The following is a 143,285-nucleotide window of genomic DNA, read 5'->3' as shown; positions in this document are numbered from 1 at the left end:
TAATTACAGCTAATTATTTTTATTGTTATATGCAAAAGGCATCTAAACGTAGAGAAAAGAACTTGAACAACGCAAAGTTCAAACATGAAGTCAGACCAAAATCAAAAATAAAATTTTTATGACATGAATTAATTTGAACCGTCACTGTGCTTAATATTTCATTAATATTAATAAGACAGTTTTTACTGTGTGTTTTTGACTGAAACAGGCTTTTAAAGCTAGGGATAATGAACTTTTTGAAATAAGAATTTAAATTAAAACTAATAGTTTAGATACATTTACTCCTTAGCAGTCATGAAGAAAATGTAACGTTTGCTTTTCTTTATATTTATGAAACAAACACTGTGCCAAGTTTTTAAAAGTTATTATGTAGAATCATAAATAATTCTAACATCAATAGAAAGAACACATCAGGTTAATATATAAATTACCCACCATGTAGCACAAACCGATGGCCAGTAGAGTGAAGGGAAAACAGACACGCATGTCCAACCAAAATACATAATCTCCAGGTCGCATCTCTTGGTGACTTGATTTACTAGAGAGAAAATCCTGTAATATAAAATATAAACATGTTGCTAAAGCATTTTGTTTATTTTTTACATTATAATAGTAATGTTAAAATAATATGAATTATCACAACAGTAGAACTGTTGAAATGAAAGAAGACATCTTTAGGTCAAATCCATAAAATTGTTGCTGTTTGAGTTTTGTTCCACAAAGCTGTTGGAAAACTAGAATTTTCTGTCAAATTTCAATAAATGTTTCTAAGGAAAGAGAAAAATATGTTTTATAATGTTGTTTATCGTTTAAACTATCAGACAGTTTTCATTAGAATAGAATTAAGGATTTTCTGTCATTTGTTAAGACAAAACTAAACTTTGAAACATAAACTTCATCATATTTTATATTATTTAATGACTAATTTACTTACGGTTGTGTTATTCAGGACGTCTCTGCTCAACAGTCCAGCTTCTAAAGTCAGCAGCCTTGCAATAGTAACATAAAGGCAGGTTTTATGAACGCTAGTAGAAATGTTAATAACTAACGACTCTGAGAGTTCCTGCAGTCAAATGATATCCGTACTAAAACTATCTCTCAGTAATCAACCACAGGTTTATTTCTGCACTGAGGTGGTTTTCTTCACTGCCTTCAGAGCATCAGTGTGGTGAGCTTCAGTAGCAGGAAGTCTGATAATGATCAAGATGCAGCAGGAGACATTTGAAGAAACTTTAGATCTGTAAATATCAAACAGTTTAGTTAGAGCCTTTATGATACTTTTTATTTATTAACATTAAACTGTATCTGTGTGTGTAAACCCTATAGGACAAGTGACTTTGGCATTAAAATAGTTTTTGGTGTTAGCCATTCTTTCTTATTGAAAAGTTATCCATCATGCAAATAATATGTTTTTTGTAATACTTCATGTAATATATGGAAAATGTAAAAAATAAGCTCTTCCTTTTGCAAGTGTTACCTGGAGGACAAAATTTCAAGGATGTTACATAAATGATACCTTACCTAGAAAACTATATGCTTCTCTGTATTTGTTTGGATTTTCCAGTCAACGGTATTTTCCCCTTACCTGACTCCGCCAGATAGATTTGCTCCGCATATCCATCTGGAAACCTTCCGTTGAAGTAACTTTGGGAAGGGGCGAAAATACTGGTTAGCTGATTGGCCTATGTTGGTGATAGACGGGCCAAATAAACCAATCAGATTCGTCGTCGCTCTGTTACGAGCGACGACGAAAACACAACCACAAGCCAAGCTACTCTTGCTGCTGCAGGTAAAGGCTCGTTAGCTCAGCAAAGAAATACTCTGTAATTCCGATAAAACTTGCTCGATAGCCACGCTAACGCTAGTTTCATCGGCTGAAACCGCCATGTTGTTTAGACTGAACTGACGCGCTTCCCGTTGCGTCACACCTCAACCCGCCTCAAAGCCAACGCTGATTGGACGTTCGTTTGGTGAACGGCTCCAAATTTTCTTCAACGGAGAGTAGCCAGACTGATCTGCGAGTGAAACCTTGAAACCTCGCGAGATCAGGATGGTCTCACGAGGCTAATTTTCCCCCACCCCCAAACATCTTTTTTATGAATTGTATTTTTTTCTGGGCCATTTAGATGATGAATCTCACTTTAGTCCAAACCACGATATAATTATGTTGAAAATGAAATAATAAATAAATAAATGATAAAAATCAAATAATTTACATTATGATATGGAAAAGGAATACAACTGAGTTTAAAATAAAGCCTTGTTCCCAGTGGTGACTGCCCTCCCTAGATGTGGAGGGGAAAAGTCATAATATTTACAGATTTTAAAAGTATTATCAATGTCAGTTTTACTTATTAGTATGTGGCTACATGTAATCTGAAATATTAAAACACTTCTACCAATTGACTCCCATTCAACAGTGCCTTTCCACCGACAGAACGTATCATTTCTCTTCTTGGGCGCTCATTCAAAGTAACCAATTGTATAATGTTGCTAGGGGAAAAACTAATAAATATTTAACCAATCAGCATGGCCAAAACGAATGGCTTTGGAACAACTGGAATGTTCGGCCCTGCTACAGTGATAAAGGCATAGACATAATACAAGAGTAGACCCAGCATTTACTGTCATGGCGCAGGTATTACGGCCGCCATCTTGGGGAGGTCGACCTGCTACCCTATCCTGCTGATTCAAGCTGAACACACTAATGAGGCCTCAGCACTGTGCGATTTATTTTTTTGTTTGAATCGACGGACTATTGACGTCAGGGCTCGAGGGATAACTTTTCACAAGTAAGATGAAAAGATATTATTTATGTCAAGGTTTTGTTTACTGATGAACTCAGGACGCACACACGGGACTAAAAGTTTGAGTCTTTATTGAAGGAAGTATGCTGGGTGGTGAATGATGAAGACCGGAGGTTCAGGACTGCAGAAGGTCAGGGATGAATGTGATGGCAGGAGCTGACGGCCCGGAGACAGAGAGTCCACACTTGCAAGGTGCTGCTCGGCTAGCAGGCCTCATAGCACTCAGGTTAGCCGTTCATTGGAGACACCAGGGCACAGAGCTGAGCTTCACCAGGGCGGCTAGTCAGGTTAGCAGAACTTGAGAGACACCAGGGCACAGAGCTGAGCTTCTCCAGTGCGGTTAGTCAGGTTAGCAGAACTTGAGAGACACCAGGGCACAGAGCAGAGCCTTTCCAGGATGGCTAGTCCAGTTAGCAGTTCTCTGGAGACACCAGGACACAGAGCAGAACCTCTCCAGGAACAAACAGTGAACAAACAGTCTTTAGAGTGACTGACAGGACTAACCTTAACAACAGGAGCAAAACAAAGCTTCCAAGGCAAAACGGGGACTGGCATGGAGAGGTGTGGAATGATGACGGCCCAGTGCTGAACTGAAGGCAGAGGGAGGTTTAAATAGAGCACTTCACAGGTGGAACAAGGGTCTGGCTAATTGACTGGTAAATGATAACAGGTGTGACTGACTGCTGAGGAGGTGAAGTGAAAAATGACAGAAAATAACTGATGACAGAAAACTAACAATAAATAAAGTCAAACCTAACCCAAAAGAGATGAAAAAATGAAAGTAACAGAAAAACAAAGCCAAACCAAAACTCAACCATGACATTACCCCCCCCTCAAGGCCGGACTCCGGACGGCCTAAAATCAAACAAAACAAACTACAAAGTGACCGGACCAGGGTGGGTGGAGGGAAGGTAGGATGGAGGACTAAAATCAAACCAAAACTACCCACTAGGGCGAACTAAAAAGGATGTCTAACAGATGCTGGTAGGCAAAACAAAAGGCGTCTAACCGACGTTGACAGGCGAACATCGCCACCAGGCAAAAACGGGCATGACAGGCGAACATCAACGCCAGAGGGAAGAACGGGCGTACGACAACGCCAGAGGGAAGAACGGGCGTACGACAACGCCAGAGGGAAGAACGGGCGTACGACAACGCCAGAGGGAAGAACGGGCGTACGACAACGCCAGAGGGAAGAACGGGCGTACGACAACGCCAGAGGGAAGAACGGGCGTACGACAACGCCAGAGGGAAGAACGGGCGTACGACAACGCCAGAGGGAAGAACGGGCGTACGACAACGCCAGAGGGAAGGACGGGCGTACTTAACACCAAAGGGAAGGAACGGGCGTACTTAACGCCAAAGGGAAGGAACGGGCGTACTTAACGCCAAAGGGAAGGAACGGGCGCACGACAGCGCCAAAGGGAAGGAACGGGCGCACGACAGCGCCAAAGGGAAGGAACGGGCGCACGACAGCGCCAAAGGGAAGGAACGGGCGCACGACAGCGCCAAAGGGAAGGAACGGGCGCACGACAGCGCCAAAGGGAAGGAATGGGCGCACGATAGCGCCAAAGGGAAACCTGCCGGGGCGTGAGGGAAGCGCCGGGGCTTGGGGAAGAGAACGTCGGGATGTGAGGAAAGCAGGAACATCTAAACGCCTAGGAACAAGAACGGAGGGCGTACTTACACGCCGGGGAACCGAGAACAGAGGGCGTCCTAATACGCCGGGGAACCGAGAACAGAGGGCGTCCTAACACGCTGGGGAACCAAGAGTCAGAGAGCGTCCTAACACGCCGGGGAACCAAGAGTCAGAGAGCGTCCTAACACGCCGGGGAACCAAGAACAAAGGGCGTCCTAACACGCCGGGGAACCGAGAACAAAGGGCGTCCTAACACGCCGGGGAACTGAGAACAAAGGGCGTCCTAACACGCCGGGGAACCGAGAACAAAGGGCGTCCTAATACGCCGGGGAACCGAGAACAAAGGGCGTCCTAACACGCCGGGGAACTGAGAACAAAGGGCGTCCTAATACGCCGGGGAACCGAGAACAGAGCGCGTCTAAACACGCCGGGAACACTAAATCTAAACGCCAGGAATCTAAACACCAGGGAAACAGGAACAAAGGGCATCCTAATACGCCAGGAAACAAGAGCGGAGGGCGTCCTAAAACGCCAGGAGACAGAGGGCGTCCTAACACGCCAGGAAACAAAAATACCAGGAACTAAGGGCGTCTAAATTCTGGAGAACGGAGGGCGTCAAACACGCCAGGGGACTAAGAGCTAGGGGGCCAGAACAAAACTAAGAAGCGCTGGGACCTAAAGAGCGCTGGGAAACTAAATATCTAAACCAAAAACTAGAAAACCAGGCATGAACTAACCTATAGAACAAAACCAGAAGAACTAGGGTAGGGATAATAAAAGAAAAACCGAAGCAAAAAACTAGAAAATCAAAATAAAACTAAAAAAAACTAGAAAAAAGAGCAAGACGTACAAGAGAAAAAAAAAACTATAAAACTAATGCAAAAACCAAAACAAAGAAACTAGGACAGGAACGGGTAAACTAATGTAACACTAGACAACTAAAGCTAGAACAAAAACAAAAACTGAGAGAACAAGGCAAAAAACTAGGATCTAAAGCAAACAAATAACCAAAGCAAAAACTGGAAGACTAAAGGCAAACCTGGAACACCAGAACAGAGGTGGAAAAACAAAAGAAAATAGAAACTCAAGTACTCTAAGAAAAACAAAGAACCCCCTAAATAACTCTAAAACCCCAAAAATCCTAAGTAAATCAAAACTGAAATCGAGCCCAAAAAATAACAAGGCACTGGCCTTAAGGGCTCAGGCAAAAACGGCTGCTAAGCAAAAAAGAAAAGTCTTCTTGGAGGTCGTCCTGGACGAGGCAGGCGGCGGAGCAGCATCGCCCGACTAAACCCTCGAGGAGGGCGGCCCCGACGCGGCAGAGTCGAGCGGCTCGAAGTCCGCAGTCTGCGGCTCCGGCCAAACAGAGAAGTCAGAGGCGGGGCCAAGCTACCGGTCTCGGCGGAAACCGAGGCCAGAGGCGGGTCCTCCTGCACCTCCTCACGAGGCTTGGGCGGAGGCAGGTCCTCCTGGACCTCCTCACGAGGCTTGGGCGGAGGCAGGTCCTCCTGGACCTCCTCACGAGGCTTGGGCGGAGGCAGGTCCTCCTGGACCTCCTCACGAGGCTTGGGCGGAGGCAGGTCCTCCTGGACCTCCTCACGAGGCTTGGGCGGAGGCAGGTCCTCCTGGACCTCCTCACGAGGCTTGGGCGGAGGCAGGTCCTCCTGGACCTCCTCACGAGGCTTGGACAGAGGCAAAGCGGCTCCCTCGGAGGCCTCGGGCTGAGGCAAAGCGGCTCCCTCGGAGGCCTCGGGCTGAGGCAAAGCGGCTCCCTCGGAGGCCTCGGGCTGAGGCAAAGCGGCTCCCTCGGAGGCCTTGGGCTCATCCTCGTCGGTCGGTGGATCTATTTTCTTGGCGGCCGGCAGAGCGGAGCCTTCAGTGGTCGGCAGAGCAGATCCTTCAGCGGCCGGCAAAGCGGAGCTTACTGGTGGAGGCGGAACCCTCTCCTCGGCTACTTCAGGCAGTGACGGGCAACAGGCTTCAGAAAGCGGCACCGAGGTTGGAGGCGGATCCTCCTCTTTAGCCTTGACGGACCCTCCGCGCCGGTGGTTCTGCTGTCTTCGCCGGGAGGGGACAGATGAGGAATCTGGGGCAATCTCGGGGGTGGCAGCTGGCCAGCAGGGCAGAAGGTCGTCTCGGTCACCGTAGTAGAACTCCCACAGCTGGCTCTCCTTGATGCGTGGGGCTCTGCTAGGTGGAATGATGAGCCTCACTCGAGGGGCCAGCTGCGAGTCATGGAGGTGATGACCGAGACGACGAGAGGCTGAGCGGCTTCTCTCACTGGGCTCCGGGGTAGCTGTAACAACGCCCACGTGAACCACGGGGGAAGTGGAGTCGACCCGGATCGGTGGCGCAGGGTCCCGGGCAGAAGCCATCTTGGCGTACCTCTCCCTCATCTGGCGTTCGCACATCTCCACATATGCGAGGATGTCCGGGTCGTCAACTCCTGCAGGTAAGCCCCGCATGGCGCCTGAGTTCACCCTTTGACTGGGCCGTACTGTCAAGGTTTTGTTTACTGATGAACTCAGGACGCACACACGGGACTAAAAGTTTGAGTCTTTATTGAAGGAAGTATGCTGGGTGGTGAATGATGAAGACCGGAGGTTCAGGACTGCAGAAGGTCAGGGATGAATGTGATGGCAGGAGCTGACGGCCCGGAGACAGAGAGTCCACACTTGCTAGGTGCTGCTCGGCTAGCAGGCCTCATAGCACTCAGGTTAGCAGAACTTGAGAGACACCAGGGCACAGAGCTGAGCTTCTCCAGTGCGGCTAGTCAGGTTAGCAGAACTTGAGAGACACCAGGGCACAGAGCAGAGCCTTTCCAGGATGGCTAGTCCAGTTAGCAGTTCTCTGGAGACACCAGGACACAGAGCAGAACCTCTCCAGGAACAAACAGTGAACAAACAGTCTTTAGAGTGACTGACAGGACTAACCTTAACAACAGGAGCAAAACAAAGCTTCCAAGGCAAAACAGGGACTGGCATGGAGAGGTGTGGAATGATGACGGCCCAGTGCTGAACTGAAGGCAGAGGGAGGTTTAAATAGAACACTTCACAGGTGGAACAAGGGTCTGGCTAATTGGCTGGTAAATGATTATCAGGTGTGACTGACTGCTGAGGTGAAGTGAAAATTGACAGAAAATAACTGATGACTGAAAACTAACAATAAATAAAGTCAAACCTAACCCAAAAGAGATGAAAAAATGAAAGTAACAGAAAAACAAAACCAAAGCCAAACCAAAACTCAACCATGACAATTTATATGCGTGATTAGAATGTGATTGTTCTAATATTAGGTAGAGAGATACAGGGCTACACATACCAGTTTTTGTGACTCAGTCTCTCCAAATCTCCAAAATTGCATCTTCTCCTACTCTCTCTCTCTCTCTTTCTTTACGACATGAATTTATTTGAACCGTCACTGTCTATATATATATATATATATATATATATATATATATATATATATATATATATTAGGGCTGTCAACGATTAAAAAAATTAATCTAATTAATTACATACTCTGTAATTAATTAATCTAAATTAATTGCATATAATTTTTGCTGTGAAAGTATTTTAAATATTTAAATTCAAATGATTCAATGAATAATCAGCATTAGATACATTAAAGTTCACATTTCATGCCTTCAGACGTTTTAACGTGTTGTTGTGGCATATGTGGCACACAGTAACGTAGGGGACACAATGAAAATAAATGAACACTCCTCTCAATATCAACACTTTACAACAGTAAAGTGACGCACGCGCTACTTCCGGGTTACGCCGGTAGGAAAAAGCAGGACTGTTCTCGCCAAACACCGTGACAAAACGGGTGAATTAGAGGGTGCTTTTATTTTATGCCACACAGAGGCATTCTAAATCGTCGGATGTACGTTTCATTTGTTTACCGAAGGACGAAAAAGAAATGGATATTTTCAGTGAAAAAGGACCCAGGCAAAAAAATCCCGATGGACTGTGGGAGCCATCATACCCCAACAGAATTTGCAGTCTACACTTCATCTCCGGTAAATACAACTTAATTTTGCACTGGTCATTGTTCTGCTTAAATAATTAAAGCCGCAAGCGGCGTCAATCGGCCCTGCAGCAAAGCGCCTTCGCTCACCGCCAGTGTTGTGCGCAATAGGGGGTTTTCAGGTGACGTCACGCTCACGTGACTACTCAGCGCGTCCGCCATATTGGGTGGCAGTCGTTTCGCACCGTTGACCTGCATTGTATGACGCCTTAGGCAGTATTGGAAGTGAACAATGGGGAAAACGTGTTTAATGGTTGGTTGCACGGCCCGTGGAGGTGGAGAAGAACGCTCTTTCTATCGCCTACCAGCCGTAATAGTGAATGAATGTGAAAAAACAAAACAGCTCTCTGAACAACGCCGTCACCTATGGCTGACACGGATATCCAGGTCCGATTTGGACGGTGTTAAGCTGGAATACGCCAGAGTCTGCGGTGCTCACTTTGTCACAGGTAATTAACTGTTAAGCATTTAAAACATGTAAGAATATATTAATAATAGGGCTTGGGCGTCATGTTGACTGCCCCCGCCACCGCTACTCAGACTACTGCCTATTACTACCGCGTACTGTACTCCCTCTCTCAGCCGTGTTTTAATTTGATTAATTTCACCTTAACTTGATTTCAACCATGGTAAACCGTTGCTGTGTTGTGGGCTGTAACAGCGCAGCACATGATCGCCATGGGAAAAACATAGAAACGGATTAATTTTCCACCGCTTTCCTGCCTGGAGGCGCAACCACGGAGAACAACTGTTAGTGATAACAAAGAGTCGTCGGCTCGCTTGGATCGCGGCTGTAAGTCAACCGAACATAACTTTCCACAGTATCCAGATGTCAATGAGAGTGTGTTCTAAACGTTTGAAACACATAGCAGCTAGTTAAAAGTACATTACATGCGCGAGTGGTTGTTAGCACTGACGGTTAGCAGCTACTAAACTAGCATGTGCCAGAGCCTGTCTGAGCGCAGCTTACCTTTGAACGAGTTACTGTGTTCCCACTGTTTGCTGGCTTTATGATCTGCAGCTCCTGAACCCATCCATTCGTAAACTGCACATGAGACTCCAAGGACTTGTAGCTTCAGAACTGTTCTGAAGTATAGGCGCTAACACCACAAACAAGGTAGCCGAAGACGTCTGATATGCAAAGTGACGTCCGCGCTACTTCCGGCTTCATCTCCGGTAAATACAACTTAATTTTGCACTGGTCATTGTTCTGCTTAAATAATTAAAGCCGCGAGCGGCGTCAATCGGCCCTGCAGCCAAGCGCCTTCGCGCACCGCCGGCCGTTAGCCACCGCAGAAGCTGTCACGCATTTGCGTCGGATTGTTTACATTTTTACCATCTTATTAAAACTCACCCGTCCACGTATGATGGCGATTTCCTTCATGTACATAACTTCTACATCTCGTACCCAACCTTGATGTACATAACCAGATGTGAACTGGTTGTGAGCCTCTAGATCCTTGTAAGCTCTCATTTCCTCAAGACTGTGCAGAGGGTTTTCACCGAACACCAGGTAATGCACTATGTCGCCGTGCTCTACATTTGGCCAATCATCTGGATTACGGCTAAACAAGGCACCGTGGAGGGCATAGGGGTTATATATATATATTATATATATAGTCTTCTGAACCCAAATGAATTTGACATGACATCAGTGAATCACTGGTATTTTTTTCATCATAAATATTTTCTAACAGATATTTTTGACAGAAACAGGAATTTGAGGCTAGTGATGTGGCCAATTTTTTAAGTAGAACAGAAATAACATCTACATTAAAACTTATATATATATATATATAGAATTTTTTTTAAATTTAGAAACAATCTAGGAAAAAATAATATTTCGGTCAGAAATTCTGGGGTAAACTGAGAGACAACATAAATAAAATTAATTTTAACTTCAGTAGAAGAGTCAATTTCTAAATTACCCACCATGCAATACAGACTGATGGCCAGTAAAGTGAAGGGAAAAAAGACACGGATGTCAAGGACGCATTTATTCATGACTTGTTTTAATTTACATCAGAGAAAATGCTGTTATAGAATTATAAACATTTTACCGACATGATATCAATAATAATAAAATTATATTATAATATTAGAGCTGTTGAAATTAAATAACACCTTTTTAAGTCTGACCTAAAAAAATATTTGATATTTTTGTTTTGTTAAAAAACAAAAAACAAAAATAATTACCAAAAAGAAATGTTTTACTATTGAAGTAACTTGTAAAAGATGCAGGTTTTATTTAATTGTGGTTCCTTTTTTTGTGTTAAGTCAAAATACAATAACATGTATATATATATATATATATATATATATATATATATATATATATATAGTCTTGTGAACCCAAATGAATTTAACATGACATCAGTGAATCACTGGTATTTTTTTCATCATAAATATTTTCTAACAGATATTTTTGACAGAAACAGGAATTTGAGGCTAGTGATGTGGCCAATTTTTTAAGTAGAACATAAATAACATCTACATTAAAACTTGTATTTTAAATTTAAAATCAAATTTTAAGTAGCTAATTTTGATAATTTATTATTATTAAGTAAAAATTGGAGGCAGCTGATTTAATTTTCTATTTTTATATTAAGCAATGACGAGGATTATATAATATATATAGATATATATAGAGAGAATTTTTTTTTAAATTTAGAAACAATCTAGGAAAAAAATAATATTTCGGTCAGAAATTCTGGGGTAAACTGAGAGACAACATAAATAAAATTAATTTTAACTTCAGTAGAAGAGTCAATTTCCAAATTACCCACCATGCGACTGATGGCCAGTAAAGTGAAGGAAAAAAAGATACGGATGTCAAGGACGCATTTATTCATGACTTGTTTTAATTTAAATCAGAGAAAATGCTGTTATAGAATTATAAACATTTTACCGACATGATATCAATAATAATAAAATTATATTATAATATTAGAGCTGTTGAAATTAAATAACGCCTTTTTAGGTCTGATCTAGAAAATTATTTGATATTTTTGTTTTGTTACACAAAACTGGAAAACCAAACATTTTTATTTTTTGTAAAATTTTGTTAAATACTTTGAAACAAAAATAATTACCAAAAAGAAATGTTTTACTATTGAAGTAACTTGTAAAAGATGCAGGTTTTATTTAATTGTGGTTCCTTTTTTTGTGTTAAGTCAAAATACAATAACATTTATAGGTTTTAATAATATTAAGTAATAATAGTTAATACGTTCAGTCAACAAACACAGCTGAAACAAAGTACTGCACAGAACTGCAAACACTAAACATGCATTAAATGAACAAAACCAATGAAACTAAGACTTATAAAGATAAAAAATAAAAAAATAAAAGCATTTTAAAACAAACAAGAAAAAACAGTCTTGCTGATGTGAAAAGCCAAAGAATACAATTGAGTTTTAAGATGAGTTTTAAAACGTTTGCTGTTTGAATGTGTTCAGCTAAATACACATCTAAGTTTATTAATATATTTTATATAACAATATAATAAGTAACAGAAATGGAATTCTGTATTATGAATATGTTAATATTCCAGCTAAGTACAATATACAAAAAATAAAACCCTTGTGTTCTGTTTTTCCACATATTCAAGCGGCTCATGATTACAGACATTTCTTCCTTATTATTAAAACCAAATCAGATAAACTCCACCAGTGCAGAAAGCTTTATAGTAAAGGTGGTTAAAACAATCAAGCTCTATATGTAACCCTTTCAGAATAAGAAAAGTAAAATTTAAATGTTGTGAAAAGTTTTGAATTAAAGCAAATGTTATCTACACAGAATAAACTTTCTTAATTTTTCAGATAAATCCGTCTGGTCCCTGGACCAATCCACCTCTACTTCCTCTTTACCACCATCATTAAAACGATCAAATGTTTTAGAAATAATCAGATCAATGTGACTGGATGACTAATAACTGACTTTATGTTTCTTTATATAAGCCACAGCTGTTTGCTTGTTAAAACACCATTGTCACTGAATTTACTTGTTTTATATTATTCTCTCCTTTTTACCGTCTCTATTTCTTTCCAGCTATTCTGTCTGAGCTGCTGTCAAACTGCTGAGGTCAGACCTGCACTGACTTCCTTCCTGCAGCACAAACACACCAGCAGCTTGGCAATCAGTCCTTTACACATGAAAACAAACAAGACCAAATCCATACATGGACTCAAGAGAAGCAAAGTCAAAAATATGGCTGGAATATCAAAATAATAGCGGATAAAATATTTTCTGAAGTAAAAAAGACTAATAACTGCAGGAAGGATTGAGACTGCATAATTAACCAGCAAAACAAGCAAGATTCCAATAGTTCCCTGTTTTTCTTCAGCTGACACTGAGATGTTTGCCTTTCTGGATTTGAGGGTCCAAAGTAGACACATTAAGAACACAGGCCCAGGAAGGAGGGCAATAATTGGGAAGAACAAATAATATTCAAATAACACAAACAGAAAGCCACAACCAAGACTGAACACCCAGACACAAACACAGACGATCACAAAACCCCTGGTCTGTGTCACACAGCATGGCAGCTGGCAGGAGATGAGAAAACACCTGCAACACAGAAAGATTGTAAAAATCCTGAATAAACTCCTGGCTGTAGGAATGTTCAACAAGAATCACATCAGTACACATTCAGGTCCTTCATCTGTACCTTTCTAGAGCGATGTTCATCCTGAAGCAAAGACTGGCCACTGCACAACAGGCAGAAATTTCCACTGGGATATGAGGTCTCCAGTAATAAGGAGGATCCACAGTTACAGCAACCAGAAGGATGAGCTGAATCAGATTAGAGAAGAGCAGGTTGATGTAGTAGGCGACAGGACCATGATCCAGTCTCACCTGCAGAAAGATTTAAGGAAAGTTATTCCACATGTTAAACATGCTCACATGATTTTACTGCTAATTGATATTTCAGAGCAGAAAAAAGTGTTTTTTACGCACCATGCAGCACAAAGCGATGAGCAGGACAGTAAAGGGGAGGCAGACGCGGACGTTGATCCAAATCATTACAATAACAGATTCTGACAACATTCTGCTTCTAAAATCATTAAACTCCATCCTGTAGCTTCCTGAGGGGAAAAGAAAGTTTGAGTTATATGACAATGATGGTAATTATAGTTTAGTTTGTGGATATAAAATTATTACTGGGTAGAACAGGCCATTTGAAAAATCAATGAAGTTGTTTTTTTCTGTCTCAAAGTGGCTGACAAAAGAAGATTAGTTTAAAAAAATAAACCTTATTGGAAAATGGAGACATTAGAAGTGCATTAAAAGCATTTAGCCTAAAACAATAGAAGTTTGATAATATATTTTAGTTTTATACATGTCTGTAATTCAGCACAAGTTTAAATAAAGTTTGAGAAGAATTGAATCCCCGTTATTTAATCAGCTGATGAAAAATCTAATTAACCTAACCTAATTAAATCTAACTAACCTAATGAAGAAACAATAAATTAAGAGTAATTAACTTTGATATGTTTTTCAACTTACTTTATGTTTCTGATGAGAAATTTCAAACATTTCCATAGTTATCAAAGGTTTACCATCGCTTATTATCAGTATAATTTATAGCTAATTTAAAGTTGCAGCAGTAAATATGTTTTAAATTTGTTTTGATTTTTCATTTCTTTCTGTTTTGACAGATTTTAACTCCAGAATGAAGTATTGACAGAGAGAAACTCCATAATTATGAACATTTTACTTACAGCTGTGTTGTTTCAGGACGTTTTCTGATGTAGCAAATGTGGTTTTTACCAGAACTGACAGACGCAGGGCTTGTTATGAAGTGATCAGTGAGGAGATATAGATGAACCTCCCTCCCACTAAATGTATGCACACACACACACACACACACACACACACACACACACACACACACACACACACACACACACACACACACACACACACACACACACACACACCCTGAGCCACTGTTGCAGACCCAGACAACCACCTTTTCTGAAGGTTTGACAGCACAGATGAAAAATAAGGCAGATAAACACCATAAACTTAGATGATATTTTAAGTTATTGATAGACAAACCTGACTAGAAGTCACTAAACAAGGTTATAGTCAGTTTGGAAACCTCCTCCTTGCAGACTTGTAAGGTATTTAGTGATGAGTGGGGCTAAATCATACATTAATTCAGACCCCCCCTTCCCCCAAGGCAAGTATGATACATATTTTTTGGTTGGTTGTTTATCTGATCTCAGGTCAGATCAAATCGCAGCTTTCATAGATGCTCTGTGTGCTCTCATGCAGTGGCGGAGCTAGACTTTTTTTGCTGGGGGGGCCAGGGGGGGGGGCAAGGCTATCTGTAAGGGGTCCACTGACTATGACAATGACAATACAGTAAGAATACATTCATTCACATACTATATATAAATAAAGACTGACGAAATGAGATTTGCACATGTAATTTGTAGTTTATTAATGTATGCCACACAGTTTACAATTACAATATCTCAAAAAAGAAGGTTATAGAAACTTTATGCCAGGCTAGATGCTATATGTGCATTTTACTATTATCATCAGAAAAAAAACAGGGAATGAGCAATTGTGTGAAAATATTGAAGCAACAAGTCAAACAGCAGACCTGAAGTTAAGCATGGACGTAAATGTGTCTTTCAAATGGACAATTATCAGCCATGTTTGACAGTACAAATAATAACGAAAAACCATGTTGACATGAACTTAATGCAGCTATGACCAAATGTTCTGACTCCTATTCTGTCATTGGTACAAGTCAGTGAAGAGCTAAAACATGACCAGAAACACAAAACTCCACACAGTCATAAAAGTAGAATCCTTCTGTTGTTGTGAGATGAAGCAAAATATGTTACAAAGTCTTCCATGTTGAGGCCCAGTGCCCTCCTTGACTCTATACTAAGTATTCCAATGTGACTTAGCCTGGCATCAGCCATTGTTGTCCTTAGGTCAGTTTTAATCAATTTTAAAGCAGAAAAGCTTCTCTCACAAGAAGCAGTGCTAACTGGACTAACAACAGCAATCTTGCAAAGCTTGAATAATTCACGCAAAACCTCTTGATAAGGTTCAAGAAACACAAGAAAATCAAGCAAAGTAGAAGGTGTGTCTAAATCACTCTTTATTCTCTGATCAAGCAAACGCTTTGCTTGGTGCACCTCATGTTTCAGGTCATCTAAATCTGACTCAAAGATCTGTCCAAAAGCAATCAGAGGCTCCACATTCAAGAAAGTTGCACTTTTGGGGTTTAGAGACTGCACTCCTTGCATGATCTCACAGTTTTTCTTTGAAAAACGCCTCTTTAACTCCACTATGAGACAGTCAAGCACCTGATTAAAGAGTGATCTGGGGAAGCCCTCGTCATCACATTTTCTCTGTCCTATACTGCTCATTACAAGTGAGTCAAGAAATTTTGAACTTAATCTTGGATGTCTTCTGTCAATTTTTACACTAATTTTGCTCTTCTCAGCAAGCTCCTCGACCTCTTTCCATAGTTCATCAAAGTACTTTTCATTTCTGTAGTCCTGGAAAGTGTCTCTAAGAGCACCTACTAGATCTGTAGCTCTTCCTAGATCAAGAGTGCTGGACTGGAGCATGTCAGAAAGACATTTGGCATCACCTAGCACTTTACAAAAGGTAACCAAAAGACCTAAGAATTGCACATCTATTTGAAGAAGCAGACCCCTTGCCTCCACTGATCTTTCGCCGTTTCTCTCAAGTGCAATATCCTGCAACAATCTCAGAACTGCTGGAAGTTTGTCTTTCATGGTACGGCATGCCTTGTACTTGCAGGCCCACCTTGTATCTGAAAGTGCCTGGAGCTCCCTGGGCTGTTCTGCTGGATACAACTCTTTCTGTACATCAAGCCACCTCAGATGAACATAAGAGCCAGACACAAAGTTATACAGCTGCTGTAGAAGTGCAAAAAAGTCAACGACCTCAGGGACTGCTTTGGTAGCATCAACAAGGACTAAATTCAAGCAATGTGCATTACATTGAACATAAAATGCAAATCTGGCATTGCTCTGAATTCTGGCAGATACACCGGAATGCTTCCCACTCATGACGGACGCACCATCATAACCCTGTCCCACTAGGTTATTTCTGTAGTCCAGACCATGTTTCTCAAGACAGTTAATGATCATTTCACTGAGACCCGCTGCATTAAGGCTTTCAGCTGCCTGGAAACATAGGAAACTTTCGTGGATGACACCATTGTAATAATATCGTACAACTACAGACATTTGTTCCTTTTTTTGCAAGTCTTTTGTTTCATCTGCAATGACACTGAATACTTCACATTCCTTCACTTCTTTTATGATTTCGGTCTGTACCATCTCTGCTAAGCACTGAAGAATTTCATTTTGGATTTGATGACTTGTGTATTTTGCATTGCCACATCCTCTAAGCTTTTTTTCAATTAACGGATCATGCTTTGCTATTTCATTCAATATAGCCAAAAAGTTTCCCTTATTTTTAGAGTCCTCAGACTCTCGGTGACCCCTTTGAGCAATATTTTGTGTTGCAGTCAACAGAAGAACATCGGCTATTGTTTTAATATAATGCCGGTTTTCTTCCACCACTTGTTTCCGGTTTGCGTTTATAGAATTTAGCATGGTTGTATTTCCCTCATTACCCCTTTTATATTGACTCCATGCATACATTGCATTTACATGGTGCTCTGACTTTAAGTGAAGTTTAAATCCAGACTCCTTGTACAATGCCTTTTTCCAATTACAGAAGCCAGAATGCGAGGCAAAGACACTGTCTGGTGCATTAGGCAAAGAAAAATGCCTACAGGCAAAGCAGTAGGAAGAGTCTTGAATAACAGAATATTCTAACCAAGAATAGTCTTTGTACCAGGAGCTCTGAAAAGACCTCTTTCTCATTCCATGCTGAGTTCTGGGAAAGTTTGTGGAACTTGGCTGAACAGGGCCCTGTTCTTTGGACCTTGAAATATCTGGAATAGAAACATAATGGTCATATAAACACAATTGACATGACCATTATGTCATTTAAATTGTGCAACTACTAAGCAGGTGTTTGTCTAAGTAAAATTACCACCAGGTCCTTTTGGAAGAGTAAAAGGGGTGCTGGATGCAGCTGAGAAGAGGTCAGTGGGATCTCCTGCAACAGGCCCTTCTGGCTCCTCATCATCCTGGTCAGATGCAGAGCTCTCTGTGTTTTCTGACTCCTCCTTTGATTGAACTACATTGTAAAAATAGTACATAAACACAATTGAACCAACCATTAAAGAAACACATTAGCAGCAGCCAGCATGTAAAAATAACCTAAAACAGAATAGGAATTTGACTGTTTCTGCAGATACTCTGACCTGGTGATGGTAGACTGGTGCTTGCCTGACATTCCCTCTCTTGACTGGTCCCAGGACATGAGCTACCAGGACTGCTGATGTCAGAGCTGAACCCTGTTTGATTTGTCCCTGAATTGCTTCTTTTTATAAAGAAGCTATCTATCCTGCCGTCTATCCTGCTTCCCTGTCTTTTCATTATCAACTGGCCCTAGGAAAAAGATGAACCAGTCATGTTATGCCAAGTATCACTTGATTTTACATAGTGATAATAGATGCCGACTTCCAGTGTGTCGGGTCGGGGCAAACAGACTGCGGCTGTATGTTGAGTATTCAAACTTCTCAGCTACTGGGCCGACCAACATGTTTTATTCATAATCATTATCAACTTTATTTATAAAAGCGCTTTAACAGCAGCCAGAGCTGAAATAAAGTGACATCAGCAATAAGATAAAAGAAAAATCAAATAAAATGACAAAACTAAACACACAAGAATTGAAAGAAATTTAAAATTTTATGTAAAACATAATAAAGCAAAAGGAGTAAACAGATTAAATTGTCCCAAAGTTCCTGCCCTTTCCTGGGGAAACTGAGCCTCTGACAAAGTGTTGCCGTTTATTATTCCATATGTGCTGCTTTCGTAGAATATTAATAGAAATAATCAGTAAAAAATAGCAAATGTTATCAGCAGGGAACCTGAATGGAGCCAGCTTGTACTCATTTTACAGTACAAGCTGGCTCCGTTAGTATTACCTTTCACAGGTCAGAAAGACAGAACAGAACACGATTTTATGAGCAGAATTTCTTGACTTTGTGGCCAGAAGATAGAAATATTTCCCCTGTAATTATATTGGCCAGAAGTAGCTACTCTGATTGTTATTGGCTTAGCTTAGCTAGTATTGCAGTGCAGGTCAGACAATCGGGAAATGTTACTCTTGATCCATTCTGTCTGATAACACAGTTTGCCAGGATGGATACTTTTAAAAAAAAAAAAAATTTTTCATCCCATATTTATCCTCGCTGACATAGTTCAGGCAGACGTGAGCGGTAAGCACACTGAAACACGTCAATATCTTTACAATACTTTACTGTAATTTTCCTCTCGGATTATTAAAGTATGTCTGATTCTGATACTTTTTGCTTCTGCGTCCCCGAAGCGACTTCAGCCCGGCCCGGTCTCGGGGGTTGGTTGGGGAGGGCGAGCGTTCCGGTCCGCGCTACGCGCTGGCCGTCTGTTTCCGTACGCCTCCGCTCGCGTGGGGGTGCGGGCCGGGCGGTCTGCCGTGCCGCGCGGCCGCCGGGGCGTCTCGTCTCTCCTCTCTCCCCTCCGTTCGCCCCCACGCCTGGCGCCGGCGGGTACCCAACTCTCCCCCCTCTTCCGGAGGGGGCACGAGGTACAGTCTGAGCACTCCGGTCGCGTCCGAGCGTCGCGCCGTACAGTGTTAGAACACAGATGGTGAGCGGTGAACTTTTAAACCCCGCGGTTCCGTCGCACAGTTTGAAAGATGTATATAAGTACCATGACTGAAAAACTCGTACAGTGTATCCCCGGCTAGTCTGACTGGCCGACGTACCGTTTCCCAGCTACGGGCCTACTCGCTCATAACTTCTAGTAGTAACTGAACTACCAGAAACTATTTCCTGGCTGAGCACAAAATGGTTTTAACGTTTTTTTTATTAGTTAACCACTGTAAAACTTACCTTTGAAGTCAGACGATGAGTCTTGAAGTCAAATCGACTGAATTCCACTTGGCTCTGTACAATATTTCTTTGTCTCCTCTTCGCGGTACTCCTTCTCTTCTTCTTGTGTTGAATCAACTCTGCTGCCTGTGTCTAAATGGTATATCGCCCCTGCTGGTTTTGAGCGTGTAACTGTCACAAGTGTCACAACCCATTGTGGTAAATACTGCCACCTATTGTGCAGGAATGACCGAGTGTCGTGACATGTCAATCATCTGTGGGGGGGGGGGGGGCACTGGGGGGGCCAATCAGATGGCCCGGGGGGGCACTGGCCCCCCCGGGCCCTCCTCTAGCTCCGCCCCTGCTCTCATGTCTATCAATCTGGCACTGAATCTGCCCCACATTGTAGAAAACAGCATTCCCATGGACCAGCAGTTCCTTTATTGAGCAATTTAATTGGCCAGATTACAAAGTGCTTGTTACTCCACCTGCTGACCAGACTCTAGCTACAAATCAGTGGAAAGACTTAACAAAAACGGGCCGCTTTATTATACCTACGTGCTCCACCAGAACCTGGTAAAAAAAAGTCAAAAAATATGTCTCTTTTAAAAAGTCAAAAAAGTCAAAAAAGAAGGTTGAACACTTGTTCACCGCAGCTGCGTAATTACACTCACAGGCAGGGATGGACTGTCAGCCTGCCTCGATCATTACTCGAACATTGCTACAATAAAGGATATAACTCATTTCAGAGCAACCGCAGAGCTAAGAGAGGAGCCTAGTGCGTGTTTTCACACAGGAAGAGGTGGTATAAATCAGGCTGAAGTTAGCAATAAAACCTGAATGCTGACCTAGAATGGACTGATTGTAAGTTACAGTTAACAACTTAGAAAAAATATAAAAATGTAATTATGGTTACATATTGACAGTGAAAAGTCTTGATTCCTATATTCATCCAGCAAGAAATGAGGTGGAGATTCACTCTAATAAGCATCAGCAATTTCCTCTAAGGAACAGAGAGCAAAGGGATTTCTCCTGATATACATGTAGATTTAAAAGCTCTGGCTATGATAGAAAATAATAGGAACGCTCTCTGGGAGCTTTTAGCAGGCTTTGCATCAACATGTGAAAGTGGTGGTGCTCGCTTTGGTGAAAATCAAAGCATTTATTCCTGAAGTAGCTAAAACATTAGAAGGCCATTAAGATCTCCATGCTCCTTTTCATTCCTGCAGCCGGTTTAATTCCCTGGTGACAGAAAAAAGTTTTGCACAATAAACTGGTTCTGGTTCTGGTTTTGCAGAGCAGGCTGGAGCCAGAAGACCTGAGTGTTCTGGAGGGTTGATGCCCTGATAACAAGTCTGTGATGGATTTAGGTGCTAATTCAGGGATTTATAGACTAACAGAAGGATTTTAAAGTCTATTCTCTGAGATCAAGGCAGCCATGGAAGGACTTTAGAACCGGGTCCATGTTCTCTACGTTCTTAGTCTTAGCGAGGACTTCAGAACCTGCTCCATGTTCTCTACGTTCTTAGTCTTAGTGAGGACTTCAGAACCGGGTCCATGTTCTCTACGTTCTTAGTCTTAGTGGAAGGACTTCAGAACCGGGTCCATGTTCTCTACTTTCTTAGTCTTAGTGAGGACTTCAGAACCGGGTCCATGTTCTCTATGTTCTTAGTCTTAGTGGAAGGACTTCAGAACGGGGTCCATGTTCTCTACGTTCTTAGTCTTAGTGAGGACTTCAGAACGGGGTCCATCTTCTCTACGTTCTTAGTCTTAGTGAGGACTTCAGAACCAGGTCCATGTTCTCTACGTTCTTAGTCTTAGTGGAAGGACTTCAGAACCGGGTCCATGTTCTCTACTTTCTTAGTCTTAGTGAGGACTTTAGAACCGGGTCCATGTTCTCTACGTTCTTAGTCTTAGTGAGGACTTCAGAACCGGGTCCATGTTCTCTACGTTCTTAGTCTTAGTGAGGACTTCAGAACCGGGTCCATGTTCTCTACGTTCTTAGTCTTAGTGAGGACTTCAGAACCGGGTCCATGTTCTCTACGTTCTTAGTCTTAGTGAGGACTTCAGAACCGGGTCCATGTTCTCTACGTTCTTAGTCTTAGTGGAAGGACTTTAGAACCGGGTCCATGTTCTCTACGTTCTTAGTCTTAGTGGAAGGACTTTAGAACCGGGTCCATGTTCTCTACGTTCTTAGTCTTAGTGAGGACTTCAGAACCGGGTCCATGTTCTCTACGTTCTTAGTCTTAGTGGAAGGACTTTAGAACCGGGTCCATGTTCTCTACGTTCTTAGTCTTAGTGAGGACTTCAGAACCGGGTCCATGTTCTCTACGTTCTTAGTCTTAGTGAGGACTTCAGAACCGGGTCCATGTTCTCTACGTTCTTAGTCTTAGTGAGGACTTCAGAACCGGGTCCATGTTCTCTACGTTCTTAGTCTTAGTGAGGACTTCAGAACGGGGTCCATGTTCTCTACGTTCTTAGTCTTAGCGAGGACTTCAGAACCGGGTCCATGTTCTCTACGTTCTTAGTCTTAGTGAGGACTTCAGAACCGGGTCCATGTTCTCTACGTTCTTAGTCTTAGTGGAAGGACTTCAGAACCGGGTCCATGTTCTCTACTTTCTTAGTCTTAGTGAGGACTTCAGAACCGGGTCCATGTTCTCTATGTTCTTAGTCTTAGTGGAAGGACTTCAGAACCGGGTCCATGTTCTCTACGTTCTTAGTCTTAGTGAGGACTTCAGAACCGGGTCCATGTTCTCTACGTTCTTAGTCTTAGTGAGGACTTCAGAACCGGGTCCATGTTCTCTACGTTCTTAGTCTTAGTGAGGACTTCAGAACCGGGTCCATGTTCTCTACGTTCTTAGTCTTAGTGAGGACTTCAGAACCGGGTCCATGTTCTCTACGTTCTTAGTCTTAGTGAGGACTTCAGAACCGGGTCCATGTTCTCTACGTTCTTAGTCTTAGTGAGGACTTCAGAACCGGGTCCATGTTCTCTATGATCAGTTCTACTAAAGATAAACGCATGGATTCGTTTTTCTAGATCCTGCTGAGACATCAGTCCTTTAATCCTGGAAATGTTCTCCAGGTTCTAGAAGGTCCACTTTGTAAATGTCTTTAGATGGAGGTTCAGGTCTGAGTCCATCACTACACCCAGGTTTCAGGCCTGATCGGTGGTTCCTAGCTGAAGCAGCTGAAGCTGTGTGCTAACTCTGGATCTCTCCTCTATTGGTCCAAAGATTATTACTTCTGTTTTGTTTTTATTCAATTGAAGAACATTTTGGCACATCCAGGCATTGATTTCTTCTAGGCATTTACTCAGTGCCTGAACTGGTTCATAGTCACCTGGTGACATGGTGATGTAGAGCTGTGTGTCGTCTGCATAGTTATGATCTGAGCTGGAGAATCTGCATTGCTTGTTGTTATTTCAGCTTTTAACTTTTTGTTCTTTGTAATTTTTCTCTTTAAAGAAGGTACACCTGGTCTGCCGTTCTGTTAGCTGTAACATCATCCAGGAAAGACAGATTACCCGCTATAGACCAGTTCACGCGTGACGTCACGAGCTACATCCGCGCTACATCCGGGTCCCGCGGGTAGGCAAAAACAGTACTGTTCTTGTTTACTACATGACAAAACGGGTGCTTTTAGTTTATTTTTGGAATCTAAACAATGCCTACGACTTGTTGAAAAGGACGCAGGCAGACAATCCTAATCGACTGTGGGAGCCATCATACCATGACAGAATTTGCAGTCTACACTTCATCTCCGGTAAATACAACTTAATTTTGCACTAGTCATTGTTCTACTTAAATCATTATATAAATAAAAAATTAGGATATATACTTAAGTCAAGACGTAAATGTTCGTTTCGTAATAATATACGTACATGTACAATGTATGCAAACCCTCTGGCATGAGTCTGTGAAAAGGATTAATAAGACAAAAACACCAAAATAATCCTTAATGAACAATGTTTGTTTTTAACCTACAGGTGGCAGGTCTTCCTCTCTGCTGAGGCGCTGTCTGTGTCCAACTCCGCTTTCGTATGTTACACAAACATGTCTGAACATCCATCCATCCATCCATCCATTTTCTGATCCGCTTAATCCCTCATGGGGTCGCGGGGGTTGCTGGTCCTATGTCCCGATATCAACCATCAACTTACTTTTAAAACAATTTTGTGATACGTTATCTAAAGAAGAAAAATACATAGAGAACTGGTTGTTTCCTTTGTTTGCATACACCATTGTGTTCAAAAAACCCGGATCAAAACAATAACAATGAACTGGTCTATTACCATCTAATGTAGAACAGATTACTAGATCAATGTGTGCTTCTGTGCTTCTTTGTCTGTCTTGTTGTGTCTCTGCTCTGTCTTCTGTAACCCCAGTGGGTCGAGGCAGATGACCGTTCATACTGAGCCCGGTTCTGGTTCTGCTGGAGGTTTTCCTTCCCGTTAATGGGTTTTTTTTCTTCCCACTGTCACTTCATGCTTGCTCAGTATAAGGGATTGCTGCAAAGCCATGTACAATGCAGATGACTCTCCCTGTAGCTCTACGCTTCTTCAGGAGGGAATGCTGCTTGTCGGGACTTTGATGCAATCAACTGGTTCCCTTATATAGGAAATTTCTTTGACCAATCTGTATAATCTGATTGATTTTGACGGAAAGTGCCTTGATGTTTCATGAAACGCCGCTATATAAAAAAATTGAATTGAATTGAATTTAATGTGCATCGCAAATATTGCAGCAAGAGTAATCTGCAGCACAATTTGAAAATAACCTAATAGATATCACCCAAACAATTAAAAAATAACCACTGTAAAAACAACTAAACATGACATGTGACGGCCAAGGCAGCCTTTATTGTGAAGAGACTGCTCCTCTGGTTTGTGCTTCCAGGAAGTGGGCGGCGGACCTGAGTACCACACCTGCAGTGGCCTCCTATGAATTGGCCCAGAGCACATGGCTGCGTCTCTCTCTCTGGCTCTGCTCTCCATGCACTCCTCTGGCCTCCTGCTCCAGCTTTTAGTTTAGTTTGATCCATGTACACTTTCACACACCTTATACATCTCAACATTACATACACCACTGACCTACACTAGCACGTTTAGTTACTTTAATAAATTGTTAAACCTTTCTTTTGTGTGGTCTCCCCATCATTGTTCCTACCCTCCTGAGCCAGGGTAGTAACAGACAAAAAACGCGTTCTTTTTTCAATATGTTTTTGAGTTGCATCCATCACAGCCTAAGGTTATGTGAGTGAATGGCTTTGACTCTAAGCAAGCTTAGTGCAGATAAAATATTAAGTTTATTAGGCCCGAGCAACAAAGCGCTGCGAAGGCCTATTGTTTCTGTAGTGTTAATTAATCTGCCACCCTAAAGAGGGGCCTTTTTGGGGGCTTTATCATATTCAAAAACTCACCAAACTTGGCGGATGCATGAAGACTGTTTAAAAATTTTGTATTTTAAGGTCGTCACAAAAATCTAAAGAAAAATGCCTCAAAGTCAAAGTTCACCTATTCGCCACAAAAAATAAAACTGTTATATCTCCTACACAGAAACACACAGAGGCACCAAACTTTCCGTGATTGATCATCATTGGGTCTTCTACAATATCCAATGGTCAAATGATGACATCAGTAAGGCCACGCCCCCTGACAACAGGAAGTGACATGTTTTGCTGTAAACGGTCGCTATGTTACCCCTCTGAGCTAATCAACATGAAACTGTGTCCAGAGACAGAAGACATGTTGGTTTGTTGTGGATTCCAGCCCCAAGTGATTTCGATGGAGCAGGGGGGCGTGTGGCGGCGTGGTGAAGTCACCTCAAACGCCTCTGCCATACGTTTGGCTCTGAATTCCACAGTTTTGCTGCTTAAAACTCACCTGGATGCATCCTTATCCACCCAAGTTTGTTATGAATTTCATAACAAACTTTGGTAAGCGTGACCTAATTTCTCTATAGCGCCCCCTAGAATATTTTAAATGATCAGCCCCAAGCCATGTTTTAAGATATTCAATTCAATTCAATTTTATTTATATTCAATTCAATTCAATTTTATTTATATAGCGCCAAATCATGAAACATGTCATCTCAAGGCACTTTACAAAATCAAGTTCAATCATATTATACAGATTGGGTCAGATTATACAGATTGGTCAAAAATGTCCTATATAAGGAAACCAGTTGATTGCATCAAAGTCCCGATAAGCAGCATTCACTCCTGGGGAACCGTAGAGCCACAGGGAGAGTCGTCTGCATTGTACATGGCTTTGCTGCAATCCCTCATACTAAGCAAGCATGAAGCGACAGTGGGAAGAAAAACTCCCCATTAACGGGAAGGAAAAACCTCCGGCAGAACCGGGCTCAGTATGAACGGTCATCTGCCTCGACCGACTGGGGTTACAGAAGACAGAACAGAGACACAACAAGAGAGACAAAAAAGCACAGAAGCACACATTGATCTAGTAATCTGTTCTACATTAGATGGTAGTAGCGGGTGAGCCGTCTTCTCTGGATGATGTCACAGTTAACAGAACGCCAGACCAGGTGTACCTACTATGAAGATAAAAGAGAGAGAACAAAAAGTTAAAAGCTGAAATGACGACAGTCATTTCAATGTAATTGTGGCGCACCCAAAACAGGTGACCACATTGGTCATATGTTTATTAGTAAATTAATATGATCTCTATGTACATATATATATATTTACACTGTCGCTTTAAGGAATGGCACAAGCAGTTGCGTTCCGGTTGCTATGGGAACGGACCTCCGCTCGCTCGCTCTCAGATCCAATTTGGGAGAAAACATGGAAAGCTGCTGTGTCTAAATCTCCTTTTATTTCACCTGTCTTTCAGGATATTTAAATTTGTTATTACAGTCCCATATTTGGGACGTGTAACAAATTTTGGGGGCTCGAGTCCGGGATTGGCGCCACCGCTGACAGCTGTTGGAGGACACCAGTCCAGTGATCCATGAACCTGTGGACCAGACGGTGACGTGTCATCAGAGTGAAGAGGGTCTGTCCGAATCCAGGGCGTCTGACTGCTGCCAGAGCAAGGGAGTTCGAGGACCACAGACATCTGACAACCGTCCACCATGAGCCACGAGAGAAAGAAGCTGGTGTGGTCCATCAAGAAGGGACTGTTCCATCTGTCTGTTGATGAACTGTTCCAGCTTGCAACTGACATTACGCCAACACCCGACCAGGACCCAGCTAAGTTGCACCAACATGATGACGAGAGTGGTATTGAGTATTTGTGCTCATACATGGACAGTGTAGCTTTACTGGAATTGGAGGATGAGGGCATGTCGCAGTTACTTCTGCTAAAAGACCAGGTTGACGAAATGATTAACAGCCATAGTCAGAGTGTGGGTCGTGGGGGTAGTGGAGATTCTAATGTGTCTGATATGAAGGTGGTATCTGATGTGAAAGTATCACCGGTGATATCTGAGGTTGCACGCATGAACACCCAGGGTACCAGTATACACACTGCGAAAACAGATTTAGCTTCTCAGACCAAAGATCTTGAAACACAGATTAGTAAATTGTTCACTGTGTACAATGAACTCAAGCTAAAACAGAGTAGTGCTCCACCCACCACGCACATGGTAGACAATCCACCCACTGCTCGTGACAGTAGCCAGTCTCGCAGCCCACATGACACACTGCAACTGCACTCAAACACCTCACACACCACCTATAGCACAGAAAGCATGATTGCCCTTAAAGACCTTCCCCTCCTACAAAGGAAAGAGTTCAAGATACATGGTGGGCAAATTGGCGATAACACTTCAGAGATCAGTTACAGCAACATCATTAGGCAGATTGATGAAGGCCTCAGAGAAAATCACACTGAAGGTGAGATCACCCGCGCTGTGCTACGTGTCATAAAGCCTGGCAACTTCAAAGACATGCTTGCTAGTAAAGAGGACATGACGGTAGGTGAACTCAAGAGCTTCCTTCAGTCACACCTAGGAGAGAAAAGCAGCACTGAGCTCTTCCAGGAACTCATGACGGCCAAGCAGCACGAGCATGAAACACCGCAGCAGTTCCTGTACAGGATGATGGGGCTGAAACAGAGAGTGATATTTACATCCAAGTGGGCGGGAGCAGACATCAAGTACGAGGCACTAACAGCACAGAATGTGTTCCTCCACACCATCTATCAGGGCTTAAGCGAAAAGCATGACTACGTCCGTCGTGAGTTAAAACTCCTCCTCTCCGACCCTGTAGTCACTGATGAGACACTCTTGAGGCAGGTCACTAAAACAACAAGTGAGGAGAGTGAGAGAAAGCGACGCTTGGGGCGCAGCACCCATCCAAGAACCGCTCATGCTCAAAGTACTGAAGCCAGCAGCAGGGACGAGAATGCAGGGAAGTGTACCGCTGACCGCAAGGACGAGCAGATTCATGAGTTGAGTGCTCAAGTACAGGCCCTGACCCAGGTAGTGAGCACCCTTCAGTCCAGTGCCTCAGCATTGAAGCCAGCAACCTCCGAGCTTCAGCCACAGTGTAACTGTGGCTGTCCCAATAGGCTGAGTAGACCACTGAGGACAGAGAGACCCCGTGGCTGCCCCAGTTGTATTGCTAATAGCTATCCTGACTGCAACCACTGCTTCGCTTGTGGGGAAAACGGACACCGTGCTGTGGGATGCCTGAAGAGGACCAAACCGTCGGGAAATGCACCCCGGTCACGGCAAGGGGACTACCTGTGATCGGCTATAACGTTCAGTCCCATCAAGGTGCTGATATGCCAGGTCCAGCACGGGTTAATTACAGCCGTGCCATCCCCCCCAGCCACTGACTGGTGCAAAGTCATCAGCAGAGCGAGTGGCCAAGCTTATCGGGGAGAAATGCACACTGAAATGCAATCTCAGTGGACATGCCGTGACTGTACTTCTTGACTCGGGCGCTCAGGTCAGCATCATCAGCCATGCATGGAAAGAAAAACACTTTCCTCAACAACAACTGCACCCTCTCAGTGAGCTTATGGGTGACAGAGGCCTTGACCTTACAGCTGCTAATGGTGAGCCAATACCATATGATAGATGGGTTGAACTTACCTTTAACCTGCCTGGAAATGAAGATCCAAGGCTCTCCATCCGAGTACCCTTTCTGGTCAGCCGTGTGAGCCTCACAAGACCCATCGTAGGCTTTAATGTGATCCAGGAGCTAATCCAAGGATGGGAGGGCGGAGTTGAAGTGGTCACTATCATTGCTCAATTGCTGCAGAAGGCCATGCAGATTGAAGAGGATACAGCTGAGGCCATTGTGAACTTTGTGCAGACCCAGGAACACACCCAGGACCAAGCATTGGTGAGAGTTGGCCGGCGGGATTTTGTCATCCACCCTGGCCGAGCTGCTCACATCAGATGCAAGGTGCCTGTTGAGTTCATCTCACCAGTGGTGCTGTTTGAGGTCAGCCAGGCAGACCCAAGACTGGAACAGCTAGACCTGGGCGATGGCCTGGTTGAGGTCCACCACACCCGAGGGCCTTTTGTTGAGATCCCTGTATTCAACCATACTCAGCACAGCATCTCACTCGTAGACTGAAGAACAGTAGAAATCAGTAGAGAGAGAAAATTAGACCCTGATGTCCTCCAGCAGCCTAGGCCTATCTCAGCACAACTATAGAGATAGCTCAGGGTATGAGCCACTCTAACTATAAGCTTTGTCAAAAAGGAAAGTTTTAACATTAGTCTTAAAAATAGATAGGGTGTCTGCCTCACGGACCAAAACTGGGAGTTGGTTCCACAGGAGAGGAGCCTGATAGCTAAAGGATCTGCCTCCCATTCTACTTTTAGAGACTCTAGGAACCACCAGCAGACCTGTAGTCTGAGAGCGAAGTGCTCTGTTAGGAACATACGGGGTAATAAGAGCTCTGATATATGATGGAGCTTGATTATTAAGGGCTTTATACGTTAGAAGGAGAATTTTAAATTCTATTCTTGATTTAACAAGAAGCCAATGAAGGGAAGCTAAAATTGGAGAAATATGATCCCTTTTGTTGATTTTCATCAGAACTCTTGCCGCAGCATTTTGAATCAGCTGAAGACTTCGAACTGCATTTTGTGGACTTCCTGATAGTAAAGAATTACAATAGTCCAGCCTTGAAGTAACAAATGCATGGACTAGTTTTTCAGCATCACTCCTGGACAGAATGTTTCTAATTTTGGCGATATTCCTGAGGTGAAAAAAGGAAACTCTGGAAACCTGTTTAATATGGGATTTAAATGACATGTCTTGGTCGAAAACAACACCAAGATTTTTAACTTTATTACCAGAGGCCAAGTTAATGCCATCCAGATTAAGTGATTGATTAAGAACTTTATTTTTTGAAGACTCTGGCCCAAAGATTACAACTTCTGTCTTGTCAGAATTTAAATGCAGGAAATTTAAAGTCATCCAGCTTTTGATGTCATCAAAACATGACTGCAGTCGAAGTAACTGATTGGATTCATCAGGATTTATGGATAAATATAGCTGAGTGTCATCAGCATAACAGTGGAAATTAATCCCATGCTGTCTGATAATTTTGCCAATCGGAAGCATATATATAGTAAATAGAATTGGTCCAAGGACTGAACCCTGTGGTACTCCACAAGTGACCCTAGAGTTTGAGGAAGATTTATTATTAACATGAACAAACTGGAATCTGTCCGACAGATAAGATTTAAACCAGCCTAATGCTTTCCCCTTAATCCCTACAGTATGCTCAAGTCTTTGTAGGAGAATATTGTGATCAACTGTATCAAACGCAGCACTGAGATCTAACAGGACAAGTATAGACACAAGTCCATTATCTGAGGCCATGAGAATATCATTGGTGACCTTCACCAGAGCTGTTTCAGTGCTATGATGAGCTCTGAAGCCTGACTGAAACTCCTCAAGTAGGTCATTACTTTGTAAATGTTCACATAGTTGATTAGCAACTACTTTCTTAAGAATTTTAGATAAGAAAAGAAGATTAGATATAGGTCTGTAATTTACTAACTCATCTTGATCAAGAGATGGTTTCTTAAGTAAAGGTTTAATAACAGCTACTTTAAAAGCCTGTGGTACATATCCATTTACCAAGGATAGATTAATCATGTCTAAAATAGGACCACTGATCAGAGGGAATACCTCCTTAAACAACTTGGTAGGGATTAGGTCTAACATACAGGTAGAAGGTTTAGATGAAGCTAAAATTTTAGATAGCTCAGAAAGCTCTACTGCTTTTAAACAGTTCAGACACTGCGCAGGTTCTAAGGCTTCCTCCAATGCTGCCTCACTTACTGAGGACGAGTAATCATGTTTGGGAGGATGCCAAATATTTTATTTTTAATGGAATCAATTTTATTTATGAAGAATCGCATAAAATCATTACTGCTAAGAGCTAAGGGAATGGATTGATCAACAGAGCTGTGGCTCTGGGTAAGTTTGGCAACTGTACTGAAGAGAAATCTAGGATTATTCTTATTCTCCTCAATTAATGATGAAAAATATGCTGCTCTAACTCTGCGAAGGGTCTTGTTATACAACAATAGACTGTTCTTCCAGATTAAGTAGGATTCCTCTTGGTGTGTAGAGCGCCATTTTCTCTCCAATTTCCTAACATTGTGCTTCAAGGAACGCAGCTCTGAATTAAACCAAGGAGCCAGCTTCCTGTGAATAATCACCTTCTTTTTCAAGGGAGCTACATTGTCTAATGCAGAACACAATGACGAAGTCATACCGTTTACAAAGACATCTATTTGTGAATTGAAAGAAACAACATTGCTGCCATCTACAGGGCATTTCTGCAATACGGAGGATATTAAAAAGGGGACAGACTCTTTAAGTTTTGATACAGCATTATCCGACAAAGATCTACTATAATGGAACCCTCTTTTGGGGGTGGAGAACTCAGTTAGATTTAACTCAAATGTTATTAAAAAATGATCAGATAGGACAGGGTTCTGAGAAAATACTGTTAATTCTTCACAATCAATGCCATATGTCAGCACAAGGTATATAGCACCAATACATGAAACATGTCATCTAAAGGCACTTTACAAAGTCAAAATCAATCAGATTATACAGATTGGGACAGATTACACAGATTGGTCATATAAATTCCTATATAAGTGAACCAGTTGATTGCATCAAAGTCTTGACAAGCAGCATTCACTCCTGGAGAAGTGTAGAGCCACAGGGAGAGTCGTCTGCATTGTACATGGCTTTGCAGCAATCCCTTAATTTGTTCAAAACCTTGTTAAAACATGATGATAACATGTGAAAAATGTTTTAAGAATAATAATAAAAAAACAAAGGTTGTTTTTTTTAAGAATTGATCATTCACTTTTTTTGCTTTTTATTCAATTTAAAACATGCACTCTGACTCTATTCTTTAAATAATCACTTGTCTTGAAATCTTCCAAAATACATCAGGGAGACTCTATTTTTCAAAAGTCTCACCTTCGGGGCTCGGGCACCGGCATAAGAGCACCCTCCTACCTGATGGTGTGTAGCCTGCTACTGTAAAAAAGTTTGACTGCCCTGTACCTCTGTAACTGTGGGTGCCACTGTACTGTGATCAGAATTGGTTCCAGGATCAGGTGGATGTGTTGGTTGCTCCGGTGTCTTTGGTTGAGCATTCAGAATCAGAATCAGAATCAAGTTTAATCGCCAAGTAGGTTTGCACATACAAGGAATTTGACTTGGTGATGATGGTGCAGACAGAAATAAGAATACAATAAAATAAAGTAAAATTGAATAAAATCAATATATATACAGAAGTAATATACAATCAATAGACTGTGCGTTAATGTAACGCAGAAACTTGTCAGTCCTGAACGGGGGAGAGAGACAATGTCCAGAGTCACAGGCGGCTCTTGGCCTTGTTCATAAGGCTGGTAGCAGATGGGACAGCTGCTCCACATGACGTCTCCAGGTATGCTCACCAGTGTCCACCTCGTACATCAGAGGGCCGCTCCTAATGACTATATTTTCAAGCGTCCACTTGTCCCCTCGGTAGGCACGAGTCAGTACCTGCTGTCCCACATCGAAGCTTTTTGCTGTTTCACCTGAAAAGCTACTGAACTGCTTGTTGTGCACGTCTCTCCTCAGGTTTGGCTTCAGAAGGTCAATGCGAGATCTGAGCTGTCTGTTCATAAACAGCATTGCAGGTGTCTGATGCGTTGTTACATGGACATAATTGTGGTACACCAGGAGGAAATTGTCAATTTTGTGCTGAAGAGAGATGTCTTCTTTGGTCATTGCTTTTATGGACTTTTTGAATGTTTATACGAACCGTTCTTCTAACCCATTTGTTGCTGGATGGTGAGGTGCTGATTTGAAATCTTGATATCATTCTTTTTCATGAACTCTTGAAACTCTTCAGGAGTATACTGTGGTCCATTGTCACTCACAATTTGCTCAGGCAGGCCATTCTTGGCGAAGATGGTTCTCAGGACAGAAATAGTCTTTTCTGATGTTGTTGATTTCATTGGGACTACTTCAGGCCATTCTGAGTGTGCGTCCACAGCTATGAGAAACATAGAGTTCAGGTATGGGCCAGCAAAATCAATGTGCACTCTCTGTCAGGGTGCAGACGGCCATTCCCATGGATGTGAGTGAGCCTGTGGCGGTGCGTTTTGAATGCTCTGGCATCCTGGGCAGGTTTTGGTGATGTCCTCGATTTGTTTATCTATCCCTAGCCACCATACGTAGCTACGGGCCAGACTTTTCATTTTCACCGTACCTACGTGACCCTCATGCAGACTGTCCAACACTCTGGTACGAAGCTTGGAAGGCACTACTACCCGTGATCCACACATCAAGGTTCCCTGGCAGACTGACAGCTGATCACGTCTTGCTGAAAACTCTGGAAAACATGGATTCCCATGGGCAGGCCAACCTTGTAAGGTGATGTCATATACCTTGGAAAATGTTGGGCCGTTCCGCGTCTCTTTTCGTATCATGGCATTTGTAACTGGCAACTGATCTACCAGTGTTGTGTGGAACATTTCTGCGGGGTCACCCTTTGGTGGTGTTGCGAGTGGGAGGCGTGACAAACCATCAGCATTGCAGTGTTATTTAGTCCCATTGAACTCGATGTCATACAAGTGTGCTCCTAAGAACAGGGCCCATCGCTGTAGTCGTGCGGCTGACACCGCTGGGACTCCTTTCCTTGGATTGAATATTGACACAAAGGGCTGATGATCATTCACTAAGGTAAACTTTCGGCCATAGAGGTACCCCATACTAAGGGCTTCCCTGTTTATCTGTGCATAATTGTGTTAGGCACTTGAGAGGGACCTTGAAGCAAATGCAATTGGGCGTTCAAGTCCATTATCCATTGTGTGTGACAAGACTGCGCCAATGCCGTACAGAGACACGTCAAATGCTAGACGGATGGGTCTGGAGGGATCATAGTGGGTAAGAAGCTCATCAGATGTTATAAGTCTTTTTGTTTCTGTGAATGCCTTTTCACATTTTTCTGACCAATGCCATTCCACTCCTGTCTGTAGTAGCGCATTTAGTGGATACAGCACTGAGGCAAAGTTTGGTAGGAACTAGTTGACGAAACCCAGGTACGATCTGAGTTGTGACACATTTACAGGTTTAGATGCTTTTAGCACCACCTCAATCTTATTTTGTGATTTATGCAAGCCGTGCTTGTCGATGACATGACCACAGTATGAGATTTTGGTTTTGAGAAACTCATATTTCTCTCTCTTTGCCCGTAGGCCATACTCATTCAGCCTGGTAAGTACTTTGCTCAGGTTCTGGAAGTGATCATCATCATCTTTTCCTGTTATCATCCAGGTGGCATTGTGTTCTAGGTATGTCCTGGAGCACCTGATCCATGGCTCTTTGCCAGATGGCTGGGGCTGAAGCAACACCAAACACAAGACGATTTTATTGGTAAAGTCCCTTATGTGTGTTGATGGTTAGGAACCTTTTACTTGACTCCTCCACTTCCATCTGGAGATAGGCCTGTGACAAGTCGATCTTTGAAAACTTCTCCCCACCAGCCAATGGTAAGAATATGTCTTCAATTCGTGGCAGGGGGTACTGCACTGTGCGCAGCACCAGGTTGATGCTAACTTTGAAGTCCCCACATATACGCACTTCACCTTTGCCTTTCTTCATTACAGAGACAATGGGCGTGGCCCAGTCTCTCCAGTAAACTTTTGAGAGAATGCCGGATGCCTTCAAGTTCTGCAGTTCGGGGTCTATCTTGGGGCGTAGTGCATACGGCACCGGGCGCGCCTTGTGGAATCTTGGGTTGGCATCTTTGTCAAGTTCAATTTTTGCTTTCAAGTGTTTCAGTTTTCCAATGCCTTTCTCAAACACTTGTGCATTAGCCTCCAACAACTGTGACAGTCTCTGCTCAGGCCTGCAGGTGGAGCTCTCTCCTGTTGAGATATCCAGGGCTTTTATTGAATGCCAATCAACCTGAATTCTTCTCAGCCATTCACGTCCTAGTAGCGCTGGGCCTGTGGTTTTCAGTACATAGAGCTCTAACTTGTGCGTTTGGTCACCGAGGCCACATCCACATTAAGTTTCCCTTTTGGTGACACTTTTTCATCTGTGTACGTTTTTAACATCACTGATGTCTTTTTCAGTGGTAAGCTGGAGAACAGTCTGTCATAGTCGGTCTCAGAGATCACAGACAAGGCTGAACCTGTGTCCAGTTCCATTTTTAGTTTTACACCAGACACTGTTGTTGTGACCCATATTATTTTTCGGTCTTCTTCAGTTATGCTGTGCAGCTCTAAGCATGACAGGTCATCTTCCTCACTGCTGTTTGTGTTGTCTGAATGTTCTGTTACTTTATGCATTTCATTTGCTTTGGCCTTTGATTTAGGTTTAAAACCTTTGTTCTTCCCAGATTTTTTGGGGGGAATTAGTTTGGTCTGATCTGCATGCTCTTTCTATGTGGCCTTGTTTATGGCATTTCCTACATGTCTTTTCTTTGAACCAGCAGTGGTGTGAGGATTTACCACACCTGTAGCATTTTTGCTTTTTCCATTTAAGGACATTCGATGCACTTCGTTTTCTAATGTTTTCTTCTGTAGCTCAGATGCAACCTTTTCTGCTGTTTCCATTGAGATAGCTAGTTTGAGTGCTTTCTTCAAATCTCGCTCTTTTTCTGACAGTAGCCTTTTTTGTGTGCTTGTACAGTGGCATCGCCAAGTCCATCGCTCTAATTGTTTGTTTGATCCCTCTTATGAAATCTGAATCTTTCTGCTAGTGGTGCGGGATTTAAGTGCTTCTGCAACGTGTCAACAATGTCTTTATGTGACTTGCTTGACGGTTTAGCAGGGCTCAGGAGACTATGCAGTTGACTGTAAGTTTTGGCTCCCATTAAACTGAGGAGGATGGAACTTTTTTTCTCATAGTTGACATCATTAGCGTCGCAGTACAACTCCACTCGCTGTATGTATGATTCCCAGTCTTCACTTGCGCTATCAAACTCCTACTTTTCCAATGTAAGCCATTTCGGACATGAAATGCCGATGTTATTCCTTTATCCTTTCACTGTGTGCTATGCACTGTTACTCACGGATCCTTTGCTAAGTTTCATTTTTGTCTCTTAGTTTCTCCTTCCCTCCGGTTTAAGTCTTTATTCCGTGCAGTTGTTTACTGTCCAGATTACTCATCGCCAATTTGTTGTGTCTTTACTCCAACATAGTATATTAAATGAAGATTCAACTCAGAGGTGAAATGAACAGGACTTTACTTAGCTTCACTGTAGTGTTCAATGTTCCATATCAATGCACTGGCCGATAACCTAATAGGTAAACTCAGTAGCTAGGGGAGTGGTTCCGCTGAAGTAAATAGATCCACCTTATATACATGGCCGGCCCGAGGCAAAAGCGAACGAAGCGGCCGCTTAGGGCCCCCTGATGGCAAGGGGGGTCCCCAATTTTTTATTTTTTCATTTTTTTATTTTACACTTAACAATTCAATAACTCAAACAAGTGATATAAATGAATGAATGAATGATGATGAAAGAATATATTTAATATGTTTGTGACAGCTTGTATTAAGAAGTATAAAAAAAGATTGAAGTATTTTTTAATTATCTTTTATTAATTTATTTTATATTAATACATAACCTCACTGTATTCGTTTAAAATATTCGCTACAGTCACAGGCTATGATTTTAAGAAAAATAAACATCCACTTAGATGTGAATCATTTCTGGGTCCAATTCAGAACTCATTTTAAAAACAGAAATGCCTCCTGTCTGCTCCGCTTTATGGCAATCACCTGTTCTCTCCAGCTCTGGGGGGAACAGCATTTAAGAAATGGTATAGAGCTGGGGTGGAATCTGTTAAAAATCTGTTTTAAGATGGTGTACTTATGTCTGCTGCTCAGCTGAAAAAGAAATATGGAATCCCCTTAAAAACTAATTACTTCAGATACTTTCAGATCCGTGACTTTGTGAAAAGACATTCTCATCTCTTGAGTAAACTTAGTTTACACAAACATTAAAGGAGCATTCAGGGCAGCCCCCCGCCCCCACCTGGGCTCTTCAGATCACCTCTCCGTGATGCTAATTCCTGCATACAGGCCCCTGCTGATCAGAGCTAAACCTACAGTGAGTCAGCTGAGGGAGCCATGGAGGAGCTCCAGGACTGTTTTGAGTGCTCTGACTGAAACATGTTCAAAGCTGCAGCAACATATGATGACAAGATCAACATTGATGAGTACGCCATGACTGTGTCAGCCTACATCAACAAATGCATTGAGGACGTCAGCACCACCAAGACCATCATCACCCGAGCGAATCAACAACCCTGGGTCACTGTGGAGGTCCATCAAGCGCTCAAAGCTCAGAACTCAGCCTTCAAGTCTGGTGACAAGGAGGCACTGAGGACAGCGAGAGCCAACCTGAATCAGGTTAGCGAAGCGGAGCTACATTCAGAAAATCCAGGAGCTTTTTCACAATGCCGGCAACACCAGGAGCATGTGGAAAGGCATCCGGGCGTTCAATGAATACAACATGCCCCCCCCCGGTGGGTGAAGTTGATGCTGACTTTCTCAATGGACTAAATAACTTCTTTGGGAGGTTTGAGGCACTCCAGCAGTGAAAGCTGTTCCCCATCAGGAAGAGGAGGTCCTCTGCCTTGACAACGCTGACGTGCGGAAGACTCTAAGGAGAGTCAACCCGCGGAAGGCCCCAGGTCCAGAAAACATACCTGGGCGGGTCCTCAATGAGTGTGCAGGTCAGCTGGCTGGTGTCCTCACAGACATTTTTAACACCTCGCTGGACCAAGCCATAGTGCCAGCATGCTTTAAGTCTGCCTCCATCATTCCAGTGCCAAAGAAACCTCAAGTCACCAGTTTCAACGACTACCGGCCTGTTGCACTGACTCCCATCATGATGAAGTGCTTTGAAAGGCTGATGAAAGAATACACCGTCTCTAGTGTCCCCCCAACACTCGACCCGTTCCAGTTTGCCTACCGGCGGAACCGCTCCACTGAGGACGCCATCTCCTCTGCTCTTCTCCTGAGCCTAGCACACCTGGAGGAGAAGAACATGCATGTGCAGATGCTGTTCCTGGACTTCAGTTCAGCGTTGAACATCATCATCCTAAAGCATCTGGTGGAAAAACTGGAACATCTGGGCTTCAGCACACCCCTTCAACTGGCTGCTAGACTTCCTCACCAACAGACCTCAGTCAGTCCGGGTCGGACAGAACACCTCTGATGTCATCACCCTCAGCACAGGCTCCCCTCAGGGCTGCGTCCTGAGCCCCCTGCTGTTCACCCTGATGACACATGACTGCGTCCCCAGGTTCACCACCAATCACATTGTGAAGTTTGCTGACGACACAACGGTGGTGGGCCTGATCAGAGACGACAACGATCAAGACTACAGAGAGGAGGTGGAGCAGCTGGTGGACTGGTGCAGAGACAACCGCCTGATCCTGAACGTGGAGAAGACGAAGGAGATCATCGTCGACTTCAGGAAGAACCGGCCTTGCCACGCTCCACTGCTCATCAACAGCTCAGCTGTGGAGGTTGTCAGCAGCACCAAGTTCATTTTTGGTGTGGCACCGGGGGAAACAGAATTAACGACTGTCAAAGGAAAGCAATGGCATTTTCGTCATTGTTGGCCAGGAGATTGATTTTATTTAATTGGATAAAGGCAGCACCGCCAACTCACAAAAGATGGGTAGAGGAGGTGATGGCACACCTAAAGTTGGAACATCTTAGAATTACTTTACAGGGCAACACTAAGAAATATTTCAAGGTCTGGCAACCTTTTATTTCCTATTTTGAATCTGAATTTTCAACTGCTTCAGCATAACTAGCAGCCTCGCCACCCCCTTTTTCCCCTCAGGTTAGAATGGCAATAACAAGGATAATAATTATATGTATCTAGTTTTAACTGGAACACGGGTGGTGTGTATGGTAGTAGGATCTGTCTTGTCAATAGTTTGTCTGTGTTTTTTGAGCTGTTTTTGTGATGTAAATTCTGAGTCCTACTCTTTTGTTCTGTATGTTTTTGAATGGGATGTCTTTTGTTCCAATATGAAAAAATAGAAACAATTTGATTATTATTATAATATTTCCTATAACATTATAGTGTGACATTTGTATCATCTTCTAGCATAGGTGATTCTGCATGGTGGGAGGAGGGCCCCCAAATCAAATTCTGTTTAGGGCCCCCAAGAGGCTTGGGCCGGCACTGCTTATATACTACAATATTTTTCCCCAGACAGCTGGTTTTCTGGCTGGTAGGACAGGAAAAGTACGAATTACAGTGGCAAAAACCTCAGTACTAATCATTTTGGAAGATGACGACGCCCAGGAGATTAATTTCAACCTGCTTCAACCTTTATTGTTGTTTGTTGTTGTTTCAGCTTTTAACTTTTTGTTCTGTCATTTTTCTCTTCATAGAAGGTACACCTGGTCTGGCGTTCTGTTAGCTGTGACATCATCCAGGGGAGGCAGATCATCCTCTATTACCATCTAACATAGAAAGTACTCCTGGGTCAATGTGAGCTTCTGAGCTTTCTGTGTCTCTGCTCTGTCTTCTCTAACATAGAAAGTATTCCTGGGTCACAATGTGAGCTTCTGTGCTTTCTGTGTCTCTGCTCTGTCTTCTCTAACATAGAAAGTACTCCTGGGTCAATGTGAGCTTCTGTGCTTTCTGTGTCTCTGCTCTGTCTTCTCTACCATAGAAAGTACTCCTGGGTCAATGTGAGCTTCTGTGCTTTCTGTGTCTCTGCTCTGTCTTCTCTAACATAGAAAGTACTCCTGGGTCAATGTGAGCTTCTGTGCTTTCTGTGTCTCTGCTCTGTCTTCTCTAACATAGAAAGTACTCCTGGGTCAGTGTGAGCTTCTGTGCTTTCTGTGTCTCTGCTCTGTCTTCTCTAACATAGAAAGTACTCCTGGGTCAATGTGAGCTTCTGTGCTTTCTGTGTCTCTGCTCTGTCTTCTCTAAGCCCCAGTGGGTGGAGGCAGATGAGCGTTCACACTGAGCCTGGTTCTGGTTCTGCTGGTGGTTCTCCTCCCTGTTAAAGGGGAGTTTTCCTCTCCACTGTCGCTTCATGCATGCTCAGTATGAGGGATTGCTGCAAAGCCATCAACAATGCAGACGACTGTCCACTGTGGCTCTACGCTCTTTCAGGAGGAGTGAATGCTGCTTGGAGAGACTTGATGCAACCTGCTGGGTTTCCTTAGAGAGGAAACTTTCTCACCAACCTGGAGGATCTGATGGAGTCTTACTTTAGAAAGAACCTTGAGACAATGTGTGTTGTGAGCTGGGGCTATATAAATATAATTTAATTTAAAATGAACTTTGCTTCTAAAAAATAACCATCCATACTGAGCTTTAAGATCATTAAATATTTCCTGGTGATGGTTTTTATTTAATTGTATTTGTCCTTTTATTCCTTTATAGGTTATATATATAAAGTTTAGACTATTTTCAAAAATACAAACCTATAAAACATTTTAAATAATAAGTATGGCAGGTTTTGTGAAGAGATAGCTGTCATTTTTTATTAGCACTTTAAAATAAAAATCAAAACAGCTTATCTGAGACTACTGATATGTTTATGTTGATATGCTTTATTATTTTTTTAACAATATAATATAGAAGTTACAAACAGCAGCTGAACAAACAAGGGTTCATGATAATCTGTGATCTGCTCTCTGAAATTGACATAAAGAAGTGCAGTTTGGGTTAAATTTCCTTCTTTTTCAGACAGTTAAAATTCTTCAGACTCTTACAACAAATCCTAAATTTTACTGGTTCATTTGAGCCTGTGATCATATATTATATCTATAAGGTTTGAGAATGAGACAACCCTAAAACAATTTGGAGAAAGTTCTTTGTAAGAGGTTTTGAGTTAAAATGTATGGATACTTAAGCAAACCAAAAATAGCTTACAAAAATTGGCAGTTGATGTATATTTCTTATCACTGAATGTTGGATCATCACCTCTGATTCCTTTGACTGAAGCACTGAAGGTACAAAGATAAACCTGGCAGCCCAGAACTAATATAAGTGTGAGTGAAATAAACTTGTTGCTGTGTGATCAGGCTGCTGTCCCACTTGTAGAAAGCTTTGTTTGATATATAAGATGCTTGATCAATTATGAACTGCAGTTAAAATACAGTAATTATTAGGGTTCCAAGCCCACAGCGCAGGCGAACGGCTATGCCGTTCGTCTGCTCTGTGAGCAGAGAACCCTATTGTTTTTCTCGTGTTTTTAAATTATTAAATTATTAAATTATTTATTATTATTACAGGTAATTATTATTCTCCGCTAAAACGCGTTGGGCGGCCCATGCGGATTTGTAACGAACTTATTGAATCAGGTATCCAAGTACAGAATGTGCACCGCTACTCAAACCCAGAAATTCAGACCCCTCAACAACTAGGGGGCGCTATAACAAAGGACAACGCGTTTTGGCCTATAACCACCAAACTACTGGTCCTACACTCAAAAACTTCACATCAATTTGTTTATTGGATGATTCTGCAAAATAAAGGGAATTGGCACACCCTTCGTTTCCCAGCTGGTTTTCACGCTACATGGCTACAAAGGTTGGACCTTTCTTGTTAATCTCCTCCTACATTTTTTGTGCAATCCGCGCAAAACTTTATATATAAGCGTGTCATGGACAAATAAAAAAAGTTAACGCGGCAGATTTTTGAATTTTGACTTTTTCAAAAAGTAACGCTACAATAAGTGATTGTTAGCTAGCTAGCTCTAAATGTAATTGCTGGTTATTGTAAAACCATAACAGATTTTGACATGTCCTTCATAACACATAGTCCAAATAAGATTTTGCACATGTGACCCGCATTTGAGGATCGTCCATCACTAGGGGGCGCTGTGATGTCAAGAAATCTACTACACAAGAATGGCTGATCGGATTTTTACAAAACCTTCTTCATTCCCTTCCAGACATTGCCCTTAACTAAAGTATTAAATATAGTATTTATTGAAACAAGTGGGCGGGGCCTATTTCCAAAAGTGTGGAAAAAAACTGGAAAACTTCAAAAATTCACCAAAAATCACTTGTGTGGTGTAACAAGCTCGGATTTTCAGGATGTATTCCTTGAATAAGGTGCAACAATTCTCTCACTGCATGTATTCCAGTTTTTGAAAGTTGCACACTCTGATTTTTTAAAAGTTTGTAAAATGGAGAAATCAATGTATTTTCCACAAATATTGGTCAATCCCAATAAAAATGGCCTCTATCTGTAAAGCACAGCCAGAATAACCATGTCTTTCAGTTTGGTAAAAATCCAGGCGATTTTGACCAATTTACAAGAGTTTAAAAATTAATGATACAAGATTTTTTCTCTGAATCCATTTTTTTAATGACCATCAAAAAAATCGTGTGGTTAGATAAAACACTCTTGGACATTCATGAATATTTTCAGAATTTTAGAGCAAACCGTTGAATTTTAAGAAATTTATGAAGTTTGTGATCAATTTACAGCTCTCATCATCGAGAGCTCTGCCATCCAAAACTGTGAACAGGGAGGCCATTATGCCCATATTTGGGCACATCACCGGAAGTGACGTCACATCCTGTGTATTTTCTAAGCGGAGCAGAGACTTGAAATGGGAGGATAGCTTTTAGAGTTTTGAGAAGAACACATAATTTAAAAAATTTAATTGAATATAAAAAAGATCAAGCAGAAGCAAGGAAAGTTATTTAGAAGGCAAAGAAGACAAAATGGAGAGATTTTTGTGATTCAATAGGCAGAACAACTTCTATAGCTGAGGTATGGGGAATGATTAAGAAAATGAAGGGAAATAGATCAGAGAGAACATATCCAGTTCTAAAACATGAAGAAGGAACAGCATTAACAAATGAATAAAAAGTAGAAGTAATGGCAAGAACATTTGCAAAGATCCATAGTTCAGATATGGATCAGACTTATTCGAAAAGTAACGCTATAATATAATATGGATAGATAGATAGATAGATAGACTTAGAGAGAATTAGAAAACTTTATTTGTCATTTTGTATGCACAGAGTGCGTACAGAACGAAATTCTGTTGCATACAGCTTGTAAATTGCAGTAAAATAAATTACAGTATAAAGTGCAGCAGTGATTTGAAGTAAACAATTGAAATGCAAACAAATCAGGAGAAGTCACAGTGTACAGGTGTGTATTTTTAAAAAACATTTGTATATGCAGAATTGATTGTGCAGAGGGCAATTTGTGCAAGAATACAGCTTGTAAATTACAGTCAATTTAAATTACAGTATAAGGTGCAGCAGTGATTTAAAAGTAAACAATTGAAGTGTAAACAATGCATGAGAAAGTCACAGTGTACAGGTAAGGATTTTTAAAACCATTTGTATGTACTGAATTGATTGTGCAAAGGGCATTTGTGCGAGAATGCATTTAGAAACTGAGAGTTCGACAGCATTTGTAATGCTAGTTGGAGATGCAATGATGCAAAATGAGCAAATATGCGAATGTTGTGCAAAGTTTATGGGTTATAGTTATAGATAGCAGTGACATGCATTCAGGGGAGGCAATCATGGAAAGAAAGAAAATATAGAATAATGATAACTGTCAGGGTTCTCTGTGTTGGCTGCTCTACTCTACTCCTCAGGTGTGTCTAGTTGGCTGAGGAGGCGTGGTCCACACCTGCAGCTCGTTGCAGGCGGCTTCCTCTGGCTTCTTAAGCAGAGCGCTGACAGATGGAAGACGCCGGAGCCTTAACCAGTCGTGGTACGACGTGGCCTCTGTCCCAACTCTCGGAAACCAGCTTGTGAGTTTTTTTGTTACTCTTCTTTTTGAGTAATTTTTTGTACCTCTCTGTTGCTCCAGATTTTGGTGCTTGGATGCACTCACTTGTCTTGACGTCCCGTCCGAAGAAACAGACCAGCAGACCTGTCTGCTCAGATTTTGCTCTGGCGCTCCCCTCATACTTCCTGGAAGTTACCCAGCGAGGCCTGAGATCCCCTTTCCCGGGTTCTGTTGGTTCTGTGCTCACTCTGGTCAATCCATCTGTCAACCGCTGCCGATGAGGTCGCCTCGGATTCCTCGCCAGCTACATCTGCCGCCCTCAGCCACTAGCCACCTATCTCCATCTGAGTAGTCACATAGAGTTCTCCTGACGCTACTTCTTCCCGGTTAGGTCCGCCCAGCCTAATGGTAAGCAGCGCAACTCCTAGCAAGTTTCCTGGCTCTTATTTCAGAAGAACTCACTTGCTCTTTCTTACAGACTCTCCAGCCGTGACGTTCTGACCCAGCCGAGTCACCTGTAGTTCCGTCCATAGACCTGCCTGTTTTCCTTTAATAAAAATCTTTAAACTGTGCATTGCCTCCCGTTCGTATCTGCATGTGGGCTCGTCATCTGAAAACCATGACAGAAGAAGGCTCCGGCCACCAGAGTCCAGCGGATACGTTCGGGCGGCAGATAGCCGCACAGCAGGAACAAATGCAGTCGCTAGGTTTTGCTGTCAATTCTACTCAGGAACAGCTTCAGAGATTAGCCGCTCAGGTTAGCCTACTTGTGGACACAGTCACTTCCGCGAAGACGTCACCTGTCACTCAGGATCACGTTACCCCGCCTTCCGACGCTCCGAGCATGGAGAATCAGGTTTGGACTCCACCACTTGAGGGCGCGTCACCTTGTCCGGAGAAATTCTCCGGTGACGGTGGAAGTTGCGGTGGTTTTCTTTTCCAGTGCAAACTGGTGTTTAACCGTTCTCCCCAGACTTTCGCCTCTGATGAGGTAAGGATATCTTATGTCTTACGTCTACTAACGGGTAGGGCTCTTAGGTGGGCCGAGGCTCGATTCCCTGATTGTCAGTCGTTTGGGATTACTTTTCAGGACTTCATTGCTAATTTTAAGACAATTTTTTCACCTGAGTTGGATTCGGCACAACAGTCTCGTCATCTCCTCACTTTGAAACAGCGCGGTCGACGCGTATCTGATTTTTCCGTGGAGTTCCGTACGTTTGCTGCTGCTGCGGGTTGGTAGCCGAGACCGTTAAAGGCAGCTTTCTTTCAGGCTCTAGACGAGTCGTTAAAGGATGAGTTAGCTCGGGTTGAGGAACCTGAGGATTTTGAGGAGTTTGTAGCACTTGCTATCCGTTTGGATTCTTCCTTGCCTTGCAATCATCCACCTCCACCTCTTCTACATTTTCCAAGAAGGAACCCCGTTCCTTTACACCTCCTCCTGAACCCATGCAGTTGGGGCAGGTTGGTCTTTCCAATAAGGAACGTCAGCAGCGTGTCTCGGAAAACTTATGTCTTTATTGTGGAGGTGAGGGTCATTACCTCAGAGATTGTCCTGTTCGGCCAAAAGACCGAGTCCACCGCTCTTAACGGGGGGATCGGTGGACAGGTTGGGATCTATTCCCCGGGAGGCTGTTAAGGCGTCATTTGGTTCTCGTTGTTGTTTACCAGTTACTTTAATATTCGACCAGGAAAGTTTTGATGTTTCAGCTCTAGTAGATTCAGGCTCTGATTTTAATCTAATAGATCAGGCGGTTGTGGACCAGCTTCGAGTACCTGTCGATCTTTTACCCGAGCCACTCCAGGTCTCGTCATTAGATGGGCAGAGATTGACTCTTATTACCCATCGCACCCGACCATTGGTAGTGATAGTTTCCGGTAACCATCGGGAACAGCTTTCCTTCTTTGTCTTCCCGGTAAAGCGTTCACCTGTGGTTTTTGGAATAGCCTGGTTAAGGGTCCACAATCCGCAGTTTAATTGGGCTGAGTCCCGACTGGAGTCATGGTCACCTACTTGTCATTCCCGTTGCTTGCAGTCCGCTCGGCCCGTAGCCGTCTCCTCTACTTCCTTGACAGATTCCGGAGACATGATTGACCTCTCTCGCATTCCAGAGGATTACCACGACTTACGGCAGGTATTTAGTAAAACTCAGGCTTGTTCTTTGCCCCCACATCGCCCATACGACTGTGCGATTGACTTGTTACCTGGGGCCCCTCTACCGGTGAGTCGGCTCTATAACATCTCCAGGTCAGAACGTCAATCGCTTGAAAAATACATCAGTGAGTCTTTGGCTACGGGGTTAATTCGTCCTTCTTCCTCCCCATTAGGGGCTGGTTTCTTTTTTGTGGGCAAGAAGGACGGGTCCCTTCGACCCTGTATAGATTATCGAGGGCTTAACCAGATAACCGTCAAGAATAAGTACCCGCTTCCTCTATTATCATCAGCCCTCGAGCCAGTCCAGAATGCCAAGATTTTTACTAAGCTTGATCTGCGCAACGCTTATCATTTGGTTCGGGTGAGACAGGGGGATGAGTGGAAGACGGCTTTTAAGACTCCGTTAGGTCACTTTGAGTACCTAGTCATGCCCTTCGGCTTGTGTAATGCCCCGGCAGTTTTTCAGGCATTGGTTAACGACGTCCTGCGGGATTTTTTGAATGTTTTTGTTTTTGTCTATTTAGATGACATCCTGATTTACTCTCGTGACCTAGAACAACACAAGCAACATGTGCGACTTGTTCTCCAGCGATTACTAGAAAATCGCCTGTTTGTAAAAGCCGAGAAGTGTGAGTTCCACCAGACTTCAGTTTCGTTCCTCGGTCTTGTTTTGGAAGGCGGTCAAGTGAGGTCAGACCCAGAAAAAATAAAAGCAGTAACGGAGTGGCCAGTTCCTGAGTCACGTAAACAGCTTCAACGTTTCCTTGGGTTCGCTAATTTCTATAGGCGTTTTATCAGGAACTACAGCCAGATAGCTTCCCCGTTACATGCTCTTACCTCCACCAAGGTCCCTTTTATCTGGAGTCCTGAAGCCGATGAGGCATTTAATCGACTTAAGTCCCGTTTTTCCCAGGCTCCCATACTCGTTCACCCTGATCCTGCGAAACAATTCACCCTTGAAATAGACGCTTCAAACACAGGTGTGGGAGCGGTCCTATCCCAACAGTCTGAGATAGATAAAAAGTTACACCCGTGTGCATTCTTCTCCCGTCGCTTGTCCCCTGCCGAGCAGAACTATGATGTAGGCGATCGTGAACTGTTAGCCATTAAGTTAGCCTTGGAGGAGTGGCGGCACTGGCTAGAGGGATCCGAGCAGCCCATCATAATATGGACAGATCACAAGAACCTCTCCTATCTGCAGACAGCCCGTAGACTCAACTCAAGGCAAGCCCGTTGGTCATTATTTTTTTCTCGTTTCAACCTCACCATAACCTACAGACCAGGCTCCAGAAACATTAAACCAGATGCTCTGTCTCGTCAATTTGCCCCATTTGAACAAGAGAAGGAGCCGGAACTTATTCTTCCCCCCACATGCACTGTTGGAGGTCTGCATTGGGATCTGGAGGACAGGATTAACCAGGCCCAACTATTAGATCCGGATCCTGGTACGGGTCCACCGGGACTAAAGTATGTTCCCCAATCTGTTCGTCCGGAGGTTTTACGCTGGTGTCACGATGCTAAGTTTTCCGCCCATCCGGGCATTTATAGAACCCAGTCTCAGGTGTCCCCGCGATTCTGGTGGCCATCGTGGACCAAGGACGTCAGAGACTATGTTTTAGCTTGTCCTGTCTGCGCCCAGAATAAGTCTTCTAACCAGCCACCTTCTGGGTTGTTGAATCCTCTTCCTATCCCCAAACGTCCATGGTCCCACATTGCCATTGATTTCGTTACTGGACTCCCTGTTTCCCAAGGCATGTCAACGATTTTGACTGTTGTTGACCGCTTTTCGAAGTCTTGTCATCTCATTCCCATCCGTAAGCTACCTAACGCCCTCCAGACTGCCCAACTCCTCATTAAACATGTTTTCAAGCTCCATGGTATCCCTGTTGACATTCTCTCTGACCGGGGTCCCCAGTTTATTTCTCAGGTCTGGCGGCACTTTTGCTCCGCTCTGGGTGCCCGTTACACGCTCACCTCCGGATACCATCCTCAAACCAACGGCCAAACAGAACGAATGAATCAACAATTAGAGACCACTCTCCGTTGCCTCACGTCATCTTCACCTACCGACTGGAACAAGTTTTTGCCTTTTGTAGAGTATGCCCTGAACTCTCACATCACCTCAGCCACGGGACGTTCACCTTTTGAAGTTGCCTTAGGATATCAACCTCCACTCCTACCCACAGACGAACTCAGGATTCCCTTCACTTCCGTCAACGACTATATTGCTCGCTGCCAGAATATATGGAAAGAGACGGTTACAGCACTCACTCGCACCGCAGAGCGGAGTAAGAGGTTTGCTGACCAGCACCGCAGACCAGCTCCCCATTATCGCCCCGGTCAGAGGGTTTGGTTATCATCCAGAGATGTATTGACTAACCCATCCGCCAAGAAGCTTGCTCCCCGGTTTACTGGTCCCTATGAAATAGACAGTTATCAACCCGACCACCGTCCGCTTACGTCTTCCCCCTCACTCTCGTGTTCATCCCACTTTTCATGTATCCCAGATTAAGCCCGTTTTGGACAATGATTCATACCCTCCTTCCGGACCCCCTCCACCCTCCCAGGACAGTCAGAATCCTCGCGTCATCAGGGTTGTGGATGCCCGTCGACGAGGTAGGGGTCACCAATACCTCATCGATTGGGAGGGTCGCAGCTCTGGGGATCGCTCATGGGTGTCTGCAGCTACCATCGCCAATCAGGATTTGATTCGGGATTTCTGGTCTACTCAGCCCAGCACTTCTTCGTCTGGGCCGCCAGGAGGCGGCCGTTGAGGGGGGGGTAGTGTCAGGGTTCTCTGTGTTGGCTGCTCTACTCTACTCCTCAGGTGTGTCTAGTTGGCTGAGGAGGCGTGGTCCACACCTGCAGCTCATTGCAGGCGGCTTCCTCTGGCTTCTTAAGCAGAGCACTGGCAGATGGAAGACGCCGGAGCCTTAACCAGTCGTGGTACGACGTGGCCTCTGTCCCAACTCTCGGAAACCAGCTTGTGAGTTTTTTTGTTACTCTTCTTTTTGAGTAATTTTTTGTACCTCTCTGTTGCTCCAGATTTTGGTGCTTGGATGCACTCACCTGTCTTGACGTCCCGTCCGAAGAAACAGACCAGCAGACCTGTCTGCTCAGATTTTGCTCTGGCGCTCCCCTCATACTTCCTGGAAGTTACCCAGCGAGGCCTGAGATCCCCTTTCCCGGGTTCTGTTGGTTCTGTGCTCACTCTGGTCAATCCATCTGTCAACCGCTGCCGATGAGGTCGCCTCGGATTCCTCACCAGCTACATCTGCCGCCCTCAGCCACTAGCCACCTATCTCCATCTGAGTAGTCACATAGAGTTCTCCTGACGCTACTTCTTCCCGGTTAGGTCCGCCCAGCCTAATGGTAAGCAGCGCAACTCCTAGCAAGTTTCCTGGCTCTTATTTCAGAAGAACTCACTTGCTCTTTCTTACAGACTCTCCAGCCGTGACGTTCTGACCCAGCCGAGTCACCTGTAGTTCCGTCCATAGACCTGCCTGTTTTCCTTTAATAAAAATCTTTAAACTGTGCATTGCCTCCCGTTCGTATCTGCATGTGGGCTCGTCATCTGAAAACCATGACAATAACAATATATATTGTGATTCACTCAGTCATTTGTAATAATAATTGTTTTTTTAATCTAATTTCCTTATTTTTTTATGATATTCTCTTTAAAATCGAAGACTTTTGGCTATTTTAAACGTAAATCCTTGGTGGTGCTTGATAGTGAAGCGCCACCAAGCCAGCGATCTTGGTCTCCCCAGGGATTGCGCAATCCCATGTTAACTGCGCTGACTTCCATTCCGTGAATGCATCTTCCTGTCTCTAGATCATAAATTCAATTGTTCAAACACTGATGAACTGATTTTCCACAATTTAATATATGTGGATTACGAATTCTGTTTTGGTCATTAAACTATGTGTTTTCGTGTGCTGCTGGGCGATCATAAAAGCCAAAGAGCTGGTTGTAGGTGAGGCCGGCAGTTCCTTGGCCTCTAGTCAGGGGGCGCTCAAGGGGCACCGCTCTTATCCCAAAATAGTAGAGTCAAAGCAAGTTATGGATGTGTTATTAGCGAGTTTTGCTAAACAAATAAAGCACTAAAAAGACTCTAAACATACAGCTGGAACAGGACTGATGAAGGAAGGCTTTCCTCCCTGGCAGTGAGCTCCACTGAGACTGAGAAACTTTTAAAACTGAAGAAGATAAAAAGAACTTTTACCGGAAAGTGACCGATATTTTTGTTCAGAAAGAGTGCAGCTGGACTTCATTTCTAAGTAGAAGTAAGACAGCAATAATTATTCATGTTTTGTTTTTGTAATGAAATGTGCGTAATGTAGGTTAGTTTTTGAATGTGTTACAAATGTAGAAATACATCATAACTCATAAACTGCTACCAATCAAATGACAAATAATTTAGTTTTATTTATTTTTTAAACAAATAATCAATATTTTTTCCATGTCTCTTGGTTAATTGATTTGGCTCAACCAGTCCCCTTCAGCACTTTGCAATGAGTCTACTCTGTAGAGTGTATATATTTGTAAATCTGACTGATGACGTCAGTGCTTCACCAGCTATGAACCCTACCGCACGTCACTGATAGATATATCTATCAACATCTGCATACCTTGATTCAAATGAAACAATTTTAGTCTTATTTAACACTACAAGCTACAAGGATAAGAAGAGAATATCTTGGTTGAACTTAGAATAAAAAGGTATAAGTTACGGGAAACATGTAATTCATATATTATGAGTTGTCATGAAAAGGAGTAAAAGCATTAATGGTTTAAAGGGTCACTGTAAATGAAGAACATTCATTATATATATATATATATATATATATATATATATATATATATATATATATATATATATATATATATATATATGGGGAACAGTTCATGGTGGGGGTTTGAGGGTCTCTGTTCAATTCAATTCAATTCAATTTTATTTATATAGCGCCAAATCATGAAACATGTCATCTCAAGGCACTTTACAAAGTCAAGTTCAATCATATTATTTGTTGATGCTATGGGCTGGGGACATGCAGCGCTGGGATGAAATGTCCTTAATGGAGGAAAGAGGAGCCCCTATGATCCCTTCTGCTGTCCCCACCACTCTCATTTTCCACCAGTCGGAGGTGCTGCCGCCTCCAAACCACACAGAGAGACAGCTGGTTAGAATGCTCTCTATGGTACTTCTGTAGAAGGTTGTGAGAATGTGCGGGGACAGGTGGGCTCTCCTCATCCTCTGCAGGAAGTACAAGCGCTTATGTGCCCTCTTTACCAGTGACGTGGTGTTCACAGACCAGGTGAGGTTGACCGTGATGTGCACCCCCAGGAACTAACCAGCTAACCACCTCCATAGCTGAGTTGTTGATGAGTTTATGTCATCTGCGAACTTCATAATGTGATTGGGTGTGAACCTGGGGGTGCAGTCGTGTGTCATCAGAGTAAACAGCAAGGGGCTCCGGATGCAGCCCTGAGGGGAGCCCGTGCTGAGGGTGATGACATCAGAGGTGGTCTGTCAGACCCGGACCGACAGTGCTCAGGAGGTGAGGAAGTGGTGAAGGGGTGTGCTGAAGCCCAGATGTTCCAGTTTTTCCACCAGATGCTGTGGGATTGAATGCTGAAGTCCAGGAACATGCTCAAAGGGGGCGGTGCGTGGGCTTGGAACCCGTTAATAACTGCTTGCAGTTCTAGTTATTGTTGGTGTCATTTTAGAGCTAAGTTTAGAGCAAAACATTTTATATTAAATAAATACTCCACAGGTAAACCAATAATGGGTCGTCACCGGCTCTTTAGCAGAATAATGAGCCAAAACATTCAGCCAAATAAACAGAAACGTCTCACCAGGAACACAATCAAGCTTTTATCATAGCACAACACATTGTGATGGTAATATTTATTCTGCAACAATGTACAAAGATACAAAGGTCACTCACACAGAACATAATAGTGAAATGTAGCGTGGTCCAGAATGAAACTGTCCTCCACTACAAATTTAACTTGATGAATCAGCTTTATTGCAATCTGCAAGGAGCCAAAAGTTATTTTTAACAACACAGTTCGCCACACACAATTATACTTCACATTCATGTGTTCTTATTCTCTGAATAACCTAGAACGCACAGTGCAATTCTGAACTTTTGCACCACATATTAACAATAAATCATAGCCTTTGAATCTATTCCAAACACAGAAAAATCATATACATAGCACCTTTTTCAGATCAGTTTTGTTATACATTGTCTAGCAAATTTGCTTAAATAGAGTGAACCAATCATATTTAACAAACCTTGTCAACGTTAATCAAATTACCATTAATCAAATAAATCATTCCGTATTTTAGCTTATTTACACAGGCTGACAAACTCCTCCCACGGAGTGCAGGCTCACTGTTTATTTTCCCCAGCCCCGCGCTCACCCAAGGTAGTTAGCAACTGGCGCTAACGATAAGCTAACCATTTTCGGTACTTTGTATTTGCCACACAACAGTCATAAACAATACCCTAAATCGGCTGAGATCATAAACTCGCTTTTACCAATTACTATCCAATTCTAACCCCCCCCCCTTCTTACCTGCAAGGAGCCAAAAGTTATTTTTAACAACACAGTTCGCCACACACAATTATACTTCACATTCATGTGTTCTTATTCTCTGAATAACCTAGAACGCACAGTGTAGCGAACGCGCCCCCTGCTGGTCGGGGTTAGCCAGTGCATACTGCTCCATCACTCATCTTCAAACAACAAAACAAACTTTCCTTAGCAGAAAACACAACTTTAGCAGTCTGAACATAAACTGTATTACATGTAAATTATATTAATCATGTATCTAATCATTGGGTAGGAGTTTCAACCCACTGCTTGCTCAGTATGCCACAGAAACACCCTTGAAGAGCATTTGGTCTCAACTGTAGGTAGACATAAAATTACCAGGATTGTACATTCAGTAATTAAAACCTAAATAAGTCACTGACTGCTGCCAATGAATTAATGTCTACAAGTTCCTGATAACTGAAACTAATCTAGTAAATGATCATCATGAATGTGAGCGTTTCTGTAAAAGCAGGATCTGTTGCAGTTTGCTGATCTGGAACAAACAGATATGTACTAAAACAATGTTAAAGCTAAAAGACATTAGAAATCAAATCAGAGGAACTGTGGTTGCTGCCCATCAGTCTGGGAAGATCTATAAAGCCATTTTAAACCACCTGAAGTCCATAAGTAAAAATATTAAGTAGAAACAGCTGCTAAACTTCATCAAAGGAAGTTTACTCAGTTTACTAAGTTTAAGTAACGGCAGGACAATTAACAGCAAAACTGATTAATAAAGAATAATAAAAACAAAACTCAGGTTTGCTCAATTTAATCTAAATGAACTAGAATAAAACCAAAGAGATTATATTAACACAGAAATCTGATTACATCTTAAACATGGAGGTGGAGCTGATGGTTTGGGCTTCTTTGCAGCCACAGGACGTGGTTATCTTGAAGTCATGCAGCTGAAAATGAACTGAAGTGATCAAGAGTCAGATGTGAGACTTTCTGTCTGACAGCTGCAGCTTGGCCACAACTTAGCTAAAAAAGTTAAACAAAATAGCTGAAAAGAAAAGAATCCAGGGGTTGGAATGGTCTAGTTAAAGTCTAGACCCCAACCTGACTGAAACGCTTTGCTTTACCTAAAGAGCGCCGTGCAGGAACAAACATCTGCATCCCTGGATGAACTGAAACATTATTACCACAAAGAAAAGCTGAAAACTTTCCCCACAGCGGCGTTAGACACCAATTAATCTGTTAATCAGTAGGAAGAACTTCTGATCAATGTGGTTTATAAGCTGTTTACCTGCAGGGTGTACTTAGTTTTATCATGGCTGATGATGAGATTAACTCCTACATATAAACCTCAGATCTTACGTCATTAAACAGCAAACACAACTCTTCTCTAAATACAGGTTAATGCACAGACTGATTATTAGCTCTTAATGTGGTTCTTGACTCGTTCTCTGAACCGCTCAGAACTCATGAGATCCCTTTGGCAGAGAAATGACAGCTTTGGATTTTCACCCCTACAAGTTAGATGACCATAAAGATGTTAGATAAAACATCTACTTTAAGGGTTTTTCTTTATTTTACTTTAATTTTTCTTTTAGAACTCATGTTGCAGGTTCTTCAAACCTATAATCCAGCGTTTCATTTTAGATAAACTTTATAAACTAGATAAAGTTTTCAGGCCACATGAGGGTCGTCTGCCTTTCCTGAGCGGCTCACAGCAACTTGACTTCTGCACAGCAAGGTTTTAACAATTTCAGCTGATTTTTATCACATCCTGAGAGAAAACACACATAAGGATAGAAAATTGTAGCTTTAGAGGTTTGCTCGTACAGTGAGTTGTGTCAAACGAGAAGCTCAACACACAGCAGCAGATTTTAGTCAGGAACATTCAGATGTCCTGACTGACATCCACTTCCACTCAGGATGGAAAAAAGTCATATCTGATTGTAAATGGATAAATGTTTACTTTCTCCATTTTTCTGCAGGAAGTGACCTGTTATGATACAGGATTAACCCCTCAGTGTCTGATCTGAAAATAAAGTAAAATGGGTTTATAGATTTTGTTAGAGACGGATTAGACTGATTAGAGGCTTCTGATTAAACGTTTTTTCATCTATAATAATATTACATGATATATTATATCTCATACATTGCTCTGCCTCTCCTTTTATCTGCCTATGAACTCATGTGTCTGAGTTTATAATCCATCAGATAATCTGCTGCCATCATCTACTGCAGAGGTTTCCATCCTGCAGCAGCAGCAGAGACACGTCAGCAGCTTGTCAATCGGTCCTTTACGCATGAAAACAAACAGAAACAGATCCAGGAAATGACAGAGGAAACCCAAGATGTGCCTCACATTGACTAGATAATGAGGAATTAAAACCCAAGTAACTATTCCTCCAATATTTACAGCATAACTAACCATCATCAGAACCAGAGCTGCCACACTTCTACGTTTTTCCTCAGCAGACACTGAGGAGGCTCCAGGCAGACAGATGCAGGTCACAACTGGACATATGATGAAGACGAGGGAAGGGATGGCAGCAAAAACAATGAAGACTGAATACAAGTCAGAAAACCTCAAGACAGGAACCATCAGCAAGCAGAGCAGCCAGACCAAAACACAGATAATCCCAGAAGCTTTATCTTGACTGATGCAGTGCTGCTGTGGCCTGCAGATGAAAAAACACCTGCAACAGAAAACAGAGCGACCCGGTTCATTTCTCTGCCCAGAACTGTCTGACCCTGACTGGCAGGGAACCTCTGGTTATGATTTTAATCTGCATGTATGCTGAGATGTGGCTTCATACCTTTCCAGAGCAATGATCATCCTCATGTAGAAACTGACCATTAACACACTGTAATAGATAGTGATACATATCTCTGTTAAACTACCTCTGTCTCTTCTTTGAACCCAAACCATGTGAGTGATGATCAGGATCAGGTTGGCAGTGAGAAGGTTCAGGTAGTAAACGATGAGGGGGTTAAAACGTACCTGCAGGAAACAGAAATCCCATTAATAAATTCATTATGTGTAATTATATATTAGCTGACAAGACTCTGTTTCACTGTAACTGTTAGGTTACCCCCCCCCCCTCCAAATATCTTTAAAATGAATTAAAATTGTTTTCAGAAATAAATTCAGTCACATTTGTTGGTCAGTTAGATGATGGAATTAAAAATAAAAAGTACTTTATGAGTCCAAACGGTAATTTTTAATAATTATTTAGGAAATGAAATAATAAACTATAATGTATAATAAATATGTAAATAATAAAATAAGTAATGACAGCTAATTATTTTTATTATTATATGCAAAAGGCATCTAAATGTAAAGAGAAGAACAACACAAAGTTCAAACATGAAGTCAGACCAGAATCACAAATTTCATTTTTATGACATGAATAAATTTGAACCGTCACTGTGTTTAATATTTCATTAATATTAATAAGACAGTTTTTACTATGTGTTTTTGACTGAAACAGGCTTTTGAGGCTAAGAATAATGCAATTTTTAAAATAAGAGTTTAAATTAAAACTAATTGTTTAGAAACATTTACTCCTTAGCAGCCATGAAGAAAATGTAACGTTTGCTTTTCTTCATATTTATGAAACAAACACTCTGTCAAGTTTTTAAAAGTTATTATGTAGAATCATAAATAATTCTAACATCAATAGAAAGAACAAATCATATTAATTTATAAATTACCCACCATGTAGCACAAACCGATGGCCAATAGAATGAAGGGAAAACAGAGACGCATGTCTACCCAATATAGATATTCTTCAGGCATCTCTTGGTGACTTGATTTACTAAAGAGAAAATCCTGTAATACAAAATATAAACATGTTACTGAAGCATTTTGTTTATTTTTTACATTATAATAGTAATGTTAAAATAATATTGAATTATTACAACAGCAGAACTGCTGAAATGAAAGAAGACATCTTTAGGTAAAATCCATAAAATTGTTGCTGTTTGAGTTTTGTTCCACAAAGCTGTTGGAAAACTAGAATTTTCTGTCAAATTTAAATAAATATTTCTAAGAAAAGAGAAAAATATGTTTTATAATGTTGTTTATCGTTTAAACTATCAGGCAGTTTTCATTAGAACAGAATTAAAGTTTTTTTGTAATTTGTTAAGACAAAACTAAACTTTGAAACATAAACTTCATCATATTTTTATATTATTTAATGACTAATTTACTTACGGTTGTGTTACTCAGGACGTCTCTGCTCAACAGTCCAGCTTCTAAAGTCAGCAGCCTTGCAATAGTAACATAAAGGCAGGTTTTATGAACGCTAGTAGAAATGTTAATAACTAACGACTCTGAGAGTTCCTGCAGTCAAATGATATCCGTACTAAAACTATCTCTCAGTAATCAACCACAGGTTTATTTCTGCACTGAGGTGGTTTTCTTCACTGCCTTCAGAGCGTCAGTGTGGTGAGCTTCAGTAGCAGGAAGTCTGATAATGATCAAAATGCAGCAGGAGACATTTTTAGAAACTTTAGATCTGTAAATATCAAAGGGTTTAGTTACAGCCTTTATGATACTTTTTATTTTTTAACATTAAACTGTCTCTGTATGTGTAAACCCTATAGGACAAGTGACTTTGGCATTAAAATAGTTTTTGGTGTTAGCCATTCTTCCTTATTGAAAAGTTGTCAATCATGCAAATAAGACCAAGGAGATGGTGATTGACTTCAGGAGAAGACCCCCACCTCACTCACCTGTGAACATCCAGGGGGAGGACATAGAAACTGTGGAGAGTTTCAGATACCTGGGTGTTCACGTCAACAATAAACTGGACTGGACTCATAATACAGACGCTCTGTATAAGAAGGGCCAGAGCCGGCTCCACCTCCTGAGGAGGCTGAGGTCCTTTGGAGTGAGCCGGCCTCTGCTTTAGAGGAGCTGAGCAGCTCCTTTAGTGCCAGACTTAGACATCCTGCCTGTAAAAAGGAGCGCTACCGGAGGTCATTTATTCCTGCTGCTATAAGATTTTACAATGCTGCACTGTAACTGTGACCATAACTGTAATAATTAATGTGCAATAACCAAGGTGCAATAATCTATTTAATACACTGTCCTACAACCCGTGCAATAATCCTGATGTAGTGACTTCTGCTGCTATCAACACCTGAACATAAGTCAGCCCACATGTATGTATGTATGTACAAATGTATACAATGTATATGCACGTATATACGTGTAGGTACGTATGTATGTAGGCGCATAGATATATGTATATATTTAAGTATATAGATATGTTTATATATATATATATATATATATATATATATAGACCACTAAGAATGTAAATAAGACATCATATGCCCATTCCTATTTCCTTTTTTGTATTTTTTGGTATTCTTTCTGATCCATTGTATATATGAAGACTCACTGTATATAACTCAATGCACCTTCCCTACTCTGCACCTTCTTGTATGAACCGATGTGATGAGTGAATTTATCCATTGTGAGATCAATAAAGACTATCTTATCTCCTATCTCTTAAATAATATGTTTTTGTAATACTTCAGGTAATAGGTTTAAAATATAAGGGATATATGTTTTTTTGCAAGTTTTACCTGGAGGACAAGATTTCTTACCTGACTCCGCCAGATAGATTTGCTCCGCATATCCATCTGGAAACCTTCCGTTGAAGTAATTTTGGGAAGGCGCGAAAATACTGGTTAGCTGATTGGCCTATGTTGGTGATAGACGGGCCAAATAAACCAATCAGATTCGTCGTCGCTCTGTTACGAGCGACGACGAAAACACAACCACAAGCCAAGCTACTCTTGCTGCTGCAGGTAAAGGCTCGTTAGCTCAGCAAAGAAATACTCTGTAATTCCGATAAAACTTGCTCGATAGCCACGCTAACGCTAGTTTCATCGGCTGAAGCCGCCATGTTCTTTAGACTGAACTGACGCGCTTCCCGTTGCGTCACACCTCAACGCGCCTCAAAGCCAACGCTGATTGGACGTTCGTTTGGTGAACGGCTCCAAATTTTCTTTAACGGAGAGTAGCCAGACTGATCTGCGAGTGAAACCTTGAAAGCTCGCGAGATCAGGATGGTCTCACGAGGCTACAAGATTTCATGTTAAATAAATTCAACGTTAAGTGATAAATCTCTGATTGTCTGTATTTGTTAGTATGATGTTAGTCAGATGTTTTATATGCATTGTAATAATACAAATAACCCTGTAATACTTCAGGTAGTAGATGGAAAATGTAAAAAAATAAATATTTTTTTGCAAGTGTTACATGGAGGACAAGATTTCAATCTGAAAAACTCACACAGAAAGAAAAGACAATTAGAAGAAATTATCGATACAATATTTTAAGACTTTGGCGCTCAGACCTTGGCAGAAAACATTCACGCTGAATTTTAATTAATATGCATAAGCAGGTGTATGAGAACAGGGATGTTTCCCCAAAAAATTGCAGAGGTCGAGGCCAGTGCGTCTGTATGCACAGAAGGCAGAGAGACTTGAATTACAGAGAACAGAGAACATCAGGATGAGTAATAGAAGAGAAGTGCAGCGAAGGCTTACCAAAAGTTCTGTGTGATAAATGGGGAGATGTTGATGCTACAGCATTAAGGTAACCTTTGGGATTAGACCAGCGCACGTAACACCAGTCAGGGTCCAGCTGAAGGCTTCTGAGCCTCTGTAGAAATGTCCTCACTGTGGCACCAGCCTTCATCCTAGTCTTCATCACTGCTGCAGAGTTACAGGTTACAGTCACACCTGCTGACAATCACACCTGGTGACGCTTCGAGAACAAAACATTTCAAGGGAACCGTATAAAAATAACTGGAGGTGTAATAAAAAGAAAACAGGCAGTAGTCTTCCCCTCTATGTTCATCTTCCTCCCTGGACACCCTGAGTTAGGAGGAGACATCCTGTCGTCCTCAGCTTATACTCGTCTTTCTCCTTCTCTTTTTTTGTTAATCAAATCTCTGCCTGGAAGGTTACTGGTTCATCTAAAGAGAAATTAAAATAATAATTAGTAAAATTATAGAGATTTACCTTTAGAGTGAAATATTCTAAGACTTTGTGTCTTTTAATTATGATGATTATGGCTCAAGGAAAAGAAAACTCAAAATTCAGAGTCTCAGAAGATTAGATTATCTCACCAACTAATGAAAAAATTATCTTTATCAGGCGTGTGGGGAGTCTGTCCATTTCTCTGCTCTCAGTACCAGGTCTGGGCTCCTTCTGCAGGTCAAACACTGACTGCCGTTAGCGTTCACACCGTTATCACTATAAATTAGAGATGCACCATACATCTGCATTAACGTCAGTATCGGCCAATGTTAGTCTTTTTTTAACATATGGGTATCGGTCCGATAAGTAAAACTGGGCCGATATTAACAACCGATGTTCATTTCCAGCTACTTGCCCTTTATGTTTAAAGGGTCATGTGGTCGTGTTAAAGTGACAATGATGCATCACAGTCAGCGTGGTGGGGTTTTTAAATGAAGCGGAGATTAAAAATAAAAAAAAGCAGACAGTAATTCTAGACTATAACCCACATTCAAAAATACGGTACAAGCTTTTACAAAAATCAATCATGTTAGGAACGTAAATGTACACACACCGGTAAATATTGGTTATATATAATATACTATTAATATCAGAAATCGACATCGGCCCAAATCTTCATATCAGAGCATCCCTGCTAAAATCGTAGATTACCCCATGGAGGACTGGTTTCTGGAGGTGGATGCGCTGCTGGAGTCATGTGAACGTCCACAGAGCTTCTGGGTGAGCATATGGAGCCTGGCAGCAGTGATCAGGCAGTGGAGGAGGTGCAGGCAGAACATTTGGACACAGACTCTCCCTGAGGGAGGAGGACGGTGTGGAGCAGGATTAAAATGAGAACTTTCTACGTTTGCACAGAGCACCGAGGCTGGAACGACTCTGAACGTGTTTCTGGAGTCAGAAAGCTGGTCATCAGCTTTTCCTGCAGCTCAGTTATGAACAACAAGCTCTGCAGGTTGGCCAGAGACACAGGAGAGCAAAGGTGAGCTGGTGTCGGGTTTCTGACAGCAGAACCAGCACCAAGGCAGGACCCACAGGAACATCAGAGGCCTGGGTGTGCTAACTTCTAACGCTGCTGCAGAGATGAGGTCACATGATGATAGATCAGCTGTTCCTGCTCTAACACAGCCAGGTGACCCCAGGTGACCCCCCTGCACCTGGAGCTGACTCAGCACAAAGACCAACAGGTCTGACCTTCCAGACCCAAAGAACCCTTTGGGTCTGGAAGGTCCAAAGCAGGACCGTGCAGCGTGATTCTGGTTCTGGGTCCAGGTAGTTCCATCATTGGGCTGAAGGTCTTCTCCACGCCTGATGGATCCTAACGGGTCGCCATGCAGTAGATGGGAATAAAAATCACCCACCCAGTCGGTCCAGAACCACCACTCCTCTCCTTACTGGTACCGTTTGGCCCGTTCTGCTGCAGGATCAATCTTCAGCACATTTTCTCTTCACTTCTATAAATGTTCTGATGAGTTCAGCTCGATCCATGAAACCAGAGGTTCCCTCATCATGACACCTGTGGCTGGAGGTCAGCGCTTTGGGCCAGTTTCATTAAAGCGTCTGAGAAGAACCGTGGTCTCAGAGGTCCAGATGGGTTCTGGGCCGGTCACAGCGTTCTCTGGTAAACCGCAGCCTCCTCAGCACAGAACACGGCCAGGGAACCCGCAGAACCTTCCTGTTGCCTAGAAACGTGATCAATTATCAAAGACTTTTGTGCTCGTTAAACCCTGGAGGCCAAAGAAGCGTCAGTGAGGAAGAGGAACGTTTCATTTATTCAGAACCAATAAATTCTGCAGATGCAGCAACAGGTTTAATGAACATTAATATCATCTACTTACAAAACAGCTGAACAGAAAACCAGAGGAAAAAAAACGTCATTTAATCCTCAAATATTAACTTCCAGGAATGTTTTAGTGTTTTTAATCCAGAACCTTTCATCCCTTCACCCGACCAGAACCTTTAATTAGCATTTAAATCACCAACATTATTAATCTGAATCAGATTTTATTCCACTTTTCTTTCTAATGAAACCTTCAGGCGTTGAGATTTCCTGACTCACTTGAACACAACTTTGGCTGATTTAGCCGTTTCTTCTCAGCCCTGTTGGGCAGAAGTGGAAAAATATATCAGAATTTAATATAAACTGTTATACGAATAAAAAGCTCCATTTAAATATTCAGGTTTGGTCCCATAAACTGGCAGGATTTCACTTAAAGTGCAGATTAACTGAGGCGAGGTCCGGTTCTCGCTGTAACACGTGGACCACAAAACCGTTTTAATTATCAGAATCACTGAGAAGCAATAGAACCCAAACCCAGACGTTCCAGAGGTCCGGCTCACTGAACCTCCTTTAGGATCCTCATAATGATCACCACCACCGGTTCTGTATGAGAACATCCGCTCTGACCTGGAACCCAGACCTGAAAGGAACCATTCAGGATGTAAAACACCTGCTGGTGCTGATCCGAAACACGAGCCTCCATTACATCATCAACCCTTAACCTGAAGCAGAGGTTCTGCTTTTCCATCTCTACCGGGTCAGAACCAGGAGCAGGTTCAGGTGGTTCTGACCCGATAAAAGCTTAGAGCTCTGCTCCCAGCGGCTCATGTTTCCATGTTCTGGGTCACTGGATTCTGGGTTCTGTAAACTGTGACCTGGTTTGTTCTGGGTTTTCCCAGACCGCTCCGACAGCAACGGTTCATCTTTGAGTCTAAGTTTGTGCTTCTCTGCAGCCAACGGCGGCGACATCACGACAGAACCCGGAGCTAAAGCCCTGAGGCGGAACCGTTCAGAACCGTGCAGGAGACCCGGAGACGCTGTGGCCGGACAGGAGGGACGCCTCGGCGCTCTGAAGCCGCCGTTCCCTGGAGGCTGGAAGACGAGGCGACGGCTTCACTTGTGGGTCGACCCCCATTTCTCATGTTGGTAGAGCAGAGCCTGCAGACAGAAACAGGACAGGCAGGAATCAGAGGAGCGTTCCGGTCCGTGTCTGAACGGGTTCTGACCCGGTCGGCACCTTGCTCTCCAGAACCCGGCCGTGGCTCGGACTGCTCAGCTCCTCCAGCGTCTCGGCGGCGGGCCTGTTGAGGGTCTCGGGCAGCAGGAGGCCCAGACAGCCTGCAGACAGGCCGCTCAGACAGAAGACGGTGAAGGGCATGGAGGCGTGGAGAGCTCGCTGAAACAGACACAGCAGCGTTTACGCTACAGCAGGGATGTCAAAGTCTAATACACCCAGGGCCAAAAAAACAATTTGCTACAAGCCGAGGGCCGGACTGGTTCAATGTTTATTAAAACATATTAAAATTATTGCACATAGCCTACTGAACCGAGACCTAACAGTGTATATTATTTAATCATTAAATTAATAAAGCAACATTTTCTTATGGACCTGTCAGTAATTTCAAGAGAAACAATTTTTCAACAGGCAAACAGATAAAAACAAACTTCCTTCAAAGAAAAATCACATGTTCTGTACATTAAAAGAATAAAGCAATATTTTTTTATGGCTCTGTCAGTAAAGTAACCTCAAAGGAAAACATTTAAAAAACATGTTTGTTAATATCAAGATAAACACATGAATAAAAGTTCATGCATAATAAACTGAAAATTAATTATTGTGCTGCTCCATGATCCTACCGATCACTGCTTTCAAATAGTAAAATAAGGGGAAAAATCTAATCAGTTGTATTCTCTCATGCCTTTTATCTGCTATTTTCCATTCAACTAAAAAATAAATATGAATAAATAAAATACAATAAAATAAAATTGCACATTAATTAGTTATAGCCGATAAAAAATATAAACTGTAGCGCTCCGGTCCAAGAGGTCACGTGATTTGGATTTTTGCTGCTGAGCCAATCAGATCGCTGTATTATCAGCTCTGCGAGTTCAACCAGTTCATCATGGCTGCGCCCGTATGCATCTGTTGTCAGATGAAGAAAGCCCAATAATACAATTTTCTGGTGCAAGTTGGCAGAGATCTTGATGGCAAAGAAAAATAAACAGCCCCGTCCATCCATCCATCCATCCATCCATCCATCATTCATTTTCTAACACGCTTATCCCTGCTGGGTTCGTGAGGTGTGCTGGTGTCTATCTCCAGCTGTCAATGGGTGAGAGGCGTTGTATAAACTGGACAGGTAGCCAGTCCATCGCAGGGCAGAAATAATCCAGACTTTTGCCCATTTTACTGTGATATCACCAAGACCTGCTGCGCTAGGATAGCACAGGTGTCATTGTGCCAAACGACTTATCCCCGCCAGAATTTGTATCCCCTGCGTCAGGAGCGCATTCAGCTGGAAGAATGAATCCAGTCAACTCCGCCTCATTTCCAACCTATTAGGCGTGAGTGAAGGTGATTATCAGTAAGACGGCTCCTGTGTGATGTTTTGATTAGAGAAAAGTTGTTCACACAGGTATGCGCTGCCAAACAGAGAGAGCGTCCGAGCAGCTTGGATGTGCAACTGGGGCATTTTATCAGGGATGAAACGTTTTTGTTGTGCTTTGCATGTTTGGATTGGTTTTGTTTTAACAATCCAAGCACACCGGGCTGAAGTCGATTGTCTAAGGAGGCGGAGCATATTTAGTGCGCTGTGTCAGCAGAGGCTGATTGAAGCCAAAATTTAAAAAATAGCCTGGATGGAAGGAGAGGGGAGCTGATCCTGCAGGTGACAGAGACAGGTGTGTTTATCTTGCTTCCTGTGAGAAATTATCAGATCAAAGACAAATGAGAATATGAAAGAAGTCAAATAACGGAAAAAATGTAATCCTAACAGCTAATATGCAGAATCCATTCTGGTGTTTGGTATCATTTACAGACTAGCTCTCTGTTCACTGCAAGAATTAAAAAAGAAAATGAAAGCAGGTGAACCCGGCCCGGTTCTGATAGGTGTCGGTCTGGTTCCTTTCAGGAGGACCTTTGGACAGGACATGAAACACCATCTGCTGCCATACATGATCAACTCTTACATTAAACACTTAGCTGAAGCATCAAAGCTGCTCCCTCCACCTGACATAAACTTATCTGGGTTTATTTCTAATTAACCATCATTCCTTTTTCTACTGGAAACAAGAACCCTTTAAAAATTTACCAGACTATAATTAACTTTTATTCATTAGATCAGTGTCCAACGTTTAGGTAAAACTTAGCAGCTAATAACCAGCTAACTCACTGTACGCTGGAGCAATTCCCGAACTTAGGGTCAGGACCCGTTTTATTGGGTCGCCAATTGGCAGATTAAAATGCATATCAATCTTATGTGAATGAGCGTTTTTTTGCTATGCTGGTCTGTTCAGCTCAGATGCCGTGTGAGGTTTTCTCTCTCTCTTCGCCCTAACCTGATATTTCACTATGCTATACTGCCCTCTGCTGTCCACATTCATAAAATGTTTTATCCGAGTCTGTGATCTGTCAGCGTCGATAGGATGTCCAAGCGATTTTATTAATGTTGGCTTTACGAAAACTATTCGGAATGGAGAAGAAAGGCCTCAGTTTGTTTTATGTGGGGAAGTACTCAGTAATGAAAGTTTTAAATTTAATAAATTGGACAGACATCTTCAAACAAAACATTCACAGTATCGGGGAAAGTCCAAAGAATTTTTCCTATGCAAAGAAGAATCCTTCAAGAAACAGTGTTTTGACAGCGGAAAAGTAAGTGATTAAATTTTTTTTTTTTGGTGTACATTAGTATTTTAAATATTATTTTTGTGTGTCAGTTTAATAGTGACGGCGTTGCTAGCTAACATGTAATTGTTAGCCGCCATTGTCCGTCTGTCTGGCGGGCTTGTTACTAATGTGGATTAGGCAGCAAAGTGTGTATTCAACCTTGTTTTGATGGTGGAAGAGTCAGTAACGAGGGTGTTGTGTTTGTATTACTTAAGTGTGTATATGCCGATGAAATGCAGTGTGTGAGACTAATGTAATGGGAACTAGTGAGAGTGGTAATTTTTAATGATTCTCCCTGTTATCTACCAGGCATTCAAAGGGAACAGAGCAGCACTGAAGGCATCACACCAAGTCAGCCTCCACATTGCCAAGGCAAAGAAGCCCCATTCCATTGGAGAGCAGCTGATAAAACCAGGTTTGAAAGATGTTTGTCTCTCTGTTTTGGTTGAGGAAGCAGCAAACAAAGTCAAGTCGATCTCACTGTCAAATAACACCGTTGCAGCCAGAATCAAAGACATGGCAGAGGACATTCAAAAGTTAGTTACAGAGGAAATATTGGAACATAAAATGTTTTCAGTGCAGCTAGATGAGGCTGTTGATGTGGCTGGGATTCCCCAGTTAATGGTCTTTGTCAGATACATCAGCGGTAAAGATATCAAGGAGGAGTTCCTGTTCTGTGACCACCTACACACGACAACAAGGGGAGAGGACATTTTCAGAGTGGTGGACAAAAATGTGAAAGAGCTCAAATTGGAATGGATGAACTGTATTGGAATTTGTACTGATGGTGCCAAAAGCATGACTGGGTGCAGGTCTGGTTTTGTGGCCCATGTTCGCAGTGTGATACCAACTGTGAAGGTGACCCATTGTATCATTCACAGAGAAGCTTTGGCCAGCAAAGCTTTTCAGCGTGACCTTGGAGAAGTTTATGATATGGTTGTGAGAATAGTGACTCTAATAAAAAAGCGACCACTACAATCAAGGCTCTTCACAGAGTTATGCAGGGTAATGGGGGCAGAGCAGGAGCACCTGCTATTTCACTGTAGCCTATCTCAAGAATGAAGATCCAAACCTTGCCAAGCATTTTCAGGACAAGCAGTGGCTGGCAAGATTCACCTACCTTGTGGACATTTTCACCAAGCTCAACACACTGAACACAAGCCTTCAAGGAAAGGACAACAGCATCTTGGAGCTGGAAGATGCAACTCAAGGATTCATTGCAGGCCTGGGTCTATGGCAGTCTCAGCTGGGTGCAGGAGAACTGGCAATGTTTCCTGTCCTCTCTGCCTACCTAGAGAACACAGGTGTTCCCCTGAGTGACTCTGTGAAACAGAACATTGTTGAGCACATGTCTGTTCTACAGGAGAACTTTAAGCGGTACTTCCCTGACTCTCAGAGATCTTCAAGCCTTCAGTGGGTCAGGTATCCTTTCCAAGCTGTGCCATCACTAGAGCTTGGCCTGAGTCAGACAGAGTTAGAGGCACTGGTCACACTGCAAGTAAGCGGTGGCAGTAAGATGCTATTTGAGTCAACCACCCTGTCACAGTTTTGGATTTCTCCTGCTTAGCTAAGAAAGCATTAGAGGTGTTGATTCAATTTGGCACCACATACTTGTGTGAATCTGGCTTTTCGACTCTAGCATACCTGAAAAATAAATACAGAAACAGACTAAATGCTCAGCATGACCTCAGAATGGCACTTTCAAAAACCGAGCCTAGAATAGATCAGCTGGTGGAAATCTTTAACCAGCCACATACATCTCATTAAAGTCAAGTCAGGGGTGATGGGAGGGGATAAGAAAATGAGCTGAGAAAGGAGTAAAACACAGAAAGGACAATAGAAACCTTTTCTGTTTTTGTTTACTTTTATAAGCAAATAAATATATTTCAAATATATTTAAATTCATGGCTTGTTTCGTCTTTTGTCCACTGTTTGAAAATGTAGATGTTACAGTAATTCATGGTGTATTTTTGTAAATTTGGGTCCTGGGGAGACACCAAATTTCTCTTTTGGGTCTTGAGCTGAAAATGTTTGGGAACCACTGCGCTGGAGCATCAGATAATCTGAACACAGCTGATGAGTTTTCACAGGAGGGAAACACCATGGTGATAAAAATCATAGTTTAAACAGCAAGCTATGAAATATTACTGTGATTTAATCTAACTCCACTTTAATGGGGCCAAACTGCTGCATCTGGGTCTTTAACAGTGAAATCATAGTTTTATTTCATCCATTTTTCATGTTTATTCCCTGGAGGCACCACCAGGGGGCGTCAGAGGATCATACCCCAGCACACGCTGCCCATGAGGCCATCTGGGCAGGGAAGTCCCAAAGTTAACTTTAGGTGTGCCGTTAGGGGGATTTTCTCCTCTGAACCAAACGTGTCGTTGTTTTATAGTGAAACTGATGTTTAAGGAGCTTCTGAAATTAAAACTAACTGACAGAGCAGCTCAGTTCAGATCAGGAGCTTCTGCAGATAAAACCGGCTTTTCTGACCGGACTCTGAGTTTCTGACCCATTTCTGTGGCTTTCAGCTCCTCAGAGAGAAACGCCCAGGCAGCTCTGCTTTCAGTTGGAGGAGTCCACGCCCTCATGGGGCCGCCTGATGACTCGGCCCCTTTGGGGTTAAACGCTTCTCACTTTCTGTTTGTGATGAGATCCGTGGTTCTGTCCTCCCTCCAGTTAGTTCTGCCAGAAAGACGGCGGTCAGACCAACAAGTGAACCATGGAGTCCAGATGTGCCAGAGGGCGTCTGTGGAGGAGACGTCAGCAGGAGGGCTCGGTATCTGGACCTGGACCTGAGACTCTGAGGTTCTCTGGTCCATTTAAAGGCCGCAGAGGGAGAAACTGAAACCAGTGTTTGGGGAAGTTCCCGTTAAGTTGGCATATTTCTAAAGGTTAGGCCTGTACCACCGTTTAAAGAGACTCGGCTGTGAGAACCAGCCTCAGACATCTCCTGATTGCCTGCCCTGCTGTGCCTCACTGCTGAGTCAGCATCATCAGAACCATCACCACCAAATGGTGCATTTAATAAAGACACAGACATCTCTAGAAGTGGAGAAACCTGGACCTTTCCTAATTCCCAGACTGCAGGAAGCCAGGCCTCTGCTGGTGTCACCGCACAGCGTTAACGCTGCACCACAGCCAGGTTTCATCTCCTGCTGTGGAATCAGACCTTCTCCATCAGCTCCAGGTGATCCTCCACCTTCCTCTGAGGCGTCCCGTCGTCACGCTGAACCTGAAAGTGAACTTCCTGCGGCGTGGGAAACTCACCATGGAGGGGACGAACGGCGCCAGGATGCCTCCCACCCTGCAGGACATGGAGCAGACCCCCAGCCCGGCGTTCCTGCAGCACAAACGGCTCGTTAAAGGTCCGACTCGTTAAGGGCCCGGCTCGTTAAAGGTCCGGCTCGTTAAAAGGTCCGGCTCGTTAAAAGGTCCGGCTCGTTAAAGGCCCGGCTCGTTAAAGGCCCGGCTCGTTAAAGGTCCGGCTCGTTAAAGGTGCGGCTCGTTAAAGGTCCGGCCCGTTAAAGGTCCGGCTCGTTAAAGGCCTGGCTCGTTAAAGGCCCGGCCCGTTAAAGTCCGGCTCGTTAAAGGTGTGGCTCGTTAAAGGCCTGGCTCGTTAAAGGTCCGGCTCGTTAAATGCCCGGCTCGTTAAAGGCGCGGCTCGTTAAAGGCCCGGCCCGTTAAAGTCCGGCTCGTTAAAGGCGGGGCTCGCGGCCGGCGGCTCACCTGATCGCAGTGGGGTAGAGCTCAGACGTGTAGACGTAGGCGATGTTGAAGGCGGCGCTCACCATCAGCTTCCCCAGCAGAGCCAGAGACGTGACGCTCAGCAGAGCCCCTGTGAGCAGAACCACAGCAGTTCTGTTAGCGTTTCCTGTTAATCACCCAGACACACAGAACCCCTGCAGAGAAACACCAGGACCACGGTTCTGATCGCCCACAGCAGCGGTCCCATTCTACCCAGACGGCACCGACTGGAGAACCAACAGGATGACCAGCTTCAAGGTTTCTGAGGCTGCTGGTGCAAAAACACAGAGACTTCTGCTGCTGTCAAAGCTCTGACCGACGCCAGAACCCGTCCTGGACCGGGTCCACAGGTTCAGCAGAAACACTGAGGCTCTGACCCAGGAGTACTTTCTATGAGAAAAGGCTAATGCATAGAAGAGGAACTGAAAGTAAAATGTTCCTGAAACGAGTTTATTTGTCCTTTATTTGAGCAAGAAATCAAGATGATCTGCCAGTGGAGTCAGTATTTACCCTTAAAATAAGACGATTAGAGTCACTGCACTGGAATCAGATGGAGGAGAGATGTTCCACTGGCAGAACGTTTAAACATCAGATGGAGGAGAGATGTTCCCCTGGCAGAACGTTTAAACATCAGATGGAGGAGAGATGTTCCACTGGCAGAACGTTTAAACATCAGATGGAGGAGAGATGTTCCACTGGCAGAACGTTTAAACAAAGACTGGTTTCAGGAACATCAGAACCTTCTGCTGGGCAGCATCTCCTCTACAGGCTTCATCTCAGCAGATCCACTCTGGGCCTCCAGGATGAAGCAGAGCTCAGACAGTCAGCAGCTCCTTCAGCTGCTGGGTCTGGGACAGAACCGGGCTCCACTACAGGAGGACGGGTCCGACGCCTCATCAGAACCAGAGCTTAGGAACCAGAGAGACGCAGCAATGCTCCGTTAAAGCTCAGCGGTGACGGTTTCCTGTCTGACAGGAAGTGAAGCGTCTCCTCCATCAAACGCCACCGATGATTATTAGACCAGAACCTCCTGGGTTCTGGTCTAATAATCATCTAGACTCTTGCAGTAGAACAAGGTATTTATAAAGTGTAAAGGTCACAGAGCCGGCATGGCAACACGTCAATGTTTATAACAACAGGCCGGTTTATTCATGAAGTTATTTCCACTAAGCAGACTAAGTAGCTACTTCCTAAAAGCTTATTCCAGCTAAATGAGGCGCTCATGAATCAGCGACCCGACCCGTTTTTAGCTGGCAGCCGAGAAGTAAAAGAGGAAGTCAGACCAGAACGGCTCGGATGGTTAATTTAAACTCTTTAGTTCACTTCAGTTCAGCAGAGTTAGCCTCAGAGCGGCTCTGACAGCAGCCACGGTCAGAGCCCACCCTACCGGGCCACGGCGCCGGTACCAGCAGCTCACCTGGGTTCTCCGGGACCAACATGGTGCAGAGGCAGGCGGCGCCGGCCAGAAACAGGAAGCTGGCCATGCTCTTCCTCCTGCCGGCCCTGAGCACACAAACATAACCGATCAGAGCCTGGCTCAGAGGCACAGAGGCAGTGTGGTGCTGTCCGGGCGTCACACCCACAGCCCGTCTGTCTCATCGACCCGTAGAACCCTGCAGAACACCCAGCGGACCAGAACCAGCAGATGACACGGAGGCCAACCCATGGCTGACTGTGGAGGCTTCACTCTGGACCCACAGCAACCTCTGCACTCCTCCCCAGACTCTTGTTCTCTAAATGATAAAAACAGTCCGGTTCTGGTTCTCCTCAGCCCAGATCAGGTGTTTCTGATGTTCTCTATGGTTCTGGAGAGGCTGCAGTCTGTCTCTGTGGTTTTAACACCAGTAAATTTTCCTTCCACCAAACCTTCCTCCACAGACCCAGTTCCAGCCGGCTCCGCTGGCGATGACCCGGTTCTTCAGTCGGCTACCTGGTGCTGGTTCTGGTCACAGCAGAACAGTTCTGGGTCCATTTGGGTTTACTGTTTGATGTTCTAGTTTATTCTGAGTTTTTAACGTCTGAAAGCCGGAATCACCTGACAGGAAGAAACAGCTGGAACACACTGATTAATCTACATTAATTAATCTATATAATTAATCTACACTAATCAAGTGAGAATGCTATACAGCATTCTCACTTATTAAGTTCCTTCAGGTCTTGATTATTATTCCGTACGTTTTTCGGCATCTAACTACTCCTGCATACTTCAACCGATTTAAACAATTTTCGTATCAAAACGTTCAGCTCGTTCACGACATTACTGCTATGTCTTTTGGTAATTATAACTTTTATAATATTCAAAATATTTAACTTTTTGTGAGTTTTTTGCTCTCATTCAAATTGAATAGAGAATCCTTCAAATTCTTCAAATTTTTCAGCGTTTTGACAGTTTACTGCTTCAGCCTACTTTCAGCTAGAAACACCATTCAACTTTTAAAATGTTCAAATAACTTTCAGCTATCTTCAGCTACTTCAGCTTTTTCATATCTTTCACCATTTTCATATAGTACCTCCTTAGAATAATTTTGCATTTTCATAAAATTCTGAAAAATTAATGCGTTGCTATGGTTGCTAGGGAGTTCATTTAGAGTGGCCACTCTGCCGTTCCTATAGATTTTCCTTCTCTGAACAACTTCTTCTCATTCGCTCAATTTTCACTCTATTCACATAAATTATACATCAAATATAAAAAACGTAGGAATTTTTGTCTGGATTCTGGAAATGTAATCATCTTTGGTGTGGGATTTATAGGTTTTTCGCAAATCACCCCAGAGCACCACGAAGCCTAAAAGCTCTCCATTGATTTTCTATAGAGGTGTGGTGAAAAATCACACCTGACATTCCCAAGCGACACATGTTTTCACATCATCGCTACTCCTAAACCGTTTGATGTACAGGAATGACACTTTCACACATGAATGTCCAGACCCTTCTGGCACTCACAAAAAAGGAATTTTGTCGATAACTGTTACGGTTTTGCCGCAGGAACAATTTGTTCGGGAGTAGCGAATGTGCAAAATCCTGAAAACGCTTTGGACCTGCATCCTTCTAAATGATGCACTTTTTTACATCGTCACCATGCCTACACCAATTTTTGTACAAACATAAAAATGGGCACCACAGTCCTCAAAAGCCTGCTGATACTCACGCTGAAAGAATTATTTTGATATCTCGTATACTTTTTCAGCTAGAGCGATTTGTCCGGGACCGTTTTTAGAGGATTTTTGAATTTTCGTCAATATTCCCCTTTATTTCATGATTTTTTGCGCCTACATTAAAATATTTCAAGAAAAAAACGCTAGTTTTTCTTGTTCCCCTATCCGTTCCGAAATAAACACAGAAAAAATTACGTCTCTAGCCCTTATGGTTGATGAAAAATCCAGAGTTGTTCGAGGCAAAGTGGTGCCATTTTATTCCAATTACAGCTGCAGTAGACGGACACCAGCAGGTGTGAGTGAGTTTCCATGACAACAGAACTCTGCTGGCCAGAGGTTACTACAGGTCAGGGACATGCTCCCTTTGCTTAGAATGGCACTTTCTACTACTGATACTACAACTACTACTCTACTGCTACTACTACTACTAATGATACTACTACTGCTGCTACTACTACTAATGATACTACTACTGCTACTACTACTACTGATATTACTACTACTACTGATACTACTACTACTACAACTACTACTGATACTACTACTATTACTACTGATACTACAACTGCTACTACTACTACCACTACTATTACTGATACTACTACTACCACCACCACTACTAGTACTGATACTACTACTACTACTGCTGCTACTACTGATACTACTACTGATACAACTACTACTACTACTGCTACTACTGATACAACTACTACTACTACTGATACTACTACTACTACTACTGATACTACTACTACTACTACTACCACTACTACTATCACTGCTACTTCTACTACTACTACTACTACTACTTCTGATACTACTACTGCTACTACTACTACCACTACTATTACTGATACTACTACTACTACTATTACTGATACTACTACTACTACTACTACTACTACTACCACTACTAGTACTGATACTACTACTACTGCTACTACTACTACCACTACTATTACTGATACTACTACTACTACTACTACCACTACTAGTACTGATACTACTACTACTGCTACTACCACTACAGCTACTACTACTACTACTTCTGATACTACTGCTACTACTACTGATACAACAACTACTACTACTGATACTACTACTTCTACTACTACTTCTGATACTACTACAACCACTACTATTACTGATACTACCACTACTACTACTACTACTACTACTACTACTACTACTACTACTACTACTACTACCACTACTATTACTGATACTACTACTACTACTACCACTACTAGTACTGATACTACTACTACTACTACTACTACTACTACTACCACTACAGCTACTACTACTACTACTTCTGATACTACTGCTACTACTACTGATACTACTACTACTGATACAACTACTACTACAATTACTACTACTACTGATACTACTACTGATACTACTACTGCTGCTGATACAACTACTACTACAATTACCACTACTACTGATACTACTACTACCACTACCACTACTACTACTACTGCTACTTCTACTACTACTACTACTACTACTACTACTTCTGTTACTACTACTGCTACTACTACTACTTCTGATACTACTACTGTTACTACTACTACCACTACTACTACTACTATTACTGCTACTTCTACTACTACTATTACTGCTACTTCTACTACTACTATTACTGCTACTTCTACTACTACTACTACTACTACTACTACTACTTCTGAAACTACTACTGCTACTACTACTACTTCTGATACTACTACTACCACTACCACTACTACTACAAATTCTTCAAATTTTTCATATTCCTTCAAATTCTTGTTATTGTTCAAATTATTAAAATTTTTTAAATTTTTTAAAATTCTTCAAATCTTTCAAGTTCTTCAAATTCCTTCAGATTCTTCTGATACAATTGATATTACTACTACTACTACTACTACTACTACTACTACATCTAAAATAACTGATACTGATACTACTACTAGTGATACTACTACTACTACTACTACTGGTAGTACTGCTACTAATACTAACTTTCAAATATCCTTCAACTAGTTCAGCTTTTTCATAACACTATTCTAATCCTTCAGCTGTTTTTCATTACTATTGATAGTACTACTGATACTACTACTACTGATACTACTACTACTAATACTAACTTTCAAATATCCTTCAACTAGTTCAGCTTTTTCATAACATTTTTCTAATCCTCCAGGTGTTTTTCATGTTAAATTTGGTTCTTTTTTCATTTCAGCTAGTTTTTTTCTCTTCTTCAAAGATCTTCTGCCTCTTTTCCTCAATCATTCTGCAGGAAAGCATTCTCACTGCTGTTTCGCAGGAACAGCTTTTTCTAGTTAATCTATATAAATTAATCTACATAATTAATCTATATATATATAAAGAAGAAGTCTGGTCAAAATCAGAATTCAAACTGCTGAAAGTACTTTAAATATAAAATTATTACATACTGGTCAATAAATCATAAGCTTTTTTAATTAAGAGTAATTTTCGTTTGAAGGTCCTTTTATGGAGGCAGCCATCTTGGAGAAGAACAGTACTGCCTCCTCCCAGTTTGTAACGGTTTTAATGCCAAAATATATTTTTTAACCTCTTAAACAAAGATAGACATGGTATTAAGCATTTAAATTTAAATTAATACTATTTTTACATTTTAGAGACATAAAAAGACAACAAATAAGCATTAAGATACAGTTTATGGGTTGGGTTCTGCAATGTTATGAGTATAAAACTCATCTTTAGAACCAACCTCTGCTCAAAATGGTGATCTGCACCTCCTAATCTACTTCCAGCAGTTATCATCAGTTATTGCAACCGTAAACTGCAGAAAATACAGGCAGATCGGCTCCTTCTGAGTTTACTCTCTGCTGCTGTCAGGATGAGCTGCAGCGCGTTATGAGGCGGAGGGATATTTCAGTGTCACTTAGTTTAGAGCCCAAACAATCGACTTCACTTTCAGAAACAAGCCCAAAAAAAACTGCAACCTGCAACTCATGAAATTTACAAGCGACTTTAGAAAAAATAAGACCAAAGTTGCATAAAATAAGTGGGTTTCACAACAGTGAGCATTCTTTCCAAGTGTGTCGTATCACTCCGCCGCTCTGATCAGTACACAAATGGTACATAATGGCCTCTCCCACTACACAGTGATTGAGACGTTTATGCTTTTATTTTGTTACTGATTTACGCTAATTCATTAAATCCCCACAAATGTATTAGTTTTAGGTATAGCTAATGATCCACTGATTTTTCCTTGTTGACCAGACTTCTCCTTTAATCTATATAAATTCATCTATATAATTAATCTACACTAATTAATCTATATAATTAATCTATATAATTCATTTGTATATTTAGTCTCTATAATTAATCTGTATAATGGATCTACATAATTTATCTCTAATTAATCTGTATATTAATTCTATATAAATGAATCTGTATAATGAATCTATATAATATATATAATTTACCTGTATATTAATTCTATATAAATGAATCTGTATAATGAATCTATATAATATATATAATTTACCTGTATATTAATTCTACATAAATGAATCTGTATAATTAATCTATATAATATATATAATTATTCTGTATATTAATTCTATATAAATGAATCTGTATAATGAATCTATATAATATATATAATTAATCAGTATATTAATTCTATATAAATGAATCTGTATAATTAATCTATATAAAATATATAATTAATCTGTATATTAATTCTATATAAATGAATCTGTATAATGAATCTATATAATATATATAATTTACCTGTATATTAATTCTATATAAATGAATCTGTATAATCTATATAATATATATAATTAATCTGTATATTAATTCTATATAAATGAATCTGTATAATGAATCTATATAATATATATAATTAATCAGTATATTAATTCTATATAAATGAATCTGTATAATTAATCTATATAAAATATATAATTAATCTGTATATTAATTCTATATAAATGAATCTGTATAATTAATCTATATAATATATATAATTAACCAGTATATTAATTCTATATAAATGAATCTGTATAATTACTTTACACTAGTTAATGCAGCTGTGTGCAGCCTCTCACCAGCTCTTGTTGATGAAGTAAATGCAGAGCGGGTAGGCGGGCAGCTCCACCAGGCCGTACATGGCCACGCTGAGGAAGCGGCTCCCCGACGTGCCGCCGGCCCCCAGTGTCAGGCCGTAGTACACCAGACTGCAGGCGTACCTGCAACACACACAGCACAGCTGCTGACTGGGGACGGAGGGGTGGAGGCGTGACCTCTGACCTGCAGGATGAAGGTTGGTTAGTCCTCTGAGCAACGCTGCTGACTGATCCCAGGGGTTCAAACCAAGACGCTGCAGCTGGGAGGACAGCAACATTCTTGTGTAATGATAACAGCTGATAGAAAGTCACCTCCGTGCACTGGAGCGATCCAGGCTGGAAGAAAACGCCTGAATGTGACCGTCAGCTGCAGATGGATCCTCAGAGGAGGTTTAGCTGTCAGGAAGCAGCTCCACGCCCTGCTGACATCATCCTTCAGACATGTTAGGCAGCAGATGTCACTGGGCTCCACGCCAGCATGACTTCTACAGGAGCAGCGCTGCTGCAGCACGCCCAGCTCACTTTACTCACATTACTGCGTTAGAAAATACCAACTAGCAGCTACAGAGCAGGGAAACATCAGGCAGAATTCAGGGCTGTTTATACGTTAAAACAACGTCCAGCAGATCACATAAACGTATGTACAGCCTATATATGCTGACTTATACCAACTATAACCAGGGTTACATGAATTTAAACATCATGAAAGGTTAAAATGTACTTTATTTTGAAGATCCAGCACTGCCTGCTCCTTCCTGTCAGGCTGTGAAACTGCTAGCGGCTACAGCGCTGCTGCCAGGAGGAGAGGAAGACCCAGTAACCGACTAACCACACGTCAAACCCGTCCAGCGGCTTTATTTTTGATAAAAAGCGACTAACGACAAATCTAGCATCTGCTATCTTTAGGTTTTAGGTCTTTTAGGTCTTTTAGGTGACTTTAGGGACTGGAGGCAGCAGTGGTTCTGGTGTTTCTGTCCTGAAGCAGCCAGGAGGAGCCTGCAGAGGCCTGCTGTAATCCCTCAGCGCTGCCTGACAGGTGCAGACACGCCGCTGCCTCCTGAAAGCAGAGAGGACCCACCTCACTCCGCTTTCACTCTGCAGATGCTTAAAGCTGCCGGTGGTTCCGCCCTGGATGACAGAGCGGGATATAAATATGGTGGAAATGGTTTTAGTTTTCATTCTGGTCGCTTTCTGTTTTTGATTCCCACACGGCTTGGATCAGGTGTTCCCCTCGCTGCCTGTGTGCCTCTGACAGATGTTGGTAGTGTGGATCCAGACAACATACAGAAATGAATTAATGAATAAAGCTGATTCTTAGTTAAAGCCTGTGACCAGAACTCACCACACATACATGAGCACCAGCGTCCTGAGGCGCAGCACCGGGTGGACCGCCAGCTGCAGCACGCCGCCCCGGCTCCTCACCGGGCTGCCGGTGCCGCCGACGCGCTGCAGGACCAGGCTGGTGGCGCTGGTGCCGTTCCTCACCGCCATGTAGCGCAGAACCTCACATTTTATTAAAAAAAGAGAAAAGAGAAAGAAAAATTAACTCACAGGTTGATATTATGCAGTCAGGTCCTAAAAACTGTCAAAAGATCTCATATTAGACAAGATTCAACATAAACACTGAAAATAATTACTGAATGATGATTTATTACACAGAAAACACCTGAGATTATATTTAGTGTGACAGATTCTAGTTTGTGGATCTAGAATCTTCTGCTGACGTCACCGTCTCACGCGCCTCTGGACTTTAACTGGTTTATGATCTAATTTTGAAACAGGGACTTATATGTTCATCATTATTCAGACGCTGAGGCTCCATCGCTCTGAGGAACCAACCGGGTCGTGAGCTGAGGTTCTGGTCCACCTGCAGTGGTTCTGAAGGCTCAGGTAAACCTCAGAGATTCACTTTCTGTTCCAGTTCTGTTCCAGTTCTGGTCCGGCTGCTGCCGTGACAGACCTGCTAAAACCAAAGCCTTTCATTTTTCATCCACTCCGATTTCAGGGCTCTGACCTTTGACCCCACAGAGCTCCGTCTCACTCAGGTGTTTTCCAGGTAAAGGTGAGTTTTCTTCTGCAGAGAAACGGTCCTAAAGGTCCATTCAGACGTCGGGTTGCTGGTCCAACGAGGTGGTTTCGGGGTAAACCAACAGCTCGGCATTGTGGGTAGACCACTTCCTGCTGCCTCTCTGACCCATTAGCATGCAGAGTGCCAGCCTTCATGCTAATGCAGCCTCCAGCGCTACCTCTGAAGCTTCTCTGTCTAAAGCAGAGACTTTCACAGCCATCATGGCCTGCTTGGTGTTTTTTAATGATCTTCACTGCAAACTGAACTAAAAATAAGTCAAGTTGTGTTGAAATGAGTGTAACTGTCCTTGATGTGAGCTACAAGTTTAGAAGAAGATTCCTGCACTTACACAGGAACAACTCACCTCCATCGTCTCATTTCAGATGCAGTTTGTCTAATTATCTCATTTAGGGGTAAAACCCTCATTCTATTCTTATTTACCTGCTCATATCCCAGAAAACGCTTATGTTAAGATAATATGAGCTACTTTTAGTTCACTTTCTGCAGCGTTGCAGCAGAACCGGGTCAGAACCGGAGCAGAACGGGTCATCTGCAGAACATCTGCTGAACATCTGGATACAGCTGTGACAGGGGAGGCTGGCTGAGTGGAGCAGAGGGCGCGGTTCTCCTGTGGGTCGTGTTGATGGAGAAACTCCAGCCTGCAGCAGATCAGACAGGCGATCCGGGTCAGAACCCTCCTCCTGCTCCTCCCTCAGAAACGGACCTGCCGTCTATCACAGGAAGCAAAACGCGCCCAGAAAGAAACTCAGTTGGAGCGAGTCACTCCGACACGTCCTACAGAGAACCCCCCCCCCCCATTGGAAGGCGGAGCCACGGCTCCAGGACGCTGGCATCAGAGCGGAGTTACTCTGATAGCTGCAGCCAGGGTTCAGCCACAGGCCAGAACCGCCTCGCTGAGAGGAACCCCCCCCCCCACAGAGCCGCCTCTCTGACAGGACCACCCCACCCCCCACAGAGCCGCTGCGGCTTCCGGCACCGAGGATGTGAGCTGGTTACGCTAACTGAGGCCTTAACTGTCAAGCCTTCCTCTGTGAGGGAGGGGCAGGTATTGAGGTTTATTGTTTCCTCTGACTCTCTCACCTCGTTTGCTGTGAGGGTGAGACCTAGATGAGGTCACAGGAAGTGATGTCACAGCCTCCTCTACAGATATATTTACCTCTTCTGCTCGCTCCGTCTGTCCCTGAGAAAACAGCCAGCGAGGAGATTCTGGAAGAGTTCTGCAGGATAAACCCAGAGACGTTAATGAGCGTGGCCGGAAAAAAAACCAGCAAAACCCAGAAAAAAAGCTGCAAAACCCCCAAAAAAAACAGGAAACGCCAGAAAAAAACAGCAAAACCCAGAAAAAAACAGGAAACCCCAGAAAAAAACAGCAAAACCCAGAAAAAAAATAGGAAACCTAGAAAAAAAAACTAGAAAACCCAGAAAAAAAATATCTGGAAATCCCCCAAAAAAAACAGGAAACCAAGAAAAAAAACAGGAAAACCCAGAAAAAAACTGGAAACCAAGAAAAAAAAACAGCAAAACCAAGAAAAAAAAACAGCAAAACCCAGAAAAAAAAACAGGAAACTAAGAAAAAAACAGGAAAACCCAGAAAAAACCCCAGAAAAAAAACAGGAAACCAAGAAAAAAACAGCAAAACCTAGACAAAAAACAGGAAACCAAGAAAAAAACAAGAAAACCCAGAAAAAAACAGCAAAACCCAGAAAAAAAAAACAGGAAAACCAAGAAAAAAACAGGAAACCCAGAAAAAACAGGAAAACCCAGAAAAAAACAGCAAATCAAGAAAAAAAAACAAGAAAATCCAGAAAAAAGCAGGAAACCACGAAAGAAAAACAGGAAAAACCCCCAAAAAAACAGGAAAACCCAGAAAAAAAAACAGCAAAACCCAGAAAAAAAACAGCAAAACCCAGAAAAAAACAGGAAACCCCAGAAAAAAAAACAGGAAACCCCAGAAAAAAAACAGGAAACCCCAGAAAAAAAAACAGGAAACCCCAGAAAAAAAATAGGAAACCTAGAAAAAAAAACTAGAAAACCCAGGAAAAAAAATCTGGAAACCCCCCCCCCCCCCAAAAAAAACAGGAAACCAAGAAAAAAAAAACAGCAAAACCAAGAAAAAAAACAGCAAAACCCAGAAAAAAAACAGGAAAACACAGAAAAAAACAGGAAAACCCAGAAAAAAAACAGGAAACCAAGAAAAAAAACAGCAAAACCAAGAAAAAAACAGGAAAACCAAGAAAAAAACAGGAAGCCCAGAAAAAAACAGGAAAACCCAGAAAAACAAAAACAGGAAACCCCAGAGAATAAACAGGAAACCTCAGGTTGGCGGGATCTACAGGTCAGCACCTTCTCAACACCACAGGAGGAGATGTGATCTGATCCTGATCACCATTCATGGCTTTGCTGAAGATTAAAGTGTTTTCTAAACTCTTTCTAGTTTCCCTTCCTGTTTTTAGCTGGTTTTAGTGTTAATGTGGGTCAGAGCTGCCGCTGGTGAAAGGTTTCAAAGGTCACAGATGTTCTCCTAACAGTGGTTTAGCGTCTCTGGGGGTTTACTCACACCGACAGCAGGAAGACGAGGACGCCTGAGGAGTTGGCCACCAAGGCCAGAGTCCTCCACGGCCGCACCAGGTAGCCCAGCGCCCCGAACAGAGCGATGCCCACGGCAAAGATCATGCTGCTCAGCGTCCCTGCAGAGACAAACAGCGGCAGCTGAAGGCGCTGCCGGAGTCAGGAGAGCGTGTCCTGCTGCCTGCGTACCGGTCATGGCCCAGTAGGGCTTGCCCACGTACTCCTGGGCCAGGACGAAGCACACCAGGCCGATGCCGCCGTTCATCAGCCCCACCAGGAGACGGGACGCCGCGAAGACCTCGTAGCTGGGCGCCAGGGCCGTCACGTAGCCGAAGATCACCTCGAAGAACAGCCCTGAGGAGCAGAATGAGACGTGAGGAACCTGTTTGGACCCTGGAACCGAGCCTGGAACCCAGAATTCAACAACAGGAGAGCCTGCGGTGCCTCACCTGTCAGGTAGACGGGTCTCCTGCCGATCTTGTCGGAGAGGGGCCCGAAGAGGACGTTCCCCAGCAGGAGGCCGGTGAAGAAGAGCGACCCGGCGAGGCTGACCTTATAGGCCTGCTGCCTGACCAGGAGCCACTGAGGAGCACAGGAGGAAGCCGTTAACGATTGGCCCGCCGCCATGGCCGCGCCCCGCCCACACCGTCGGCTCGCCCCGCCCACACCGTCGGCTCGCCCCGCCCACACCGTCGGCCCGCCCACCTCGGTGACGATGGAATCCGCGTCCTCCGTGAAGGTGACGCGCTGCGGCTGGCCGGACGGGCCGCCGCCCCGCGGCTCCAGCCGGTACGCCGGCGTGTATCCCACCAGAACTATCAGCATGGACTGACAGGCCATGTAGACCTGGAAGACACACAGCGGACCTGTGAGGAGGGACCGGGTCAGAACCGCAGAACTCTGGGCTTCAGCGTGTCTACGTTCCTGTCAGGGCTGGACCAGAAACCCATTCAGTCCCATTTAGCAGTTACTAACCTCCCAACAAACCCATAAGGCGTCCATGAAGAGAACAGCAGCGGTGCTGAATATTTATTCAGGAAAATATGTTAAAATCATGTAAAGAGGAAACTATTTTAGACAACACACTTTAATTTACTTAATTATGTTTTTTAAGTTAGTTTAAAGCCTGTTTTTAGCTCATCGTGTAAAACCACCAGCAGCAAACATTTAGTTTTATCGTCATTGTTTACGACGGCACGGCGGCCATCTTGGTTCACAGCTTGGATTTAGTTGCTCTTTGAATTCAGGTCATAAAAGCAAGTTTTTTTAATTATTTCTTTATTTTCTTTATGTGAAACGAAAAGAAGAAAAAAATTGATTAATTGAATTTGGTTAAATAAATTCAGAGATTTTATTTTAAAGCCCTAGTCCCAGGTTTACGACCCATTTTTCAGTCTTCACTTCTTGTCCCTTTAAAACCACAACCGTGACTACATTTGTACTAGAGTAGAGCTGTGAACTGGGAGAAAAATGACGGATGTGTTTTTGATGCTTCAAAAGTACTAATCTAGAAGTTAATCAGGTGTTTGCAGGACGACTTCTAGCCGTGGACTCCCCAAGTCTGACATTGAAGGAAAAGTGTGAAAAAAAGCCGTAAAAAGCTCCTTTAAAGTTTCCCATGTCAGCCATGAAGCATAAAACAAGACGCTCCACTCAGACGTGACCAAATTATGGAGCTAAATCAGGACGATGCTGGAAGGAAGCCAGTTAGCAGACCTGAAAGGAGCAGATCACGTATTAGCAGCGGCCTAGTCAAAGTCCACACCTAAATCCAACACAGAATATGTGGTAAAAACAACAGATTTTACCAGAAGTCTGACTGAGGTAGGAGCAAACATGTCAGTCCGTCGATCAAATCATATCAGTTAATTTATATGGCTCTGATGACGGAGTCAGGTCAATTACCGTATTTTTCGGACTATAAGTCGCATAAGTGAAAAAAATGCTCCATAAAGGGCAACGCTGACTGAAACATACAAACACGTCGTCAGGATTTGTTGTCTGTAAGTTAATGTTTCAATAAAGCTTTAAGTTAAGGTGAGCAGGTTTCTCTAACAAAAACCGGGGATCTTGTCTCTGATCTTGTTGAGAGTCTCTGTCTGGGGGTTGGTTTGTTTTCCATGATTGCAAAGCCGACGGGGCGGGGACGTCAGGACAGCGGCAGGAAGGGTAAACATCTCGTTTCCTGCATCATAATACAGTGAATATTTATACTATAAACATGTTTACTCATTGGTTCATGCTGGTCAACATGAATTACCATTTAAATTTTATATATAGTTCCCACCTGAATATAAGTGGCAGGATCGGCCAAACTATGAAAAAAAAAGTGTGACTTATAGTCCGGATAAAACGGTAAATCAGACAGATTGGTTAAAAGTTTCCCTCTAAGGAAACCCAGCGGATAGTATCAAGTCCTTCACTCCTGAAGGAGCGCAGAGCCACAGCGGGCAGTTGCTGACTTAGCAGCAATCCCTCAAACCAAGCAGCCAGGCAGCTGTAGAGGCGGCTCTAAAGACGCAAAAGCACGCCACACTTTTCAGATTTTTACTTTGTAAATAAAGTTTTCAGCCTCACACATGAGCTCTGTCCTTCCACCTCATGCTGATGGACCAGTCTGGGTTAATCTGTCACATGAAGTCCCAACAAAACGCATTAAAAGGTTCTGGTTCTTACGGTGCAGGAGGAAAAAACGCTTAAACTCGTTAAAATTAAAATAATTCCTAGTCTGGGAAGTCTCGGTACCGGAGAACCGGACTCCCTACGGGTCCATCATGAACAGAACCGTTCAGTTCTGAATCGGTTGGATCCTGAAAAAAAGCAGGAAGTTCTCTGCAGAACCTGCTTAGATCCAATAAATCACTTTTTCTTCCAGCCGGATAAGCTTTAACTTATTTAATTTACCCACATCTTAAACTCGGGTTATAAACATGCAGGGATGTGGTTCACATCTCCGTCAATGTGTAAAATAAATAAAAAAACAAACATCTGGCTCACTTTATTTTACCTGAGTACAATAATAAATTAGCCTAAAACGTTTATAAAAGCACATAAAGTTGGAAAAAATGTTCCAGTTCTGAAAACTAACACGACGACATGAGTCTGTGATAAAATGTGACGAAAGGAGTTTAATTTTCACAACCAAAGTCAACATTTGGATGTTTGTTTCTGTTTTCTAAGCCAACTGACAGCCACGTAGCCCTGCCGCTGTTGCTAAGCAGCGGCCAGATTCCCGCTTCTTTTCTCGCTTCCAGCAGACAAAATGTCGACGGTTAACGGTGAGAAACCTGCGCCAGGACGAGCACGGCCACGGCCCGCTTCTGGTAGCGTCCAAACTCCCCCACGGCGCGGAAAGCAGCCTCCAAATCCATGCCGCCGAGGCCGAGCCGGGCGGGCTAGCCGAGCTAGCATAGCCGCTGGGTGGGGAAACGAGCCCCGCCCCGCGTCACCAGCGAGATGGTTACCTGCTTCCACTTCCGGGTTCGTTTTCAGGCGTTTCAGATTCAGACCGCAACACAACGGAGACCACTCATGTTCAGAAAATACAGGCTCAACTGTACATAAATATAGATATCTCTATCTATATGTATATATGTATATATATATGTGTGTATATATGTATTGTATATATGTATATAAACAAATTTAGCGCACTCAGTTGTTTATAACAGGTGAGGCTGAAGGGCCTCCGAGAATCGAGAGTGTTCCCTGCTTTGACTTCCGGGTTCACATGAAAGCTACTTTTGTTTCTTCTAGTTTTATGACGTTCTGACAAAGAGAGATTTCACAGTGAAGGAAGCATATAAATGTTTATTGGAAAGCAAACCTTAAAGAAAAGTTAAAACAACAATAAATACATGATTGGCACATTGGCAAAATGATTCAATGCAACAATAAATGGAGCCGATTGTCACAGAGTCACATTCTCTGTTATCCAGGTGATCGACGCAGCAGACTGGTTTAAATCGGAGGCAACCAGACTTTCCTTCAGTTCTTTGCGAACACAGAGGCAGAACAACAGCATTTAGTCCTTCCATCACTGTGGTGGTTGTAGGTGGAGGGGTGGAGGCTCCAGTGTCCATGTCCAGCTGTCATTAGGAAACCCAGCCAGGTCCTCATCACACACGGGACAATAAGAACACACCTTTAGGTTCTGCGTTACCTGTGGAGAACCTGTGATGGGGAACATGCACACACCGAGAAAAGAGGCTTTCCTGGGCTAGAAGTGCAAAATAAGGCATTTCTGATCCAGTGCATTTACAGGAAACACTTACAAAGCTGTTTGTATTTCATAACAATGAGTTATAAGAGTGTAGAAGTCATTGGTGGGTTCTCCACCCTCTTTCTCATTAAACATTCAGTGGCTAATTAATATTATATTCAGGGCCGCAGTATGAATAGAAACCTTTGAGTCACGCCTCATTTCTTCAAATACTTTCCTCAACAAACCAAAAAAAGGCACAATGGGCAGGCTTTTCATGAATAAAATGTGTAAAAATGCAGCTGTTGCAGAGCGCTGAAGGTTAAAACATGAATAATGACCCATCACATGTCAGCTGTCTCCTGAATTGTCTCCTCATCTGGTCCTTAAAGAGCAGAGGACAGGCTGCAGGGAGGAGGAGGAGGAACGTGTTTCAAAGTCATGAAGCAATCCCTCCTGGTGGCTTCTCCTTCATATCTCCACCTGAAGGTCACGCTGGGCTGCAGGAACTGATAGATCTGCTCTAAAGGTGGAGGAGCTTCACGGTGGAGGACCAGGATGAGACACTAAGAGTCATGACTGTTGGGTGTTGGACCGTTCTCATAGTCTGGCTGATTCTCAGAGGTCTCTGTGGCTTTGGGGACAGCTGACTGATCCGCATCTTCAGGGTTAAAGGGACGCACAGCAGAGTATACTGTAGATACGTCTCCAGCCAGAGGGTCTCCTTCTCCAGGGTTCTGGGCATCCACAGATTTAGGGTCTGCAGCTGCGACTCCAGTCTGTCCTTCGGTCTCCTCCAGCATAAGAGCTGATGAAGGGCCCACACCATTGTCTCCAGGACCAGCCTCATGTCCCTTGTTAGATTGGCCATTCGCAGGTCTTCTCGGTAGCCACCATTTGTAGTAAAGAAGAAGAATAGCCACAACAGCCAGTGCTAACACTAGAAATGCGATGCCAACACCGATGCCCACCCCTGAGTCCCCGCCTGATGCCTCCTGGGTCAGCAGGTTCTTCTCAGCTTTGCTCTCCTCCGTCTCACCTAAAGGGTTGCTGGCTTTGCAGCTGAAGCTCTCGATCTTCTTGGTCTCCTCGTTGTTGAAGATGGTGATGGTCTTTGTCTTCTCCTCCCACCGTCCCTTGTCTCCTTTCTTCCAGAAGAACCGGACCGGTCCGGCATCGGTAAAGTCTCCTCTACAGTCCAGATAGCAGTTCTTGGAGGCGGAGGAGCAGGTCAGGGGTCTCACAACGACCTCCACTTTAACCCCCTTCAGATTCCGGATCCCCACCGCGGTAAACGTCTCCAGGGCGCTCTCTGCCGTTGATCTCCACCGTGAACTCCCCGCCCTCCGCCTTCTTAATGCCCCGGATGGTCAGAACCCCGGTGGTCAGGTCCATCTCTGATCGACTCCTAAAGTCTCCCAGATATTCCAGCGGGACCCTATCTTTGATCCATTCAGCCACGATGTTCCCTTCGTGCTTCCAGGTGATGCCGGTGATCGGTTCTGACACTTTGGGGTCCAGAACCAGAGTCCCGTTGTTCTCGAAGTATTTAGTCACGCTCTGAGCTCCGACCCCCAGAACCAGGAGGACCAGGACCAGGAAACCAGACTTTACCCCCGGAGTCATGGTTTAAAGGCGGTCTAGCAGGAAAACACCTTCATTATCAGCCGGGCTTCGACGATTGACGAGCGGAGCTTCCTCACCCTCAGAAACGAAGAGAAAATGGCGGCTAGCAGGAAGCCGCGCCCTGGGGTCTGCTATGGGTCTGCTCCTTCTCCGTCTGACGGCTCGGGAGGCGGCGCACGGCTCTGTGGGCGGGAACGTTTACTGTACTGTAGACAGACGGAGATACACATTATCTGTGATAGATAGATAGATAGATAGATAGATAGATAGATAGATAGATAGATAGATAGATAGATAGATAGATAGATAGATAGATAGATAGATAGATAGATAGATAGATAGATAGATAGATAGATAGATAGATAGATAGATAGATAGATAGATAGATAGATAGATAGATAGATAGTGGTTGTTTTCTCTGATCCAAAGTCAGATCAGATCAGACTCTCTGTGCTCTCAGGGCCTTCCCACTGGTCCTGGATCTGCCACATGTTCCACAGACAGAATAATTTAGCGTCAGCAACAGAAACATAAACACTGACAAGACTACAGACGAGGGACCGGGGAAGGCCCAGGATGACCTTCTACTTTCCTCTCTGGTTTATGTGTTTTCCACTCGGTGTGAGCTTCGCTTTGATATTTGCTGAATTAGTCAGCAGTCAGTCAGCAGCATGCAGCAACGGTGGCCCATCTCAGCCTGGCATCAGCAATCCCCCACCAACAGTGGTCACCGCTTTAATGTCCAGGTCTTTTCTATTCATCTACATCTCAGAGTCATTGTCCAGGGCTTTGCGTGTAAAAAAGTTGATGTTGGTGTTCTATGCCTTTAAAAATGAACCCTCTCATTTCTGTGTTATAAAGCAGAGTTGCTGTCGTTTCCACAGAGCCCTGACCCAGAACCAGCGCTTCATAATGTAACCATGGTGTGTAAACTATTTACAGCTTTGTCCACATGGTGGGCGTGAGGACCAGGGTTGAATAATGACAGGAATGCATTCCTGGGGGTTTCTGATGCTCCCCCGTCCCTTCAGCCCCTCACACATGGCAGGGAAGCCAGGGTTATAAACTCGGTGCCAGATGCAGGATGATCAGTCAGAAATGACATATCTGCCTGTTAAAACTACCAGAATCATGCTGCGTAGAGCTGAAAAACTGTCACAAGGCATCTTTATTAAATAACCCAGTTTATTAATCTATAATCTCACCCCAACGTTTGCTATAATCTGTTTATTATTTATCATTTTGACATTTTCTCCCCTAACTCCAGACGTTCCTCTGTACGCTGCAGCCACATACCTCTTCTGTTCTGTTTTCAGATGTTTTTTTGTTGTTGCTTTTTCTCCTTTATTTCAAATTTATTTCACACAGTTTCTCTGTGTTTTCTCATCATGGACACTTTTATCCAGCATAAGTGAATATTCAGTCAAAAACATGACTGAATATTAAATTTCAGCTCCAGTTTCTCTCCAGTTTCTACCTGAACATCCAGTAGCCTGGAATTAAGCTTTGCTGCACCTTAAAACAGACTTTGGGATTTTTATTCCTGTTATATAAACACGATAAAGACGCTGTTATTTACTTTAAGGACCTTGGTTACTGCGGGCTCCTGGTTCAGCAGACTGTCCTGTATTTCTATTTATCTATATTTATATTTATATTCTGCATGTTTAGAGAATTAAATTCATACCTTACAGCAGGTGTGTCAGACTCATTTCTATGTTGGGCCACTTTGGCTTCACTTCTTCTCTTTCTGGACACATCTGGGTGGTTTTAATGTGTGTGGAAAACCTGACACCTAGTGGCGGGATGCTGTTACTACACAGTTAAAAATCAATATTTTCTACAGGAGGCTCAGTTTTAGCCACTTTATTCACTTTAAAATGATATATGCCTCTACTCTATGACATCATGTGCCTTTTGTGGTTCTTGAGGGCGGATAAGTTGCCTTGGTGGGCCGGATTCAGCCCGCTGCCTGAGTTTGACACGTGTGCCATTCGGTGCTAACATAAAGACACTGGTGCACCATAGATATATTTTATTGTTATATATTTTATCCATGTAAATAAATATGCAACAAAAAAACTATATGTGAAAAAAAACAGAGTTGCAGATGCAGCAAAGCAGCCCCAGAAGAGAACCGAGCCTCCTCCAGAACAGGGTTCTGTTCCAGGTGGGCTGTAGCTGTGAACATGGAGCTCAGGTGCCTTGCCAAAAAGCTGTGGTTCTGTCTCACCTGTCAGAGGGGAAGTGCTTTCATCTGTGGCGTCTCCCATGAAGTCCACTTTGGCTCTAATGGTGACGGAGGGTGTGATCTGACACTGGTGTACCTTTAATGGCGTACCGCGCACGTGACGTCACCGTCTCAAGAGCAACGCCCCTTTTGCCGCTTTGGTAGGGAAAACAGGTAGAGAGCGCCCGTAGCCACAAGCCATTACACGCGCAACAGAAACAGCGATATGACCGACTTTATAGCCGTTAAACTTTCAGTAAGTCGTTGTTGTTTTTTTCCTGCTCTGCGTTCATGGCATCGTCGGCCGTTTTTTTTCTGTTTGTAATCACCATCCAGGAATTGGTATATGTTGCCAGTAGGTAGCTACAAAACAACTGTTTACATCTCAGCTGCCATGATAGCCTATATGCTATCATGGTAGCAGGCGCTTCATTCGATTGCTCGGTTGACAAAGGTAAACGGTATTCAAAAAACTCTTACCTGTTCACTACTAGATGTCGCTGGAATTGGGTCAGGATGTTCTTCGGTTGTGCCCTTTCCTCCAACAAAATGCTTGCTACATATGTACGTGAATTTGGTAACTTTTTCCGGGTTGAACTGTTGTGTAGGCCGACCGCACCGGTGTACCCAGCGCACACATTTCTCCTTGGCAGTCTTGAATTTCGGGAAATTAATGAAGAAAACATCCTTCATATGCAGCCGATCAGCGTACCTCGAGTCGGTGTTGCACGTTCCATAGCAACAATGTTTAAAAACCATGGTCTTAGACTTGGAAAAAGCAGTCGATTTACGAGTAAAACCAAGGATAACGCACAGCTCTTTTACAGCGAAACAGCGGAGGACACAGCAAGCTTGCCCTACCGCGTACCACGTGATATGACGTCTCGTGACGTCACGTTCTAAAAATAGCTCGCTCGCGGTACGCCATTTACCTGGAGTGTGTTCTGGGCTCTTTTGGGAACGTTCCTATCATCTTTCTCTTCAACTTGTCCATTTTCCTACTGTGGCCGCGTCCAGGGAGGTCGGCTACAGTCCTGTAGACCTTAAACTACTGAATAATATCAGCGACTGTAGCCACAGGAAGATGAACCTTCTAGCCTTTACCTTTAACATGCCTTTAATTTTCCTTCTAATCTTCTGAGACTAATCTCTCCTTCACTTCCTGTGATCCATGTTGACTGGAAAACATTAACTCTGGTTGTTCTTGTGTAAGAAAAGTATTTTAATTTGTTCTTCCTGTGGTGTCTGATAATTTTTTTTATTAATGTTTATCATATTATGTTTGTTTATTGGTATTACTATATTCGTCCGTCTTCTTCCGCTTATCCGGGGTCGGGTCGCGGGGACTATACTATACTAATTACTATATTAATATACTAATTACTATATTAATAATGTTTATTAGAGAGAGACACAGAGAGACTAGTCTCTGTGTCTCTCTCCGAGGTCGGTCGTGTCTTTTCTCTCTCTGCAGCTTTTACACCCCCACCCCCCCCACCTCCTGCTTTGCTATGTCTTGTCTTCTGAGCACTTTCTTCATATCAACCGAACTCTGAAAAACATGGATCTGGTAAGCTGGTCTCTCAATACTATTGATACATTTTTTTCCACGGGTAGGCAACGGAAGGGGGACCCGTCCGGTCCTGATTTGACTTATTTTGTGAGATACACCCTAAATTCCTGGAGGAAAACGGTGTATCTTTCGACCTTGTCATTCCTGGACGTTTGAAATTTTCACATTGGATTAAGGTTACTGGGATCTCTACTTATTGGTTTTTGTGGATTTTTGAAGTATCGGCAAATACAGCGGATGTCGGTAGCCATTTGGCCTTGATCAGGCTGCCGGCTGCATGTCGCGCTCACTCTGGCTGTGAACGGACAAACCTGGCAGGTGAATGGAGCGAAGCCGAAAAGCTGCCTGTGTTGGAACGCAGACTGACTTTGGTGGTTGAACTCAAGGGGAGATGGAATAAAATCTGGAAGTGAAGCGCGAAAAAGCCCAATAATTTGGGAAATTGGATTTATGTGGAGCCAGCAAAAGACTTAAAAGCTGACAGGAAAGGCAGTGCAGCTTGTCTCATAACAAATAACATATTTGGATTCCCTCCCTATCTCTACTCCTGGATTGTTATGGCGGAGAGTGCTCAGAAAAGCCTCCGGCTACCCCCCTCCCCCCGATAACATCAAGGACAATGGCCTCTGGAGTGTTCACGGAGATAAAACACTTCCGCCCATACACACACGCAATACTGATACTCATAAAACTGATGAATTACGCACACGCGACAGGTCTCAAATGTTTACCTCCTGCATACATGTTGTCTTGTGTTATTTGGGCTTTTCTTGCTATGAGTTTTTTTTTGTGTCGGTTGTTTGTCTCTTTATTGGTGAGAGCATAAATAGGCAAACATCTGTCTCTTTTTTCTCCCCCCCTCTTTGCCCCATGTTGTTGCTCTTCCTTCGAGAGTTCAAGGGCAGCGCCTCGTTAACTCCGTGCAGGCGGGATTCGGGGCTGTTTGGAGGAATGCGCCTAATGGCTGCGTTCCTTGGCAACGCAAGGCCTCAGTCAATCGTTCCCCCCCAAAATGTTTGTTTGTTTATCTGATGGACGGTTGTACTGGAACTGATTTTTCGATTGCAATGTGAATTGTAATTGACAATAAAATTTGATTGATTGATTGATTGATTGATTGATTATTAGATCATTATCTCAGGGTAGGACAGAGATACTGACGGAGTCTGGGACATTCAGGGACTTCCGTAGCCTGGGTGCCATTCCGAACTTAGTCCCGCCCACAACGTTTTAGGTCGGGAAGTTCGGTCTGGCATTGCTCAATAGTAGCGCGAGTATGCTCGCCCAATATCTGCCGGGCCAGTCAAATTGTCAGGGCGGGCTTTATACGATGATGGACAGATGATCAACAGTAACGTAATCAACCAGGTCACCAAAGCGCGCTTGGGTTGAATTTGTTTATAACAACGATGGCTGCCACTGGAGAGTTGAGGTGTGTAGATTCTGCCATTAGGTCTGTTCTAGAAGATATCGACAGGTTTGTGTGTTGAAGAACTCCTTGGATCCTTACATTCTTTTTGCAACACCGGCAAAAATCGTTAACGCTCATCTTCTTATGCTAGGCTAACAGTTGAGTTCTGTTGACAACAACTATGCGTCGCTTAACATATGTCACACACTCCGTTGCTCTTATTGGTTGTAGGTCTATCCAATTGAGTGCAGAGGAATTTTTTTTCCTGGTTAGTTAGAAACACGCCCCATAATCACAGCTCTATGGAGCAGTATCAGACTCAAATTCTGACTACAATTGAGTATGACCATATCAGGCTAGGACTTCCGTTAACCATCCAAAGAATCCACATGGCGCTCTGAGCGGCTCACCCATAGACATTTATACGTAGACGCCTCATTGGGCACAGGTTTGTACGTCAACGTCACCGCCATATTGTATGTGGCAGAAACTAGTGAACATCTATGTTCCCTGTGTAAGTTTTAAGTATTTAGATAGAAAGATAGAGATGGAGCTTATATATACTTGCAAAAAAATTATAGAGATTAACTGATGACATTGGCAGCCAAATTGGCTTTTGACCGATGTGCATCTGCTGATCTCAGACATTGAACTGAAAATGGACAATGAAGGACTATGACTGAGGAATCGAACAACCTTCGACAACAAACACAGATGAGTTCTGCAGACACGACTTTACTCATTTCACTTCAGATTTTGTTGTACACAATTAAAACAAAACACACATTACGAAAGACATTAAGATTATGTAAAGGTGGAAAACTTTTAAAGAAGTAACTTGATGGAATCATAGAGCAACATAATAAATTAAGTGGGTATTATATCAACAGTTTAATAAATAAATTAATTAATTAGTTTTCACTATATACGTAGAGTAATCTGAACTTTAAATAGCATTTCATTTAATGAACATCTTAGAGTAAGCTGATTTCTGCTACTTGGGCAGGCATCAATAAAACGCAAAGAAAAGGTTACTGGCTAAAATGGATAAGGTTGCAATAAAATTAGCATAATGACACATCCTACTAACTAACATGGGTAAATTTAGGATTAAAGCATCAGTGTACAATGGTTACAATATTTATGGAGATTTAATATCTTTTAACTAGAACACAAATAACTCAATAGTCTTTTTAACCGGTTAAACATCCTAAGGGAAAAAACACATAACACTGAGTTTTTAGCTAACTGTTAATCTGAGGGCTTTTAGATCAGGATAATTTAATGGTTATCGTCTTACATACAGAAAAGAAGTAAGATTAATTTAATTAGATTAAATTATATGGACATTTTGGATCTGGTCAGGATGGTTGGGGGGGCTGTGATGATAAAAGGGTAACAGCTTGAAGATGTATCAGTGAATGAAGGTTTTCTCTGAGGAACATCAAAGCAGCAAAGACACCCCACATTGGAACTCCTGTTGTGTAAAGAACATCTTGAACAGGACATAAGGTGAGATCCTTACAACGAGAGACGTTCCACACAGGGGGGTGTGGAGACCCCTGGGGTACAGCACCCAGGGACGAGCTGCTGTGGTCTGGAGCTGTTGTGGACTTGACACAGCTGGTGGAACCAGAGAGACGACGATGTGGTCCCACAGGTTATCTGACACCTAAGACTGACTGTAAAGGGTTATGGGTTTTCAGGGTTGCTGAAAACAGAAAGCTTCAGAGAACCTTAACCCTTCCTGACCAGGCACTCAGAAAACATAGATCAGATTGCAGAGGCCTAGACAAATAGGAACGCAGAGACGCGTTCATCCAAGAACTTCCTAATCAAAGTCCTTAATCCTCAGTTTAAGAAGATACATAACAAAAAATAATTTACAATGTACACAATGTAAGGTTTACTTTATTTTAGGATTAATGTGGGAACTAATTCTGATTTGCTTAATCAGAATTAGTTGACATCCTTGAACAGTAACAGCATGGTATAAATATTTTGTCTTCTCTGTGCAGAACAGCACCTCACTTTCTTTCTTTTAAAAAAGACAGAGAAAGAGGGAAAAGGCTTTCACATGGAAAGGCTTTCTTTTTCTCAGTTGGGTTTTTCAAATAAAACGGGAAATGACATGAAACAAATATGTTGATGAAATTATGTTGCAGAGAACTTCAACTGTCAGACAACAACAGTTAAGACACACATTAAAAGCATTCTGTTAAGAATTATTATGAATTTACTGCAGATACATTTGAACTTAAAGATTACTCTTTTTAACTAATAATTAAATTGCAGAATTCTGAGAGCTAAATAATTGTGGACAGAAATATCTTGAATGTGAAAGTGCTTGGAGGATGTTTTTTAATAAATGACACATGAATGGGGGTTTTGATAAGAACACTAGATACACCTTGCTTCTGTTCCTCAAAAGAAACAAGGACTCGTGTCTGCAGAACATCTTCACAAAGTGTTTTATTAGAGAGAAATGCAAAATAAAATGCTCAGTGCCCATCCAGAACTGAACGCTTATTACCATCCAGCTCAATCGTTCAGCCTGCGAGGAGGAAACAAGAAGAGGACTGGGGATGAAGAAGCCAGAGAACTCTGATTCCTTATTCTTTAACGGTAGGAGTTGCCTGAAGAGACCCTAAGCGCGGTTAGATTATTTTCTGCCTTGTGCCATGAAAAGCCTGAAGGCTTCCTTAACTTTGCGTTCTTGATGTTTTGGACTCTTCTCATATTGTGTTGCTGTTTGTGTAACTGCTCTGTTCCACTGACTCACATGTTTGATTTTTTTGTGTTATGAGATCTACACTTTAATGTTACATCAAGTTGATCAATATGGGGTTATGAAAAATGGAAACTGTTTGCTTCAGACACACAAAGATCTATGGGTTATGCACCTTTTTGATTTGATATAGGAAGAACCAGGATCGGATTGGCTCTAAAGATCCTTTAATATTAGCTGGTAACGTTAACACTTAGATTCAATACAGGGTTTTCAGGCTCAGACTGGCCGAGGGCAGACCTCCCTGGGAGGGGGGCCTTGCCAGTTTTTACTACCCCGGGGGGGGTACCGTTTTCTGGGGATCCCCTGCCCGCACTGAACCTCTCCTGCCTTTGCTCCTGGTGTTGTAAGTATGGAGTGGTGGATTATTGTCCATCGGAGGGGTGAGTGGAGAAAGGAGTAGGAGGGTATTCAGGGTGGGGAGGAGTAGGACATAGGAGGCCTGGAGACAAGATGTCTGTGTATAAGATCCACTGTTTGCTGAGTGCAAGGCTGAATGCTGCGTAGAATGATTATTGTCTATGACAGACTGTCTTTGTTATGTCTCAAACCAAGGCCACGGTGCAGTATTAGGGGAAGCCCGAAAAGCGAGACAGGCAGAGACAGGGCAGACGCAGACTGCAGCGGGACCGTGGGGTGCGATTACTTTCCATCTATGTGATCTCTGCTCTGTTTCTCAATAAAAGTGCTGGAACTGTATCCACTCGACCGTCTCCTTCTTCAGTAACTCTGGGAAGTCAGTTATCTGTTCAGAACTCCCATAACACACAGACGCTCTGTATAAGAAGGGCCAGAGCCGCCTCCACCTCCTGAGGAGGCTGAGGTCCTTTGGAGTGAGCCGGCCTCTGCTTAAGACCTTCTATGACTCTGTGGTGGCCTCAGCCCTCCTCTACGCTGTCGTCTGCTGGGCTCCTGGCAGCGCAGAGCGGGACAGAAAGAGGCTGAATAAGCTGGTGAGGAAGGCCACTTCTGTCCTGGGCTGCACTCTGGACTCTGTGGAGGAAGTAGCTGAGAGGAGGGTGTTGTCCAAGCTCACATCCATCATGGACAACACCTTCCACCCCCTGCACCAGACTGTAGAGGAGCTGAGCAGCTCCTTTAGTGCCAGACTTAGACATCTTGCCTGTAAAAAGGAGCGCTACCACAGGTCATTCATTCCTGCTGCTATCAGACTGTACAATGCTGCACTGTAACTGTAACCATAACTGTAATAACTAATGTGCAATAACTAATGTACAATTCTATTTAATACAGTGTACAATAATCCTGAAAGAAGTGACTTCTGCTGCTACTACACCCGAATATATGTCAATAAACACGCGTATAAGCCACAGTGAATGTACATAAGATATCCTCTGCCTTATTTCTATTTTGTATTTTTATTTTTCTTATCTTCTTCTTTTTTTGATCCACTGTATAGACGAGGACACACTGTATATAACTGATGCACCTTGTCCTACTTTTGGCACCTTCTTCTGATTATTGACTACTGAGCCGATGTGACAAGTTAATTTCTCCAATGTGAGATCAATAAAGCCTATCTTATCTCTCTTTATATATATATATATATATATATATATATATATATATATATATATATATATATATATGAATGAGAGAGAGAGAGAGAGGGGGGGAGAAATATATATATATATATATATATATATATATATATATATATATATATATATATATATATATATATATGTGTGTGTGTGTGTGTATGTGTTATGAATATAAATTTGTGGTCTTTATTATTTCATAAAACCGTGTGAACCTTTTAAGATCCGATATAGTCACAGATTAGCAACAGACTTTTTTGGGGAGGATTAAAGAGATAAAATTACTAATATGAGAAAAAATGTCATAGGAGCATAAAGTAAAAAAAAAAAAGACAAAAGTGGTAATATTATGGGAAAAACGTCATATTATGACAATAAAGGGGAATAGTCACAGTTTGCAGAACTAAGTCATGTAGTTAGGGCCAGGTTAAATTCTTATAATTATTTTTATTCTTTACAAGAATAAAGTCAGAAGAATGAAGCCAAAAGGATACAAAAATAAACTTGTAATATTACAAAAATAAAAGTATTACAAATATAAATCCTGAGATTAAACACCCTCCGATACTGTTTAAGTGGCTGAGTAACTGCAGATTTGCCACATTCAACATGGCGGACGCTCTGACACATCCGCAGCATAGGCAGAACCCGCCCACCGAGGCGTCTACGGGCTCACCCAGCTGGAGCTCTGAGGAGCAGCCGTACTGACTTACCGGCTGTAGAATGGAGCACACCCTCCTACGTCATCGCGTACGCCGTAAAGGAATGCGTCGCAGAGAGAAATCCTTACAGAGACATGCCGACGTCACATGACTTCGAGGAAATTAATCTTTTACTGGTTCAAGTCGCCGGGGGCCAGTTTCACCAAAGCAGAACCCCAGGAACCCCACCCTCAGCCAGCAGTGGCGGCTGCTGGGGGATATGAGGAATGCTAAGATGAGCCGTTCAGTTGGTAAAATACTGATAAATAAAATGAATAAAAACGTCAGATAGCTAACTGTACGGTGTTACGTTGCAATGTTTAGTGTGGTTTCGTTGTTCAGCCACTACATGGCAACACAAGAGCTGTACTGGTCAGTATTTTTTTTTAACAGCTGGTAAGTTAAATTCTCAAATATAATAAATTTTGTGGCCATGAAACGTACTAATGTTCTCTACTATTTTTGCTGTAAAATCACTGCATGCACAGTCAGTTCAGAGTCGTCTCTGGCATGATGAATTCAGTGGGACATAAAAACTCAACACCTGTCAGCAGCAGCTAAATATTTAGTGATGCATTCAAGCTGACTTTGATAAATCTTATTTAAACTGATAAATCAGCATAAACCAGCACACTAGAAAATCCATTTTATATCAAAATCAATGTAATTTATCTTTAAATATAAAGTTAGAAATAAAGGGTTCCCAACAGAAAAGCTTCACATCAATCCTCCAATGAGCTAGCAAGGCCAACCAACACTAGATTAATATTTGCTTTTAGGTTCCTTCTTCCTGTGTTTTACTTTGTTTAAATGTTCCTACATGTTAGTCCAACAAAGTCCTTTTCCTCTGTGGTCTCATGTGGTTTAGGGAGGACTGTTCACCATCACCTACATCAGGTTCCATGAAGGAAACACTGCTGCTAATTTAAAGGAAAACACGTTTGTTTGGAGCTGCTTAAATTACAAAAACATAAATAAAATTTAAACAATTTCCAATTAAATATTTTTCTGGAGGAGTCAGTAAAACAGCGCCCCCTAGAGTCGCTAACACCTGCAATAATTAATATTAAAGGCCTTTCTTAGATCAGGCCCACATGGATAATAAAGCTAATAATGGCATAGGCTACATCATTTTAAATAATTATAGTAAGTTAAAGAGCCGTAAAGACCCGATAAAGGACTTTAGTTTCATTAAAGTGGAACAGAGCTGCTCTCTACTTTATAATCTCAACAGCTGGATTATTTCAGCTTTAGGTGAAAGTAAAACATCAGAGCTGGTGGATTATTTATATATTTAATGAATATAATAGCAAAACAGTCTAGAAACAAAAGGTTCTGTGAACGGGTTCTGGTCTAAAATCTGAACCCTTTCTAATGGATATTTTATCCTGTGATATAACTTTTAAATATGTGAAATAACTCATTTACAGCAGAGATTCTGGTCAAGGAGGGAAGAACCAGAATCTCAGGTGGTTCTGAACGGGACCGGTCTGCTGCTCTCCTCCTCCTCTGGCAGCAGGATGAAGAATCCTCAGAACCCAAACTTTACAGCCAGCGGCCGTTTAAAGCTCAGCGTGAAGTTCTGGCAGCCTCACCGCGGGCCCAGAGGAACCAGCAGCTTTAAACCCAGACTAAAGGTCCAGATTCAGACGCGCTTTAGATTTAAAATGATGGTTTTATTTTACATCCACAGCAACGGTATAAAACAAGCAGAAATCTTTATTTACAGGACATTTTAAAAGACGGCGGTAAAAACGTTAGTAAAGAGAAAACTCCTGGTTCTGGTTCAGTTCTGGCAGCGCAGCGGCAGTCTGGACTTCAGGGGAGTGGCTTCGTTCTCCGCCGCTTTGGACCTGGACTGGACCTTGGCCTCCTTCTTACCGCCTTTCTTCTTCTGGGGAAGCAGAAAGCAGACGGTTATCACCTGTCCAGGTGAAGCCTGAGCAGACCTGCTACCTGAGCAGGCTTAACGTATAAAGCCCTTAATAATCAAGCTCCATCATATATCAGAGCTCTGATTACCCCGTATGTTCCTAACAGAGCACTTCGCTCTCAGACTGCAGGTCTGCTGGTGGTTCCTAGAGTCTCTAAAAGTAGAATGGGAGGCAGATCCTTTAGCTATCAGGCTCCTCTCCTGTGGAACCAACTCCCAGTTTTGGTCCGTGAGGCAGACACCCTGTCTACTTTTAAGACTAGGCTTAAAACTTTTCTTTTTGACAAAAATTATAACTAGTGGCTCATGTTACTCTCAGCTACCTTTATAGTTTTACTGCTATAGGCTTAGGCTACTGGAGTATATCAGGATCTAATTTTCTCACTCTATTGAGTTCTACTGTTCTTCAATTATGCATTATGTGTTGTCATTTCTGCTTTAACTTTCTGTTCTCTCTCTTTTCTCTTCATAGTAGGTACACCTGGTCTGGCGTTCTGTTAACTGTGACATCATCCAGAGAAGACGGCTCACCCGCTACTACCATCTAATGTAGAACAGATTACTAGATCAATGTGTGCTTTTTTGTTTCTCTTGTTGTGTCTCTGTTCTGTCTTCTGTAACCCCAGTCGGTCGAGGCAGATGGCCGTTCATACTGAGCCCGGTTCTGCCGGAGGTTTTTCCTTCCCGTTAATGGGTGGTTTTTCTTCCCACTGTCGCTTCATGCTTGCTCAGTATGAGGGATTGCAGCAAAGCCATGTACAATGCAGATGACTCTTCCAGTGGCTCTACGCTTCCCCAGGAGTGAATGCTGCTTGTCGGGACTTTGATGCAATCAACTGGTTTCCTTATATAGGACATTTTTGACCAATCTGTATAATCTGACCCAATCTGTATAATATGATTGAACTTGACTTTGTAAAGTGCCTTGAGATGACATGTTTCATGAATTGGCGCTATATAAATAAAATTGAATTGAATTGAGCTCACCTTGAAGAAGGGAACCCTCTTGGTCTCGTTGAACACCAGGTTCTCGTCTACAAAGGACGGTTCTGTGGCCAGGCTGTCGTTGCAGGTGCTGACGTCGTCCTCCAGGGAGTCCTGCAGGCGGACAGACGGACTTTTAACGGCTGACCTCTGGTCCACCAGCAGATCCCAGAACCACGGAGGACAACCTACCTGGCTCTGCTTCTCGTCCTCTTCAGCCTCCTCCTCCTCCTGCAGCAGCTCCTCCTCCTCCACGGCGGCCTGCAGCTCCTCCTGCTGCCTCCTCAGGGCCTCCAGCAGCTCGCTGCGGCTCCGCGACTTGTCCAGATGTCTGGGGTAGACAAAGGCCCGCCGCTGAGGCGTCAGACCTGAAGGCAGCAGGACGGGGACTCAGAGTCAGAGCAGGAAATGGAAAAACCTGGAAAACTCCTGGTGACCTTTGACCTGCTCTCTCTGGGCAGGATGATGACCTTTGACCCCTCCCAGGTGGCTGGGCAGCAGCAGGTGCTGCTCTAAGGTCACTACTGATGTCACACTTTGGTATTTTGATAACAACCTTCGAGGCTTTTAGGCGTTTCTAAAACGTTTCCAGGATTAAACCTTCAGCACTTTATTTATTACTTTATTACTACCTGTATTTTTCAGATTATAAATAATTTTTTCATAATGTGGCCGAACCTGCGACTTCTATATTAGTTTTAAATGGTAATTCATATTAACCAGTAAGTAATCATTACCGACTCCAGCCTGCAGAGGGCGCTGTGGGCCTGTTACACTACATGCTGCACCTGAACCACTATAAATTAATTAAATCTAATTAACTAGGCTAATTTCAGCGTATTTTGACCACTTTACACGTAGCGGGCCCATTTTTTGGCTTGTTGTGCTAATTTACTCCGTTCATCCTCCCAGGTCTGCTCCACCTTACGCTGTGTGATTTAATAAAATCACCAGATTAAAGGTTTTTAGTCTGGTTGTGTGAAATAAACGTCTAAATAAATAAATAAATGTTTTTTACCTCTTTATGACGCATTTTTTGACCGATGCGACTTAAAGTCCATAAAATTCCAGCATAAACGGCTGTGGATCTAAAGGCGGTTCTACGTCAGTCTAGACTACTACTACTAATAATAAATTCATGTTTATTTTAATACTCTGTCATTTAAAAAAACGTCTTTCCTAGATTTATTTTAAATTCCCAGACGGTTCTGGACCTGGTGCCGTCAGTGAACCGGTGCTGGTTCTGCAGAACCGACCGTTCCCTTCATTGCTAAACAGCAGAGCCGGTACCAGCTTCATAATAACCCAGAACCGGGTTGTTACACCTGCAGCTGGACCAGAACGGCTTTAGAACCGGCCAGACGGGCCTGGTTCTGATGGGCCTGGTTCTGACGGGCTCCTCACCGGTGGGAACGTCCTGCTTCAGCTCCTCCTGCAGGAAGCTGTGGACCAGCCGCTGGCCCGTCTCCACCTGCTCCTGCAGCTCTGCCTGCTGCCGGGTCAGAATCTCCCGGTCCGAGCAGGTCTGGTTCTGGAGGTCCAGCAGAGCCCGCCGGGTCTCCTCCTGCCGGCCACTCAGCTCCTCCTCGGCTGTCTGCAGTTGCTCGGCGCACCGGGTCTGGAGGTTCTGATGGGGGGAACCGGACCGTTAGAATGAAACCGGGCCAGAGGCGACCCAGAAGACACGGAACCGTTTGGGTCGGTACCTGCTGGAGGCTCTGAGCATCTTCTGACAGCCGGCTCATCAGAACCAGCTGCTCCTGGGCCCGGCTGTCGGCCTGCTCCCTGGTTCTGAGGGTCCACTGCAGGTCCCGCTCCACCAGCCCTGCAGGAACAATGGAGGTGAGCTCATGGAGGAGGAGGGAGGAGGAGGCAGGAGGAGGCGCGGGCGGTACCTGAGACGGCGCCGTGGAGGTCCGAGCAGTACCCGTCCATCTCCTGCAGCAGGTTCTGGTTCTCCTGGGCCGTCTGACGCAGCGAGGAGGCCAGGGAGGAGGAGGCGGAGCAGAGGAGGTCCGCCTGGGACGAGGCCCGGTTCTCCACGGAGCTGCAGAGGCTGAAAAAGAGAGCTGCCGGTGAGGAAGAGGAGGAGCAGGAGGGGGCGGAGCCTGAAGGCATGCGTCTCACCTGCTGAGGTTCTGCTGCAGGTTCTGGGCCGCAGGCTGCAGGGTTCTGGTGGCTGAGCGCAGGTGGCTGTAGTCCTGCTGGGCCTCCTCAGTCAGCAGGTGCAGCTGCTCCTGCAGGAGGAGCACCGTCTCCTTCATCCCCTGATGACACCAGAGCACAGGTGAGCGTCTGCAGGCCTCATTTAAACATTTAATAATTCTGACATATTTAAACATTTAATAATTCTGACATATTTAAACATTGAATAATTCTAATTTATTAAAACACATTAAAGGAGTCGTGACGCTTATGGGTTAAACAGTCTGAACATCAGAACCGACCCAATCAGCTGCTGGAGCCTGCAGCTCATTAACAGTTACATCAGAACAGGAACCGACCAATCAGAGCACACCGTCAGGTAAACTGATTTTCACCAAAAATCTGAATTAGATGTTTTAACTTTGACTTTTCTCTGCCTGCAGATACAGACGTGAACCAGGACGGTTCTAACGGGTCTGGTAGCATATCACAGGACAGTTCTAGCTATCCAATCAGAGGCTGCGCTCCATGAAGAGGTTAAACGGTGACATCACCTTTAGGAGCTCACCTGTTTACCTGTTCATCCTGATGATGTCTGGATTATTCTAAACATTAACGCCCCCACAGGTAAACGCCCCCACAGGTAAACGTCTCTACGGTCGTTTCCAGATGTCCTATAAAATGTAATTTACTCTGATTGTCACCAAAAGTCTTCTGGAAACTAAAATGAGTCCATCTCTGGAAACAGACGCTGCTTTATGTTGCCAGATGGACCCAGAATGGACCAGAACCATCCTAAATGTAATAAAACATAAATCTAATAAAGTCGGGCTGTAAATCAGTGTAAACTCTGGCAGATGTAAAGAGTTTTAATTTAACCAATCAGGAGGAGGAGAGGCAGGAAGCCTTCAGGATAAATTTACACCATGGAGCCAGAACCTGGCGGCTCGTATGAAACCGGGTACTCCGAGTTTAATGGACAGCTGGAGAAGAAGGTCCAAACCGGTTCTACCGGGTCTCTACGAATCCAGACCATCAGAACCAGGAGGCCACCGCTGGGTTCCTCCGGCTGAACAGAGCTTCTCTGCTGGACCCGGTCAGAACCAGATTCATGGAGAGGTCCGGTCCAGACGCTAATATTCACATGAACCAGAACCAGGCCTGTTGAGAACCTGGACCCAGACGTGGTTCTGGTAGGGCCCTCACCTTCTGGTGGCGCTCCTGGGCCCGCTGGATCTCCGCCTCCAGCTTCTCCTGCTGGTTCTGGAGCGCGCTCAGACCGTCCACGGCCACCTGCCGTAGACCCGCCAGCTCCAGAACCAGGCCGCCCAGGAACGCTCCGGTCTCCTTCATGGCCTCCACCTGACGGAGACAGACGGCGGCACGGTCAGGTCCTGGCGTTCTGCAGGCTCAGGGGGTCAAAGGTCACGGACTCACCTGGTCGGCCAGAATTTGCTGCGACTCCACGGACGACTTCAGGGTGTCGCTGAGCTCTTTGACGGCCGACAGACCCAACAGAGTCCGAGTGGCCAGAACCTCCTCCATCTCCTGCTGATGCTCGTCCTGAACAAGAGACACACCTGACAACACCTGACAAGACCTGAGACTACCAGAAAAACTACCTGAGACCATAGACATTTATACGCAGACGCCCCATTGGGCGTGCAGGTTTGTACGTCAAAGTCACCACCATATTGTATGTGGCAGAAAGTAGTGTAGTAGTAATAGTAATATCTTTATTGTGATTGAAACATACATTATAATGAAATTTGTTCTGTGCTTTTAACCCATCACCTTTGGGGAGCAGTGGGCTGCCATGTGCGGCACCCAGGGAGCAATCTCGGGTTAAAGGTCTTGCTCAGGGACCCAGAGTGCTAGCCTCGTGAGACCATCCTGATCTCGCGAGCTTTCAAGGTTTCACTCGCAGATCAGTCTGGCTACTCTCCGTTAAAGAAAATTTGGAGCCGTGCACCAAACGAACGTCCAATCAGCGTTGGCTTTGAGGCGGGTTGAGGCGCGACAGTTCAGTCTAAAGAACATGGCGGCTTCAGCCGATGAAAGTAGCGTTAGCGCAGCTATAGAGCAAGTTTTATCGGAATTACAGAGTATTTCTTTGCTGAGCTAACGAGCCTTTACCTGCAGGAGCAAGAGTAGCTTGGCTTGTGGTTGTGTTTTCGTCGTCGCTCTGTTACGAGCGACGACGAAGCATGTTGACGAGTACGTCATATGCTTCGTTGATCTGATTGGTTTATTTGGCCCATCTATCACCAACATAGGCCAATCAGCTAACCAGTATTTTCGCCCCTTCCCAAAATTACTTCAACGGAAGGTTTCCAGATGGATATGCGAAGCAAATCTATCTGGCGGCGTCAGGTTACCAGAGTGCAGGCTTGAACCGGGTACTTGCATCCTTCCCTGACTGCAAGCGCACTGCTTTAACCACTAGGCCACACTCCCCATACACCGAGATAGGGGGAGATAGATAGAGGGTTTGGGGTTAAGTGCCTTGCCCAGGGGCACATCGACATGTGGCAAGGGGAAGCTGGAATCAAACACACAACCTTCTGATTGTGACTACTCAACCCATCAAGCCACAGTCGCCCTCATGTTCGTATCTTGTGTTGAATTGTGTGTCTGCAGCTTGTCAGGCTGTCTGATCTCAGAGGAAGGCTGTGCTTCTCTGGCATCAGCTCTGACCTCCAACCCCTCCCATCTGAAAGAGTTGGACCTGAGCTACAATCATACAGGAGACTCAGGAGTGAAGCTGCTGTCGGCTGGACTGAAGGATCCACGCTGGAGACTGGAAGCTAGTAAAGGTTAATTAGGACTAGTTCAATGCAGTGCCCGACAGTAAGAAGATTCAATGGTGCAAATCCTTGCAAACTCATGATGAAAGCCTTGTAATGGATATTAATAATTATCAATTAATCAGAATCAAGTTTATTGCCAAGTAGGTTTGCACTTACAAGGAATTTGACTTGGTGTTGATGGTGCAGACAAAATAAAATAAATCAATATACAGAACCTATATACACACAGAAGACTGTGCGTTAATGTAACACAGAAGCTTGTGTTACAATAATATATATATATATATATATATATATATATATATATATATATATATATATATATATATATATATATATATATATATATATATATATATATATATATATATATATATACACACACACACACACACTTGTAAAAAATATATAGAGAGATTAATTGTTTGACAAAAGTGGTAGTATTATGGGAAAAAACAAGGGGATACTAAATAAACTTGTAATATTACAAAAATAAAAATATTACGAATATAAAGTATTTTCTGAGATTAAAGTCCCTCTGATACTGTTTAAGTGACTGAGTAACTGCAGATTTGCCACATTCAACATGGCGGATGCTCTGATGCATCGCAGCACAGGCAGAACCCGTCCAACGATGCGTTTACGTATATGATGTCTATGCCTGAGACTACCTGGGCACACCTGCCTCAGGTGAACCCAGCTTACTGATGGGGACAGAGCAGAACCAGGTTCCAGCTTCTCACCAGCATCTGCAGCAGACCCTCCTTGTGCTCCTGGCTCAGCGCCTCGTGCTGCTGCACCTTCTCCTGAACACGCGCCATGCCGGTGCCCACCAGCGACTGGACTCCGCCCACCAGCGTTTCCACGGCACCCACGGCGCCCTTCAGTGCCGCGTCGTTCTTCTCCAGGAGTCCGTCTGAAGGACAGAGACAGCGATGAGCAGAGTAGGGAGAGAGGGGCCGGGTTCTGGTGGGCCGGGTCAGAACCTGGGCCTCCTACCGACGGTGTGGGAGTAGCTGTGCAGCATGTGGCTGTGCTTGGTGCCGTGGTTCTGGATGCAGCGCTGCATGGTGCTGAAGGCCCTGTCTATCCGCTGAGAGAAGCTCTGCTGGATCTGCATGTTGTGCTGCTCCACCTGCAGGAACCAGAGATCCGTCAGAGTTCTGGAGGTCCGGTTGGTACCGGGCAGCAGCTCATCAAGGTTCTGCTCTCGGTTCTTTGGACCCTCGCTGTCCGCCCCCAAAATAATCAGTCTAAGGTCTAAAGAGAAGCTGCAGAAGGAACCAGACCCACTAGAACCTGCAGAACCTTTTATCACCAAGAGTTAAGCAACTGATCAGAGCAGAACCAAACTGGACCGTGGAGGAACCAGGAACCCGTCTAACCTGCTTCTTGCGGTCCAGCTTGTCGTGGAGACCCGTCACGTCGCTGGTGCTCTCATCCACGGTGCTCAGCAGCTGCAGGAAGAAGACATCGTCAGGTTGAGCCAGGAGGAGGAGCAGAACCCGACCGGACCAGAACCCGTACCTGTCCGGCGGCATTGTACAGAGATTCGTGGACCGAGCTGAGCTCCGAGCAGATGAACGTCTCCTGGACCAGCTTCTCCTTGGTCTTCTCCAGATGCCTGCTGGTCTCCTCCAGCCTGAAACCAGAACCAGGAGAACCCGGTGAGACCGGCAGAGGCCCGGCTGCGCCTACCAGAACTCGGTCCTACCTCTGCTGCTTCTCGTCCAGATCCACGGCGCACTGCTCCAGACGCGTTTTGCTCTCCACGAACAGATCGGTGACCTGCAGAGAGAAGCCGACCTTCAGCTGCTGCGTGAAGAAAGTCCAGTTCAAGCAGAACCATTCACAGCCCGGTCCTCACAGAACACCAGAACCCTCAGACGCTTCTGTGGTCCATTTCATCAGAAGCTGGACTCAAATGTTTCAAACTGGAGGTTTAGATCCTAAGATAAAGGTGCACTGAGCAAGTTTTAAGTTAATTATTTATTTCCCATATAAGCCTTGGAATGGCTCATCTTCTATTTATCGCAGTCACTCTGTTCAACGTCTGCTGGAAATAAAAGATTTCTGTTATATAAAAATTATATTTCTAACTTTTTTACCCCAGAAGACATTACAACTTTAAAATAAAAACCAGCTAGCTTTTCTTCTCCTGCGGCACTCGCTGGTGTAATTCCAATAAGTCGCCACAGGGGGCAGACATGAGCAAAGATCCTGGATGTTGCTTAATGCACCTTTAATGTCTGTTTTTGTTAATCAGTAAAAAACGTCAATGTTTAATTATAGAAATCCTATTTAATGTAATAATCCATGTATTGTATATAAAGTTTATGTCTGATAACACGGTTTCCTCCTAACCAAACAGGAGCAGCATCGACCCACAGGGTTCTGGGTCAGAACCTCCTGCTGGGAGGAACCAGCAGATACCTTCTTGAGCTCCTCCTCCATCATGGAGATCTTGTCCACGTACTCCGTGATCTGCTCGTCGTGGGCGGTGATCTGCGTCACCATGCTCCTGCAGGACAGAGACGGATCAGAACCAGACCCGATCATGAGCTAACAGGTTCTTTATCTGAACCCAGGTCAACAGCAGGATGATGCACATCTGACATGCCTGCATGTTTTAACTCTTAAAGGCCTAAAAACACCAGATCAGTCACTCTGACCCGTTGACGCCTCTAATTATTTATTAATATAATTATTAAATGTGCTGAAGGAAATATTCTTATTGTTATTATTTAGGTCTAAACTGGATGTTTCAGTGGAAGAAGCAGCTTAAAGTTCACGCTCAGCGTCTAAAGCAGCTGTTGTGCTCAGCAGGAAGCTGCAGGGACTCACTCGTAGTTTTCTGACGACAGGTAGACCCCGTTCTTGTCTCGGGTCGCCGCCAGGTCCCGCTTCAGCCGCTCGATCTCCTCCGTGTATTCCTGACGGGACAGAAGGCAGCGGAACCGATCAGAACCAGGACCTCCAGAACCAGCAGGTCCAGAACCTCCAGAAGCAGAACCATCAGCAGACCTTGATGAGGGTCCTCTTGGTGAGCTTCTGGTTGACCTCAGGCTTGTTCATGATGTTCTTGGCTCTGCAGGCGTACTCCAACGTGCTCAGCGTCTCCTGCAGGCAGCAGCACAGTCAGCGGGTTGCGTCCTAACCGGGTCTGGACCCGGGTCGGTTCTGGAGGGGAACTTACCTCCAGGTTGCTGGAGGACGGCGACACTGTGGCGATGATGGAGGTCTTGGTGCGCCCGCCCAGGGAGTCCTGGAGGATCCTGGTGAGTTTGGACTCTCTGTGGGGGAACGAGAGGCGTCAGCTGAAGACAAGCGGACCGGACCGGTTCTGGTAGCCCGGTTCTGTGAGGCCGACCCACCTGTAGGGGACGTGCGGCCTCTTCTCCACCAGCGCGGTTATGACGCGGCCCAGCGTCAGCAGCGACTGGTTGATGTTCCCCGCCTCACGGGCCCGCTTGTCCACGGCGCCGGAGCGGCCGATGTTCTCGCTGCCGGCGAGGTCCACCTGGAAGGAAGCGGGTCAGCGTCAGGCCTTATAAGGACTTCCTGTCCTGGGCGGAGCGACGGCGGCGAGCGTTACCAGGTTGAGTTTGCCGATCTTGACCAGCTCCTCCCCCTCCAGCGTGATCTCCTTCATGTGAATGGTGACGGAGAACACCGAGTGGGACCGGCTGCAGAGACAGGACAGAACCGTCAGAACCAAGCGGACCCGGACCACCCACACCGCCGCGGCCCACCGCCACACAGACCTGGAGTAGGCGTTCATCAGGGTGGAGGCCGTCCTCCTCTTGGCCGCTCCACGCTCCAGGATCTGGTAGACCTCGTCCTTGTTGTGGACCACCACCTCCTCCAGCCCCTTCACCACCACGCTGCGCTGCAACGACACCACGCCGTCACCACGCTGTCATGGCCGCCGTCAGCGGCGCCACAACCCCCACCCCCACCAGGAGGCGGCTCGGCAGCCGTACGGCCCCTACCTTGTTGCGGGGGTCGTCAAAGAGCTGCAGCCGCTCGTTGACGTCCTCGGTGGGGCTGAGGAGGTCGAACAGCTCCTCGTTGTAGATCTCCAGCAGCGACACCTTGACGGAGAACTCGGTGCCGTTCTCAGAGAGCTTCTCGAAGATCTGGTGCAGCGTCCTGGGGATGATGCCGGCCAGCGGGTCCTGGAGGGGGGACAGAGTCCAAAGTCAGACCGCTTAGGTCCTGTTCACACGCTTTAAAACGATTCACCGAGGCGATTTAAAGCGATTCACAGAGGCGATTTAAAGCGACCCACCGAGGCGATTTAAAGCGACCCACCGAGGCGCTCGGGGCTACACTCACCTCCTCCCAGGTGAACTGCTCGTCTGGACTCCTCTCCCCCTCCATGGTGAACGTCTTCCCGGTGCCGGTCTGGCCATAGCTGGAGAACACAGCAGGAAACGGTCAATGAACGGGGCTCTGCGGCGCAGGACGGATGTGGAGAGGACGACTCACGCAAACACGGTGCAGTTGTATCCCATGATGACCTCGTCCAGGATGGGACAGACGACGCTCCGGTAGACGTCGATCTGCTTGGCGGCCGGACCGAAAACCTGAGGGGGGGAAAAAGACGGCGGGTTGCCAGCTGGTTCCAACTAATCGTAACACGCACCACTTCCTGGTTCTGCCGGCCACTGACCATGTCGAAGGTGTAGGTCTTCCTGGAGGACTTGTCGTTGGGGCCTCCCGTCCGGACCAGAACCTCCTTCCTGGTCTGGTCGCAGTCGATGACGCCGTGCGACGACTTTCGCTCCATGGTGTTAAAAGGCCTGAAACAGGAAGCAGAGCGGCTGAAACAGGAACGGGACCAGCTGAAAACCGATTTAATCTGCTTATATATTGTTCTCCGCTACTCAAATTAGTTTACTTTATTCTCAAATTAAACTCTGAAAATTTATCAATAAAATATTCAACAATATATAGATAATAAATGAAAGTCATTGATTAATGGAATAGTTATTATATTGTATAAAATAATTAAAAACATAAGAAAAAAAAAAACAGAACTCAGACCCAACTTTTGCTGAAGAAATATTTGACTTTTTTTATTCTTAATTCATCTGAACTTATTAAATTAAACTTTCCCTGTTTACCTGTTAAATGGGCTAAAATGTTGGGAAATGAATTAATGTTGGGAAATGAATTAATTCACTAACAACGAAGACAAGAATCTGTTTAGGAGGATTTGGGTTCTGCAGGTCCTTTAAGGTCCGACTTTTTCCCATCGTTTCCCACTGATGGAGGTCAGAGGAGAGCAGCTCTGGTTCTTTACTTTGCATTTAACCAGTGAGCTACTGACTTATTCATGTTATAAAGTCAAATAACGCAGCTATGCACCTTTAAATAACGCAGCTATGCACCTTTAAATAACGATCCAAACATTATTGGTGAATAAGAGATAAAACAGCCAGTCAGCATTCAGTCCAGGTCTGACCAGTTTATTCTAGAGCAAAGTTCCTCTTTACGGAGGATCAGACGCTGGAAGGAGGAACAAAGTGATGCTTTAGTGTTTGGATAAATGGAACCATTAATCTGTAGAACATCTGACCAGACCGCCAGGGTCCGGTCCAGGCATTGTGATTTTAAACCTGGACCCTGTGATTTTCAGTGGTTTATAATAACATAAAGTCCTGGTTTATGGGTCAATAATTACATCCTTCAAAAGGAAGAAGGTTCTGGTCTCATTGTGTTTTATATTTAACAGATGATTCCAGGATTCTGAGCCCAGAGCGGGATCTAAAGCATCCAGAACCAGCCTCAAATGACCCGGTCCAGGTCAGCCCGATGGGGATTTAGACTCTAACCCGGATTAAAGCCGGTTTTAACCCGGATTAAAGATTGTTTATGTCCTAAAACTGGTCCTTTCCTGCTGAGAAGCCAACTTCTCCACCGATAAAACCCAGAAACAGACCCGGTTCCGGTCGCTTACCTGCAGCGGACCACCACCTGGATGTTCCGGCCCTTCTCCTCTCGCCTGCCTCCGGTCCCGTTGGTAGACGCCATGATGGCCGCAGAGCCGCGCTGAGAGCCTGTGGAAGCCGTTACAGCCCCGGTTAGCACGGACAGCACCGGACAACCGAACAATGGCGGCCCGTCGCCGGGCAGGTACCAGATCTGATCCCGGCGACGTTTCAGAACCACTCAGAACCAACAGACGCGGACCGAGCCGCAGTTTGAAACTACCAGCGAAGATTAGCGTCAAGTACGGAGCCGTTAAACCCAGAATACCTCACCGAGTGGCGCTGTACGTCGTCCTCCTCCTTATAAAATCTAAAATATGGCGATATAGTTCTGAAAAAAATCACCTTCTTCACGTTAAATTTGATTTCTCCTCTGACTCCTCAGCAAAGCCGCACAGAAAACTCCTCTTCCTCTGGCGCTCGAAGAGAAACTCTTCAAATGTACTTTTAAATTTCAACCCACCAATAGCCTTACAGCAATGGACAAACAAACGCCACGATTGGTCAAGCGTGAAGGCGTGACGCAGGCAGCGCAGAGCATCACGGGAGTTGGAGAAGGCAGTACCATGGTAGCTCCTCTAGAGGGCGACATCACTCTGAAAGCGTTTAACTGAACTTTCGTTCTTAGTTTCTTCATAAAACTGCAACAAATCATATTATAAATAAACTATTAACGATGCCTGTTTTTTTAAAATAAAAAACTAAAGTTATTTTAGGTTTTAACAATTTTACTCATCAAACTGGATGGATGGAGTCATGAGAAATATAGTTTAAACACATTCAGTTCTAGAAATGTTGATATTCACTGTTTGTGTTTATTTTTTTATTCATTCTCGGAAAAGAAAGCGATTTTATTGCGATCAGCAACAAAAATTACGTTGGTTTAACTCATTAAATATAAATATAAACGATTTTAGAAAGACCAAAGCGAGGAAGGCTGCAGGTCCAGATGGCGTCAACGCCACTTTTTTCTTAATTTCCTCATAAAACTGCAACAAAACATATAAATAAACTGTTAATGATGCCTGTTTGTTTTAACATCAGAACAAAAGTTATTTCAGATTTTAACAAATTTACTTTACAGGTATGCAGCGTCATAGAAACATGGGAGCTTGCTGTAGGACTCATGATGTAGGGCTTCTTTTAGCATATTACAGTCTGCTGCTTTCAGGTTGAACCTGGACAGTCAGACTTGAGTAATTCAGTTTAATTCAATTTTATTTATATAGCGCCAATTCATAATACACGACATCTCAAGGCACCTTCCAAAGTCATGCATGCGAATTCTCTTGTTCGCCTCAGTAAACAGAAAAGACGCCACATCAGCAGATATGATTTTATCAAATTTGATCCTTTTGTCAACAAACACTCTAACCTCCACATATTATGCACGCCAAGTCTTTCTGCTCCATGTGATGCATAAAACCAAACTGCTTCCACATCCGTTTTCTGGGCTGCTCTCTGCCAAGCAGGCATCCTATTTTCTGCCTGTAAAACTGTGATATTTATAACTTTCAATAGATTTACATCAATTGAATCCAGATGTGTGTTTGCCACTGAATGGGGTCGCCTGAAGGTGGTTCTCTGCTCAGTTTCTAGTTCATGGACTTTTAAGTTTCCAGTTCTTTTAAGAATCAAGAGGCAAACAACATTATTGTTACAGCGCCTCCATCTTTACCTGAAGCTGCTTTGAGGGCCTACAAACATGGATCCAGTATTGCATCACTTCCTGCTCCACCGGGGGTTCCTAATGGCGGACAAACAGACCCCTTCCTGTTACCTCCTCCCGTTACCTCGTCCTGTTACCTCCTCCTGTTACCTCCTCCTGTTATCTCCTCCTGTTACCTCCTCCTGTTACCTCCTCCTGTTATCTCCTCCTGTTGTCCAGTGGGAAAAGCAAGCAGACGAGCAGACGTGGGCCGATCCTCAGAAGTCAGGTGCTGACCTGAAGATGTCTGCAGCGACCAAACATCTGGACCTGAGACCAACGTGGACCCTTGTTTATCTTCAAGGCTCGCTGTTAGAGGACCGCAGCAAAGAGTGGCCCCTGGGGCCCCCAAGTCTCCGTAGAAACCATCGGACCAGGGTCTCCAACCTTTGGGTCCATCCCTGGTCCGATGCTCCTCAGCTTCAGTCAACCTCTGCAGAATCCAGCCAATGAGCAGAAGAACTGACTGACGTGTGAAGGTCCAGAGTCTGTAGACGCTGCAGGAACCTGGAGCTGTGAAGGACATCAGGTTGAGCTGGGCCCAAACAGTGAGGAGCGGTTCTGGTGGTTCTGCTGTGAAACTGTGGAATAGGCCCACTGTGAGGTACGGCGGGGGGTAAAGCATGCTCTGGGCCTGCTTCTCTTCCCTCATGAATCTCCTGGAAGCACCGGGACATTAGCGTGGTGGACGTACGTCCTCCTGACCCGGTTTGAGAAGGTTCTGTCCTCCTGATCGGGTCTGAGGTTCCGTCCTCTCTCCAATCTGCTGTCCGCTTCATTTCCATAACAATTTTAAGTGCGAGGGAGGAAGCAAGCCGAGGTGGGACCGGCCGTATTGTTCCCTCCCTCCCACTCGTTCCCTGCCTCTCTGTGTCTTTTTGTGATCGGCGGCCCACTCGGGCCCCGGATGCCGATCAGCCCCTTTTCTCCCCAGTTCTGCTGAGGGCCGGTCAGAAACCCGCAGGAGCCGGCCACGTCTGGGCCCACGGCCAAACGCAGACCTGCAGTCGGACGGAGAAGTTCTGGTCGCCGTTCTCCTGGTAGATCCTCACGTTCTGTCTGGAGGCGACCCTGAGGGGCGAGTCCCGTTCAGGTTGGTCCTTTTCTCACGTTTCTCTAAATGTTTGGTGTGGCGGAGCAGAAAGTCTGCCGAGGCCTTTCTTCACGGCAGGTTGAAAGCTTTGTGCAGCTCTAAACCACTGAAGGTTCTCCTTGGAAGGCAGATTTTATCCAGAAATGCCTCCAGAAAACTGCAGCAAAGCATCAGAATCAGTCAAGTTTACAGTTTGGTGCCTTAAAATGAAAAAAAAATGCTTTTAGTCCATTTCTGCAGCTGCATGGAGTCTTTTTTGGTAGAAAACAAGAGAAACTCTGTTTTCACTGCAACATTTAAACACAACGAGGCAGAAAACCACTGAAAAATATCTGTTTTCCTTATAAAGGAAGAACTCAGGCGTGTTTTAATGGGAATTAATCCAAATAATACCAAAAGCTCTCATTACTGGTCCCAAAATAAGTTGCATATTTTGTTTTGAAAAGATTTTCTAATTTGTTTTACAGGCCAAATTAACACATCTGTTTTTTTTTATATGTAGAGCCTTTACCTTAAAATGAAATGGAAATTAAAAACATCAAATTAACAATGTTACACTCACTGGCTCCATGAAGACAAAAGGAGAGAATTAAGAAACTAAGTGTTTAAAAGAAAGTCTTAGTTTCAGCCCCTCAGAGCTGGAAAAACATTTAAATATTATCAACTTTAAAATCTACTGAAAACTGAAATTTCTCAAACTTTAGTGGCTTTTATTTTTATTTCATTGTAATTTTTTTAAAATGTCTAAACTGGTGAAAGTGGAGAACAAAGTGCAGAGATGCATTTCATAAAATGTTTCTAAAGAAATAAAACCATTAAATACAACAGAAAATTATATTTCTAGTGGTTTAGGATCTTTTTATAGAGCTTTCACGTTGTTAGCATGTTTTTGGTGATAAGTTCACGGTTCAGAGCTTTAAATTAGATTCTAACCTTCTGAGTTTTGTTCACTGGCTGAAAAACGTGAGGATTTGTGTGTTTTTTGCCTTTCAGTCCAGTTTAGTTTAATAATTAATAACCAGCATGGAGCAGCGTGTTAAAGGCGGAAAATGATGAGTTAGCCTCTGAAAAGCAGCTCATGTTTATTTTAAGGTTGATTTTCTGACAGTTAATCAGAAAATAAGTCACAAACTCTGTTTAAAAAAAGTGTTTTTATTTCTTTTTCATTTGCTTCACACACTTGGAGTTTTAATTTCTATGTTCAGTCATTTAAAAAAAAAAAAAAGTAAATGAAAACCTGGGAATAATAAACATGAAATGTGCAAATGATTGGTTCACGTAAAGAAAACAGGAAGTTCATTGAATAAAAACAAAAATCCTCTCAGATTCATTTAGAGAAACGTTCCTGCATGAAAACTAGAGAAAACAGTTTAAAACTTTTCATTATTATTAATTAAGAGGCATTTTTTGTTTCAGGGCTTCAGGTTTTAAAACACTGATGAAAGTGGAAGAACCTGCACAGATTGTGTTTTAAAATGTTACGATTGTTGGATTTCTAATTCATTTTCTTTGCATTTGCATCCAAACTGCAGGGAAATTAATCAAAGTCGACAGTCAGGAGCTTTTTCTGACCTGCGCATTTTCCCTTTCAGTTGCTCTCATGCTGGTGAATAAACGGCAGCGGTCTGTCTTTCTGTACAGATTTTACCCTCATGGTTACTTTCCCGTTTAGTTTTAGTCGCTAAAATGCCAGGAGTCACAAAAAGGCTTAAAATAATGAACTCAGACATGTTCCCCATTGAAAAACAGCAGATTTTCATAACAATTTCTAATATTATTCACATATTTTGAAGCCAAAGTAATTAATTCAACTTTATTCTGTTTGCCAGTTTCTTTTAGGCTAAACTTTAAGGCTCACAATAAAGAGTAAAGGATGTTTAAATGTCGTCTGGATGTCACAGCTGGGACATTTGGTGTAAAAATTCAGCACTGCGATCTTTAATTTTAACACTTTTCAGTTTAAAAGTGGGGGAAATGACTGAAAAAAACAATAATTCAGATTTTAAAGGTTGTCTTTTCTTCTGTGGTTCAGTTTGAAGTGGTGGAGAAACCTGCAGAGATCTCTGTTAGAACAAGGGCTTAAATGTGTTCTCTGCAGATCAGAACCCTGAAATGCAACAAAATACTAAATATTTGAGAGTTTTATGATCTGTACCTGTTTTATTTTACAAATGTGTTTAAAAAAAATGCATTTCTTTTCTTCAAAATGTGGAGCCTTTGAATAAAACCTTCATTCTACAATCTTTTACTTTCAGTCATTGTTTTCTGCTTCATGGCGTCTTTATTGACTGAAAAACACAAGATGTCATTTATTGGCCTGTATTTAGTGTTTTAGGCATTAGATTAACTTAAAGCTGAATAATAGTTAAATATGACGACGCAAATAACTAGAAAAAGGTTAGAAATGATCAGCCACCCCTGAATGAGTTGCTCAGACACGTATTAGGATGAATAAAACTATATCTGAGGGTATTTAATGCTATAAACCACAGAAAATGTTAAATATAGATATTTAAATTAAATTTGTTTTCAATCAACCTTTAAAAATGTAGTGCTTTTGTTTTAAAGTAGAATTTGTTCACAGCTAGTTGTGATAAAATGAAAATTCTAAACATGTAAAAGTTAATATTTTATAAACAAAAGACACAAAAGGAGGTTAAAAAAGAAAAGAAAACCCCTAAAATATTATGCTTTGCTGTAGTTTACAAAGTGCTTTGTTTATTCTTCTCCTGACCTGAAAATCATGAAGTCTTTGTATTTTACACACTGATAAAATAAAGACAAATTAAAAAAATTCTCATCTGGGTTTTAGTTGCAGCCACAGATGTTTAAATATGAAATCAATCAATCTACAGACAGAACATTTTTACAGATTTCCTAGGATGAATAATTAAATAAAAAAAGAACCAAGAACAGAGAAGGAAGAGGAGGATGAAGATGAAGGTGCAGAGATTAGGGTCCAACAGTACAGAACATATTTTAACATTTTATCAGATCTGATGTTTGCAGTATTGATTTTATCTGCAGATGAATAGAAACATCTGAGGCGTGTTGCAGCAGCGTTCAGTCCGCAGGACTTCAGCTCTTTGTCCTCTTTTAAAACGTGACGTTTGTGCAGCTTTAAGTTTTATTAGTTTAACCTTCACAGATGGAGGGAGACCCAAAACGAGCGCGTCTAAAAGTGAAGAGCCATAAAATGTTTCTGTTTTCAGCCAAACTTATAAAATCAGTTTTTGTTACTCCAAACCAGAACATTTGGTCCGTCGGTCCGTTTGAAGCGGTGCATTATCCTGGTCTGGTTCTGGTGGGCCGGCCCATCACCCAGGATCGATCTGTGCGACCCGCAGCAGTCGATACGCTCCCCATGAATATGCAATCAGAGGGAGGCTGTGGATCGATGGGCCGGTTCTGCCCGGTTCTGCCCGGTTCTGCCCGGTTCTGCCCGGTTCTCTGAACGGACCCACCAGGAGGAGGCTTTCCCTCCACAATGACGCACCGACGCCTACAGCCTGAGCGCTGAGACAAAGCAGCAGAGCTACTCCTAAAAACGGCCAGAATACGTCCAGAACCGCCTGGTTCTGCTTCTCAGAACATTCAGACCTGAGAGGCAACTTTTCTTTGCTTTAATTATGCAAAAAAAACCACAAAATGTTTAAAACTGGAGATAAAAGGAGGAAAAAAGGAGGAAAAGAACAAAGTGTGACTTTAAAAACACAAACCGGGTCGTATATCTGCAAAGAGCCTTAGTGTGAGGAAGGTTTCTGTTGGGTGGGAGAACCGGTCCAGAAAACGGCGTTCTCTGGAGTTTAGGAGTGAGGGGTCAAAGGTCACCGCGGCTGCTCGGCCAGCTGCCCAAGGTTCTACCTTAAAAGAGAAGTTTGCTTTGGTTCTTTGGCTGTTTTTCTGTTTGCTGAAACGTTAAAGAGGGCAGCAGGCGGCCAGCAGGCCCGCCATGAGCTGCAGATGAAGACAAAGATCCATATTAACAAAAACCCACGGATGACAGATGATTAATCGGCCCGGTGGGCTCCGCCGAGCCGCCGGACCCCCGGCTGACACCCCGAGCCGCCCAACACAAAACCAGCAACCCCCCAGAGCCCCGCGGGCCGCAGGAGCGTGGGCGAAGGGTGGCCGTGGGGGGGCGGCGTCCCCGCGGAGCCGGCGGAGCGCTGGTGTGCGTCTGAGCAGGGAGAGCGAGAAATAAAGACGTGAAGCGAGAGATTGTGAGAGGAAGAGGAGAAGAGGAGCGAAGATGGAGTCTGTTTGGTGCAGAGAAGAGCCGGAGAGCGTGGGAGTGTTTGTGAGTCCACGACACGTCAGAGCTGAGTGTGTGTGTGTGTGTGTGTGTGTGTGTGTGTGTGTGTGTGTGTGTGTGTGTGTGTGTGTGTGTGTGTGTGTGTGTGTGTGTGTGTGTGTGTGTGTGTGTGTGTGTGTGTGTGTGTGTGTGTGTGTGTGTGTGTGTGTGTGCGCAGCCACCAAACCCCCATCTGCCACGGGGTGGGCGGCGCGCCACACAGCCACAATGCACGGCAACATTTTTGGATCTGTGGGCGTTGAAAAGGCTCTGAGCTGCAGAGTCCTCCTGCTCTGAGACTCAGCAGAAGGCTCCTCGCCTCTCTGATCAGAACCTCCGACACCGGCGGAAATGTGTTCTGGTTCCACCTCCTGCCCAAAAGGTTCCTCCTGCAGGAGCGGAGGAGAGACGGGGCAGCTGAAGCAGATAGCAGGTTTATGGTTGGTCAACATTTACAATCAGCCTCCTTCAGTTATAAAACCAAAGAACACCTTCAGCAGTCTGGATGTTCTGGTTCTGGCCTCAGAGGTTCTTTAGAGAACATCCAGCATCATGGAGACCAGCAGACGGGTCATGGAAGAGGTTCTGGTCCAGTCTACAGCAGAGTCAGGTTCTCAGGTTCTTCTGATCATCATGTGGACCTGGAGAGAGGATGGACCTCCTGCAGACCTACCAGGACATGGACGTCCACCTGGACTGACCAGGAGAACATTAGAGAACCAAGAGGACTGTCCGTGGAGCCCTTTATAAATCAGACCCGTGTAGCAGAGCAGCAGCAGGAAGGCCAGCGGCCCAGAGAGCCATGAAGCATCAGGCCATGGAGCTGGACCTGACCCTGTGTGGCCCTCAGAGGAAGGCGTGGAGGCAGCCTGTCCACGGTGAAGCACGGTGGCGGCCCAATCATGCTGAGGGCACGCTGGTCTCCAGCAGAGACAGAGAAGGTGGTCAGAGTTCAGCCTCCAGCAGGTCAAGCACAGCCAGAGATACCAAGGCTGGCTCAGAGTGGCCTAGTCAAAGTCCAGACCCGAATCCATCTAAAAACCTGAGGCAAGACCTAAACGCTGATGTTCACAGATGCTCTCCACCAGATCTGGCTGAGGACCTGCAGCGGTGGAGGACTTCAGTAAGATGGTTAGGCTTAGAGGAAGTTAAAGCAGCAGTTCTCAGCTCATCTGGATCATTTCTTTCTACCTATGAATGGATGAATGGATGAATAGATGAATGATGGAGGAAGTCAGTTCCTGAGCCGATAACTCTGGGCGAACTGAAACACTGGTAATAGACACTTTGGTCCAGGTAGACGTGGACTAAACTCCACACAGCTAACATCCACTGCAGTAGCTGCTCTCCAGCCAACAAGACCCCAGAGAGCTCCGCTGTATGATTACATGAAAACAGACTAAATACGACAACGTTTGTTTAATAAGACAAAACAGGATGAATACAAATCTGATGCTAATTTAGAATAGCATCAAATAACTCATAAAAAGTTTATCCTCTAAGGAAGTCCAGTCCACTGCTTTAAGGTATTTGCAGGAATCTGTCATTCTGAGCCGTCTTTGTGGCAGCGGTAGAAATGAAAGAGTCCATTTTATGGGAGGAAACCTCCAGCAGAACCAGAACCAGGCTCAGTGTGATCCACCGTTGAACTGGAGGACTTTCAGTGGACCTAAAAACAGAGAAATCACTGAGTTATGGCAGCAATAACTACAGATGACGTCTGGAGAGTAGTAGGAGAAAAAAGCAGAGTCCCCCAGCAGCTAAAGGAGCGTAAACACAGAGATAGTACTGAGTTATAGCAGCTATAATTACAGGTGACACCTAAGTCATCTTAATAATTTAAGTAATAAGATTAATACTTAAAACTTTCAACTGATAATTTAATTAGTTAATGGAAATCATCCTGGCTCTATTTGAAGTAGTGATCCACCAGGGGCAGCAGCCATAACTGGAAACACGTCCTTTACATCAATGCGGAGGAATTATGACCCACTTTGCTTAAAAAACTAAATAAATTCAGCCAGAGCTGAGTTTATTTTAGCATGAACAACCTGTATGAGACTTAGCATAGGACCAGTTCTCATTCTGAGATTGTTGTTGTGATTTCAGCCATTGAGGAGAGGACTGGTAACCTGACTCTAGCCAGGTTAGAGGACTGGACCAAAGTGTTGCTGCTACAGTTTGCTGTAATTCATTATTGGATGAATTACAGCAAACTGAGACGTTCCTGAAGCCGTTCACCACAACACGACCATCAGTAACAACTTAATAACACAGTATTAATGGGTTCATCCATCCATGAGGGATGGAGGATGGATGGATGAATGATGGATGGATGGATGGATGAATAATGGATGGATGGATGGATTAATGAAGGATGGATGGATGGATGGATGGATGGAGGATGATGGATGGAGGATGGATGGAGGATGGATGGATGGATGGATGGATGGATGGATTAATGAAGGATGGATGAATAGATGAATGGATGGATTAATTAAGGATGGATGGATGGATGGATTAATAAAGGATTGATGGATGGATGGATGGATGGATGGATGGATGGATGGATGGATGGATGGATTAATGATGGATGGATGGATGGATTAATGAAGGATGGATGAATAGATGAATGGATGGATTAATTAAGGATGGATGGATGGATGGATTAAGAATGGATGGAGGATGGATGGATAGATGGATGAATGGATGGATGGATGGATGAAGGATGGATGGATTAATGAAGGATGGATGGATGGAGGATGGATGGGTGGATGGATGGATGGATGGATGAAGAATGGATGGATGGATGAATGGATTAATGAAGGATGGATGGATGGATGGATGGATGGATTAATGAAGGTTTGGTGGATGGATGGATGAATGGATGATGGATGGATGGATGGATGGATGGAGGATGGATGGATGGATGAATTAATGAAGGTTGGGTGGATGGATGGATGAATGATAAATGGATGAATGGATGAATGTGGCCCATGTTTCAGCACCAGCTGCTGTGTGAACTGAGGAGCTTCTCAGGCCCTGACGGCCTCCTCCTCTCCGCAGGTGAACGGTAGCTCCGGGCTCCGGGCTCCGGGCTCCGGGCTCCGGGCTCCGGGCTCCGGGCTCCGGGCTCCGGGCTCCGGGCTCCGGGCTCCGGGCTCCGGGCTCCGGGCTCCGGGCTCCGGGCTCCGGGCTCCGGGCTTCAGCAGCCCGTGTGTGGGCTCATCTGGCGCCGCTCCGCCGGATAGCGGCCATATAAGCAGACGGAGCTCCGCCACCTCACCGGAGACCCTTTTATGGAGACGCCGCGGCCGGAATTCCGAGTCCGATGGATGGATGAGGCTGTTCCTCTGAAAACGGAGCGTGACGTGGACGTGGGATGGTCTTTGGGAATAAATCCACGAATTAAAAGCTAAAAGTCTAATTTTAACGCGGGGATTCACTTGTTATTCTTCATTATTCCCGCATGCGTCCTCACGGCAGCTCCACTTGTTCTATTCGTGGAGTTCCCTCTTTTTTTGATGCCAAGTCCATATTTGGTCAGTGACGTCAGGGGGACACCCGGTGATTCCCTTTATAACCATACCGCTGCGCGTGGGAGCCGTGTAAAAGAGCCGGGAGGCGGAAAAAGCGGGGTTAGCATGACGGGCAGCGCTTAGGAGCAGAGCAGAGACGCCTTAGGAGAACGGATCAGGTGAACTCACCTCAGCGCGTAATGAGCGCCAAGGTGCTGCTGGACGAGGGTCCTGCGTGTCTGGGCAGAGCGGCGGACGCAGCGGAGGGGGGGCTGACTGTTTTTAAGGAAGAGCCGGTGGGAGAGGAGGATGGAGGCGGTAAGCTGTGAGCCGCCCAGCCGCACCCACAGCCTCCCAGGACGCCGCTAACCATGTCCGCTTTCTGTGTTTTCCAGGTGAGCTTCTGTTTGAGGGGCGGGGCACACCTGAGCTGCACATCCACGGAGAACTGGCGCAGTACGCGGCCACTTTACGCACGCATCCCGTGGCGTTCACCGGCAGGTTCTCAGTGGACTCCGGGGGCGCGGGAGGACCGTGGACACCCGGGGACACCATCAACGTGGTCAGCGCAGACATCGGCAGCAACGCGCCTGCGCCGGACCCCGGATCAGCTGCGCCCTCTCCAGACATTTACGCACCCGGAGGAGGAGGAGGAGGAGGCGGCGGCATGGCGCACGGCCCGCCGGACATCAGCCACATGTACGCGCCCCCTCATCCGCACCCTCACCCCGCCCCGTCCTACTCCTGCAGCGGGGACATATACCAGGACCAATCAGCAGGGGCGTACCTGGCGCCATCCACCTGCTCCGTGTCCTACCACCCGCCTCAGCCCTACACCTCAGCGCCCAAAACCGGCATGGACGGCCCCGCGCTGCTCTCCATCATGCCTGAGTACGGCGGGTTCTACCAGCAGAGCTGCCAGCGGGACCTCCAGACCGCCTTCCCGGAGAGGAAGCCCCTCCCGTACGCGCTGGACCCGCTCAGGGTGCCGCCGCCGCTCACGCCGCTCAACACCATCAGGAACTTTACGCTGGCGGCTCCGCCCGCGGCCGTGGAGGGCCCGATGGCCGCGGCGTTCCCGGGTCACCAGAACCTGCCCCTCAGACCCATCCTGAGACCCAGGAAGTACCCGAACCGGCCGAGCAAGACGCCGGTCCACCAGAGGCCGTACCCGTGCCCCGCGGAGAGCTGCGACCGGCGCTTCTCCCGGTCCGACGAGCTGAGCCGACACCTGCGCATCCACACCGGCCACAAGCCCTTCCAGTGCCGCATCTGCATGCGCAACTTCAGCCGCAGCGACCACCTCACCACGCACATCCGCACGCACACCGGGGAGAAGCCCTTCTCCTGCGAGCAGTGCGGGAGGAAGTTTGCGCGCAGCGACGAGAGGAGGAGGCACATGAAGATCCACCTGCGGCAGAAGGAGAAAAGGTCCTCCGCCTCATAGAACCCGCGCCGCCCGCCTCCCTCCTGGATGCGGACCGAGGTGCAGCTCAGCAGGGCCCAGAAATCTTAGATAATCCATCAGAAAAGTCTCCGCGTTGTGCAGAAACCACCAGAATGCAGCATCTGGTTATTTATGCAGGTAGAAACGCGCACGCGTGGCGGCACATCCCAACTAATCTTAGTTTAGATCCCAGGAAACAAGAGGACGCGTCCGGCGAGTCTGCGCCTCGGCGCTCCGCTCCAGAACCGCTCTGCCTGGGTTCCGGTGCGCTCAGGGATCCAGACAGCAGACATGAACTCAGTGACGCAGCGCGTGAGGCTCAGACTCCAGGTGTGATGAGAACCAGGTGAGCAGAGGAGACGGTGGCAGGTCCAAATCCCGCCTCTCCGGTGCGTTAAAGTGATTCCCACAGCAGCTCAGGTGAGACGCGCTGAATGTTCGCATGGCGGGAACCTTTCGCTCAGCTCTCTGCGTGTTCTGCGCAGGAAGTGAACTTTGACCTCAGGTCGGCTCCTGATGCTCCGCAGTTTTACTGGTTTTATTTTTGCTTTCCGGAGCGACGTTCTCACCTGAAGGACAGAGACTGAACCCAGACTCCAGAGCTTCTGCTGTGCTGAAGAGTTCTTATGCAAACGTGGCGAGCTACAGCAGCCGATGTTCTTGTTGATGCAAATAAACTTTGGTTTGTTCAGGAGTCATGAGGTCATGATTGTTGCTTTAGACCGTTAAACAGATCTGCTACAGCTGGAGAGGACAAAACCAGGACAGACATGGACCAGCAGACCCAACCAGTTACAGTACCTCATGGTACTGCCTGGTAGTACTGCCTGGTAGTACCGCCTGGTAGTACCACCTGGTACTGCCTGGTAGTACCGCCTGGTACTGCCTGGTAGTACTGCCTGGTAGTACCTCCTGGTACTGCCTGGTAGTACTGCCTGGTACTGCCTGGTAGTACCTCCTGGTACTGCCTGGTAGTACTGCCTGGTACTGCCTGGTAGTACTGCCTGGTAGTACTGCCTGGTAGTACCACCTGGTACTGCCTGGTAGTACCACCTGGTAGTACTGCCTGGTAGTACCACCTGGTACTGCCTGGTAGTACTGCCTGGTAGTACTGCCTGGTAGTACCACCTGGTACTGCCTGGTAGTACCACCTGGTAGTACTGCCTGGTAGTACCACCTGGTAGTACCGCCTGGTAGTACCACCTGGTACTGCCTGGTAGTACCGCCTGGTAGTACCGCCTGGTAGTACCGCCTGGTAGTACCACCTGGTAGTACTGCCTGGTAGTACTGCCTGGTAGTACCACCTGGTACTGCCTGGTAGTACCACCTGGTAGTACTGCCTGGTAGTACCACCTGGTAGTACCGCCTGGTAGTACCACCTGGTACTGCCTGGTAGTACCGCCTGGTAGTACCGCCTGGTAGTACCGCCTGGTAGTACCACCTGGTAGTACCGCCTGGTAGTACCGCCTGGTAGTACCGCCTGGTAGTACCGCCTGGTACTGCCTGGTAGTACAGCCTGGTAGTACCACCTGGTAGTACCACCTGGTACTGCCTGGTAGTACTGCCTGGTAGTACCGCCTGGTACTGCCTGGTAGTACCGCCTGGTACTGCCTGGTAGTACTGCCTGGTAGTACCGCCTGGTAGTACCGCCTGGTAGTACCGCCTGGTACTGCCTGGTAGTACTGCCTGGTCGTACCGCCTGGTAGTACCGCCTGGTAGTACTGCCTGGTAGTACCACCTGGTAGTACCGCCTGGTAGTACTGCCTGGTAGTACCGCCTGGTAGTACTGCCTGGTAGTACCACCTGGTAGTACTGCCTGGTACTGCCTGGTAGTACCGCCTGGTAGTACCACCTGGTAGTACCTCATGATAGTACCTCATGGTAGAACTGCCTGGTAGTACCGACTGGTAGTACCGGCTGATAGTACCGCCTGGTAGTACCACCTGGTACTGCCTGGTAGTACCGCCTGGTAGTACCACCTGGTAGTACCAGCTGTTAGTACCGGCTGGTAGAACCACATGGTACTACCACGTGGTAGTACCGCCTGGTAGTACCTCATGGTAGTACCTCATGGTACCTTCAGGGTACGCACAGGGAACCTCCTGGGTATAGAGTACATATACCTGCTGCTTACTTAAATGTAAATGGTTCCTCATGGGTACATAGAGGAACTCCTACAGAGGATTCATGAAGTATTTGCAGGGTTACAGAGTACCGTCAGGTTCCTTACAGATAACTTTGAGGTATTAGCAGCTATGGGTCCTACATGCTGCTTCCAGGGTACCGGTGGAGGTTTATCGGGTACCCAGAGGGTCAAGAAGTTCTACTTTCTTTCTGCTAACAGAACACCATGGAGAACATAGTGGGTACCTGGGCGCCATTACAGCCTCATACGTTCCTGCAGGTTACCCAGGGGGAACTTAGTGGCAGTGGTGGCTTTAACGGCGCCCCATGAAAGCCTCTCCTTCCACCAAGGAGCCATTAAACGCAGGAACGTGTCAGAACTTCTGGGGACGGTTAAAAGATGTTCTGCACAAAGCAAAGAATCTGATCTGCTGGTCCCGCCTTCACCAAGAGTCCTGGGACTAAAAGCAGCTCCTGGTGACGCCATGTTAGGAAAAAATCTTCCTGAATTCTAAGAGTCTTCTTACAATTTTACCTCAGTAAGATAAAAGTTGTTCACAAAGCATCTCAGGCCTCCAGAGAGCTGCTGAAGTGATAAAATGTAGAGAGGAGGACTGAAGCAGGAAGAGGGAGGAAACAGAGAGAGCTGATTGGCTGATCCACTGAACAGAGAGAGCTGATTGGCTGATCCACCACCTGAACAATGGGAGAAATGAGCTGATAAACTTCTTTAACAATCAGTCACAGTTCCAGAATGACCTAAATTTGGTTTAGATGGTTGAGGCGATACACTTTTAATAAGTTGGGTATTTTTTTGGCCTTTCCAAAAAATGTAAGGTGCAACCAATGTCAGGATCTTTTATGAGCCTTTGCTTCTAATTTAAGTTAATAGTAAATAAGACCATAAACTTTTTACCAAAAGGCAGACCTGGGTACACCTTATTTAAGCAAAATAAGGTAAGAATGAAGCCAATCTGCTGTTTTTACTGAAAAGAGACAAAAACCCAAATTATTATGGCTAGTTTCCTATAAGTGAACCTGCAAGTCTTTATGTTTCAAATCTAAAATAAAAGATTCATTTTCTACAGAAATCAGACTAATTGGCTTGTTTCATTAAAGTATTTTGTGTGTTTAGTCTATTGTTGAGCCAGTAAGAATAATAAAGAAGCTTTTTGCCATTTTAACAAAAAGTGTTAGTTTTGTGGCCCATGCGTACTTTCTACATGACGGGGTACCATTGAGCAACTGACTATGGTCCCCTCCATGGGGCCCCATGTGTGCAGCCTGGTGGTCTCCTGCTCAGTCAGCACTACCCACAGCCTACCTGTGCACACCTGGACCTACAGGAAACCTCCTGGGATTTGGCACCCTACAGGTACGTCCATCATCTTATTTATCTGAGGGACCGCCTGCTGTTCCCTCTGCAGCCGCACGGTGGCAGCAGCGAGTTCTCAGCGTCATTTCAGAACCAGCAGAACCTCTGACGGCCCGGTTCTGCTGGTTCTGCTGGACAACCTGAAACCAAGACACACACAAACCTCCATGTTCACGTTTTTATTATTTCGGAACCGCGCTGACAGCTTTAACTGCAGAGATCTGCTCACACAACAGCAACAACCCCACAGGCAGGGGATTTCAACCAGCAACCATCACAGCCCCAGGCTCTCAGACCGGAACCGGGGGTCCAGAACCGGGGGTCCAGAACCGGGAGTCCAGATGGGGGAGCAGTCCTTCCTCCATGTGGCAGGAAGCAGGAAGACGAGTGCGGAGTCTGGTTTAAGGAGAATAAAGGAAACACATGACGTCAGAGTGTTCAGCTGTCCCTGGGCGTGTGACGTCATGACCCAGACTAATCGGAACCATCAGCTGTAAAGTGATTAACTGGTTCAGGTCTGAACAGGTTAAAGAGCAGCAGCCCGACCGGTACCGTTTCCGGGGTTCTGCAGAACCGTCGATGCGCAGCAGAACCCTCCTTCCGGGTCAGAACCCACTGACGCGGCTCCTACAGGTTCCCCTCAGTCTGCCGGGAAGGCTCGGGTCCAGTGGGCCCGGTTCGGGTCACAGGTGGACCTCCGGGCCCGGGTAGGGCTCGCCCCCGCACCAGAAGTGAGCGGGCTGGGAGATCTCGAGCAGCCAGACCTCCTGCTCCCTGCGCTCCGCGGGGTTCGGCTCCGGTTCCGCCAGAACCTTGTAGTAGTGGCAGTCGCGGCCGTCGTCCGGGTCGTAGGGCGGCGCCAGGATGTCCATGAAGGCCGTGGGTCCGTCCACGGCGTCGATCTGGTGCAGGTTGTCCCGGTCCGGGGACAGCACGCACGGCCCGCTCTCCTCCGTGTACTCCGCGGAGGAGCGCAGCACGGAGCGCCGCAGCGACCCCGCCTGCGCCGGACCGGGAGGCGGCGCCGCCTGCAGCCCGCCGCCGCCGCCGCCGCCGCCGCCGCCGGGCCGCTCCAGCCGGTCGAAGCAGCTGATGCGGACGGTGCCGTAGAGCACCTTGAGCACGCCGTGCATGCCCGGGTGGTCGTGCAGCGGGATGGAGGCGCCGCTCTTCAGCAGGAACACCCCCATGCTGAAGCGCTCCGTCTCGCAGATGTGCATGTAGGTGACCGGCGGCGCGCCGTGCGGGAACGGCGGCGGACGCGGCGCGCCGTCGTCGGCTCTGCGCGGGACGAGCCTCAGGTCCGCCGCCCGCACCTCCGTCATCAGGCTCTTCAGCTTGCCGTGGTTCTCCACGAACGCCTTCCCGGCCTCCTCGCCGGGTCCCGGCGGGCTGCGGAAGGTCAGCAGCGCCTGTCGAGCGATTCTCTGAACGATGGACGTCATGGTGCCGTCGCCTGGCATCATCCCGCACCAGGAGCGCCGCTGCCCGGGTCCGCTGCCTGCCTTAGCCCCGCAGCTAGCTTCACAGATAGGTTACTGTCGGGATGCTCCACTCCGCTGCCTGCCTTAGCCCCGCAGCTAGCTTCACAGATAGGTTACTGTCGGGATGCTCCACTCCGCTGCCTGCCTTAGCCCCGCAGCTAGCTTCACAGATAGGTTACTGTGGGGATGCTCCACTCCGCTGCCTGCCTTAGCCCCGCAGCTAGCTTCACAGATAGGTTACTGTCGGGATGCTCCACTCCGCTGCCTGCCTTAGCCCCGCCGCTAGCTTCACAGATAGGTTACTGTCGGGATGCTCCACTCCGCTGCCTGCCTTAGCCCCGCAGCTAGCTTCACAGATAGGTTACTGTCGGGATGCTCCACTCCGCTGCCTGCCTTAGCCCCGCAGCTAGCTTCACAGATAGGTTACTGTCGGGATGCTCCACTCCGCTGCCTGCCTTAGCCCCGCAGCTAGCTTCACAGATAGGTTACTGTCGGGATGCTCCACTCCGCTGCCAAGCCGCGTAGAGCCGAAGGATCTGTGGTCCGTTCGGCGCCGAGCTGTTCAAACCGATTCCACGAAAACAAAATTAAACGAGTTCCAGTCTGAATATTTAATATTTAAGCATTAAAAAAAATAACCATACTTACATTAAGGACGATTTTCGACCGGCAGCGACGTCGATGTTTAACACTCCTCGCTGCTTGTTCATTCAGTCGCTTTGATCGTTAATGAACATCTTGGTGGGAAGATTTGTTGAAAAAGAACAAATTTAAAACAACAATGTCTGAATCTATGACCTGCGGGCAGAAAATCTGAGTTTAACCGTCACTCTGGTTCTTCTTCGAAACCCCATTTTTAAATAACTGTCAAACACGTCCGCACCAGGCAGTTTGCACACAGGGAATCATGGGACATGTAGTTGTTTTGTACAGAATTAATCCTTAGTTTCTCACAATGAAGAAAACCAATCATCTGTAAGTACTGATGGAGAGGACTTAATGTTGTTACAGGACAGTAGGAAACATCAAATGATCAATGCAAATGTTTTGGCTAGGTTCTGGTCGACCTGTCCGCCTTATTACACTACATTTCCCAGCATGCCGCAGAACATGTAGCATTAACCAGCTGTTCCTCGAATACAAACAGTCACACGGGGGAAACAAGGCTTCGTGTTGGTTTTTTCTGACAAGTTTGGTGTTTTTCTGGAACTTTAGTCCAGAAACTGGAACAAAATGGGTCTTTATGTCAAACTGCTGCTAACAAAGACCAGGAAGATCCTGTTTAAAAGCGGCGTTTAGCTCTTATTTCAGGAACCTTTTAAAACACCACAGTTAACACATTCTCCAGGGGGGAGATGATTACACAACATAAACCTGCAATGATTTTTAAAAACAGGCTGCAGTGAGTAGGACTGCTGCCTTGGAGCAAGATGGTCCAGCTAAGAATAATAATTTGGATTTCCACATGTTGGGAAAGACTGAGCCGTTTATAAACGTCTGCAGATACCAAGATAAGTTATTATCACCTTCTTATCAATGACCAGCCGCTTTGATGTTTTCCAGTCAGGTTTCCTCACCACAGTACAGAGAACGCCCTGATCAAGGTGTTTGATGACATCCATATAAATACAGACTGTGGAAGAACCACCGTGCTGGTTCTGTTGGACCTCAGTGCAGCATTGATACTGTTGATCACTCCATCCTGTTAGAACGCCTGGAGAACTGGGTCGGCCTCTCTGGTACAGCTCTCCACTGGTTTAAATTCTACTTAAAGGACTTTTAGTGTCAGTAGGTAACTTTACGTCAGAGATGACAAAAATCACATGTGGGGTTCCCCAAGGGTCCATCCTGGGTTCCTCCTGTTCTAGATCTACATGCTCCCTCTAGCTCAGATCATAAAACATCATCAGCTACCATCACTATGCAGACGACACACAGCTCTACATCACCATGTCACCAGGTGACTATGAACCAGTTCAGGCACTGAGTAAATGCCTAGAAGAAATCAATGCAGGATGAGACAAAATGTTCTTCAGTTGAATAAAAACAAAACAGAAATAATAATTTATGGACCAATAGAGGAGAGATCAAAAGTTAGCACACAGCTATAGTCACTTCAGCTAGGAACCACTGATCAGGCCTGAAACCTGGGATCAGTGATGGACTCAGACCTGAACCGGCTTCCGGCGGCGCCCCTGGCGGCAGCAGCCGAACACAGCTTTGTACCAACTCGCGGACTTTTTGCATAAAAATGCATAAAAATGCCGCCAAACTCGCTGGAAACCACCCATCTACCCAGCCGATCAGTACTTGACCGCGAGCGCCTGTTGGAGTTACGATCAAGTTGTGTTTTTGGACTTTTAAATACCACGCTCGACTGCTTACGTGACTGTGGCGTCCTACGGAGACCAGCCCCGGAGGCCTGTGAAGCGGCGGCCTCGACGAGCAGCTCACGCCGGAGGAGAGCGACGCGGAAGCGGTGTAGCCGGCCGAAGAAGCGCGGGTGCCGAGGAGGCTTAGCAGCGAGGCTAAAGGCTAACCCATTCAGACCGCCGCTACCATCCATCTGGCTTTCCAAAGTTCGCTCACTGGACAACAAAATGGACCATTTACAACTCGAGCTCTCTGCAAAGAGGGAGCTCAGGGACTGCTGCGCTCTCATTCTGACCGAGACATGGCTTTCATCATCAATCCCAGACAACGCCGTTAGCCTGGAGGGGCTAGCTACTTTCCGCGCCGACAGACAAACAGAACTCTGCGGTAAGACCCGAGGAGGCGGACTCTGCGTTTACACCAATAACACCTGGTGTAAAAATGCTAGATTAGTCACAAGTTTCTGCTCTCCGGACATTGAGCTTATGATTATTAGCTGCAGACCTTTTTATCTGCCTAGAGAGTTCACTGTTGTTATCATCGCAGCGGTTTACGTCCCTCCCAGCGCTAATACTAAAGATGCTATGACTGTTCTCTATCGGACTATCTCTGAGCTGCAATCTGCACACACAGAGGGTGTTTTCATCATTGCTGGGGATTTTAACCAGGCAAATATGAAAACTGTTCTCCCTCATTTTTACCAACACGTGGATTTTGCAACTCGGGGAGAGAACACTCTAGACTTAGTCTACACAAACATTAAAGGAGCATTCAGAGCAGCCCCCCGCCCCCACCTGGGCTCTTCAGACCACCTTTCTGTGATGCTAATTCCTGCATACAGGCCCCTGCTGATCAGAGCAAAACCAACAGCGAGGCAGGTGAGGGTGTGGACTGAGGGAGCAATGGAGGCGCTCCAGGACTGTTTTGAGTGCTCTGACTGGAACATGTTCAAAGCTGCTGCAACTTATGAGGACAAGATCAACATTGATGAGTACGCCATGACTGTGTCAGCCTACATCAACAAATGCATTGAGGACGTCAGCACCACCAAGACCATCATCACCCGAGCCAACCAACGACCCTGGATTGGTCCGTCAAGCGCTAAAAGCACGGAACTCAGCCTTCAAGTCTGGAGACAAGGAGGCACTGAGGACAGCGAGAGCCAACCTGAACCGTGCAAACAGGCTAGCAAAGCGGAACCACACTAAGAAAATTCAGGAGTTTTTCCACAACGCCAGCAACACCAGGAGCATGTGGAAAGGCATCCGGGCGATCACTGAATACAACACGCCCTCCCCCCCGGTGGGTGAAGTTGATGCTGACTTCCTCAATGGACTAAATAACTTCTTTGGGAGGTTTGAGGCACTAAACAGCACTCCAGCAGTGAAAGCTGTTCCCCATCAGGAAGAGGAGGTCCTCTGCCTTGACACCGCCGACGTGTGGAAGACTCTAAGGAGAGTCAACCCGCGGAAGGCCCCAGGTCCCAACAACATACCTGGGCGGGTGCTCAAGGAGTGTGCAGGTCAGCTGGCTGGTGTCCTCACAGACATTTTTAACACCTCGCTGGACCAAGCCAGAGTGCCAGCATGCTTCAAGTCTGCCTCCATCATTCCGGTGCCAAAGAAACCTCAAGTCACCTGTTTCAACGACTACCGGCCTGTTGCACTGACTCCCATCATGATGAAGTGCTTTGAAAGGCTGGTAAAGGAACACATCGTCTCCAGTCTCCCATCAACACTCGACCCGTTCCAGTTTGCCTACCGACGGAACCGCTCCACTGAGGACGCCATCTCCTCTGCTCTTCACCTGAGCCTAGCACACCTGGAGGAGAAGAACACGCACGTGCGGATGCTGTTCCTGGACTTCAGTTCAGCGTTCAACACCATCATCCCACAACATCTGGTGGAAAAACTGGAGCATCTGGGCTTCAACACACCCCTACGAAACTGGCTGCTTGACTTCCTCACCAACAGACCTCAGTCAGTCCGGGTCGGACACAACACCTCTGATGTCGTCACCCTCAGCACGGGCTCCCCTCAGGGCTGTGTCCTGAGCCCCCTGCTGTTCACTCTGATGACACACGACTGCGTCCCCAGGTTCACCACCAATCACATCGTGAAGTTTGCAGACGACACAACGGTGGTGGGCCTGATCAGAGACGACAATGACCAGGACTACAGAGAGGAGGTGGAGCAGCTGGTGGACTGGTGCAGAGACAACAGCCTGATCCTGAACGTGGAGAAGACGAAGGAGATCATCGTCGACTTCAGGAAGAACCAGCCTCACCACGCTCCACTGCTCATCAACAACTCAGCGGTGGAGGTGGTCAGCAGCACCAAGTTCCTGGGTGTGCACATCACGGACAACCTCACCTGGACTGTGAACACCACGTCACTGGTGAAGAGGGCACAGAAGCGACTGTACTTTCTGCGGAGGATGAGGAGAGCCCACCTGCCCCCGCCCATCCTCACGACCTTCTACAGAAGCACCATAGAGAGTATTCTGACCAGCTGTCTCTCTGTGTGGTGTGGAGGCTGCAGTGCCTCCGACTGGAAGAACGTGAGGAGAGTGGTGAGGACAGCAGAAGGGATCATCGGGGCTCCTCTTCCCTCCATTAAAGACATTTCATCGCAGTGCTGTGTGTCTCGAGCCCGTAACATCATCAGGGACCCCTCACACCCCCACCATGGACTATTCTCCCTGCTGCCCTCTGGAAAGAGGTTCCGCAGCATCCGCTGCAGGTCCACTAGGTTCTGCAAAAGCTTTTTCCCTGCTGCCATCAGACTGTTGAACTGCTGAAGTATAAAAGTGTACCACACTAGATTCGCTGATTTGCACATTTGCACATTGTATCGTATTCTGCAAAATTGATGCTGCACCTTAACCGGAAACGTACTGCAAAACTGTGTACAATGCAACTGTCTACTTTTAAATCACTGCTGCACCCTACTGCATATTTGTCTACATTTGGTTTACATTGTTTACATTTCAACTGCCTACTGTTCACTGCTGCACTTTATCCGGAAGTAAATTGAAATTTATCCTGTAAGTGACTGCGACTGATCACTGCACTCTATCATGTACTGTAATTCACTGCAAGGTATCCTGTAGAGTTACTGCAATATTTCTGAGCTGTGTGAAAAACGAAATTTCGTTCTGTATGCACTCTGTGTATACAAAATGACAATAAAGAAAGTCTAAGTCTAAGTCTAAGTCTAAGTCTCTAAGTCTAACCTTCAAAAGCATCTAAAGACAATTACAAGGTCGGCTTTCTATCACCTGAGGAACATTTCTAGGATTAAAGGACTAATGACTCAGCAGGATCTGGAAAAAATAATCCATGCGTTTATCTTTAGTAGAATGCGGTACCGCGCACGTGACGTCACCGTCTCAAGAGCAACGCCCCTTTTGCCGCTTAGGTAGGGCATACAGGAGAGAACGCACAGATAACCCAGCTATTACAAGCGCAACAGAACCAGCGATCTGACCGACTTTACAGCCGTTAAACTTTCCCAAGACGATGTCCCAGGCGCACGGTTTACTGGTCGCACTGTGGAAGAACACACCAACCTTCAGCTCAAACGATGGCTTGAGGTTCAAGGGCTTAAAAAGACTGGAAAACTGGCCGAGATGATGAACGGTAAGCTTTGTTTTTTTTTCCTGCGCGGCGGTCATGGCAGCGTCGGCCGTTTTTTTTTTTTTTGTTGTTTGCAATCACCGTCCAGGAATGGGTATATGTTTTTAATGGGTATATGTTTTTCATGTTAGCGCCTGCTAGGGGAGTGGTGGCCTAGTGGTTAGAGCACAGAGCTTCAGTCCCAGAGGTCCTGAGTTCAACTCCCACAAGCTGCCATTCTGGGTCCCTGAGCAAGACCCTTAACCCCTGATTGCTCCCCAGGCGCCGCACAGTGGCAGCCCACTGCTCCCCAAGGGGATGGGTTAAGATGCAGAAGTGAATTTCTCCATTGTGAGATCAATAAAGTTCAATTATTATTATTATTATCATGATAGCCTATATGCTGTCATGGTAGCAGGCGCTACTTTATTAACATGTCGGCCACCAAAATACTCTTACCTTGACTTGATGTCGCTGGAATTGGGTCAGGATGTTCTTCGGTTGGGCCCTGTCCTCCGACAAAATGCTTGCTACATATGTACTTGAATTTGGTAACTTTTTCCGGGTTGAACTGTTGTGTAGGCCGACCGCCCCGGTGTACCAAGCCCACTTCTCCTTGCCAGTCTTGAAGAAAACATCCTTCATATGCGGCCGATCAGCGTACCTCGAGTCGCTGTTGCCCGTTCCATAGCAACAATGTTTAAAAACCATGGTCTTAGATTTGGAAAAAGCAGTCGTTTACCGAGTAAAACCTAGGCTAACGCACGTCTCTTTTAAAGCAAAGCAGCGGCGGGGTTCAGGAGTTTGCCCCACTGCGTACCACGTGATGTGACGTCATCGTGACGTTGTGTTTCTAAAAATAGCTTGCGCGCGGTACCGCATTGATTACTGCAACGGTGTTTTCACAGGTCTGCCTAAAAAGTGGATCAGAACGCTGCAGCTGATCCAGAACCTGCTGCCTGCGTCCTCACTAAGACTAAGAACGTAGAGAACATGGACCCGGTTCTAAAGTCCTTCCACTAAGACTAAGAATGTAGAGAACATGGACCCGGTTCTGAAGTCCTCACTAAGACTAAGAACGCAGAGAACATGGACCCGGTTCTGAAGTCCTCACTAAGACTAAGAACGTAGAGAACATGGACCCGGTTCTGAAGTCCTTCCACTAAGACTAAGAACGTAGAGAACATGGACCCGGTTCTGAAGTCCTCACTAAGACTAAGAACGTAGAGAACATGGACCCGGTTCTGAAGTCCTTCCACTAAGACTAAGAACGTAGAGAACATGGACCTGGTTCTGAAGTCCTCACTAAGACTAAGAACGTAGAGAACATGGACCCGGTTCTGAAGTCCTCGCTGAGACTAAGAACGTAGAGAACATGGACCCAGTTCTGAAGTCCTCACTGAGACTAAGAACGTAGAGAACATGGACCCGGTTCTGAAGTCCTCACTAAGACTAAGAACGTAGAGAACATGGACCCGGTTCTGAAGTCCTTCCACTAAGACTAAGAACGTAGAGAACATGGACCCGGTTCTGAAGTCCTCACTAAGACTAAGAACGTAGAGAACATGGACCCGGTTCTGAAGTCCTTCCACTAAGACTAAGAACGTAGAGAACTGTACCAACTGTCGGCCATGGTGGAGGCAGCATCATGATGCGGGATTGTTTGACTGCCAGTGGTACTGCTGCACTGCACCAACTGGGTGGAACAACGGAAGAAGGAGAACCTCCTCCAAATTCTACGATTTCTCCTCAAACCAATAGTCCAAAGAGGAGACTGATTACTGAGTAAAGCAGGCTAGCATCAAGGTTCTGCTAAAGCTCCGATCCCCAGACCAGACTTAAAACCAGCTAATTTAAACGACCTTCACCAACTCATCCAAGAACAGCGGTCCAAAGTCCTGCCAGAAGCTCGATGGTGGGTCCAAAGCACGTGGCTGAGGATTTATTATGTATAGAAATATAACTAGTTTCTGTAGCAGAGGAGAAAAATGGAGAGACAACTAAAAAGGTGAATATACTGCTTATAACACCATGATAGGCAGAAGCATTTATTATTTGTTTTCCAGGAAAAATCTAAAAACAAATGTCATAAAGAGGATCCTTCAGTCTCCTGAGTCTAATACTGGTTTATAAAAGAAAACATCACACTTAATAGCAGAGAAGAAGCACATTTATTTAATAAAAAGACCTCCAGGCAGCCTCCCCTGATACCAGCAGTGTCCAGAAAAATAAAAACCCAAAACTCAAATCAAGTCATTAGGTTTTTTCATCCAGTGGAAATCCTGAGCTGCCTCCTGTCAGAAGGTCTGGGTGGACTGTTCCAGTTAGGGTTAGGGTAGGAGGACAAGACAGCGTTAATTTATCAGAACCTCTAACCCTCAGTGGACCCGGTGGGAGATCCCGTGATCCGGTCAGGTGTGCCAGCCCTGATCACGGCTCTGACGGCTCTGACGTGATCACGGCTTTATTCTCTGCAATCTGCCGTCCTCCTACAGACTTATTTGTGTTTGCTGGAGGGATCAAAGGCGGCAGAGGGAGAGGATCCGTGACCCGGTTCTCACCAGGGCCGGATGTAGAAACCCCGTACTACGGTTTTCCCACAGATGAAGGAGAAGGAAGCACCTCAAACACAAACACTCATGAAACGGAAACCCTGCTATGGTCATTGTAGGGTTCAACAATCAGTGAAGCCGGCCTGACTCGCTGCGCCCTCAGCATTTCCAACACAAGTTGTCCAGATGATTCGTCCAAAAAATCCACAGAGACGTTAATGCATTTAAAAAAGCTTTTAGTGAGTAGATAGAAAAAAGACTACCAAATCCAGAAGATAAGGGTGACAGAAAAAACATATGGCTCCACTCTGAGCTACACAACAACCAAACTCCCATGATGCATCATCCTTAAAAGGGACAAATATGGAGCCTTAAACCAAAAGAGTAATAAAAATAATTACAAAATAACCACAATAGCTAAATATACCAAATCCCCAAATTAATATGAATTACCAATAATATCTAATCATTTCAAGAAAAGCTAATTTAGCAAGAAAAACAAACCTAAAACATGAACCATATTGCATACTGAGAAAATCACAAAATATAAATTCAGGCTCCTGCAGCCATGTTCCCGTCAGCGGTCACATGGTTCACTTTACAACTAAACACAGTCGTTCTCTGTAAATTAGAATCTGCCGTCAAACGCAGTTCATTTATCAGATTAAAAGTACCTTCTGAAAATAACAACATTTAAGCAGGTACTAAACATACTTTTCTTTATTGATCTGATGTAATCATCTAATCTTAGATATCATGTTTTCTTTAGCTGTTCAGATCATCATAGCTAACAGAAATAGAGACTTAGAAACATCAGTCTGTGTAATTAATTCACAGAGTTACTGAAATTAATTTGTGGGCTTTTCTTTCATTTACAGAGGAGTGCAAACAATTTAGCCCATGTTGTTTGGACTTGGATTAATAATGTGCTCAAAGGAGACAGAGAATTTAAAATAAATAAGGTAATCCTGCTGTTATTTTGCCTTATTTCTGTTGCATATAATTCACGAGGTAAACAAGTGAACATCTTGATTTTTAAAGTACCAGAGCCTGACTCCGCCCACATGTATTTGAAAAACGTGGCTAAAGGAGGCGGTGCCTGTAGGTAATAAGGTAAATCAACGGTAAATAAACCAACTGAGCTGAAAACTGATAGAAAGATCACACAGCTCACTATTCTGACTCCAACACGCTACGAAGACGTACGAGACGGAGACGCATTTATCGCCCACAGCTGCAGAGCTGATGATGTCAGCTTTTCTGGGTGATGTCACACCATCCTTGGAGCCAATAGTGATACAGATTCAAAATTCAAATGCAGTGCACTCGTTAAACCTGAGGAGGGCGCCACACAGGCGGTTTTAGACACAAAAGCAGGATTTTAATAAACATGCAGTAATTTGTCAAAATAATTACCGGGACATGTACACAGCACTAGAAGACAACCGTTAGCCTTTAAGTAATAGGCTACTATTTAAAATACTTGATCAGCTTGAAAACAGCCAAACTGAAGAATTTTATATTTACCTCTGCATTAAAGAAGAAAACCTGATTAACTGTTGATGTTTTCTTGAATAGAGGTTAATTAAGAAAAACAGCGTCATCCCAGGAACCTGTCTTTGTAAATCACTGTCTTTGTGTCAGTTCTCTCCTCCTGTGGAGAATTTGGCATTTTTTAAGTCTGTCATTTAAAGAGTTTTTTTTATTTTGTGTCTTTTCATTCAGCATTTAAGTAAAATGAGTAAAATAGAGATTAAGGATGTTCTGAGATTTTAGATTTCAAATCTGCCGGCCTGGTACAGACTGCAGCATCCTGAGTGCACAAAGGAGCGTCATCACAGATCCTTCCTCCCACTCCCACTTTAGAAACACGTCTGCTCCCATCAGACTAAGGCTATGCTCACACTGCAGGTCTTAATGCTCAATTCCGATTTTTTTGTGAAATCTGATTTTTTTGCGTGGTCGTTCACATTCCCAAATATATGCGACTTGTATGTGATCTCCTGTGTGAACTTAATGCGTTCAGCCTAAGTGTCCTGCATGCGCAGTAGAGGACGCGATGACGTCACACGTAGCAAGCGTCCTCAGTGTTTGTGGAAGTAAACATGGATTATAATGCTGCCGCGCATTTTGCGGTCATTAATTTATTTTCTAACCGGAGCTTTTTCTCCACTGATTGCTCTTCTCATTGTAGTCCGCTATGGGTGTCGTCTTTCTTCCCGCTTCTGCATAGCAGGACGCAGAATAGTGACGTTTGTCGAGTATCATGACGTACAGGTCGGATAAATGCGACCCGGCCGTACAGACACCGATACGTATCTGAGAAGATCAGATACGTATCGGATTCAGGACCACATATCCAAGTGGCCTGGGTCGCAATTGAAAAAATCTGATCTGTGTCATTCCAAAAAAAGGTAAAAAACAAAGCAACTGGACTTGTTTTCCGTAGTTGAAGACGTTTCGCTTCCTCTCCCGGAAGCTTTCTCAATTCAAAAAGTCTGGAGTAATGATGAGTAACAAGCTTTATACCATTACCAAACAAAGGCCTTGTAATGGCTTAGATAACATGCAAATTCAACCGAAACAGGACCACCCCTTAGTAATGGGCGCCCATTACTAAGGGGTGGTCCTGTTTCGGTTGAATTTGGTATGGTATAAAGCTTGTTACTATAAAGCTTGTTACTCATCATTACTCCAGACTTTTTGAATTGAGAAAGCTTCCGGGAGAGGAAGCGAAACGTCTTCAACTACGGAAAACAAGTCCAGTTGCTTTGTTTTTTACCTTTTTTTGGAATGACCATGACCTGGATGACTGAGAATCTTCACCAGCATCTGATCTGTGTCGTTCAGACTGTCATAAAAAGATCAGATCCAGGTCGCATATAGGCAACAAAATCAGAATTGTGTCACTTCAGGCTGCAGTGTGAACGTAGCCTCAGTAAGTTTTAACATCCCTAATGTCAGTTGCTTCATTTTAGTAAATAGTCTGTTGGTTCTATGCATAAAGGTACAAACATCTTTTATAGATTGTGTTAAATTATCATAGTCAGTGGCACATTCTTAAAAATGTGACCATGTTATTTCTAACAACTCTTCAGCATATTTCTTATGATGTGTATTACTGTGCAGTCTCTTATTCTTATTTTTCATTTTTTATTATTATTTACCTTTATGTGTAAATAATAAATAATTATTTAAATAAGTAAATAATCTCTATGCCTCTCACTTTGCTTCTGGTTCACCTGAATGTCCCTACTGAGGGGCAAGAGAGCATCTATTCTATTCTATTCTATTCTATTCTATTCTATTCTATTCTATTCTATTCTATTCTATTCTGTTCTATTCTATTCTATTCTTTTCTGTTTTGTTGTTTTATTCTATTCTGTTTCGTCCTATTCTATTATGTTCTAAGCTGTTCTATTTTATTCTATTCTATTCTATTCTGTCCTATTCTATTATGCTATATTCTATTCTATTTTGTTTTGTTCTATTCTATTCTATTTTGTCCTATTCTATTATTCTATTCTATTCTATTCTATTTTGTCCTATTCTATTATGCTATATTCTATTCTAATCTATTCTATTCAATTCTATTCTATTCTATTTTGTCCTATTCTGTTCTGTTTTATTCTATTCTGTTTTGTTCTAATTTGTTCCATTTTGTTCTATTCTATTCTATTATGTTCTATTCTACTCTATTCTATTCTGTTCTGCTCTGTTCTGTTTTATTTTATTTTATTCTATTCTATTCTATTCTATTCTATTCTATTCTATGCGGTCCCAGGGCTCCAGAGAACGGCTTGTCTCTGGGAGCCCCCCCTCCCTGAGTCGCCGCTCCCTCGCCAGCCGGCCTCTCTGACACCTCCAGTAAAAATAAAAGGTGCTCCTGATCAGCAGGGCGGCGCCGTCTCCATGCGTGGAGCCGTCACGCTCTCCCACGCAGCTCCTCAGCCTCCATCTGATAACACTCTGACAGCCACCTCCACACAACGTGACACCACAACACAGCAGAGCACGCGTGACGTCACGCCTCTCCTCCACCAACATGCTTGTTTTCCCTCTCCAAGCAGGAAGTGAGGGCCGGCTGAAAATAGACGCTGGTTGTGGGCCTGATGTGGAGCCAAGCAGTGGAAGCCCTGCGTGGGTCAGGGTCCAAAGCAAATAAACAGGATGAGTTATTGCAGCAGCAGCAGGCGCTCGCTGGCCAACTCCACACGCTGCCTGTGTGTTTATAAGCCGGCTGTAAAACAGCAAACAGTTTACCTTGTTTGGTGTCAGTAGCACTGTCCCTGTTCTCTGGAACATGTTGCAAACAGAAACATGACAAACAGAAATCCCTCCACGTTTCAGCTCATTTCAGCATCAAGCCTCCATGTTTGTTGGGCTCCTTTCTCTGTGAATTCAGGAGGGAATTTAGTTTGATCTGCTCCTATAGTTAGGGGCTGTTTCTGTTGAGAAAAGAGCATAAAATCACAAGAACAGCAGGAAATTCAAGTATTTCTCAGCAGGAAAAGCAGATTCTGTATCAGTTCTTGGTAGTGACTGCATCAAACACAACATTTACGCCTTTGGTCCGCTTGTTGGTGCCCATTTGCAAGTGAACCACAACTTGTACCAGAGCCACGTGTGAAGATCGCTGCTCCCATTGGACAGAAATGACGAGGGCGGGACATCTGACAACTCTCCTGCTGTTATTACAGACGAAGCGCTCCGTGTTCCCCAGCCCACAGTAATAGCATTATCAACAATATGGGCTCATTTTTGCTTGTATGTTTGTATTCAGACCATAAGCCAAGCACACCAGAGTCCATTTGGAAGCACCTCGAACTCTGAAGAACACAATCTGGTCCGTTTAAAGTGCACCAAATATGGCAGGAGTGAGTAAGATTAGATAAGAATTCCTTTATTGTCCCACAGTGGGTAAATTCACAGACAGTTACACAATTATTAGCAATGAATACACTAGATACACTACATTTTGACAAAAGAAGATAAAGTAATTTTCTATAATTTACATTTTCTCTACATTCCTATAAATGATATTCACCAGCAGGACATTGTGCAGAATCATTTCAGTTCAATTAAAAGCTGCTAAGACTCAGTCGGCCTAAATAGGGACCAGAACCAGAATAAATGGCAATTGGCTGTAATACGAAGTCTTGAGGAAACTGAATATAATACCAGTGATTAAAGATCTTTTTAGCATCTAGAAAGAAAGAAAATCCTACAAATAAACCCTGAAATGCACAAAGCCACAGATGAAGCCGCTCACAGCCACATTCTGGGTGGGTGGACTTTCCTCCACACAGATCCACCGTCCATTAAAACAGCATTTAGAAGCAGAACCGCCCGGCTGGGTAATAAAACCACCTTGTTTGGATCTCAGCTCCTAACCATCCAGGGAGCTGCTAAACCCAGGATGCAGCAGCAGCAGAGCTCTTGTAAAGCGGCGCTGAGTGGATCCAAACAAACCCATCCAGAGGACAGCTTCCTCTGGAGGACGTTAATACAGCCGTGTGGTTAAACGGAGACACTGGCAGACGTTAACCAGCTGCTGCAGCTGATCAACCCCAGCAGAAACTATGGGAAAGGGTCTGAAACGGCTCAGTTCTACCACAGAACCAAGGGTTCAGACTTTTAGTCCTTCTCCTTCCCATAACTCACACAAACTTACAGATTGTTTGACTGTTTTTCATAAAAACTATGAAAGTAACTCTTCCTCCGGCAGAAACAGGCCCAGAAAGTCTCCGTCTCCTGTCGGCTCCTCCAGTCTGGACCAGAACTCACGGCAGGGACACAAATGTTGGGTTTTACGCTGGTATTTCACGCTGTTTTCATATTATTTTGCTGAATAATCAGATGCAGAGTTTTAAATGTTTGCTGTTTTAACAGAAACCATTAAAATCATTGTGTCTTAGCCCTAAAAACATCAGTCTGTGCCAGTCTAACCCCACCAGCAAAGGTAGATCAGTCCAACCAGCCGACTGGCTGCTGTCAAAGACCCTGAAGATGTTCCAAGCGATGGTTGCCTCCAGAGAAAAAACATCACGAAAATAATCTGGGACGTCCCAGCAAGCTCCTGGCTGCAGAATGACGTCACCACCAGTGCAGAGCTTGGTAAGCGTTGGCGTCAGGTGAGGACGGTAACATCTGTCTGACCTCTGGACAGGAAGGAAGCCCCTTCAGTTCATGGTCACCATCAAGCACTGAAGGATGGCTTCTTCTCTGATGTTCTCCTTCTGAATGTTTGGGACGTTACAGGAGAGAAGGTGAGACGTTCAGTGACTCCTGTGAGGTGGGAAGCTGTGTGGAGTTGCTTCCTATCCCAGCATCAAAGCACCACCCTGGATAAAGTTGCAACTTCTAACAACAACCCAGAACCCACTGAGATCATTTGGTCTTCCAGCATGATGGAGCCTCCAGGTCCCAAGGCAAAGGTGGCAATGTGTCTCACAGGTGAGAGGACTGAAGTGTTGGGAAACTCCCGGATCTGAACCGCACTGAGAACCTGAGGACAGCTCTGAAAAGCTGGAGAACGTCACTTTTCTGGCAGATGAAGCCACTGAGGAGACCTTCAGGGTCAGCGGTCCGCCATTTCAACAGGTGCAGGGAAATATCAGCCTTACTTACATTCAGAGAAGGTCCACTGACTATCCTGGCCCAGTGTGGACGTATGAACAGGCTAAAGCCCGCCGCTGACCAGGCTGGATCCATGGACAGGCAGCAAAGGGTTAGTCTGAGGCTTGCGTGCCGTTATCCCTCTGACACTTCAGCATGAGGGGATCCAAATGTGTTTAGTGACAGACTTTGGTCCTCGGGGTAAAGACAGGAAACCCAATCTGGAAGCCAAACTACCCCGCGGGGAACGTTCACATGCAGACGCTGACATCACCCACAACCCCGGGTTTCTCCTCGGAACCCAGTGGTGAAGTGGTTCCTGAAA

At 44.5% G+C, this 143,285-nt stretch overlaps 6 protein-coding genes and 1 long non-coding RNA gene across 13 annotated transcripts in view; 1 reads left to right on the top strand and 6 right to left on the bottom strand.

Annotated features, from left to right (window-relative positions):
• The window catches only part of LOC118557102, a 1,654-nt gene extending 361 nt beyond the window's left edge, over positions 1–1,293 (bottom strand). The window contains exons 1-2 of the long non-coding RNA XR_004927598.1: positions 935–1,293; positions 436–552 (exon numbers count right to left, since the gene is read on the bottom strand). This is a non-coding gene — a long non-coding RNA (uncharacterized LOC118557102). The remainder of the gene's footprint in view (positions 1–435; positions 553–934) is intronic.
• Positions 1,294–17,209: 15,916 nt separating this feature from the next.
• On the bottom strand, positions 17,210–19,845 carry LOC105922242. The gene is made up of 4 exons (XM_036125893.1): positions 19,804–19,845; positions 18,929–19,378; positions 17,545–17,691; positions 17,210–17,443 (listed from the first exon to the last, which is right to left on the bottom strand). The coding sequence occupies exons 1-4, from the start codon at positions 19,843–19,845 to the stop codon at positions 17,369–17,371; spliced, it is 714 nt and encodes a 237-aa protein (XP_035981786.1). The 3' UTR covers positions 17,210–17,368.
• A 41,372-nt stretch (positions 19,846–61,217) lies between these two features.
• Positions 61,218–84,242, bottom strand: slc22a15 (solute carrier family 22 member 15). Of its 4 annotated transcripts, none has more exons than XM_036126208.1 (13): positions 84,086–84,242; positions 81,504–81,644; positions 81,248–81,380; positions 80,988–81,152; positions 80,788–80,917; positions 79,387–79,447; positions 77,484–77,644; positions 76,124–76,264; positions 70,298–70,383; positions 68,863–68,971; positions 68,404–68,476; positions 62,482–62,640; positions 61,218–62,402 (listed from the first exon to the last, which is right to left on the bottom strand). In XM_036126208.1, exons 1-13 carry the CDS (start codon positions 84,167–84,169, stop codon positions 62,358–62,360), a joined length of 1,488 nt encoding a protein of 495 aa, XP_035982101.1. In that variant the 5' UTR covers positions 84,170–84,242; the 3' UTR covers positions 61,218–62,357. The 4 variants fall into 4 exon arrangements, with proteins under 4 accessions (XP_035982101.1, XP_035982102.1, XP_035982103.1 ...); XM_036126209.1 differs by having other exon boundaries at positions 77,493–77,644; XM_036126210.1 differs by lacking the exon at positions 84,086–84,242 and adding an exon at positions 81,774–84,071 and having other exon boundaries at positions 81,504–81,664.
• Positions 84,243–84,588: 346 nt separating this feature from the next.
• On the bottom strand, positions 84,589–86,740 carry LOC105923962. Its single transcript, XM_012859876.3, has one exon. It carries the CDS (start codon positions 86,623–86,625, stop codon positions 86,257–86,259), a length of 369 nt encoding a protein of 122 aa, XP_012715330.2. The 5' UTR covers positions 86,626–86,740; the 3' UTR covers positions 84,589–86,256.
• Positions 86,741–98,589: 11,849 nt separating this feature from the next.
• kif11 (kinesin family member 11) lies at positions 98,590–111,210 on the bottom strand. Of its 3 annotated transcripts, none has more exons than XM_021312823.2 (27): positions 111,104–111,210; positions 110,728–110,827; positions 109,438–109,567; positions 109,254–109,351; positions 109,101–109,179; positions 108,755–108,940; positions 108,527–108,651; positions 108,358–108,448; positions 108,137–108,282; positions 107,959–108,055; positions 107,787–107,882; positions 107,607–107,695; positions 107,196–107,283; positions 106,477–106,550; positions 106,290–106,404; positions 106,148–106,219; positions 105,762–105,897; positions 105,506–105,678; positions 103,390–103,515; positions 103,159–103,314; positions 101,935–102,074; positions 101,703–101,863; positions 101,514–101,632; positions 101,212–101,434; positions 100,000–100,175; positions 99,811–99,921; positions 98,590–98,784 (listed from the first exon to the last, which is right to left on the bottom strand). In XM_021312823.2, exons 2-27 carry the CDS (start codon positions 110,799–110,801, stop codon positions 98,677–98,679), a joined length of 3,189 nt encoding a protein of 1,062 aa, XP_021168498.2. In that variant the 5' UTR covers positions 110,802–110,827; positions 111,104–111,210; the 3' UTR covers positions 98,590–98,676. The 3 variants fall into 3 exon arrangements, with proteins under 3 accessions (XP_021168498.2, XP_012711853.2, XP_012711856.2); XM_012856399.3 differs by having other exon boundaries at positions 111,032–111,180; XM_012856402.3 differs by having other exon boundaries at positions 98,590–98,781; positions 111,032–111,180.
• A 1,386-nt stretch (positions 111,211–112,596) lies between these two features.
• Positions 112,597–123,506, top strand: LOC105920771 (E3 SUMO-protein ligase EGR2). 2 transcript variants are annotated; one of them, XR_004927583.1, is made up of 2 exons: positions 112,597–113,559; positions 121,767–121,849. XR_004927583.1 is itself a non-coding variant. In XM_021312826.2 (2 exons), exons 1-2 carry the CDS (start codon positions 121,572–121,574, stop codon positions 122,816–122,818), a joined length of 1,170 nt encoding a protein of 389 aa, XP_021168501.2. In that variant the 5' UTR covers positions 121,100–121,571; the 3' UTR covers positions 122,819–123,506. The 2 variants fall into 2 exon arrangements, 1 of the variants encoding a protein (XP_021168501.2); XM_021312826.2 differs by lacking the exon at positions 112,597–113,559 and adding an exon at positions 121,100–121,689 and having other exon boundaries at positions 121,767–123,506.
• A 2,975-nt stretch (positions 123,507–126,481) lies between these two features.
• On the bottom strand, positions 126,482–128,704 carry adob (2-aminoethanethiol (cysteamine) dioxygenase b). The gene is made up of 3 exons (XM_036126226.1): positions 128,450–128,704; positions 127,885–128,359; positions 126,482–127,822 (listed from the first exon to the last, which is right to left on the bottom strand). The coding sequence occupies exon 3, from the start codon at positions 127,781–127,783 to the stop codon at positions 127,001–127,003; it is 783 nt and encodes a 260-aa protein (XP_035982119.1). The 5' UTR covers positions 127,784–127,822; positions 127,885–128,359; positions 128,450–128,704; the 3' UTR covers positions 126,482–127,000.
• Between the last annotated feature and the right edge of the window lie 14,581 nt (positions 128,705–143,285).

This window comes from Fundulus heteroclitus, chromosome 22 (assembly GCF_011125445.2).
Source record: "Fundulus heteroclitus isolate FHET01 chromosome 22, MU-UCD_Fhet_4.1, whole genome shotgun sequence".
Classification (NCBI taxonomy): Eukaryota; Metazoa; Chordata; class Actinopteri; order Cyprinodontiformes; family Fundulidae; genus Fundulus; species Fundulus heteroclitus.
The sequence above is the reverse complement of the archived record's forward strand: the minus strand, read 5'-3'. Positions and strand labels throughout refer to the sequence as shown.

Coding starts and splice junctions, on each gene's coding strand:
- LOC105922242 (XM_036125893.1), bottom strand. CDS start 19,845: ATGAGAGCAGGGGCGGAGCTAGAGGAGGGCCCGGGGGGGCCA. Junction 19,379..19,803: donor AGGAGGGCCCGGGGGGGCCA/GTGCCCCCCCGG, acceptor GTAGGCCCGTAG/CTGGGAAACGGTACGTCGGC. Junction 17,692..18,928: donor CGGGGACGCAGAAGCAAAAA/GTATCAGAATCA, acceptor TTTACAATGTAG/TTCAATCAAAGGAGGAGTCA.
- slc22a15 (XM_036126208.1), bottom strand. CDS start 84,169: ATGGATTTGGAGGCTGCTTTCCGCGCCGTGGGGGAGTTTGGACGCTAC. Junction 76,265..77,483: donor CTGGTGCTCATGTATGTGTG/GTGAGTTCTGGT, acceptor TGTGTGTTGCAG/GTACGCCTGCAGTCTGGTGT. Junction 62,641..68,403: donor CGCCGTTCGTCCCCTCCATG/GTGAGTTTCCCA, acceptor TGTCTGTTTCAG/CGAGCTCTCCACGCCTCCAT.
- LOC105923962 (XM_012859876.3), bottom strand. CDS start 86,625: ATGACTCCGGGGGTAAAGTCTGGTTTCCTGGTCCTGGTCCTCCTGGTT.
- kif11 (XM_021312823.2), bottom strand. CDS start 110,801: ATGGCGTCTACCAACGGGACCGGAGGCAGGCGAGAGGAGAAGGGCCGG. Junction 108,056..108,136: donor AGGCCGCACGTCCCCTACAG/GTGGGTCGGCCT, acceptor GTTCCCCCACAG/AGAGTCCAAACTCACCAGGA. Junction 105,679..105,761: donor CAGCTACTCCCACACCGTCG/GTAGGAGGCCCA, acceptor TCTGTCCTTCAG/ACGGACTCCTGGAGAAGAAC.
- LOC105920771 (XM_021312826.2), top strand. CDS start 121,572: ATGAGCGCCAAGGTGCTGCTGGACGAGGGTCCTGCGTGTCTGGGCAGA. Junction 121,690..121,766: donor GGGAGAGGAGGATGGAGGCG/GTAAGCTGTGAG, acceptor TGTGTTTTCCAG/GTGAGCTTCTGTTTGAGGGG.
- adob (XM_036126226.1), bottom strand. CDS start 127,783: ATGATGCCAGGCGACGGCACCATGACGTCCATCGTTCAGAGAATCGCT.